Below are 144,179 nucleotides of genomic sequence, written 5' to 3'. Positions count from 1 at the left end.
TGTTTTGTTTTGGAGTCGTGCTGGATCCGCCTCCCTTCAGGTGCACTGGGTGGGGTCATTGGTTTAAATCTCACTCAATCCCAGTGTTCTGTGTAGGTTATATAAATCAGTCTGGCCTTGGCAGCAAGGAAGGAAGGATTGTCTGTTCCAGCTCAGATCAGATAAGTTTGGTTTCTGTTTTTGTTGTTTGCTGTCTAGGTTGTTTGTGTGTCTTCTGTCCCCTCCAGGTTCTGAGGGAGCAGGCTGCTCCTATTCCCCTTTTCACCATCTCAGGGATCCTAGGGTATTTTAGCCCAGGCACGAGGATACATTATTCCTACCATCAAGGTCTGAATGTGGGCTTAGCAGGGTAGGGAGAGAAGTCAGGGATTTGCTAGGAGGTGACCCTTCCCCTGCTTCTCGCCTAGAATCTGGTTCGTTGGTTTATCTGTGTATCTGAGATCCCGTCCGCCGTGACATATATATATATACACACAGTACTTTAAAACTTCAAATGTTGAAAACAGTTACAGATTTGAAGAATTTGCTTTTGTTTTGGTTAATAACTCAAATATGTCAAAATCAAGTTTTTATGTTAAAAATATTTTTAAGAATTGTTTGTCGTCTGGATGCACCCTTTTAACTGGTGTAATTTGTAGAAAATTGACTTCCAAGGTGTGATAGTATTAATTAGGAGAGTGGCTGCATTATTTGGTGGAGGAAACATTTTCGGTCACCATTTTGAAATCCACCATATTGAATTCAGCTCAGGTTTTTTCACTGGGAAGGAGGTCATGTGATATATGTTTTGTCTAGAATTGAAAATTCTAAAGTGCTTTACTTGACGTGTCCTACGTGTCCACCATTCTGCCAGATGCACATGATTAAATGTTTAATCCAGTCTTCGTGAACACAGTGAAGAACCGCAGGTGATCTTTCTCCACAACACTGTAAGATTCACCATTTCAGGTGAGCTATGTGCATGTGCTGAATAATACAGGGAGATATTTATCCATCATGCAATACCATAATGGAAGTAGATAATGTAAATATCCAGCTCACCCTTGTTTGGTAATGATGAACGTATTTCACCCCAGGTGCACGGAAGTATAGGTTAGACCTTGATAATATCGACGAAAAAGCCAGTCATGAATAAGAATTTACCTGTTTGAAACACGTAGATTGAACCGGGACCTGTGAAGTTTTACTGCCGTTTTTTGTATCACTGAAAATAAAGAAAAAAATATCACTCAAGATTCAAGTGGTGCTTGAACCCTCTTTTTCGTCACCATCAGGGCGGTGTCTGATTGGCTTCAAATTGATTTTGCAGTACAAAAATGACTGTAAACATACAGCCAATATAATTTAGAACTTTCTTCAGGGTAAAGAAGAACAAAGAGTCCTGGAAATCATAATATGGGCCTCTCAGAACCCAGATTATAACATCATCGAGTCTGTCTATGATTAAATGAAGAGACAGAATGATTTGAGCAACATTTTAACAGAAACAAATTGCCAATGACGAATTTACTATGGATGTTATTTTCTTTTAGAGTACAGAAACCTCAACCATTATTACAAATATTCCTATATCCACAACCATCTACCTGTCTGTCAAATATTCTGACAGAAGCCTTCAACACTGTCCAGAATAGTGATGAGCGGGAGGTGCCATATTCGGTTTCGCGATATTTCGCGAATATTCGCATGAATATTCGTGTTATATTCGTCGAAATCGAATATTCGCAATTATTCCAATTATCGCGAAATTATTTTTCGCATATTGCGAAAATTTATCTTGATAGTATAAGGCAACGTTCCTATGCTAATGACTATGGCTAGGCTAATATGTGTATATTACGAAATTTCGTAATATTGCTCTAACTTCGTCTCTTAGAATATTACGAATATTCTAAAAGACGAAGTTAGAGCAATATTAAGAACATTTGCAAAAGTCGAAATTGCGATGCGAGTAATATAACACGAAATAGTCGCATGAAGATTTAAACTTAGCACTGCTATATTCCATATTCTAGCCTAATATGGAATATAGCTGTGTTAAGTTAGCACTGCTATATTCCATATTAGGCTAGAATATGGAATATAGCTGTGCTAAATTGAAATCTTCATGCGACTATTTCGTGTTATATTACTCGCATCGCAATTTCGACTTTTGCAAATGTTCTTAATATTGCTCTAACTTCGTCTTTTAGAATATTCGTAATATTCTAAAAGATGAAGTTAGAGCAATATTACGAAATTTCGTAAAATACACATAGATTGTATTTAAGCTAATATACTGCTATAGTAATAATTTTTAATAGTGTACATATTTTACAAAACTTAAGTTCAGAAGAGGCAAAAAAAATTACAGGAAAAAAAAGGGATTATAGCACTATATTAGCTAAATTACAATCTATATGTGTATTTTACGAAATTTCGTAATATTGCTCTAACTTCGTCTTTTAGAATATTCGTAATATTCTAAGAGACGAAGTTAGAGCAATATTACGAAATTTCTAAAAGACGAAGTTAGAGCAATATTAAGAACATTTGAAAAAGTCGAAATTGCGATGCGACTAATATAACACGAAATATTCGCATGAAGATTTCAACTTAGCACAGCTATACTCCATATTCTAGCCTAATATGGAATATAGCAGTGCTAACTTAGCACAGCTATATTCCATATTAGGCTAGAATATGGAGTATAGCAGTGCTAAGTTGAAATCTTCATGCGAATATTTCGTGTTATATTACTCGATGCGTTATATTAAATTGCGATGCGACTAATATAACACGAAATATTCGCATGAAGATTTCAACTTAGCACAGCTATACTCCATATTCTAGCCTAATATGGAATATAGCAGTGCTAACTTAGCACAGCTATATTCCATATTAGGCTAGAATATGGAGTATAGCAGTGCTAAGTTGAAATCTTCATGCGAATATTTCGTGTTATATTACTCGCATCGCAATTGCGACTATTGCGAAATTTCGTAAAATACACATATAGATTAGATTGTAATTTAGCTAATATGGAATATAGCAGTAAGTTGAAAGCGCCACTGACTGGAGCAGCCAGGAAGCCAGGAATCCAAAGGACAGGTAAGAACAACTTTAGGGAAGTGGGAAAGAAAAAAATATAATAAAAAAAAAAAAGAAAAAAAACGAATATTCTATTTCGCGAATATATAGAACGATATTCTAAATATTCGCGAAATCTCGAAATTGCGATATTCGAGAAAAAAATTCGCAATTCGAATATTCGCGCTCAACACTAGTCCAGAATAGAAACTAAATATAAACCTTTTATCCTCCAGTGAAACTTTAAACTTTTCAGAAACAAGCATTAGGAAATATTTATGAAGCACATAGCACATACAATATTGTGCATCTTCCATGGAAGTTTGCTTTAAACTTTTAACCTGAACTACAAAAGGGACAGCAGGTGTCTATTTGATCATTACAGGCAACACCTCCAGCCTACTACGTATTAGCTTTTGTAAATGTCTTTTTTTGAAGAAAACTGCATATTATATTACTAGATATTTCTTTATTTTTTAAACTCACAAAAATACCATACATTGTCTCAGTATTTTTTAACAACAGCTATAACAAACTCTATTTGCACTACAGATTATCTGATCAAGAGATCACCACATTCATTTCTTTAATTACTTTGCTAGATTCTCTTCAGGTTGGCAGCTCACGGGCATGTTGTTTCTCAGGGCGCATGTCCTTTCTGCTACTGCTCTCTCCCTGTAACTGTCACAGCTTCTAACAGAAGATATGGAACTAACTGAGCATGTGCAACCACCTCCTTAGGTGGACATCCACATTACTATACAGGTTAAACAGGGGAGCAATTATAATGAAGTAAAAAAGAATATCTAACAACTGGATCAGTTTTGCAACAGAAAGTACATTTCAAAATCAATTAGCTTCTTAGGCTGAATTATATAAAAATAAAATTTTTAAATAATCATGGCTAAATTATCATAACCATTCCTTTGAAACAAAATGTTTTTAGGTAAAATATCTCATGTGTTTTCAAAGACCTATTGGCTAGAATTTACCACCACATTAGAGGCTTGATTATATATCAGTTTGCTTTATTTTAGCTGGAAATTATGTTGACAACCAGGCATATACAGTGAAACCACTCCAAAAGACCACATCTTAGAGAAGACTACCTGCTTATTCATACCAGATTTCCTGTGGCAGATTCTCAGTTTTGAAATATACTATGCATACTGGCCATCTTCTTTGAGATGACACCGTAGAAGACCCCTTTTCAATGCAATTTTGGGTGGTTTTCTCAAATGTGATGGGAAAGTGGCTAGCTGAACATTGACAGGCATGATAAACATGTCTACATATACCGTATATACACCTGGTTTCTGTTACAAACATTTTAACTATTTTCATGGCCAGACAAACCCGATTGAAATAAACGGGTCCCTTTTAACAGCCATTTAGACAGGAGAGGACCTGTCTAATGGCTGTTAAAAATGGGTAAACGCACCTTTCAGGGGTTAAAACAAACAAAAAAACAACTCATCCACTTGAATATGAGGGAAAAATTGCTCTGCACTGGAGGGAGCAGGACCTGACACTTGCTCCGTCATGAGATCACATGTCATAACGATGAAAGCATCAGGTCCTTCTCCCTCCAGTGGAGCAGTTGAGTTGGTTTTCCCCTTACATACAAATGGATGAGGTAAATTTTTATTATTTTTGGACCCAGGAGAATGGAGGGCACTATTGGAGGACATTTTATATACAGGGGGCACTGTTGAAGACCTTATATATACTAGGGAAACTATGGGGGCATTACAGACACTGGGGATACTAGGGGGGCCATTATAGATAATGAGAGCAATATTTATACTAGGGGCACTATGTGTATAATAATATATACTGAGAGCACTGCAGGGGTTGAGATATATATAAAAAAAAACAATGACATTCATACGGACAAACTGACAGTGTGTTCATTTTTAAAGGCCATTTTTTTCACTGTCATAAGAACATGGCCTTGAAACTATTGTTTCTCCTTGTGAGTATCCAGCTCCCAAGGAATCTAAACGACAATGCTCACTGGGGAAAAGTAGAACCCCAAAATGTATTATTTTGGTAAAGTTCTGTTAAAGCAGATATGTCACATCCTAATAGGACACCAAAAGTTTGCATACCTTTTCAGCTATATCTTCTGTGACTCAGTTCTTGTAGGCTCCATCGTTCGACTACTATTTGTGTTGTTGGTTTTGGTGCTCAGTAACATTAAACTGCCCACCTGACGATTCAAAGCTAAGGGCAATAATTGCATCTAAACCAAAAAGGCAATATAAGAAAAAAAACACCACTGGAGTGACAGAAGATGCAGCTGCAAAATCATGCAACATGTTGGTGTTCTATGAGCATGTGACAGGTCCTCTTTAAATAAGATATGATATATACATTGTTTATGTTAGAGGCACGGTGTATTTGTTTAATAGTCTGAATTAGAAAATAGTTTAAGCAGTATGCATCTGCTAACATATTGGAAAAAACATTAACAGTATATGACTTTTCTAACATTTAAAGGATAGGTCATCAATATCTGATCAGTGAGGTCCAACGCCTCTGCTGATAAGCTGTTGGAAGAGGAGACAGCGCGTCATGTGACCGCTGCTGCCTCTTCTTTATACTGCACTTCGTCATGCTTGCAGCGGTCGCACAGTATAATTATAAGTAATCACTCCATTCACTTGAATGGAGCAGGTATGTCACGGGGTTCCGAAGGTGCACTCGGTCCCCCATTGCCCGCAGAACTGTTGCTTAGCTTTTGGAATGAGGTTCTGTGTTTGACCTCATTCCCAGGGCGGCTTTACTAGCTGGGTGGCTCCTTGCTCCTAAGTCTGCCTTGAGCGCCGAGCTGATCACTCGGTGCTCGACTGGTTGGTCTGTCGGTCATGTGACGCTGGCCACGTCACATGACCCTCACTCCCCACTATAAATACAGGCAGCCTGCTGGCTACAGGTTGCCTGGTAATTTCTAGGTTCCTGGTATTTGTTGGACTGCTGAATACTTACCTGATCCTGTTCCTTGACCATCCTTTTGCCTGATCCTCCTGTACTGCGCATCCGTCCTGGTATTGTGACCTCGGCTCCCACCTGACTACTCTCTTAGGACTCCTCTTGTACTTCTCTGCTCTCCTGGTATTTATGACCCCGGCTTCTCCTGACAATTCTCTGCTTGCTCCATTTGTACTTTGCAGCTTTCCTGGTATTGACTCGGTCCGTTCACGTCCTGTTGTTTGTCTGTCTGTCATCCCTGCACTTACTCCAAGTTAGGGATTGCCGTCCAGTTGTCCCCTGTCATTAGGACTCGCGAGGCAAGTAGGCAGGGCCAGGGGTAAGGGTGGAGCGCAGTGGTCACTTCCCTCCCCCCTGTGTGTGTGTGTGTACGCGACCGTTACAGATTAACAGGCCCAATAACCACTGTATTATGAATCCTCTGGTGACCCTGACTGACTATGTCTCTAATCTGACGCAAATGGTGCAGGAGTTAGGGGAAAAACTCAGCTCTTTTGAGTTAGGGCAAGGCTCTTCCACTCCTCAGGCCTCCAGTCCGCATTTTGAGCCCCAGATTAAGCTCCCAAAAACCTTTTCTGGAGACCGGAAGAAGTTTCTCTCTTTTAAGGAGAGTTGTAAACTTTACTTCCTTTTGCGCCCCGTGTCCTCTGGCCCCGAGAGTCAACGCGTGGGCATTATCATTTCCCGATTACAGGGTGATCCCCAGGACTGGGCGTTCTCTTTACCTGCTTGCGCCAGTTGTTTATATTCTGTGGAGGGGTTCTTTCAGGCCCTAGGTACCCTCTATGATGAACCAGACAGGGCTCTAGTAGCCGAGACGGCTCTAAAGGCACTGGTTCAGGGGAATTTACCAGCGGAGGATTATTGCACCCAATTCAGAAGGTGGTGTGTCCCCTCAGGATGGAATGAACCAGCCCTGAAGAGTCAGTTCAGGTCAGGTCTGTCTGATAAATTAAAGGATCTTCTGGTCAGTTATCAACTTCCAGAGACCTTAGAGGAGATGATGACCCTTGTTGTCCGACTTGACCGACGGGTTAGAGAGAGACGACAGGAACAACAGTTCTCTTCCCAGATGGTGGTCCAGCCAGAGGCCTATCCCAGAGACAATGCTGAGGTCCCCACCGAGGAACCCATGCAGGTTGGCATGACCCGAGGGAATCTTCGCCGCAGACGTGGAGAATGCTTTTACTGTGGAGATTCTGACCATTGGATCAACCAGTGTCCTAAGAAGGTCCTCTCTGTCAAGTCTCCTAAGGCAAGGCAACCTAAAGACCAGGTACACCCTGAATTTTCTAAATGTAAGCTTTCGGTACCCATTACGATTTCTCTGGGAGTAGATAAATGGGCGGGTAAGGCCTTTATTGATTCTGGCTCAGCGGCTAGCTTTATTGACTCTGAGTATGCTGTTAGATTGGGTATTCCTATGTTTGCCTTACCAACTCCTATCCATGTCATGGCTATTGATGCTACTCCTCTTATTGGTGGTACGGTGAGCTTATGTACCTCGGAGATTTCTCTAACCGTGGGTGTGTGCCACTCAGAGAGATGTTCGCTTCTAGTCCTGGAGAACCTACCTGCTGAGGTGGTACTAGGGTTGCCTTGGCTCCGACTACATAACCCCACTATAGATTGGTCCAATGGGGAGTTGGTGAGATGGGGGCCTAAGTGTGACTCGTGCCTGTCCGTGGTACAGGCTGGGGTCTCAGTAAAGTCTGATACTTTACCCTCTGTTGTTAGAGAATATTCTGATGTATTCTCATCACCAACCCCAGAGGTTCTACCCCCCCATAGACCTTATGATTGTACCATAGAGCTAGTAGAGGGGGCCAAGTTTCCTAAAGGACGAATTTATAATCTTTCTATGCCCGAACGCAAGGCCATGGAAGATTATATTAAGGAGAGCCTTGGTAAAGGGCATATTAGACCTTCTGTCTCTCCTATGGGGGCGGGGTTTTTCTTCGTTAAGAAAAAAGATGGTGGTCTTAGGCCATGTATCGATTACCAGAGATTAAATAAAATCACTGTCCAGAATAGATACTCCCTCCCATTGATTCCGGATTTATTTAACCAGGTCCTGGGGGCAACCTGGTTTTCCAAAATTGACCTGAAAGGGGCATACAATCTAATCCGAATCAAGGAGGGAGACGAATGGAAGACGGCGTTCAATACTCCGGTAGGACACTTTGAATATCAGGTGATGCCTTTTGGACTCAGCAATGCCCCAGCTGTGTTCCAAAACTTCATGAATGACATTCTTAGGGAATTCTTAGGTAAATTTGTTATTGTCTATCTTGACGACATTTTGATATTCTCTCCTGACTTCGAATCCCATGTGTCTCATGTTAGACAAGTATTAGAGGTGTTGAGGGAGAATCAGCTATCCGCTAAACAAGAGAAATGTGTCTTTGGTGTGCAGGAGATTCTGTTTCTAGGGCATGTTCTGATGCCTCACGCCTTCAAGATGGATCCTGGTAAGGTACTAGCAATTAAGGAATGGGTAAGACCTTCATCCTTAAAGGCCTTACCACGGTTCTTAGGTTTCGCCAATTACTATCGTAAATTTATTATGAATTTTTCCGTAATTGCTAAACCGTTGACCGACCTTACTAAGAAAGGGGCAGATTTGGAGAATTGGTCTACTGAGGCCATTTCTTCATTTGAAAAATTAAAAAAGGCATTCAGTAGCGCTCCCATTCTGATCCAGCCTGATCAGGAGAAACCTTTTATTGTGGAGGTGGATGCGTCCGAGGACGGCTCAGGAGCAGTCCTTTCACAAGGTCCTGCCAGCCTCACTAATCTGAGACCATGTGCCTTCTTCTCCAGGAAATTCTCTCCCACGGAGAGAAACTACGACATAGGGAATAGGGAGCTGCTGGCCATTAAATGGGCATTTGAGGAGTGGAGGCATTTTCTGGAGGGGGCAAGGCATTGTGTAACTGTTATCACTGACCATAAAAACCTTATGTTTCTCGAGTCTGCTAAGAGGTTGAATCCCCGTCAAGCCAGATGGGCTCTGTTTTTTACTCGTTTTGATTTTTCCATCACGTTCAGGCCGGGAAGTAAAAATGTGAAGGCGGACGCATTATCTCGGAGCTTCCAGGCTTTTCAACCTACTGAGGTACCACCTGAATCCATCCTACCAGCAAAAATCTTCTAAGCAGCTCTTACCCAGGATATCTCGGCTCTCATTAGGTCGGAACAACATCTGGCACCGGTATCCACCCCAACAGATAAGTTGTTTGTTCCCGTACAATTTCGTCTCCAGCTGTTGGGATTGAGTGTCACGATTCTGCCTTTTGTGGACATCCGGGTGTTGAGGGCACTAAGGATCTGGTTTCTAGATCTTATTGGTGGCCCACTCTAACTAGGGATGTCAAGTCCTATGTGTCAGCCTGTGAGGTTTGTGCCAGGTCCAAGACACCTAGGACTCGCCCTGCTGGTAACCTACGACCCCTACCCATTCCCAGTGGACCCTGGTCCCATATCTCGATGGACTTTATAACTGACCTACCGCTGGCGGAGGGTAAGACTGTAGTGTGGGTAGTGGTGGATAGGTTTAGCAAGATGGTCCATTTCATTCCCCTGTCTAAACTCCCGAATGCCAAAACCCTGGCGTCTATTTTTGTGAAAGAAATTGTTCGATTGCATGGTATCCCGGAAAATATTGTTTCGGACAGGGGTGTGCAGTTTGTGTCCAAATTCTGGAGGGCCTTCTGTCAAAGATGTAAAATTTCGTTGTCTTTTTCTTCCGCCTACCATCCTGAGAGTAATGGGCAGACTGAACGCCTTAATCAGTCTGTGGAACAATTCCTGAGGTTGTATGTTGCTGATGACCAGCAATTATGGGTCAAATTCCTTCCGTTGGCTGAATTTGCTCTGAATAACCGTGTCAATTCTTCTGCTGGGGTCTCCCCTTTCTTTTGTAACCATGGTTTTCATCCCCGTTTTCATTCTGGGTCGTCCGTCTCCTCCTCTAACCCTGAAGCTGATAAACTCTCCTCCGAACTGTGCACAGTTTGGGCCCGGGTTCAATCGAACCTAGAAAAGGCTCAATGTTCTCAAAAACTCAAGGTCGATAGACGTTCAAGGGGGGTAAACTTTCAGGTTGGGGATAAAGTATGGTTGTCCTCCAAGAATCTATCTCTCAAGGTAACTTCTAAAAAATTTGCTCCTCGTTTTATTGGACCATATAAGATCACGGAAGTGATTAACCCGGTATCTTTTAGGTTGGAGCTGCCTGAGTCATTCCACATTCATAATGTGTTCCATAAATCTCTGCTTAAAAAATATTTTGAACCGGTAGTACCATCAAAAGCCTCGCCTCCGCCAGTTCTTGTTAATGATGCTGTCGAGTATGTGGTGTCTAAAATAGTGGATGTCAGGAAGGTGCGTAATTCCTTGCAGTACCTGATTCACTGGAAGGGGTATGGACCTGAAGAGAGATCTTGGGTACCTGCCAGGGAGGTTCATGCTCCTAGACTTGTTCGTAAATTTCATTTAGAACACCCTGAAAAGCCATCGCCTGAAGTCTTGGGTCCGGTGGCCCCTCGTAAAAGGGGGGGTACTGTCACGGGGTTCCGAAGGTGCACTCGGTCCCCCATTGCCCACAGAACTGTTGCTTAGCTTTTGGAATGAGGTTCTGTGTTTGACCTCATTCCCAGGGCGGCTTTACTAGCTGGGTGGCTCCTTGCTCCTAAGTCTGCCTTGAGCGCCGAGCTGATCACTCGGTGCTCGACTGGTTGGTCTGTCGGTCATGTGACGCTGGCCACGTCACATGACCCTCACTCCCCACTATAAATACAGGCAGCCTGCTGGCTACAGGTTGCCTGGTAATTTCTAGGTTCCTGGTATTTGTTGGACTGCTGAATACTTACCTGATCCTGTTCCTTGACCATCCTTTTGCCTGATCCTCCTGTACTGCGCATCCGTCCTGGTATTGTGACCTCGGCTCCCACCTGACTACTCTCTTAGGACTCCTCTTGTACTTCTCTGCTCTCCTGGTATTTATGACCCCGGCTTCTCCTGACAATTCTCTGCTTGCTCCATTTGTACTTTGCAGCTTTCCTGGTATTGACTCGGTCCGTTCACGTCCTGTTGTTTGTCTGTCTGTCATCCCTGCACTTACTCCAAGTTAGGGATTGCCGTCCAGTTGTCCCCTGTCATTAGGACTCGCGAGGCAAGTAGGCAGGGCCAGGGGTAAGGGTGGAGCGCAGTGGTCACTTCCCTCCCCCCTGTGTGTGTGTGTGTACGCGACCGTTACAAGGTACTTGTAATTACACTGCACTTCACTGCAGTGAAATGAAGAGAAAGTAGCACGTGTATGAAGAGTCACCTCCTCTTCAAACAGCTGATATGGGGGGGGGGGGGGGGGGGTGCCGGGTGTCTGACACTCTCAGATCAGATATGCACCTATCCTGAAGATAGGTCATCAATATATACTGCGTGCACAACTTCTTTAAAGGAAGGGACCTGGGCAGACCTGTGAAGGGAGTCATGCTTACTTGCTTCCTGGCACTGGCTCCCTGCTCCTTTGCTCTACGGCCTAGGCTACTCCACTGGGCTCCCTGGCTGTAAACTTCCTCTTTGACACCACTGCAGCCACTTGCTAGAGGCAGCGGTGACCTACTCATCTAGCATCATTTATTATGAATCAAGGGGCGCAGATCACCACTGCAGCCAGTGGTGTCCAGCAGGAAGTTAGAATACAGGGATCCCCAGCAGAGAACGTGAGGCCAGGGAACAAAGGAGCAGGGAGCCAGTGCAGAAGCAGGTAAGTATGCTTCTATTCGCAGGTCTGCTCAGAGGTGGAGTTGGGTATAGTAACGCCCCAGAAGGTGCACAACCCTGTTTAAAGTCATTAGGATGTCTTGTGAATTTCTAATTATGTCTAACCATCATGGTATCAACATTTTTACCAACTGGATCTCTTTCTCATTTCACATACCTTGGTCTCCTAAGTCTCATCTACTGAAATAACTAGTAGAGAATCTAAATATATCTAATATCAGTTGCTGAGTTGAAAGCATTAGATCTTTCACTGTTAAAACATTGAAAAGATCACATTAAATTGTGCTGAAGTTCGACATAAGTGTTCTACTAAATGCCTTTGAAGAGACTGAGTGTACTTTACTGTGAACATTTTTTAACTGGGATATTTTCTAATAATTTGATTGTCGACGTTAGTTTCGTTTTAGCAATGATATAGAAGGTCTTAATAAAGTTACAGTATGGAACAGAAATGTTTTTCAGGCAACAATAGCTTTATGAGAACACACGTAAAATAAACCCTTTTGGTAAGTGGGAATGACATTTAATTTATAAAGTAGCGTATATCCTAAAAGATATCTAAACTATGACATTCTGAGTATTGTCTGCTTGCTCTGCTTTTATTGATTTTTTATTACTGTGGTAATAACCACACCAAACACCTGAATTCTAGTGTAGAAGTAAGTTTTTCTCACCAGGACTATATAACAGCAATTGCTTAATATAGAACAATGGTTTTCTATTCATTGTAATCCAAGCATTTCATTTTGCTGCTATCTTGATGAGCCACTGATATGTCATTTTTCTATGTCTTCTTTATTTGACTGCTGATAACAAGGTAGAATGGATGCAACATGCCTATGGAGAAATAACCAGTGAGACTTGTTTAGCGCAAACAATTAAACTGAAACAGTATAGCATGACTGTCTAAAAAAATTTTTTTATTGAAAATTAATTTTAAAATTGTATTCTCCAATTTGACTAAGCTGGTGGGCTACCGAGCATTGGTGCCTGCAGATTTACATTTATGTTTTACATTTTACTATTTTTTATAAGACTCTGTTCATACTGTACCACATTTGGAAAATGAAGTCAAGGTACATATATAAATTATAGGGTTATGATTGGCTGCTATAGCAGCCTAGGGCATTGTGAAGGCACCCAAGTCTGCTATAGTAAACTACCTAAAAAAGACAGCATGAAGCAGGGCTCAATAGGAAGCTAGTAAAAATCCAGTAGACTACAATAATATTCTATTGCAGTCTATTGTATAAGTGCTCAAGCAATCACATGGTCAAGTCCCCTAAGAGAACTAAAAATTAAGGTTCAAATATAATAAAATATGCTGGGGAAAAAAAGCATGAGTACATGACTGATGAACACCATAATGAAAAAAAATTCAGATTGACAACAACATATATTGGTACATGCAATGATGCTGGTGCTAATCTTTCAAACCCCTCCTGTCACGAATATGGGGGAGGGGAGGGACACCAGAATGACAACAGAATGGAGAAGACAAAGAACTAGGCCTAAAGGCTAGGGAGAGGGGAAAGGTCACCTCCTAGGAAAACCCTAGATCTGGCCATGACTCCTGTCAGTATGTATAGGACCCAGTATGTATAGACCCTGAAGGTGGGAATACATACGCCGGAACCTAAACCCTAGGAGCCCTGAGATGCCCTATAGGTAGTGAACGGGAATGAGACTACTGGTTCCTGCCTAGGTGAACGAACCAGCATCTTCATGAGGCCTAGTAACAACAAGCACAAGGGAACAACCAAATACAAAGAGCAGTACAACTTATTCTATAGAAAATGGTTGAGCAGGAACACAGGTAAGGTCCACACACCAACTCTTCCAAATCCAAGCAGAAAATATCAACCGCTTGGTATGAAGTGTGAAACCAAACTAAATAAGGAAGCAGTAATAACTGCCAGCTGCACCTGCAATCAAGAGACTGTCAGTTAACCTCACGTGCAGTCAGTCTCTCTGATATTCTACCCTCTGTCAAGAAGGTACCGTGACACCTCCCAGACGTTTGGCGTGCATATACTGTGGAAGTTCAGTCTTTAAAGATGGTGCTCAGTAGTTGAGTGAATGCCATAGCCGGCAGGTGCCTGCTGTTTTACACAGCAGATACCCAGAGGCAATGTCCATGATTAGTCTCAACAAAGGCATCTGAGTGGTAAAACTCTGGGAGTGCTGAGATCGAGGTATCTGTTTGGTTGCAGTGGAAATGTTGAGTCCTATGGAACTCTGTCAAGAGCGATGTTAAATTATTTCAGTTTATCGGAGAAGTGATCAGACAATCTCATGTGCAAATCCTCTTGGGGGATATTAAAAAAAGTTTATTCAATTCCACCCTATTTGGAAGTTTTTCCAGCAGCCCACTACATCATATGCAATGTAAAATGGCAAAAACAAGCCCCATATGTGAACAAAAAAAAAAGTGATGGCTCTGGGAAGGAAGGGAGTAAAAAACAAAAATGAAAAACTTAAAAACTTGCTATCTATAAATCAGTTCAACATCTATCGTGATTAACTGCATTTACCTCCTTGGAAAGTCAAAATGCCTAATATTAGATTTTAAACATACCGCTGAATTAAACAGAAGGATAGTTGCAGAATCAGAGGCTGGTTGTAAGTGCATTTCTATGCACAGTTGCAAGAAAAAGTATGTGAACCCTTTGGAATGATATGCATTTCTGCACAAATTGGTCATTAAATGTGATCTGATCTTCATCAAAGTCACAACAATAGACAATCACAGTCTGCTTAAACTAATAACACACAAAGAATAAAATGTTACCATGTTTTTATTGAACACACCATGTAAACATTCACAGTGCAGGTGGAAAAAGTATGTGAACCCCTAGACTAATGACATCTCCAAGAGCAAATTGGAGTGAGGTGTCAGCCAACTGGAGTCCAATCAATGAAATGAGATTGGAGGTGTTGGTTACAGCTGTCCTGCCCTATAAAAAACACACACCAGTTCTGGGTTTGCTTTTCACATGAAGCATTGCCTGATGTGAATGATGCCTCACACAAAAGAGCTCTCAGAAGACCTACGATTAGGAATTGTTGACTTGCATAAAGCTGGAAAGGGTTATAAAAGTATCTCCAAAAGCCTTGCTGTTCATCAGTCCATGGTAAGACAAATTGTCTATAAATTGAGAAAGTTCAGCACTGCTGCTACTCTCCCTAGGAGTGTCCGTCCTGTAAAGATGACTGCAAGAGCACAGCGCAAACTGCTCAATGAGGTGAAGAAGAATCCTAGAGTGTCAGCTAAAGACTTACAAAAGTCTCTGGCATATGCTAACATCCCTGTTAGCGAATCTACGATACGTAAAACACTAAACAAGAATGTATTTCATGGGAGGATACCACAGAGGAAGCCACTGCAGTCCAAAAAAAACATTGCTGCACGTTTACAGTTTGCACAAGAGCACCTGGATGTTCCACAGCAGTACTGGCAAAATATTCTGTGGACAGATGAAACCAAAGTTTAGTTGTTTGGAAGAAACACACAACACTATGTGTGGAGAAAAAGAGGCACAGCACACCAACATCAAAACCTCATCCCAACTGTGAAGTATGGTGGTGGGGGCATCAGGGTTTGGGGCTGCTTTGCTGCGTCAGGGCCTGGACGGATTGCTATCATCGAAGGAAAAATTAATTCCCAAGTTTATCAAGACATTTTGCAGGAGAACTTAAGGCCATCTGTCCACCAGCTCAAGCTCAACAGAAGATAGGTGTTGCAACAGGACAACGACCCAAAGCATAGAAGTAAATCAACAACAGAATAGCTTAAACAGAAGAAAAGACGCCTTCTGGAGTGGCCCAGTCAGAGTCCTGACCTCAACCCGATTGAGATCCTGTGACATGACCTCAAGAAAGTGATTCACACCAGACATCCCAAGAATATTGCTGAACTGAAACAGTTCTGTAAAGAGGAATGGTCAAGAATTACTCCTGACCGTTGTGCATGTCTGATCTGCAACTACAGGAAACGTTTGGTTGAAGTTATTGCTGCCAAAGGAGGTTCAACCAGTTATTAAATCCAAGGGTTCACATACTTTTTCCACCTGCACTGTGAATGTTTACATGGTGTGTTCAATAAAAACATGGCAACATTTAATTCTTTGTGTGTTATTAGTTTAAGCAGATTGTGATTGTCTATTGTTGTGACTTAGATGAAGATCAGATCACATTTTATGACCAATTTCTGCAGAAATCCATATCAGTCAAAAGGGTTCACATACTTTTTCTTGCAACTGTATATAGTCCTCACCTGCTTTACAGGGAGCAGAAAGTTGTGCATTTGCATATTGACTCAAATGCTCGTAAGAATTATTATTTGACATAATGCATATGAAAAACTTAGCACAGCCATGTATATTGCAGTAGTTAGTTCAAGCCATAAACAAAAGCATTACTTTCTGAAGCCTGACAGTGATGCTTTTAGTCTTGAGATGTTCTAGTGCTGCTAAGCATCCAGCCTTTCCCAGAACACAGCAAGAGGTTGATTGAGAAGCACTGGAAGCAATAGCAGCAGCAGCAGGCTGTTCTTCCGGGATGCTATTTTCAGGTGGTGCTCTTGCTGTCTTGAATAACCTCATAATATCGGCAGCAGAAATGTCAACTACAGTTGAACTAAAAGAAACTATGTATAAAAATGTTTTTAACTATTAAAGAATGCAAGTTACCATATGAAGCTGTAAAACTCTATACTATTCAGCTGCTGATTATTTCCAGAAGCTAAATTTACATATAAATAACACAAACAAAAGTAAACAGGATACACATTGCAGAGCTTAAAGAGGACCTTTCACCAGAATAAAACCTCTAAACTGACTATACAGACGTGTAGAGCGGCGCCCAGGGATCCCCCTGCACTTACTGTTATCCCCGGGCACCGCTCCGTTCTCCGGTTATAACCTCCGGTATGTAAGTACTTAGGCTCCACCCAGGGGATCCTGCCGGCGTCTCTTTCTCCTATGCTGTAGCACTGACCAATCGCAGCGCTCAGCTCATAGCCAGGCTATGAGCTGAGCGCTGCGATTGGTCAGTGCTACAGCATAGGAGAAAGAGACGCTGTCAGGTTCCCCTGGGTGGAGCCTAACTATGAAGATACCGGAGGCTATACCGGGCGAACGGAGCGGTGCCCGGGGATAACAGTAAGTGCAGGGGGATCCCTGGGCGCCGCTCTACACGTCTGTATAGTCAGTTTAGAGGTTTTATTCTGGTGAAAGGTCCTCTTTAATTTGCTATAGTGACATTATCAGAAAAACACCAGTATACTTTCTATTATCTCTATTTATTGGTTATTAGTGGTAAGCGGCATAGGCAATATTCGAATTTGCAATATTTCGTGATCTCCAGTCATTATTTACTTGATTGCGAAAATCGGCAATGTAATATATTCGCGATAAATTCGCAATAAATTTGCGATTAGAATATTCGCGATCAACACTATTAGCGAATACGAATATATAGCACTACGTATATTCAAAATATTTACGAATTTTCGAAGTGGCGATATTCACGATTAAAATTCACGATTCGAATATTCACGCTCAACCCTATTGGTTATTAGATGTAACAGAGGAGAGACTTTGATTTAGGTGTTTTCCCCATGATGATACAATTTTCCAAAAAACAAAACATAGAAGTGGCTTTATATGCTCAGATAAGAGCATGAATTATACATTTACTACACCTAACATAGGCATTCTATCATCATCAAAAGTGGGCATATATATAGATATACTGTGTATATATATATATATATATATATATATATATGTATCTGCCCCTTTATTGCTATATATGTATATCAGTATATTGGCCCCTTATATGGCCAACAGGGATATATGTATTCCCTGTATGGACATATATATATTGGCCCTGTATGGCCAGTGGGGACATATGTATGTCCCCTGTATGTGATATATGCCCCAGGTATATATGTGAGTGTATATATGGATATGTGTATGCCCCTGTATTTACACACATATCTATATATACTTATGTTAATGCATTTGTATATATAATATATACAGATATGCCCCAATTATCTGTGTATATGTATATATACTTAGAAAATGCAGCCAGAATATCCTCCATTTCAGGTGCCACCCCCTCTGGAATGCGCCTGCAGGAAGGGAGGCCGACAACTGGACAATTATGTCCAGTTTTGGCTCGTGTGCATGAGCCCTAAGAGAGACTTTTGGCCTTAGACACCAGATCTTATATGCAATTGCTACCTCTGGACCCCTCCCATAGCTATATCTCAGTACACACAACATGAAGAGACCACAGAGTGGCCCAGTGACAGAGTGTTGAGGTGGCAGCAGCATGAGGAGACCACAGAGTGGCCTAGGGACAGTGTAGGGAGGTGGGGGGCAAAAGCCTAGCCAGTACCAGTACAAGATGTTGGGTGGCAGTAGGATCACCTGGCAGCAGATGTGTGGCATCAGGCGGGTGGCAGCATCAGAATAGTAGCAGTAGAAGGTAGCCATAATAAACTGGTCTCTTCTGACAAAGTTTGGGTGTGGCACCATGGATCATCTAGTCTGATGCATCAGGCAATGTTGTGTGGAAATCCTGGCTGATCCATACCTGATTCATCTTCACAAAGGTCAGTTTCTACACATTTTGGGTGGAAAGACAAGTTCTCCTTGGGGTAACTATGGCCCTCGCCACACTAAACAACCACTCTGAAGGCACACTACTGTCAGGGCAGGAAAGCTTGTCCATGTCAAACTCAACCAGTTTGGCTGCCTACCTAGTAATCCAGGGGATCTTCAATGTGGGGTGGCAGGGTGCAGTCCATGTATGCCACCACTTGCTGGTTCAGGTTCTGCTCCATGTCTAGCTGCTGGTGAGTAGTTTCCTCAGTAGGCGGGTGAAGAAAACTTTTCATCAGAGACTGTAGACTTAAGTTGCTGCTGATGGAGCTGGTACTTCTCCTGTCCCCCCCCCCCCCCCCCCCAGGAGCCATAGCAGTGGACTGTGAGCACAGAGGGCCCTCCCGGTCAGACCTTTGTGAGAATGGGTGATGGCAAACATAGGCAGCAGTGAAAAAGGCTGTGTCACAATGTAAATTCACCACAGAATGGCTAATAAGAAGTACTTATATTTCCTAGAAATAAACCCCAAAAATGGCTGTATAACAAAGTAAGATCAACGTAGAACGGCTAATAAGACGTACTTGTATTTCCTATAAATAAACCCCAAAAATGGCTATATAGCAAAGTAAGTTAAGTTCACCGCAGAACGACTAATAATACGCACTTGTATTTAATATAAATCAACCACAAAAATGACTGCATAACACAGCACTATTAACCCAATAACAAGCATGGTTTGCTGGAATTACTGAGCTATCATATAGTGCAATTTGGATCCCCAATAAGTGCAGCTAGGTGTAATAGTAATCACTCGTATTACCCAGGCTTTACACTCCCCTATTGGTTCCTGTTCTCTCCCTATAGTGTGGACAATGCCTACCTATCCTTTCCCTACACTTTGAATGATCTTTCCCTGAACTTCTAATTAGTTTTTTTTGCAGAATAAAGTCTTTCCTAGCACTGTCCCTAGCGCCTGTCACGTCTCTCCCTGCACTAAGTACACTGGAAAATGGCAGCATCCAAGATGGCTGAGGCTATTTATAGGGCTGTGCCATCGCAGGACTGGCTGGCTGCTGATTGGCTGCATGAATGGCATTGTGGGTGATCTCGTTCCTTAGTTCTTGGCTCCATGTTCTAACATGTGCAGCAGCCATTTTAGGAAAAAAATCTGATTTGTCACCACGAAGTGTGAGGAAATTCGACTTCGGTGCGAATCAAATTTTTCCTGAAATTCGGATTGAATTCCACTTCGTCAACTTTGATTAGCTCATTTCTAGTCATCACGCTGTCCGGTGTGGTGACATCATATGTCACTGTGCATGAGATTTTGCGTGGGATCTTCAATCAAAATGGCCATAGCGGCCTTTTCACAGTGAGTTTGTATTTTTTTCCCCCATTTCAGGGAAAATTTATTCGTTGCCACAAAGCACGAGGAAATTAGTCTTTGGGGTGAATTGAATTTTCCCTGAAATTCAGATAGAATTCACTTTTAATACTTCGATTCGCTGAACCCTAGTTATCACTGTAATCAAATATTTGTCCTTTTTAGTCCAAAAGTATTTCATGTTACATTGGAAAAAAGCAAGTATGAAGTTCTCTCAACCCATGATTTGCCATGTATATTGCAGCTTAATGCACATTTAGTATTATATAAATTAGGGTCCATTCACACATCCGTGGTGTGTTGCGGACCCGCAAATTGCGGATCTGCAACACACCCGTCCGACACCCCCTATAGAAATGCTTATTCTTGTCCGCAGCTGCGGACAAGAATAGGACATGTTCTATCTTTTGCGGAGCTGCGGACCGGAAGTTCGGGGTAACAAGATAAAAGAGGAGAGAATATTTAAAAGAAGAAAAACTGCTACAAGAGGACATAGTTTTAAATTAGAGGGACAAAGGTTTAAAAGTAATATCAGGAAGTATTACTTTACTGAGAGAGTAGTGGATGCATGTAATAGCCTTCCTGCAGAAGTGGTAGCTGCAAATACAGTGAAGGGGTTTAAGCATGCATGGGATAGGCATAAGGCCATCCTTCATATAGGATAAGGCCAAGGGCTATCCATAGTATTCAGTATATTGGGCAGACTAGATGGGCCAAATGGTTCTTATCTGCCGACACATTCTATGTTTCTATGTTTCAGAGAGCACATAGTGTGCTCTCTGCATCACTTCCGGGCCCATAGAGAATGAATGGGTCCGCACCCGTTCCGCAAAATTGCGGAACAGGTGCGGACCCTTTTGCGGACGTGTGAATGGGGCCTTATACTGTTTTCTTTACTGTTATGGTTGTTCGGCTGAGTTCACATCACGTTTTTGCCATCCGTTTAACGCATACAAAAAACGTATACGTTAACGGATGCCTCAGACTGATGCCATCCAGCAGCAACCGTTCACCATAGAATTCCATTGTAAAAAAAAGTATACGTTGATGTATATGTTTTTTACCGGACTCTTCAGAATTCAAAAGTTTTGTGTACTACGCTTTTGTAAACCTTTTTTTTTTTTACAATGCATCCATTAAACAAATGGCAAAAACATTATGTGAACCCACCCTTCGCTATGTGCTAGAAAGAAAATTGCTTAGTTTTTGCCTTACTTTATTTATTTTAATGTCCCCTCTCTAAAAATTGTATGTTCAAAAATCAACTTTTACACCTATTGTGTCAGTATAGCTATTAGCCACCAGACATTCTTATTTTTACAATATGGATTATGACTAGGGATGAGCGGTCCCGTGGATGTTCGGGTTCGCTGGGTTCAGCCGAACTTCGGGTCAAAGTTCGGGTTCGGGACCCGAACTTGACCCAAACTCGAACTTTAACCCGAACCCCATTGAAGTCAATGGGGACCTGAACTTTGGTGCACTAAAATGGCTGTAAAATAGTCGAAATAAGGGTTAGAGGGCTGCAAAAGAAAGCTAAATTGGGGTAAGAGCAGGGCAGTTGCCCTGCAAACAAATGTGGATAGGTAAATAACTTTAAATAACATAGAATATTTAAAAGAAATAATAATTTAAACTAGGAGGCGGAGGTTAAAGTGAAGAAGGAGGCAGTGGACGTGGCAGTGTAGGTATAATCGGTGGTGGAGGAGGAGGAGGTAGCCAACACTGTTTTTGTTGTTTTTTTATTGTATTTTTTTAATAAATTTGGGAAGACCCAAAAACATTGTAAAATAGAGAAAAAAAAAGGAAAGAGAAAGTGTGCTGGAGTATAACAATGACTGGGTGTGGCCAGTATACTTTTCTACTCAGCACAAGGTTCGGACAAGACCTGTGGGATCCATGCCTGGTTCATTTTAATGAACGTGTCTGTGATTACCCCCCCCCTGCCATGCTAAGCACACGTTTGGACAATACACTTGCTGCAGGGCAGGTAAGCACCTCCAATGTGTAAATGGCAAGCTCAGGCCATCTGCCCAATTTGGAGACCCAGAAGTTGAATGGGGCAGACCCATCAGTCAGTACGTGTAGGCATGTGCACAAGTACTGTTCCACCATGTTGCTGAAATGCTGCCTCCTGCTAAGACATTCCGTATCATCTGGTGGTGCTGGTTGTTGTGGCGTGCTGACAAAGCTTTTCCACATTTCGGCCATGCTAACCCTCCCTTCTGAGGTGCTGGCGGTGCCCCAGCTGCTTTGTCGACTTCTTCCTCCTCCTCTGCCTTCACCTTGTGCTTCCACTGAGCCCCCGCTGTCAGATGTAAATGCCATCAACAGCGCGTCTACCAGCATGCACTTGCTTTCGGGCATCTTCCGATCATGCTCCAGTGACGGTATTAAGGACAGCACATTGTTCTTGCAGCGGGGATCAAGCAGGGTGGCCACTCAGTAATCAGCACTGGTAAGAATGTGGGCAACTTGGCTGTCATTGCGCAGGCACTGCACAATGCGTGCCAGGCTGCCCAGAGGCAACGACAAGCTGTCCTCTGTAGGGGGTGTATCGTCTGTGTCATCTGTATCCCCCCAGCCACGCTCCATTGATGCCCATAAACTGCTTTGGGTGTTACCCTGCTGTGAACACGATTCCTCCTCCTCATCCTTCTCCTCCTCCTCATCCTGCAGAACTGTGCCCTGGCTGGACAGTTGTATACCTTGCCTCTCTTGGTGCAGGAACCACTTGTGAATGACTGGTGAATGACTGGCCTGATAACAGTTTAAATGATCCCTCTTTCTCCTCTTCTTCCTCCTATGCCACATCCTCTTCCATCATCGCCTAATGTGCTTTTTCAAGGAGACATAAAAGTGGGATAGTAACGCTGAGGACTGCGTCATTGGCACTGGCCATGTTGGTGGAGTACTCGAAACAGCACAACATGGCACACACATCCCGCATGGAGGCTTACTCGTGGTGATGAAATGGCGCTATTCCGCAGAGCGACTGACCTGTGCGTGCTGCAGCTGAAACTCCACTATCGCCTTCTGCTGCTCGCACAGTCTCTCCACCTTTTGCATCTACTTCCCATATGGGCTGGTGAGCAGAAAGGCCTAAGTTACACTGCAGCGCAGACAGGCGAGCAGCAGCAGGGTGAGAATGCCGAAAGCGTGCACAGACGGCCTGAACTTTCTGCAGCAGCTCTGAAATATTGGAGTAATTTTTCAGTAACCTCTGCACCACCAAATTCACCACATGTTCCAGGCAAGGCATGTGCATTAAACCAACTAGCCCCAGAGCTGCTACGAGATTTCGCCCGTTATCGCACACCACCAGGCCAGGCTTGAGGCTCAGCGGCACCAATTACTCAATGGTCTGTTGTTCCATGCCCGTCCACAGCTCCTGCGCAGTGTGTGTTTCCCCCCCCCCCCCCAAACATATGAGTTTCAAAACAGGCTGCTGTTGTTTCCCCCTGGCTGTGCTGAAGTTGGTGGTGAAGGTGTTACGCTGATCAGATGAGGAGGCAGTAGAGGAGGAAGCGGAGGAGGAGGAGGAGGCAACAGGAGGCAACGAGAAATGTTCTACAATCCTTGGTGGCGGTAGGACATGTGCCAAACTGCTATCCGCCTCAGGCCCAGTCGCCACTGCATTTACCCAGTATGCAGTTAGGGAGATATAACATCCCTGCCCATGCTTACTGGTCCATGTATCAGTAGTTAGGTGGACTTTGCCACACATGGCGTTGCGCAATTTTTGTCCGTCACTTGGTTGCGCGGCGCAGGGATGGCTTGCCTGGAAAAGTAGTGGTGGCTGGGGACCACGTACTGTGGGACAGCCATCTCCATAAGGTTTTTAAAAGTCTCTGTCTCTACCAGACAGAATGACAGCACTTCAAAGGCCAGGAATTTTTAAATGCTGGCATTCCAGGCCAGGGATTGCGGGTGGGTAGGGGGGTACTTCCTCTTTCTCTCCAGTGTTTAGGGGATGGGCAGTTGAACGCTTCCATGGGACAGTGTGGACATGCTGGGTGACAGTGGTGGATGTGGTAATGTTGTTGCCACATCCTCTGTTTGCGGGAGGCAGGTGCCACTGTCACTCCAGAGGGGGAGGAAGAGGCCGATACTGCAGCAGAAGAGGGAGCAAGAGGAGCCTGAGATCTTTTCTGGTTTTTCAGGTGTGTACTCCACTGCATCTCATGCTTTGCATTTAGATGCACCCTGAGTGGTGTTCAAGTTTAGAACATTTATGGCTTACTTCAGGCTCTGATTGCACAGCGTTCAAACCACTCACATCTTGTCGTCAGCACATTGTCTGAAGAACTTCCATGCCAGGGAACTTCTTGGAGCCACTCTGCTTTTGTACCCTGCTCCCTGTTTTGCTGTGCGGCTGGCACTGTGTGACCACCACCTCTTCCTCCGAACTGCACATGTCACTTGCATGACCTGTTTGCTATTGTGCGTTTGCTAATGAGCCTAGCTCACTAAGGTGTTACATTTGTTGCTGGGGGCGGAGCTTGGGAAGCAGTGTGTGTATATATAGAGACAGACTCATTAGCTGGCCTAATTCATTAGCTGCAAGAACTAGCTTCAAGTACTACATTAAGTACTAGTAAAGAGATATTGCAGCAGACTGAAGAGATTCAAGAGATACTGCAAGAGATTGGCTTAGAGTCTCCAACTGGCTCATCTGTGTTGTTTTTGCTGATCATTGCTTGAGAAGAGGTAAGGAATTTGGTCAGCTGTTTGCTATTGTGCGTTTGCTAATGAGCCTAGCTCACTAAGGTGTTACATTTGTTGCTGGGGGCGGAGCTTGGGAAGCAGTGTGTGTATATATAGAGACAGACTCATTAGCTGGCCTAATTCATTAGCTGCAAGAACTAGCTTCAAGTACTACATTAAGTACTAGTAAAGAGATATTGCAGCAGACTGAAGAGATTCAAGAGATACTGCAAGAGATTGGCTTAGAGTCTCCAACTGGCTCATCTGTGTTGTTTTTGCTGATCATTGCTTGAGAAGAGGTAAGGAATTCGGTCAGCTGTTTGCTATTGTGCGTTTGCTAATGAGCCTAGCTCACTAAGGTGTTACATTTGTTGCTGGGGGCGGAGCTTGGGAAGCAGTGTGTGTATATATAGAGACAGACTCATTAGCTGGCCTAATTCATTAGCTGCAAGAACTAGCTTCAAGTACTACATTAAGTACTAGTAAAGAGATATTGCAGCAGACTGAAGAGATTCAAGAGATACTGCAAGAGATTGGCTTAGAGTCTCCAACTGGCTCATCTGTGTTGTTTTTGCTGATCATTGCTTGAGAAGAGGTAAGGAATTCGGTCAGCTGTTTGCTATTGTGCGTTTGCTAATGAGCCTAGCTCACTAAGGTGTTACATTTGTTGCTGGGGGCGGAGCTTGGGAAGCAGTGTGTGTATATATAGAGACAGACTCATTAGCTGGCCTAATTCATTAGCTGCAAGTACTACCTTCAAGTACTACATTAAGTACTAGTAAAGAGATATTGCAGGAGATAGTCAGGAGGTAGGCTGGAAGGTGGAAACAATACAAAAAAAAAAAGGTAAGATTTGTTTGATTTAAAGTTAAAAATTTATTTTTTTTATTTTTTTCTCCTCTTTAAAATGGCAGACTTGGTTCAGTGCAGGAATTGTTGTGCATTTATTTCATGTTCCACTCTTTGGAGATTCGGATGCTGTCAGATCTGTAGACAGTTCTCCTTACTGCAGCAGGAAATTGCATTTTTGAAAGCTGAAATATTTAAATTATCTGTTAAACAAACTCCAGCTAGGACTGCTGCAATGCCACTGCCACAGAGGACCCCCAGAAATGGCAGATGGGTTAATGTAGGTTCTGGAAGTCTTAGAGTGGTGGATAGAAGACATGTCCCACAGTCGGTGGTTCTCCATAATTCATTTGCAGCACTCTCAGAATGTAAGGACAACATGGATATGGACTCAAGCACAGAGGGTGAGAAACCATCGACTCCTATGTCTTATGTATGCAACAAAAAAGATAAAGTGAAGTCTCAAAGGATGCAGCTGTTGCTGGGTGATTCAATCATAAGAAGTGTGGAGCTTAAAGAAAATGGTTTTGTGAGATGTCTCCCTGGGGCTACTGCTAGAAGAGATAGAAGACGTATTATTAATATTGTTAAGCAAGCAAAGCAGGAAGGGGACGTGGATGTTCTTGTCCATCTAGGGACAAATGACCTGGCTTGCAATGAAGTGTCAGAGGTGAAAAAATCTTTTATCACACTTGGTAATGACGTACAGGATTTTGCATCCACCATTTCATTTTCTGAAGTTCTGCCTGTGCATAATGTTCAGAATGATAGGCAGAGGCGCATAAAGGAGTTCAACATATGGCTTGGTAAATGGTGTCAAGAGCAAGGATTTGGCTTTGTTTCTCATGATAGCTCTACTTGGAATAGAAAGGAACTGTACAAAAAAGATGGTTTGCATCTTTCTCTCAAAGGAACAAATGTACTTAGTGAACAACTCCAAGAATTTGCGGAAGAGTATTTAAACTAGGAAGGGGGGGCAAAAGAGTGAAAATAAAAGAGTCCAATTGCCCCCCGAAACAATGCCAGAACAGGTCAGAAGCACAGAGGTTAAGAAATGATAAGCTCAGAGTCCTGTCTACAAATGCTCGCAGTTTAGGTAAAAAAAATCAATGAACTTGGGTCAATAATGGCATCTGAGAATGTAGATTTAGTGGCTGTTACGGAGACATGGTTTAATGAAAGAAATGACTGGGACATAACCATACCAGGGTACTCTTTATACAGAAGAGACAGAGAAGGCAAGAAAGGAGGAGGAGTGGCCCTGTATGTGAAAGATAGCATTAAATCTAACCTAATACAAGTTGGTGAGGCCAACATTGAGTCAGTTTGGGTTACGTTGCAGTTTGCTAACCATGCAGTAACTCGTGTAGGTGTGATATATTGACCACCTGGTCAAGTTAAAGAACTAGATGATCTACTAGTTGAAGAAATAGCTAAAATGACAATGAAAGGAGAAGTTATCATTATGGGAGATTTCAATCTTCCAGATATAAACTGGAAAACCAAAATAGCAAGTTCTACCAGGAGTACAGATATTCTAAATTCCCTACTGGGGTTATCTCTACAACAAGTGGTTGAGGAGCCAACCCGGAGGGAGGCCATTTTGGATTTGGTATTCACAAACGGGGATTCGGTATATGATGTCATTGTAGGCGAAACCTTGGGATCTAGTGATCACCAGTCAGTGTGGTTTAATATAAGAACTGTGAAAGAGTCCCACCACACAAAAACAAAAGTTTTAGATTTTAGAAAAACAGACTTTTCAAAAATGAAATTAGTCATAAATGAGTCCTTATCAGACTGGAACGGATTACATGGAGTCCAGGAGAAATGGGACTACTTAAAAGGTGCATTATTGAAGGCAACAGAAAATTGCATTAGACTTGTCAGTAAAAGCAAAAAAAGGAGGAGATCAATGTGGTACTCAGCAGAAGTGGCCCAAATCATTAAAAATAAAAAGCTAGCATTTTGTAATTATAAAAAAAACCAGAGCAATGAAGATAAGGAAATCTACAAGATTAGGCAGAGAGAGGCCAAGCAAGTTATAAGAACTTCTAAAGAGCAGGCAGAAGAAAAACTAGCTCAGCCTATGAAAAAAGGGGATAAGACATTCTTCAGATATATAAATGAAAAAAGGAAATTAAAACAAGGAATAACTAAATTAAAAACAAAGGACGGAAGGTATGTAGAAGAGAATAAAGGGCTAGCCGACTGCCTTAATGAATACTTCTGTTCAGTTTTTACAAAAGAAAAAGGAGAAGGACCTCCACTAGAAAGGATGACTATTAAATCGTTTAATGCATGTATCTTTACAGAGGAAGATGTTCTAAGTTTGCTGTCTAAGGTGAAGACAGATAAGTCACAGGGGCCTGATGAGATACACCCAAAATTATTAAAAGAGCTTAGTGGTGAGCTGGCAAAACCGTTAACAGATTTATTTAACCAATCATTAGTAACAGGAGTCGTCCCGGAAGATTGGAAATTGGCAAATGTCGTGCCCATTCACAAGAAAGGTAGTAGGGAGGAATCGAGCAACTATAGACCAGTGAGTCTGACATCAATAGTAGGCAAATTAATGGAAACCCTATTAAAGGATAGGATTGTGGAACATCTAAAATCCCATGGATTGCAAGATGAAAAACAACATGGGTTTACTTCAGGGAGATCATGTCAAACAAATCTTATAGATTTTTTTGACTGGGTGAATAAAATAATAGACGGTGGAGGTGCAGTAGACATCGCATATCTAGATTTTAGTAAGGCTTTTGACACTGTCCCACATAGAAGACTTATCAATAAACTGCAGTCATTGAGCATGGACTCCCATATTGTTGAGTGGATTAGGCAGTGGCTGAGTGACAGACAACAGAGGGTTGTAGTCAATGGAGAACATTCAAAACAAGGTAATGTTACCAGTGGGGTTCCACAGGGATCTGTACTGGGACCGATTTTGTTTAATATCTTCATAAGTGATATTGCAAAAGGCCTCGCTGGTAAGGTTTGTCTTTTTGCTGATGACACAAAGATATGTAACAGGGTTGATGTTCCTGGAGGGAAACGCCAAATGGAAAAGGATTTAGGAAAACTAGAAGAATGGTCAGAACTCTGGAAACTGAAATTTAATGTGGATAAGTGCAAGATAATGCACCTGGGGCGTAAAAACCCAAGGGCAGAATATAGAATATTTGACACAGTCCTGACCTCAGTATCTGAGGAAAGGGATTTAGGAGTAATTATTTCAGAAGACTTAAAGGTGGGAAGACAATGTAATAGAGCAGCACGAAATGCCAGCAGAATGCTTGGATGTATAGGGAGAGGTATAAGCAGTAGAAAGAGTGAAGTGCTTATGCTGCTGTACAGAACACTGGTGAGACCTCACTTGGAGTATTGTGCGCAGTACTGGAGGCCATATCTCCAGAAGGATATAGATACTCTAGAGAGAGTTCAGAGAAGAGCTACTAAACTAGTACATGGATTGCAGGATAAAACTTACCAGGAAAGGTTAAAGGACCTTAATATGTATAGCTTGGAAGAAAGAAGAGACAGAGGGGATATGATAGAAACTTTTAAATACATAAAGGGAATCAACTCGGTAAAGGAAGAGAGCATATTTAAAAGAAGAAAAACTACCACAAGAGGACACAGTTTTAAATTAGAGGGGCAAAGGTTTAAAAGTAATATAAGGAAGTATTACTTTACTGAGAGAGTAGTGGATGCATGGAATAGCCTTCCTGCAGAAGTGGTAGCTGCAAATACAGTGAAGGGGTTTAAGCATGCATGGGATAGGCATAAGGCCATCCTTTATATAAGATAGGGCCGGGGGCTATCCATAGTATTCAGTATATTGGGCAGACTAGATGGGCCAAATGGTTCTTATCTGCCGACACATTCTATGTTTCTATGTGGGGTCTAGGACCTCATCATCCTCCACATCATCTTCCACACACTCTTCACCCCTGCCCTCCTTGCTGGTCTGCACACGGCAGAAAGCCACAGCAGTTGGCACCTGTGTTTCATCATCATCATCAGAGACGTGTTGCGGTGGTCCTCCCATGTCCACATCCTGAAACATAAGTGAGTGGGCATCAGTGCCCTTAATCTCTTCCACTTCTGGGGAAGGGCTAGGTGGATGGCCCATGGAAACCCCGCCAGCAGAAACATCAAAAAGCATAAAAGACTGTTGCATGATTTGGTGCTCAGATTGCTTGGCTGATTTTCAAGGCGGTGAGGTAAAAGACAGATGCCAATGGGCTGCAGGTGCCAACTCTGCGGTTTCAGCAGGGGACAATGTGAAGGACCTGGAGGCACTGTCAGCCATTCAATCTACTACTGTCTCTACTTGTTTTGGCCTCACCATTCGTACATGGGTATTTGGGCCTACAAAATGACGCTGAACGTCCTGTCTCCTACGTGCACCAGAGGAAGGGGTTTCATTTGGGCATGTAGCTAGCACAGATCGACCACGTCCTCCTTCTGCAACAGGAGCTCCACCAGCAGCACCATTACCAGGGCCACGTCTCTGATGTGATGCTCTCCACATTCTTTGAGGTCACCCACCAAACTAACAGACAGATTAACTATAATTATTTCTCTGTCGTGTATGCAGTGCAGGTGTACTTCACATCAAAAATAGGAATATGTCACCCACCGAACTAAAAGACGGATTAACTATATTAATTTCCCTGTCACGTATGCAGTGTAGGTGTACCCCACACCAAAAATGGGTATATGTCACCCACCGAACTAACAGACAGATTAACTATATTAATTCCCCTGTCACATATGCAGTGCAGGTGTACCTCACACCAAAAATGGGTATATGTCACCAGCTGAACTATCAGTCAGATTAACTATATTAATTTCCCTGTCACGTATAAAGTGCACGTGTATCTCACACCAAAAATGGGTATATGTCACCCATCAAACTAACAGATGGAATAACTATATTAATTTCCTTGTCACATATGCAGTGCTTGTGTATCTCACACCAAAAATGGGTATATGTCACAGGCCAAACTAACAGTCAAATTAGCTATATTAATTTCTCTGTCACGTATAAAGTGCATGTGTATCTCACACCAAAAATGGGTATATGTCACCCATCAAACTAACAGACGGATTAACTATTATATTTTTTTGTATGGGGTACAAAAATGGTGCATTGCACCCACAAAAAATCACTATAGGTCACCCACAGAATTAACGGCCAGATTAATTATAATATTTCTGTGTCAGGCGTACAAAGATGGTGCATTGCATTTTACAGAAAATCACTATAGGTCACCCACAGAATTATTGGCCAGATTTATTATTATATTTCTGTGTCAGGGGTGCAAAGCTGGTGTATTGCACCAACAAAAAATCATTATAGGTCACCCACAAAACAAATAGCCAACACTCTTCTTTGCTTCACCTGCCTGCTTCCTGTCCCTGCACTAATCAGAGCTGATGGGCGGTGCTACACGTGATCCAGCTTGTATAGAGGCTGGGTCACATGATGCACCGGCCAATCACAGCCATGCTATTACTAGGCGTGGCTGTGATGGCTTCTAAGTGCCCACAGCTTTAAAGCTTGTTGATTGGCTGCCCTTCAGCCTTTCAAAAGCTTTATTAAATGCCCGAACACCGAACTCAAGCCTGAACTTTTCCGGCAAAGTTCTGGTTCTGGTCTGGTACCCGAACTCACAAAGTTTGGTACGGACCTGAAATTTACAGTTCGGGTTCGCTCAACACTAATTATGACCATTTTCAGCCATTTTTCCAATAGTTATAAATGTTAGAAAATTTGTGATATTATAAATGCTAAATCACCTGACGTTAGTCAACTTAGGAATGGACATATTAGATATTGCCGCGTCTGTAACAACCTGTTCTATAAAACTATCACATGACCTAACCCCTCAGGTGAACACCGTAAAAAAATGACAATAAAAACAGCCATTTTTGTCACCTTACATCACACAAAGTGCAACACCAAGCAATCAAACTGTCACCTCATCCCGCAAAAAATTAGAACCTCCCTAAGACAATCGGTTACAAAATATAAAAAGCTATGGCTCTCAGACTATGGAGACACTAAAACATAATTTTCTTGTTTCAAAAATGCTATTATAGTGTAAAACTTAAATAAATAAGAAAAAGTATACATATTAGATATCACCACATCCGTAACTATCTGCTCTATAAAAATGTTGCATGTCCTAACCCCTCAGGTGAATGCTGTGAAAATAAATAATGGTACCAATAAATAATGGTAGCAATAAAAACCTCAACTCTTTATGCAAAAAAAGAACCCCTGCAAAAGATGATCAGCAAAAAAATATAAAAAATATGGCATTTATAAAATAGAGACAAAAAAACATAAAAAAAAAAAAAAAAAATGCTTTATTATGTAAAACTGAAACAAACAAACAAAGAAAGTAGACATATTTGATATCATTGTGTCTGTAACAACCTGCTCTACAAAAATAGCACATGATCTACCCTGTCAGATGAATCTTGTAAAAAAAATAAAAATAACAACGGTGCCAAAACAGACATTTTTAGTTTACCTTGCCTCACAAAAAACATAATATAGAGCAATTAAAAATCATATGTACCCCAAAATAGTACCAAATGGGACATGGCATCTAAAAATCAGTCCAGCAAAATCTACCTTTCAAAAACCATTCGGCACTCCTTTTCTTCTGCACCCTGCTGTGTGCCCTTATATCAGTTTACGACCACATGTGGGGTGTTTCTGTCAACCGCAGAATCAGGGTAATAAATATTGAGTTTTGTTTGGCTGTTAACCCTCAATGTGTTAAAGAAAAAAGTGGATTAAAATGGAAAATCTGCCAAAAAAGTGAAATGTAGAAATTGAATCTCCATATTCCTTTAATTCTTGTGGAACATCTAAAGGGTTAACAAAGTTTGTAAAATCTGTTTTGAATAACTTGAGGGGTGTAGTTTCTACAATAGGGTCATTTATGGGGGTTTTCCAATATGTAAGCCTCACAAAGTGACTTCAGACCGGAACTGGTCCTTAAAAAGTGGGTTTTAGAAATTTTCTTAAAGATTTTAATAATTGCTTCTAAACTTCTAAGCCTTCTAACGTCCTAAAAATTTTTAATGACAATTACAAAATGATGCCAACATGAAGTAGAAATATGGGAAATGTTAAGTAATAGATATTTTATGAGGTATCGCTTTCTGTTTTAAAAGCAGAGAAATTGAAATTTTGAAAATTGCTCATTTTTCTAAATGTTTAGTAAATTTGGGATTTTTCATAAATAAAGGTGAAATATATTGTCATGAAGTACAACGTGTCACGAGAAAAAAAAATCTCTGAATGGCTTGGATAAGTAAAAGCGTTCCAAAGTTATTACCACATAAAGGGACACATGTCAGATTTGTAAATTTTGACCTGGACACTGGGGCATCAATGACCCTTGGTTATGAAAGGGTTAAACAGAACTTTTCATCATCAAAATGCACTTCAACTTGTGGGCAGCATGGTTTAGAGCAGCAAGAACTGAGAAGATTGATATATTCTGTGGTAAAAGATTGAGTAATTATTCATTTAAACTTCTGCTCTTTCTATGATTAGGAGTCATATGGGCGGTCTTACTGAATGGTCCTGCCCACATGACTCCTAAGTATAAAGAGATCAGAGGCTAAAATGTATAAATTATAAGTTATACTGAATCGTTACCTATAAATACTATAAATATAAATACTATATATTAATCTGCTCAGCTCCTCCTGCACTGCATGTTCACAGTGACCGGTTTCCTTCAATATGAATGGAATTTAAAACTGCCATCTGTTTTTCATCTACTTCCAGTATAAAACTGAACAGAAAGAGCACTGTCATTGTTTCATAACTCTAATTTTCATGTTGAAGGCAATGTTTCTGCCAATATTGGACTAGTCCTTTACTATAACTTCTTTGTCAAGCCACCTCTACTTTCCAGCCTTTTTCTTCTATACTAGCTGGAATATAACAGCCCAGAGCAATGAACTGAACTCAAAATTTCATTTAATGTTTTAATACCATCAATATGAATCTAAAATATAGACACGCCATACAAACTATGGGCATAACATATTCTAATCATCACCCAAAACTAATGATGAGCAGATTTGATGTTAAGTTTATTTGTGAATGGTCACTTCATGCTCACAGATAACAATACTTTAAATGTCAGCATATTTATCTCCTCTGGCATAAGGACAATTCCAGAAAATCACTAACCTGACATTTCCTCTGTCTATATGATTTAATTGTATTTGCCTATGAGCAAATATCTTGAAAACTGCTTGGAAAAATAAGGAAAATGACCAGAAATAATATGTATTGTTCTGTTCCAAATAATGATCTTTTTCATAATATGCACAATAAATGATTAAAGTGAATGTATTGTAAATACAATAAGATTCAGAAATTTTGAATAATTGAAAAATATATTTAAAAATTTTTCTTTTAAGATCTTATTTAAATGAACATACAAAGGTAGGTTAGCAAAAAGAGGAATACAATACATTTCAGAAACCATTACCATTACAATGACTGATAGCAGAGCTGTACTGCTGTACTGTCCTTCAGTCCTATAGACTCTGAATGATCTGGCAGTGCACCTGCATGACTGTCATTCCACTCAAATGAGGGACTCAGGACCCCTGTTCTCATGAACTGGGGAGGCCCCAGGATCTCAACAGATCAGGTCACTTTAACATGTCCTGCCCAATGCCATATATTATAGATTTGAAATGTTTTAACATGTTCATGAGCACTTGCTACCACTCCACCTCTATGGACTGGATTGGCACTACCACCTCCCAGATGTGATCACTGAAATCCCGCACATGGACAGAAATTAGGTGCAGCAAAACAAACTGCTGCTGTATAGTACTTGACTGTGCGGGCATGACAGTCTACATAAGAGAATTTGAAGAAAGCAGCCTGTGTGAGCATAGATAAGGTCTGAACCTCTGTCATCAATCAACTGGCGCAGGTGGTTCAAGACAAAGACATCAGGGAGCGGAGTGTGTCAGTATGTGGGCATCCTAAGTTGTACTATACTAGGTCCCAGACCTAAAGCAGCCTGTGGCCTACAAAATAGCAGAGAAGGGAGACTATGACTCAATATTCTGCTATAGATATCAACTGTATCAGTGTCCTGAGAAATTAGTTGAATATGGGTTAAAGTGGTTTTCCGCCTTTGTTATATTGATGACTTATCTTCAGAATAGGTCAGCAATATCAGATCAGCGGTGGCCCAATAACTGGTGCCACTGCCTACCAGGTGTTTGAATAGAACACAGTGCTAGTATGAGCTCTGCATTCTCTTCTCTGTTTACCTGCTCACCATTGACATTCCAGCGGCAAGCAGGTGTAATTACAACTCCACTGTCCCCATTCACAGAGCCATCACATTGAAGGGAATAGGGGTGGAGGAGTTATAATTACACATGCTCGCCACTGCAATGTCGACGATGAGCAGGTAAACAGAGAAGAGAACTGTAATGTTAGGTAGGGACAGACATGGACAGTGAGCCCTAACCTAGAACCCAGCTCGCTTTTCCTATCTACTTGCAAGACCACAACTCGTCAACAGTCCCTATGCTAAGGTGCAGTTACAGACAAACACCTAGAGACAAAGGACACAAAGAGAGAGTGGTACGTAAATGGTTATAACCAGGAGGACAGAGCAGTACAAAAACAAGAGACAGAGAGTGGTCAAAAGACGAGTCAAGGTAAGAACCAGATGGGATGCACAGTACAAATCATGAGAGACAGAGAGTGAACAAAGGATGAGTCGAGGTATAAAATATGAGCAATCCAAATCAGCACAGGAGCAAGAACCAGGAACCTAGCTAGTGAGCCCAAACAAGACTATTACTGGCACTAGCGTATGGTCAGGAAAGGGTGTATATAGTGCACCGAGTCCTTGGATCAGCACCTGATAGATGCTCCGTTAGTCAGAAACACTAGCACACAGGAATAGAGCAGCTAAGGAATCAACCCACTGCTAATCTCCTCCAGCACACGCCCTCTGCAGGGAGAAACAGAGTATTGCATCTTGTTGGACTTAAACTTGATGGACTTATGTCTTTTTTCAACCTTATTAACGATGTAACTATGATGCTGTCGCATCATCAGGAGGCGTGGCTCAGCCTCCAGCAGCATGTCTCTCCCGGCGCGGCCGTGCCAAGGCTGAGGATCATGCTGCCAGTGTTCGGACAGGTAAGTTTATGACAAGAACAGCGCTCATACAAGCACTGCCTTCTCTTCAAACAGTTGATCGTCAGGGTGCCAGGAGTCTGATATTGACGATGTACCCTAAGGATAAGTCATCAATATAACAGAAGCAGACAACCCCTTTAACTAAAGGTGGGGATCCAGGTTGGCAGGGAGAACTGTCATGATTCCACAATTGTGGAACTTAACAATAACACTTCCTATGGTATACAGATCACTCTTCATCTTGTGTTGTGTACACTGGGGGCCATGATCTACGTTTCCCGAGATTAGGATCACAATGACTGTTATTACCTATATAAGGCTGAGACCAGACAATGTGGCATCATACTATGGACAATAGGTGATGAGAAGACAACTCAGCTACTGCTCCCTAGTCCCTCTCCTTGCACAGTGATTAATGCAAGTGAGAAAGTACATCCCCACAAGGACTACAAGTAGCAGAACACTGCCATGTGCAAAGACACATGCAAACACTAGAAACATGAATACATTTAAATTGCATTACTACTATTCTTACTATAGGAAAATTAGAAGATCTTTGCACATATTGCACTTATCTGTTGGGTCCATTTACCAACAACAAGAAGGCTTCCAACAGATGGGACCTAACACTAACAGACTTGCCTCTCCTGGGCCTAAGCCTACTCTGATTAGAAGCCCTAGGCAGATGGGCTGGAGTGAACAGGCCACAAGGGGGCAGCCACTCCTCCAAATGTACAATGCAAAAAACTGTTATACCAGCACCTCCAAAGAATATAAAAAAGGGGCTCAGGTGCATGTTATCATGGCAGCAATCTAAAAGCAAACAAGGACTATACGTAGTGTGACACAGTGAGGGGTTGTGTCTGGCAAGGCAGGTATTTTCCTCCCAGCATGTGCGGCTGGGCTGGTTTCCAGCCAGGTGAGGTCAAATACCGGACCGGAGTTTAAGTGCCAGTCCGAGTTTTGGCAGCACCTGCATGTCCTTAAATAAGCAGCTGGGCTCAGCAGAGAGGTCTCTGTTTTTGGGATCTGAGGCTTTGGGCCGTGCTGGAGGGCTGAGAGCCGCACGCTGGGGAAACAGGCCCGCTAAAGCCTGCTGTGGACTACTGGAGGCAGAACTGCCAGCAAGGTGACTTGTGTTATGAACTTTCCATTGTGTGTGTATTAACACCAAGACTGCAAAGTTACGTGCTGTTTTGTGCAATTGCCTCAAGTGTGAATAAACACTGACATTTCGAGTTAAGAACTTGTATTTTGCTTCTGTACTGCGCCCGCAGCACGGGCCCGGCTGCTACTGATAGCCGGGCCCCTGCTGCATCCGCCGGCATCGGTGTGTGTGGTGATGCCGGCGGATTAACCCTTTCACGTGCGGCGGTCACCGCTGTCTGTGGCACGTACAGGGTATACAGAGGGATGGGGCCCCCTCTGACTCCATCGCCCCCCCCCTGCGCTGCTCTGGCAGGGGGCTGATGGTTGCTATGGCAGCCTCAATGCCTTACACAAGCATCAGAGCTGCCAGCCTACGGAAGCCCAGGAGATCCATCCTGAGTGGTCTCCTAGGCAACTGTCAGCGTCTCACAGTTCAATTCAGTACAATACAGAATGTATTGTACTGAATTGAAACAGGGATCAAACCCTGAAAAGATGAAGCCCCACAGTGGGACGAATATAAAATGTAAAATAAAGTGCAAAAAAGTGTTTTTTTATAATAACAAAATTAAAGTTTCAAGTAAAAAAAAAAATTTGAAAAAAATAGGGAAAAAAAGAAAGTAGACATATTACATATCGCCGCATCCGTATAGACCAGCTCTAAAAAAAATATCACATGACCTAACCCCTCAGGTGAACACTGTAAAAAAAAAAGTAAAATAAAAACTGTGCTAAAAAAACATTTTTTTGTCACCTTACATCACTAAAAGTGCAACACCAAGTGATCAAAAAAGTTATATGCCCACAAAATAGTACCAATCTAACCGTCACCTCATCCTGCAAAAAATGATCCAATACCTAAAACAATCGCCCAAAAAATAAAAAAAATTATGGCTCTCAGACTATGGAGACATTAAAACATGATTTTTTTTTTTGTTTCAAAAATATTAGTGTATAAAACTTTAATAAATAAAAAAACTAGACATATTAGTTATTGCCGGGTCCGTATTGACCGGCTATATAAAAATATCACATGATTTAACCCCTCAGATGAACACCGTAATAAAAAAATATGAAAATGGTGTAAAAAGACATTTTTTGTCACTTTAAATCACAAAAAGTGTAATACCAAGCGATAAAAAGGTGAAACGCACCCCAAAATCATAACAATCAAATCGTAATCTCATCCGACAAAAAATGAGACCCTACCTAAAACAATCGCTAAAAAAATAAAAAAAACTATGGCTCTCAGAATATGGAGACACTAAAACATGATTTTTTTTTGTTTAAAAAATGCTGTTATTGTGTGAAACTTTAATAAATAAAAAAAGTATACATATTAGTTATCGCCGCGTCTGTAATAACCTGCTTTATAAAAATATCACATGACCTAACCCCTCAGGGGAACACCGTAAACAAAAAATATATAAAAACGGTGTAAAAAAAGCCATTTTTTGTCACTTTACATCACAAAAAGTGTAATACCAAGCGATCAAAAAGTCATATGCACTCCAAAATTATACCAATCAAACCGTCATCTCATCCCGCCAAAAAATTAGACCCTACCTAAGACAATCGCCTAAAAAGTAAAAAAAAACTATGGCTCTCAGAATATGGAGACACTAAAACACGATTTTCTTTGTTTAAAAAATGCTGTTATTGTGTAAAACTTTAATAAATAAAAAAAGTATACATATTAGGTATTGCCTCATCAATAATCACCTGCTGTATAAAAATATCACATGATCTAACCCCTCAGGTGAACACCGTAAAAAAATAAAAATAGAAACGGTGTCAAAAAAGCCATTTTTTGTTACCTTACATCACAAAAAGTGTAATACCAAGCAATCAAAAAGTCATACACACTCCAAAATTGTACCAATAAAACCATCATCTCATCCCGCAAAAAATTGAGATCATACATAAGACAGTTTCTCCCCCTAAAAGAAAAAAAATAGCTTTTGGAATATGGAGACACTAAACATTTTTTTTCCAAAAATGCTTTATTATGTAAAACTGAAACAAACAAACAAACAAACAAACAAGAAAGGTCATATTTGATATTGTCGCATCCATAACAACCCGCTCTATAAAAATACCACATGATCTAACCTGTCAGATGAACATTGTAAATATCAAAAAATTTAAATGGTGCCAAAACAGCTATTTTTTTACTTGCCTCACAAAAAGTGTAATATAGAGCAACCAAAAATCATATGTACCCTAAAATAGTACCAATAAAATTGCCACCTTATCCCCTTGTTTTTAAAATGGGGTAATTTTTTCTACTCTAGAGGTGCATCAAATGTGATATGGCCCTCCAAAAACCATATGGCATACCTTTCCTTCTGTGCCCTGCCGTGTGGCCGTGCAGCAGTTTTCAATCACAAATGGGGTGTTTCTGTAATCTACAGAATCAGGGTAATAAATACTGAGTTTTGTTTGGCTGTTAACCCTTGCTTTATTACTGGAAAAAAATTGATTCAGAAATTCTGAAATGTCATCTCCATTTTCCTTAAATTCTTGTGGAACACCTAAAGGGTTAACAAAGTTTGTAAAATCTGTTTTGAATACCTTGAGGGTTGTAGTTTCTAAAATGCGGGTCATTTTTGGGTGGTTTCTATTATGTAAGCCTCAAAAGGTAGTTCAGACCTTGAACTGGTCCTTAAAAAGTGGGTTTTGGAAATTTGAAAAATGGCATTCACAAAAAAAAATGGCATTCACAAAATGATACAAACATGAAGTAGACATATGGGAAATGTAAAGTAATAACTATTTTTGGAGGTATTAATGTCTATTATAAAGTAGAGAAATTGAAATTTTTCCAAATTTCTGGTAAATTTGTTATTTTTTTCTAAATAAAAATGATATTTTTTTACTCAATTTTACCACTGTCATGAAGTACAATATATGTTGAGAAAACAATTTGAGAATGGCCTGGATAAGTAAAAGAGTTTTAAAATTATTATTACCACATAAAGTGACACATATCAGATTTGCTAAAAATGGCCTGGTCCTAAAAGGTAAAAACTAACTTGGTCTTGAAGGGGTTAAACAAAAATCACATTTTCACAAAATGATCTTTGGGAATTGGCTGATCAATTAGAGCTATGAAATCCCATAATGAATAAAAAATGATGTGTCTACAGGGCAGAGATGCACCTACATGAACTATAATTACAAGCAATATTGTTGTCTCATTTTAATTCCTGACATCTGCTAAAATATGTATTTTTATGGCAAACCATTATGTCAAAAAACTCAATGAGTTCTGCATACAGCGGCCAAACTCAATACAATATTTACAGCTACAGAGGCTACATTTTACGGAATTGCACCACTGAGACTTTGGTCAATTACAAAGCCATAACAACCCTTGGTCATTGTCTTTAGCATTCGCTATAGACTGGTATCCTGTAGTGACAATGGTTTTTTTACAATTTGTTTTTGTTTTATTAGACTAATATAGATGTGACTTAATGTACACCATGGGTCATACATCCCTATTCTCATATGACTGCTAGTCAAAGAAACAAACAACTTTAACAAAGCTGGTACGTTAATTCCTTTATTTCTAATTTCCTGGTGAGGCAAATATTCTCAACATTCTCATTATCACTGTCAAAAGAGTGAAACTGTCTATGAACTAAAATCCCTATGTAGAGAGCAGATCTAAATATATTTTTCATGCATTTTAATTTCCAATAATTCATTGATTGCCCTTATTTGTTGACCCTAGTTAGCTGATAACCATTTCAGGCAAAATTGCTATTCCAATATTGCTACAAACTGTACAAAAAGGTCACTGCAGAGTACGTTAAAGTCTAAGTGCAAAAAAAATGCAAGTTGTCATTGCCAGCGAAAACTCATGAATTAATAGGAGACTAAAATGTAAAACCTTTCTCAAATATATATAATTAATAAAATTAAAACATTAAAGGGGTTATCCCATGACTAATGCAAAAAATTAAAATCAGACATCATATAGTACATGACAATTAGAGATGAGCGATTCGAAGTTGACGAAGTGAAATTCACCCTGAATTTCAGGAAAAACTCGATTTGCACCGAATCCGAATTTCCTTATGCTTCATGGTAACAAATCACATTTTTTCCTAAAATGGCTGCTGCACATGTGAGGACATGGAGCTTGGAACTCTGGGAACTCGTGATCACCCATAATGCAATGCATGCAGCCAATCAGCAGCCAGCCAGCCATGGGATGTCACAGCACTCTAAATAGCCTCAGCCATCTTGGAATCTGCCATTTTCCACTGTTCTATTGTGCAGGGAGAGACTTCAGCAGGTGCTAGGGACAATGCTAGGAAAGACTTTATTGTGCTAAAAAAAACAATTTACAAGTTCAGGGAAAGATTATTCAAGGTGTAGGGAAAGGACAGGTAGGAATACAGCCTGAGTAATAGGAACAATCGTATTACATCTTGCTGCACTGACTGGGGATCCAAATTGCCATTATACAGATCTGTAATTCCAGCAAACCGTTCTTGTTATTGGGGTGCAAGTGCTGTTTGATACAGCCATTAACATGGTTTATTACAAGGCAATATTTCTATGTCTTATTTGCCCTTGTGCGGTGCAGTTATATTTTCTAAAGCATTTTTTTCTTGTATTAGTGGGAAAAAAAGGTCTTATTAGATGTTGTGTGGTGAAGTGTGAAAATTACAACCCGGTGCAGTTATATATTCTAAAGCCTTTTGTGGAGTGCATAAGTGAAAAAAAGAAAAATATATTTACCCTTCAGTGGTGCAGTTATATGTTCTAAAGCCTTTTGTGTTGTGTATAAGTGAAAAAATTAAGAACCTATTTGCCGTTCAGCAGTCAGTTATATGTTCTTAGGCCACTTTCACACTCGCGTTTTGTGCAGATCTGTCATGGATGGATCCGTTCAGATAATACAACCGTCTATATTCGTTCAGGATGGATCTGTTTGTATTATCTTTAACATAGCCAAAACGGATCCGTCTTGAACACCACTGAAAGTCAATGGATCTGTTTTATACTGTGCCAGATTGTGTCAGTGAAAACGGATCCGTCCCCATTGACTTACATTGTGTGCCAGGACGAATCCGTTTGGCTCAGTATCATCAGACGGACACTAAAACGCTGCAAGCAGCATTTTGGTGTCAGTCTCCAAAGCGGAATGGAGACTGAACTGATGCAAACTGATGCAAACTGATCCATTCGGAGGGGATACTTTTCCATTCAGAATGCATTAGAATGCAAACTGATCCGTTTTGGACCGCCTGTGAGAGTCTTAAACGGATCTCACAAGCGGAAAGCCAAAAGGCGAGTGTGAAAGTAGACTAAAGCCCTTTTGAAGAGTAAATAAGTGGAAAAAAGAAAAATATATTTGCCGTTCAGCGGTGCAGATATATATTCTAAAGACCTTTGTGGAGTGTATAAGTGGAAAAAAGAAAAATATATTTGCCGTTCAGCGGTGCAGTTATATGTTCTAAAGCCTTTTGTGGAGTGTATAAGTGGAAAAAAGAAAAATATATTTGCTGTTCAGCAGTGCAGTTACTGTATATGCTCTAAAGCCTTTTGTGTCGTGTATAATTGGAAAAAAAGGGATTATTTGCCATTCAGCGGTGCAGTTATATGTTCTAAAGCCTTTTGTGTCATGTATAAGTGGAAAAAAATAAGGGCCCATTTGCCGTTCAGCGGTGCCATTATATGTTCTAAAGCCCTTTTGTGGAGTGCATCAGTGGAAAAAAGAAAAATATATTTACCATTCAGCGGTGCAGTTATATGTTCTAAAGCCTTTTGCGTCATGTATAAGTGGAAAAAAATATGGGCCTATTTGCCGTTTAACAGTGCAGTTATATGTTCTAAAGCCCTTTTGTAGAGTGTATATGTGGAAAAAAGAAAAATACGTTTGCCGTTCAGCAAACGTATGGAGTGTATACAGATGGAGCAGGGTTAGCACTCCAGCTCTTAACTCAAATTTCTTAACTCATCACGTTATCTTGAGTTGAGACAAAAGCCATTGAAAAGCAATTGAAGGTGTTTGCTTAGATTAGATAACACAACTCAGAAATCTCAGAAAACAGGATTGTTAACTCTACTCCATCCACCATAAAGTGGCCTGGTAAAACCATGGCTCCGATATGGTGGTCCAGCCTTCCACAGCAACCGCTGCATCACCCAGTGGCATGCACCTGGTTTCAGGCAGTCAAGGCTCCACCACCTTAAACGAAGGGAGCTTTCTGTCCTTCCCATCATCTGCTGTTCCTGATGCTCCTGCTCCTCCTTCTATTCCTTGTCAGTCATTCTGTCAGCAATTGATCACCGAAGCAATTGCCAAGAGACAACAGTATGCGTGCACTCATCCAATGGTGCAGAAGCTGAATGCACTCCTGTCCAAATTGCTGGTGCTGCAGTCCCTCCCTTTCCAAGAGAACTGATGTCTTGTGCAGAGCCGAGGTGGAGCGTCCCAAGCCGTCATTTCTTTGCCAAAAAGTCAGTAGCAGCCTTGCACACACATGTAGAACAGAAGGTGGGCCAGTCCTTAAGCCTGTCGATGTCTGCCAAAGTGCACGGCAGCACCGATGTGTGGAGCTGTAACTACGGTCAGGGACAATACATGTCCTTTACAGCCCACTGGGTGAATGCGGTTCCTGTACAGCCACACCAGCAACTTGGCCAGGTGACTCCGCTTCCGCCTCCACGTTTTCACGCCGTTGGTCCTGCGACAATGTCCGCCTCTGCCTCCTCATCCTCCACTGTGTCCTCAGCCTCCACTGCAGGGACAATTCACAGTGCCCCTCCAGCATACTACATGTGCAGGACACAGCAGTGTCACGCTGTTCTGCATCTCATTTGCCTGGGCGAACAGAGTCACACAGGGGAGGAACTGCTCTGTGTTCTTCACGAAGAAATTGTATCCTGGCTTTCTCCGCGACACCTCAAAATCAGAACCATGGTGACCAACAATGGGAAGAACATGTTGTCGGCGCTGCGTCAAGGAGGGCTGAGCCATGTGCCCTGCATGGCACACGGGTTCAATCTGGTTGTCAAGCGTTTCCTGAAGTCTTCCACCCATCTGCAAAACATTGTAAAAATGGCCTGGAATCTTTGCATGCACTTCAGCCACTCGTACACCGCAAAGCACACCCTTGAGCTGCAGTGACAGAATGGCATCCCTAACATAGGCTGATATGCAATGTTTCTGCGGCGGGCGTCTCCCCCCAGGGCCCTTAAAGAGGAAAAAGTACTTGTTTTCGTAACGCCAGTTGCAGTGAAGCAACAAGGGCACAGGGCCCTTTAAGTGATATTGTGGATGGTACCCAGGTGTAGGAATGCCAGAGAGGTGTAGGGTGGCTTACAATGTCCCTTTATGTGTTGTGAACGTTTCACAGTGCTCCTACCTGGATACGCTGGACCTCAGGCGTTGGCTCCGAAGCAATGAAAAGGAAGTTGTTGATGAAGAGGATGATGAAATGAATTGAGTCCAGACCTTGTGATGAAGTTAGAAAACAGCTTTACTCTGCATTAACGTCTCTCCAAACAGTTTACAGACTTTATCTTGGTTCCCAACAGGCGTTAGCATTAACTCTGGCAAGCAAACAAACTCAAGTCTCCTACATTTGTTGCTCTCTGGCTCTGCTGTGCTGACAAGCTTTCTGTAGAACTTTTCTTCTTTCTTTATGCTGCAACTTCTCTCTGTAGTCTGTCTCTAGATTAGAACCAGGGATCTTTTCCTCCTGGCTTCAGAGGCTTCAAACTGTGGCTTCAATATCCAGCAGAGCTGAAGGTGCTCTAGCTGGCTTAGGCAGGACATGTCCAGCCAGGACGTGGACTTGCTTCCTTCCCCTAGCATGGGGTACTCTCCACTGACAACTAACTAGAACCCTCCGCTCCTTAGAGGGAGAATTAGAATGGAAAGAAGGTTCCTTCCTCTGCAAATGTAGCTCTGGCATGCTTGCTGCCACCTTCTGGAGAACCAGATACATTACATGAACATTAACAGTTACATAGGAATAACAATGCACATTGTATAGGACCTGCAATAAATGCATAAGATGACACTGTGTTAGCCCATAGGAGACAGTAGGCGGGGTGAGGAGTGGTAATGCCACTCCGGGGCATTACATTTCCATCTGTTGGAATTCCACCCTCCATATGTTGGACCGTCTATAGGAACAAAGAAAGGCCATAAACAATTTCTTGATGATCCAAGCGGACAGGAGTACTCCTCTGTGTAACTTCGATGTTAGCCAGTGGCAGCTCATGCGTGACACCTGCCGTTTGTCAGCCGCCAGGACTACGGGAAGAAAAACTTAATTCCACTGCTTCATGTTCTGGAACAGATGCTGGTAAATCTGGCTGGTCAGAGGACTGGAGACGTAGCACCTATATCTCACGGCCACATGAGCCCTGTGGGGGCTGAACTAGAGGAGGAGGAGGACATTGGAGCACAAGCAATGTGTAGCAAAATGGGTGATTTTTCTACACAGGTGACAGGAGAGGAGGAGCAGGAGCAGCAAGAGGAGCTACAGGTCGATGAGGCAGAGGACCCAGACACACCGTGGCAGTATGCAGTGGATATGGAGGCACTTGCACAAATCGCCTGATGTATGCTCACTTGTTTGCATAGTGACAGCCGAATTGCCACCATTCGGCAGAGGGATGACTTCTGGCTCTCTTTTACACCCGCTGAGAGGGAGAACAAACTGCACTACTATAGAGACATCCTATGTAGTGAGTTGGCCATTGCCTATCTGCGCCATTGTCCATCCTCTCGCAGGTCTGACCGGGGGGTCCTCTGCGCTCACATTCCTCTGCAATGGCTCCTGTGGCAGGGTGGGGGGATATAGGAGCAGTTCCAGCTCCAGCAGCAGCAACTTGAGTCTAGAGTCGCTGATAAGCAGCTTTCTTCACCCGCCTAGTGAAGAAACTGCTCACCAGCAGCAGCTAGACCTGGAGCAGGACCTGAACCAGCAGGTGGTGACATACTTGGACAGTACCCTGCCACCCCACATTGAAGATCCGCTGGACTACTGGGAAGCCAAACTGGATTTGTGGCCGTACCTAGCAGAGTTTGGCCTGAAAAAGCTGTCCTGCCCAGCCAGTAGCGTGGCATCAGAGCTGGTGTTTAATGCGGCGGGGGCCATAGTTACCCCAAGAAGATATCGCCTGTCCACCCAAAATGTGGAGAGACTGACCTTTGTCTAGATGAATCAGGCGTGGATCAGCAAGGCTTTGCACCCACCAATGCCTGATGCATTAGACTAGATCATCCATGGTGCCACACCAACACTTTGAAAGAGACCGTTTTCTTCAGGCTCCCTGCCTCAGCTACTATTCTGATGCTGCCACCCCCCTGATGCCACACATCTGATGCCAAGTGCTCCTTCTTTCACCCATCATCTTCAGCTGGTACTCGTATTGCCACCCACCTCCCCACTCTGTCATCGGGTCACTCTGTGGTCTCCTGATGCTGCTGCCACCTCCTCACTATTTCACCTTGCCACTCTGTGGTCTCCTGATGCTGCTGCCACCTCCTCACTAATGTCACCTTGCCACTCTGTGGTCTCCTGATGCTGCTGCCACCTTCACACTATGTCACCTTGCCACTCTGTGGTCTCTTTATGCTGCTGCTAACTCACACATCTGTCTTTGGGCTACTCTGTGGTCTCCTGATACTGCTGCCACCTCCATACTATGTCACCTTGCCACTATTTTGTCTCCTAATTCTGCTGCCACCTCCCCATTCTGTCACCGGGTCACTCTGTGGTCTCCTGATGCTGATACTGCTGCCACCTCCACACTATGTCACCTTGCCACTCTGTGGTATCCTGATGCTGCTTCTGCAACCTTCACACTTTCATTGTGCCACTCTGTGGCCTCCTCCTAATGCTGCTGCTGTCGCCACCTCCACACTCTGTCATTGTGCCGCTCTGTGGCCTTCTGATGCTGCCTCCATCTCCACACTGCCATTGTGCCACTCTGTGGCATCCTCCTGATGCTGCCGCCACCTCCAGACTCTGTCTTTGGAGCACTATGTGGTCTCCTCATGCTAGTTTCACCTCACCACTATGTCATAAGGCCACTCTGTAGACTTCTCATGCTGTTCCCACCCTCCCCACTTCATAACTGGGCTACGATTTTGCCTTTCAGCCTGACTGATATCATCATTTATTTGACCCTTCTTCTGATCTGTCATAAAGAAGGAAAAATAAGACGCACAATGGATTCTGTCTGTGTAGCAGCTGTAATGCCTGTATGGTCCCATCAGAATTGGCTTGTGATTTGGTAGCCAAAAGCAGGAGTGGGTACAAAACACAGAAGACATTCACGTGTCATATCTGTTTTGGATCCACTCCTGTTTTTTTTGGCATTAGCAATACTGATGGATTACTGACCAAATGCTGACCAAGTGAAGGCGGATGCTCAATAGACAGGATACGTTTTTTTGGGCCTATGGTTCTGACGGACCAGAGATAGGGTAAAATACAAGGCTCTTCTAATAGAAGCCTTCTAATAGAACAGGCTCTGTAGACATCTATGTGGAATCAGCTGACGACAGTGTAAAAGCAGTGCACTCCTTCTTGGCGCTAACATCGACCTGTAAGGCTGTGAGTTCATACTTGAGTTATTTGGTCAGTTTTGGCCCCGTGACTGACAAAATAAGTGAAGTGTGCAGTGATTCTAAGAGCGACGCATGTCATCTGCATGTCATACTGACTCACAGTATTATTTCACTACCACAGCAGACTCCCTATGCGTGTTACTGCAAGGCAAAGTGTTCTACACCACTATAAAGGCTCTCTGCAGCCAGGAAATAGCCGGTTTTTAATACGATTCGCCGCAAATAAATTCTGATTGAACCACATTTTTTTGAAAAATTTGGCGAACATGCCGAATTGAATATTAAAAAAATCTCTTTCTAACAAAGTTAGAACCATCCCTGTGCCTAACATGGATCCAGAGATCTCCCCATTATTTATTTAGATTTATATCAAACTGGCATCTCAAGAGGAAAGTCTTTTCTGCTGCAGCTAAGGCTCCATTCACATGTCCGCAAATGGGTGCGGACCCATTCATTTTCTATGGGGACGGAATGGATGCAGACAGCACACAGTGTGCTGTCAGCATCCGCATTTGCGGAGCGCGGCCCCGATTTTCAGCTCCGCAGCTCCGCAAAAGATAGAACATGTCCTATTCTTGTCCGCAGCTTGTGGACAAGAATAGGCATTTCTATAGGGGTGCCGGGTGGGTGTGTTGCGGATCCGCAATTTGCGGGTCCGCAACACACCACGGACTTGTGAATGGAGCCCATGGGGGCGTTTCCATTCTTCTGAAGCGCTCTCCCTATCATAACTCATTTGAGGCATTTGAGACTGAGCATATAAGGCCATCTCAGTGATCCGGACAAAGAAATAATAAAAGAAATGAACAGCAGGTGGCGCTATACAGACGCATTTTATTGAATAACTCAGTGGCTATGCTAAATGTTTAATTACATGCAGCTACAAAAGAATTCAGATCCAGGTGATGGTTTGAAAGCTATAGAATATTTTTCATGGACAACCCCTTTAAGGGGGAATTTTTCAAGCCTGCATTCCAGAATTCTGGCTTCAACAAGACACAAAAATGGGCTTTTGGTTTTTTTTTGGGCTTATTTGCGTAAAGGCCCAATACAGCTACAGACTGCATCTCGGAGAGACTGCACCGAGTTGTGCAGTAATGGTGCATTTCCTTCAGGTTAACAAAAAAATGTCCAGTATTGAGTAGTGAGGTGTTTTTACTCAACTGTGGCTACTAATTGCTCTGTGTGCTCCCTTCTTGGTCTCAACTTTGCACACATACAATGGCAGGAGATGCTTGCTAAGCCCATCACTGCCTGTGATGGTGAACTGTCTAAGTCGGTCATGGGCTAAGCAGGCATCATGCTTTTTTGTTGCTCAAGATGGAAGTAGGAAGTGGAGACCAGCAGGGACCTGGTAGGTACTGAAATGGCATAAGTAACTTTGGCTTCCCTTTTAAAAAAACAAAAAAACAAACAAACATAAAACAAACAAACAAAAAAACTATTGTTCCCCATTTCTAAAACAAGAAAAAAAGTATCCTGAATTTTTAAGCATTTACAAGCAGCTGTCTCCTATTTTAGCAGATTAATCTTTTAAAAGAAACTGTATCCTCCTCCGTTAGTTGGACTTTATAATACACTGAATAATGAATAACAATATTCAGTATGAAGTAAAGTTTAGGCTCCTGGAAGGAAGTGAGGACTTTTTTTTTTGCCTCATTCCTGTTTCACCGATTCGCTGCTCACAGGGCTATATTGGTAATATTAATTTAGACCTGATTTAGGTGAAATTGTTTGGTTCGTTCTCCGTTTGTATTTAATGGACAGGAGAATTGATTTGCTCACAAGCTCTCAAATCCTGGCCAGATCTGAGTACAAGACTCCATTTTACCCTTAAAGGGGTTGGCCCATCTCACACATTGGTGAGATATTGCTAGTATATGCCACCATTGTTAGATACCTGTGGATCCTACCTCTGGGACCATTATCTATGTATCTCTAGAACAGGGACCCCATGTGAACAAGGGCACACCGCACAGTGTGGCCACCTTCCATTCATTTCAATGGGAGTTCTGGAAATAGCGGAGTGTATTCTCCCATAGAAATTAACAGAGAGCATGCTGTGCATGCGCAGTAAACTCATCTTTGCTTTTGGAGCCCCAGTAGAAAGATAGGTGTGAGTCCCACAGGTCGGACCCTCACCTATCTGATATTGGTGGTATATCCTAGCGATATACCATCAATGCGTGAGATGGGTTGACCCCGTTAAGATGCTATATAGAATGAGCTACTCCCCCTCACAGTTGTTACGTCTCAAGGTTCTTATCTGTAATAGTATATTGCCTTTATTTGCATGGGGCATGAAATAATGACATTTCTTCTTGTATGACTTATGGTTATTCCAGTCTTTTATTAATCACATTTTATAAATAATTGCAAACAAAACTGATGATTCTGTATACAATGTGGCTTGTTGTACCTTATTTTTATAGGTTTTCCATTACAACCAGCATAACTTGCATGTGAAAGTACAAAATGAAAACATAACATACATTTCATAAATGAGCACATCGGCTTCTCTAAAATAATCCACTGCAATGCTGCTTCCCTTTGTTTATAAATGCATTAAATAGGAAGAAATTACAACATTTACAGGTACAATGTGAAATTGTGCTGTTATTTCTAGCTTACATTGCTTCCAGGAAGAGAATATGATCACTAATCTCATACATAATAGATGTGTTTTGCAGCGTATCAAGGAAAATATATACAAACAATAAACATTACAAATGTTTCATCATTTGTAATCCTCTGTGCATTTTATTTCTTTGCATTAAAATCCTAAGCACAGGCCAACAATCTCTGATAATATTAAAGAAAATCTAATATATGAAAGGCAGGCGCTTATCATTAAAAGGAAGCCTAGGATATAGCATGACTGTAGCTGCTAGCCAATATGATCTTTTGTGTTCTTATTTCCTAAGAGTATAGTTTGACTTAACTCTAGTTTTCTTTGACTTTACCTATGCAGTAAAATTAACTTTTTATATCTAACTTGTTGCTTCCTCTGTAGTCTTCTGCTCTACATTTTTTTTTTTCAGTTCTTCAATATTAATTCTAATTCTAATTTTCCTTTTGTTGTCCCTTTTTATCTTCTGCATAGCTGCCCCACTGTGCAATCTGTATCCATGATTAATGGGAATTTGTCACACAGAACATTCAGTCCTATCTGTGGACAGCATGGCGTAGAGCAGGAAGAGCTGAGCAGATTCATATATACGTAGTTATGTGGGAAAAATCAGCATTACTTGTATTTCATTAATTTTAAAGGGTAATGTGATACATATAATGCTTTCTGTCAGTTAAAACCAGACACATTTCCTTTTTTTCTTGACTGAGCTGTCGTTAACAGCAATTGGAGATATACCTTACTTTAGTCACCATAGGCAAATAGACATGAGAGACCTCATTTACTTCTATGGGAGAGTTTTCTATTTATTCGGTGTGACCTGTGCAGAGGTCAGGAGGGGTAGGTATACTTTTACAATAACCAATTCTGAATGTTAGATCCTATGTTATAATTAAATAGGTAATAATTGTCATTGCAATCCTGCCTATAATGATAATGAGATGACTGGGGAAAAGTGATCTGTACAGGCTAGGATCATAGTGAACAGCACAAAAACTAATGATACCGAGAAAGGGAATTGATATGTGGGGGATAGCGGAGTTAAAATAAGACTATATTTGGATTATACAAAGAAAAAGACACAAATGCAATGGCACTCTTCAACCAGCATTCTGCCCTGCCTCTATGCTGGATGAGGCATTGGTGTACATTTTGGCCAAAGCGTAATAAGCCACTCACCACGTCAAGGTCGCCTCTATGGAGTGGTCCCTAACACTAGTTCCTACCTGTTTGTGGGCCATGACAACCACACAAAGTCCAGGGAGCGCAGGTGCAGCATGTACGCCAAGCACACTCTGCTTTTAACCTCGTCCGGTGCCATTACAGCTTTCATCGGATCCAGGGATGCAAGTACCAACATACATACTGAGCCCACTATATACTTCTCCTGGAGCCAAATAGCTACTGGTAGGTGCTATGCAGACTCAGTTTTATACTGACTTTAAAACCAGCCTACAGGACAGATTGACTGGTCAGGTGTGTATGACTGCATGGAGATCGCCACGCCTCCAATATATACTACAAAGAAAAAATGTGGGGGATTCAATCAGCACAACCCTATGTAGGTGCACATTGCTATGGCGAAATACATATACAAAGAAAAAGACACAAATGCAATGGCACTCTGCAACCAGCATTCTGCCCTGCCTCTATGCTGGATGAGGCATTGGTGTACATTTTGGCCAAAGCGTAATAAGCCACTCACCACGTCAAGGTCGCCTCTATGGAGTGGTCCCTAACACTAGTTCCTACCTGTTTGTGGGCCATGACAGCCACACAAAGTCCAGGGAGCGCAGGTGCAGCATGTACGCCAAGCACACTCTGCTTTTAACCTCGTCCGGTGCCATTACAGCTTTCATCGGATCCAGGGATGCAAGTACCAACATACATGCTGAGCCCACTATATACTTCTCCTGGAGCCAAATAGCTACTGGTAGGTGCTATGCAGACTCAGTTTTATACTGACTTTAAAACTAGCCTACAGGACAGATTGACTGGTCAGGTGTGCATGACTGCATGGAGATCGCCACGCCTCCAATATATACTACAAAGAAAATATGTGGGGGATTCAATCAGCACAACCCTATGTAGGTGCACATTGCTATGGCGAAATACATATACAAAGAAAAAGACACAAATGCAATGGCACTCTGCAACCAGCATTCTGCCCTGCCTCTATGCTGGATGAGGCATTGGTGTACATTTTGGCCAAAGCGTAATAAGCCACTCACCACGTCAAGGTCGCCTCTATGGAGTGGTCCCTAACACTAGTTCCTACCTGTTTGTGGGCCATGACAGCCACACAAAGTCCAGGGAGCGCAGGTGCAGCATGTACGCCAAGCACACTCTGGAATTTGCAATACAAACTCAGTTTTCGGATGCAGGACAGTATATGTCACAGAAACACACAGAATATGGACACTAGATCAGGCTCAGATTTTTGGAATTTGACCTAAAGAAACAGTTTTTGGATGGAGTACTGTATATGTCACAGAAAGCCACACACTATGGACACTAGATTAGGCCCATATTTTTGGAATTTGTAATACAAACTCAGTTTTCAGATGCAGGACAGCATATGTCACAGAAACACACAGAATATGGACAATAGATTAGGCCCAGATTATTGGAATTTGCCCTAAAGAAACAGTTTTCGGATGGTGTACTGTATATGTCACAGAAAGCCACACACTATGGACACTAGATTAGGCCCAGATTATTAAAATTTACGCTAAAGAAACAGTTTTTGGATGGCGTACTGTATATGTCACAGAATACCACAGAACAGTGGCGTAACTACTGGGGAGGCAGGGGAAGCAGCTGCTTCGGGGCCCGGCGCCCGGCAGCGTGTGTAACAGTTTATTTTCAAGTTAGTTAAATATCGATTCTTGTCTTAATGTTCGGGGGCCCTTCACAGCAGCAGGCCCCCTCGCTAATGTGATCTAATCTTACTGTCTCCTAAAGTCTCCTGATGTGTCTGGTATTCGAACCCACAACCTCCAATGTATCAGAGGTAAAGCCTTTACCCTCACAGCCATAAAGGCTGCATTGCAACTGATTGAAAAAATATGAGACTTCTACTGTTATAGCTGGCTAAGTGTACATCTATACACATGACAGCTGCCCCAACACACCCAGCACTGCTATATCTCTATATTACATCTGTCCCAGCACACTCAGCTCTGCTATATCTCTATATATGAGCAGCTGTCATGTGTATAGATGTACACTTAGCCAGCTATAACAGTAGAAGTCTCATATTTTTTCAGTCAGCAGCAAGGCAGCTCTTATGGTCTTGTGGTTAGGTGCTTTGCCTCTGATACAGAAGGTCGTGGGTTCGAATCCCAGCAGAATCTTTTCTGAAATACAAGCACTGACTCCATATATGGACATACAGGGCGGGACACAGGAAGAGGCTGCATCGCATCGCTGACATGGAGGTAAGTAGAAGTGTTTATTATATTTTTTTAATACCTGACTGTTACTGCCATGGGGGGAGCGGATGATCACGTCATCCATGCGCATGGGGCGCTCTGACGTCATTCTGGAGCGCCCCGGGAGCCGCACGGACTGTAAGTTTACTGCTCCCCCGCTCCCCACTACTACTATGGCAACCAGGACTTTAATAGCGTCCTGGCTGCCATAGTAACACTGAACGCATTTTGAAGACGGATCAGTCTTCAAATGCTTTCAGTTCACTTGCGGTGTTACGGATCCGGTGGGCACTTCCGGCAAATGGAGTACACGACGGATCAGGGACAACGCAAGTGTGAAAGAGCCCTTACTTGAAATGCTGACATATTCCCTTTAACCCCTTCGATACCAGTGCAAACTTGGCACCCATATACACGTGCAGTGTGCGTCATGGCCGGTGAGTCTCCGCTGTTTCAATAATACCGATTGCAGTAATTAAAGCCTTTAGATGCCGTGATGAATTGAGATCACGGCATCTGAAGGGTGAAAAGCTCACACAGTAGATATTATTTTTTTCAAAGTTTACATTTATTTTTCAAAGTTTACATTTATTTTTAAACTATTTGTACATGAACAACCTATACATATGTGGTATTGTTGTTTTCCAATACCCCATTTGGAATTTTTTCCCCCCTTTCCACTACATTGTATGTAATAATAAATGGTGGCATTAGAAAGTTCAACTTGTTCCACAAAAGATAAGCCCTCATAAGGATATGTGAACAGAAAAATTAAAAAGTTATGGCTCAAGAAAGATATGGAGGAAAAATAAAAAAAAAACGCAAAAATGAAAAACCTCCAGCATCCCAAGGGTTAAAGGTTAGTTTAATAGTGCCCAGACTTTTAATTTGGTATGTAGGACATTGAGGCACTAGACATTAAAACAAGGTCTCAAGTTCAAGGAGACCCCATTAGCTAGTAATTTGTTGTTTTATTGCATGTCTCAGCTGCATTAGTTGCTAACTGGGCAGTACATCCCCATATTGTCTGGTATGTCTGGGTTATCTGGTCTGTTAAGCCTTCAATGCAACTTTTTGTCATCTGTTTTAAAAGTATTCTAGCATTGCTATGTAGTATTCTTTACATCAAGCAGGAAAACTCAAATTATGATTCATATGGGTTAATTTACTTACATAAAATAAGAAAGTGCAGCAATAAAATATCACTTAATACACACACATATATCTACAGATGAGAATGACTGACATAGTTGAAATGTGTTTTAGAATGCCAAATCATAAGCATTGACCTCAATGAAATGTTGTGGCTTGACCTGACTTGAGCAGTTAATGTAAAATAGCCAAAAACATGAATCAGTGTATATCCTGTAAAGATTAAAGTGCTAAAACAGCATGCAGAGTTAATTAACATGAGCAAGAAAATCATCCTTGTAAAATGAGTCATTACTATTTACTTAAATGGAAGGCTCCCATATTTTCTAAAAAGTGGTAGATTGTATAAAGAATGTTTTATATGGACATAATGTTTTATATGGATATAAATATATCAGGGGTCAGTACAGAGATCTATCCCATCATCTATTTATCCCCAGGACTGTGACTGTGACGAGGGGACATCCTCTGCGTTTGGAGGAAAGAAGGTTTGTACACAAACATAGAAAAGGATTCTTTACGGTAAGAGCAGTGAGACTATGGAACTCTCTGCCTGAGGAGTTGGTGATGGTGAGTACAATAAAGGAATTCAAGAGGGGCCTGGATGTGTTTCTAGAGCGTAATAATATTACAGGCTATAGCTACTAGAGAGGGGTCGTTGATCCAGGGAGTTATTCTGATTGCCTGATTGGAGTCGGGAAGGAATTTTTTATTCCCCTAAAGTGAGGAAAATTGGCTTTTACCTCACAGGTTTTTTTTGCCTTCCTCTGGATCAACTTGCAGGATAACAGGCCGAACTGGATGGACAAATGTCTTTTTTCGGCCTTATGTACTATGTTACTATGTTACTATTGTATAGTTTTGTAGCAACAGTTTTCATGCCTCCAGTACACCTTTAAAGAGGACCTTTCATGGGTCCAGAAATTATGAAATAAGTAGGGGATTGTGTAGGGCATAATTCATGGGTGTAATATTGCTTACTAGTGTGTCTGTCCGGCACTCTGTTCCCTCGCTGTGGCCCCCGTTCACTTTGCCCACCTGATATGCTAATGAATAGCATCAGTACAGGGAAGAGGAGACTGCTCTGTTTCTCAATAGGCGTCTCCTTCTCCCTGGCTGTAGCACCATCCAATGACAGCGGAGAGGATCACAACCAAGGAGAAAAAAAACTCACCTTCTCCCTGGCTAAAGCAAGGCAAATGACAATAACTGCATAATGAATACTGCTCTGAACATATGGCACCTCAACAGAAATATGACGTATATAATTTAAAGGGAACCTGTCACCATGAAATTGCAGTGTAAGCTGCAGGCAACATATTATTGATCAATGTTTTGCAAGGAAAAGAAAAGGTGCTCATATAGTGAATATGTCAACTTATAGTGAATAGGTCAACTTGAAAACGGAAACAAGAAACAGAAACAAGAATGCTGCTCAACTGTCTTGGGTTGTGTGCACATGTAGCTGGCCAGCTAAGACCTGTCCTAGATTGCTAATATAGCTTATGTGTTTATACAGCTAGACCTGCCAATAACCTTAATACAGTTCCTATGTTTGTGCGTTAAAGACAACAGCAGAGTTATTTACAGTGACTTCATGTTTGGATGTCATATAACTGTTATATTTTGTGTTCACAGAAGCAGAAAAGATAGTATGCCTTTAAAATTAATTATATAATGTAAGGTAAGCTCAATGACACAACAGAAACAACAGAATGCATAGAGTTAAACTGTTGTTGCTGGGCAGGAGTCTAGACCAATCACAGCCAGCCTCACACACAGCAGGAGTTTTTACCAATCACAGCCAGCCTAACAAACAGCCTGTGTGGGAAATTCCCCTAGCAGGAGCTGTTAGAATCATTACACCAGAGGAGAGAAGCTGAACAGACATTCACTCCACTAAGAGCAGAGAGGCCAAAATAGGTATTTAGAACAGTTATATAATGTTCCTACAAAGTTCACAATCCAAATTCAAATTCCATATTGCAATCCAAATTGAATACAACCATACCAGATCATACTCAACCAATCTGCAAATGGTTACTGCTAACTGCATACTGCAAATTGCAACCAAATTCAGTAGAACTATTAGTTAGAACTCAGATATACCTCTCAGAGAGATAATAAAGTGCTTAAATAACTTAAAGTGAGAGTACAGATACTGAAGAGAGAAATATATCCATCATTTTATGTTGAATGACAAGACTGAACAGTTGACCCACCAACTTACGAATACCATTTTGTGATACTTTATTCAACACGTGTTATGTTCATGGACTATCTGTTGTGGAGGCTGCAGTGTTATATATGAAGAAAAGTTGAAGTTAATAAAGAAGTTATTCCAAGCATTTGGTGTGCTATTTAAACCTACTGTTTCCATACAACAGCGCTAGAGGAATTACAGAGTACTAGACAGTCTGATTAGACTAAAAAGTCAGAGATATCAAAATTCTTCTAATGCCACAGCGCAAAAGGCACTTCATAGTGCTACGCCTGCCATAGCACAGGCCAACACTGATGTACACGGATGGAATAGTTAAATGCCTGGTGCAGCCAATATCTTCAATGATCCCCACATATAGTTGTCAACCAGCAGGGGGAGCAGATGAACCAAGGAGGTAGCACAGGACAAGAAGATCAGATTGGTCTGGCGCAAAGCTAACATCCACTGGTGCTGTGACACAACCACAGAGTTGATGTAGGGTTTTTAGGTTCTGGGGCTCCTTTTACAAATCTAAAAAATGAAGTGAACATAAAATAAAATAAAATAATATGCATTTATGTGGGGATTTGATAGTGGACCAGCAAGTAGGACAACATCCAACTGAGAGCATGATACAGCCTACATGTGCAATTTTTTATATATACAGTACAGACCAAAAGTTTGGACACACCTTCTCATTCAAAGAGTTTTCTTTATTTTCATGACTATGAAAATTGTAGATTCACACTGAAGGCATCAAAACTATGAATTAACACATGTGGAATTATATACATAACAAACAAGTGTGAAACAACTGAAAATATGTCATATTCTAGGTTCTTCAAAGTAGCCACCTTTTGCTTTGATTACTGCTTTGCACACTCTTGGCATTCTCTTGATGAGCTTCAAGAGGTACTCCCCTGAAATGGGTTTCACTTCACAGGTGTGCCCTGTCAGGTTTAATAAGTGGGATTTCTTGCCTTATAAATGGGGTTGGGACCATCAGTGGCGTTGAGGAGAGTTCAGGTGCATACACAGCTGATAGTCCTACTGAATAGACTGTTAGAATTTGTATTATGGCAAGAAAAAAGCAGCTAAGTAAAGAAAAACGAGTGGCCATCATTACTTTAAGAAATGAAGGTCAGTCAGCCGAAAAATTGGGAAAACTTTGAAAGTAAGGGCTATTTGACCATGAAGGAGAGTGATAGGGGGCTACGCCAGATGACCTGGCCTCCATAGTCACCGGACCTGAACCCAATCGAGATGGTTTGGGGTGAGCTGGACCGCAGAGTGAAGGCAAAAGGGCCAACAAGTGCTAAGCATCTCTGGGAACTCCTTCAAGACTGTTGGAAGACCATTTCAGGGGACTACCTCTTTAAGCTCATCAAGAGAATGCCAAGAGTGTGCAAAGCAGTAATCAAAGCAAAAGGTGGCTACTTTGAAGAACCTAGAATATGACATATTTTCAGTTGTTTCACACTTGTTTGTTATGTATATAATTCCACATGTGTTAATTCATAGTTTTGATGCCTTCATAGTCATGAAAATAAAGAAAACTCTTTGAATGAGAAGGTGTGTCCAAACTTTTGGTCTGTACTGTATATATATATATATATATATATATATATATAAAATCAATGAAATGAGGGCAGCACTCCGGTCTTGTAGTGAAAAAGGATTTTTATTACACCTAAAAGCAATGCAGAATTTCAGCTCTCTCAGATCTCATCAGTGTTACATAATTGGTCATCAATGAATAAATATAAATATACAGTGAAAAACATGATTAAAAACATATTTTCCATGTGCTACATATGCATAAAATACAACATTATTACATAGTGATCGTGATTACAGTAAGTAATTACTCATATCCATGATTCCATGTCAAATACATAATTGCCAATAATTCATAATCTCGCGCATGCGCCACATATAACCTTATCCGTCTTCACTGAATATGTCAACTTATGTGGTATTCAGCCACTGCGCATGTCCAGCAGAGAGGGATCCGACATTGTCATCATCAAATAATCATGGTAACTAATATCATGTGGGGCAAGGAAAAAGCATACTGGACCGGAGGATGTCTATAACGGGATCAGCACTAAGCTTGAACTTAAGTGCAAATCCCGTCGTGGTCGGGGAACACAGGCAAATCATTGACCCCGTCCCCAGTTACTACATCACTGATGTCGCGTGGAATGAATTAGGGGGTGGTGCAAGGTCGCAAATGCTCCACAACGGTGCACACAACCCATTCAAGGGTGAAAGCCTCCGTGCGGAACAGAGGAGAGGGACACTTCAACGTCACCTCTCCCCTGCTCCCTCATCCAACAACCAATACACAACTCCCTGACCAAGTTCACGTATCAATGCCATACCACACAATGGTAAATTATATATCAGTGTCAAATCCCCCAATTCTCTGGTAAATTGCACCCTTTTAAAAGGGAAACTAAAGCAACGGAAAAACAGGTTAAAAGGCCTTTTATGTGGGTTATATTCACAGGTTTCATGTTGGGCGATGTCCTCATGCTCAAGACAATAATTTCCATCAAGATATCCTGAAATAAAAAGAAAAACAATAAATTAAGAGCACCAATCTTGACATACACATTCAGATATAAGGCAGGGACCCCACACGCCTAGGATCACACCACCCTAAACTCAAAATTGAACCCATTGGGTTTTAAGGTCTGAAACTGGTAAATCCAGTAAAGTTCATGTTGCTTCAGCATTATTGACCTGTCACCATCCCGGCGTGGCATTGCAACCAAGTCAATGATCCTGAAACGTAAATCCCTCTCAGTATGTTTTGCTTCCGTAAAGTGCTTTGACACTGGTAGATCCAATTTATTTTTCCAAATAGTGTATCTGTGCTGATTCAATCTTGTTTTGACATCCCATGTGGTTTTACCCAGATAGAAAAGATGACACGGGCATTCTAGTAAATACACAACATAGAAGGAGTCACAAGTCAGATAATGTTTAATCACATATTCATCTCCTGTCCGTGGATGTGAAAAAATAGCACCCCTCAACATCAATGGGCAATTCACACATCCATGGCAAGGAAAGCAGCCTTTCTTTGATGCACCACAATAAGTACTGAACGAGACCTTATTCGTGCCGATGTCTGCCCGCACCAATTGATCCTTGATGTTACATGTGCGCCTATAAGACATCAATGGGGGATTAACAAGCTCGGGAATATGTTTAAAATTACTGCCCAAAATCGGCCAGTGTCTCTTCAGAATACCACTGATCCTATTACTCAAAGGTGAAAACCGTGTAACAAAGGGAATGAGTTTAACATCATCTACCTTTGTTACCTCTTTTTCTAATAAAGACTTCCTGGATTATAATAGGGCCCTCGCTGTTGTTGTTGTATAAGCTTTCTGGGATAGCCTCTCCTGATAAATTTGGTCCCCATCTCTGTCAATCTAACCACAACATCCTCCTCCGCTCCTCCTATATATATAAGCAAAGAAACGGACAGCACTCCCAGTAAAAAGTTCACAGTGGTTTATTCACCCATGTGGTACAGTGAGGCAACGTTTCGGCTCATACAAAGAGCCTTTCTCAAGCAAAGAACACAAGTGAAATACAAGATATATATAGCTCAAACATTTCATTAAGATCAGAAATGCATAATTAAAAAAGTGAACAAGTCAATATACAAATCAATCATAAAAATGTCACCATGATACATAAAAACAAATGTGCATGAAGTGATAAGTAATATATAAATTACAAATGCATGATTGGACATAAAATACATACATCCATAAATATTTCCACTAAAACCAATAAAATACATAAGTTCTATTGATTAAGCACAGGTGCAATGTAAAGTGATAAAAGTGATAAGATGACAGAGGGCGGAGCGCAAGAATAAAACATAATCATACCCATCAGATGTATCACGTCCCCTAACTCGGCGTGTAGTATGTGTCAGTGCGCAAGCGCCAGGTTGCATCAAGAGTAAGAAAGTCGAGTCAGTGAAAGGGAACTAAAATGTTGGATCATCGATCACATCCCTCCACTCAGGAGAGGAGGTAATAGAGTATTGTTGCTAAAGAAAAGCTTTTTTGGATTCATACTTTGAATTGTCTTAAACCTAATGGTCTTAATATTGACTATAACCCTGGGTTGTATACATAAAGGATTGGTTTGCCCTATGATATTGCTGTATATATTGTCTTTGGCTGTATTCTGAGTAAGTAGATGGTTATATATAAACCCAAGTAAGCCATATGTTTATAATGGATTAATTAATTTTTTTCATTTTCCTTTTTCTCAGAATACAGTATGAACAAGGTGGAACGTTATGGAAGTTGAACATGCATACCCATCGGAGTAAAAATGTCCCCACGTTATCTTTATTATCAAGTTTTTTATATATGGCTATGCTCCAGATTGTGCCAATATGTATATTATTTTATTGCCCTTGTGTTATCAGGAGATCCCTGTTTTTGGCTGTGATAGGAGGAACCTAGGGGCATTATGTATAGCATGACCGACATGGTAGTGCCGTGCGTGCTTGCACTTTATGCCCATGAGGGTGGAATTTTTACCCCTTTGACAAGGAGTATCCTTCCCATATAATGGTCCACCAGCACGCCTTTACTTTAGTTGTAAAATAACTCTGGGATACTTGCCATTGCTTAAGATGGCACTGCCTGGGATTTATTCATATGGGCATGCGAAACTGGATGGAACGTCTGTTACCTGTTGTAAAATGGCCGAAGCAGTGGTAGGCATGTAGTGCGCATGCTCCACTGACGGCATCACGATGACTTGATTTTCTTACTCTTAATGCAACCTGGCGCTTGCGCAGTGACACCTACTACATGCCGAGTTCGACGTCTCACCGCATGTGGGACGCAATACATATGATGGGTATGATTATGTTTTATTCTTGTGCTCCGCCCTCTCTCATGTTATCACTTTTATCACTTTACATTGCACCTTTGCTTAATCAATACCACTTATGTATTTTATTGGTTTTAGTGGAAATATTTATGGATTTATGTATTTTATGTCCAATCATGCATTTTTAATTTAAATATTACTTATCACTTCATGCACATTTATTTTTATTATGTATCATGGTGACATTTTTATGATTGATTTGTATATTGACTTGTTAACTTTTTTAATTATGCATTTCTGATCTTAATGAAATGTTTGAGCTATATATATCTTGTATTTCACTTGTGTTCTTTGCTTGAGAAAGGCTCTTTGTATGAGCCAAAAAGTTGCCTCACTGTACCACACGGGTGAATAAACCACAGTGAACTTTTTACTGGGAGTGCTGTCCGTTTCTTTGCTTATCACATTGTGTAAGGAGCCATACCCCTGGACATAGCACCCATTTCATTTCTTATTTATCTGTGCGGCCTTTCTTCCATATATATACAGTCAGGTCCATAAATATTGGGACATCGACACAATTCTAAATTTTTTGGCTCTATACACCACCACAATGGATTTGAAGTGAAACGAACAAGATGTGCTTTAACTGCAGACTGTCAGCAATAGGGTCCATTCACACATCCGTGTGTGTTTTGCGGATCTGCAAAACACGGACAGCGGCAATGTGCATTCCGCATTTTGCGGACCGCACATTGCCGGCACTAAGAGAATATGCCTATTCTTGTCCGCTATTGCGGACAAGAATAGGACATGTTCTATTTTTTTTTAGGATCGGAATTGCAGACCCGGAAGTGCGGGTCCACAATTCCGGATCGGGGCCGCACGTCGTGCGGCCCCATAGAAATGTATGGGTCCGCAATTCAGTTCCGCAAAATGCGGAATGGAATTGCGGATGTGTGAAGGGAGCCTTAATTTGAAGGTATTTACATTCAAATCAGGTGAACGGTGTAGAAATTACAACAGTTTGCATATGTGCCTCCCACTTGTTAAGGGACAAAAACTAATGGGACAATTGGCTTCTCAGCTGTTCCATGGCCAGGTGTGTGTTATTCCCTCATTATCCCAATTACAATGAGCACATAAAAGGTCCAGAGTTCATTTAAAGTGTGCTACCGTATTTGCATTTGGAATCTGTTGCTGTCAACTCTCAAGATGAAATCCAAAGAGCTGTCACTATCAGTGAAGCAAGCCATCATTAGGCTGAAAAAACAAAACAAAACCATCAGAGAGATAGCAAAAACATTAGGCGTGGCCAAAACAACTGTTTGGAACATTCTTAAAAAGAAGGAACGCACCGTGAGCTCAGCAACACCAAAAGACCCGGAAGACCACGGAAAACAACTGTGGTGGATGACCGAAGAATTATTTCCCTGGTGAAGAAAACAACCTTCAGAACAGTTGGCCAGATCAAGAACACTCTCCAGGAGGTAGGTGTATGTGTGTCAAAGTCAACAATCAAGAGAAGACTTCACCAGAGTGAATAAGGAGGGTTCACCACAAGATGTAAACAATTGGTGAGCCTCAAAAACAGGAAGGCCAGATTACAGTTTGCCAAACGACATCTAAAAAAGCCTTCACAGTTCTGGAACAACATCCTATGGACAGATGAGACCAAGATCAACTTGTACCAGAGTGATGGGAAGAAAAGAGTATGGAGAAGGAAAGGAACTGCTCATGATCCTAAGAATACCACCTCATCAGTGAAGCATGGTGGTGGTAGTATCATGGCATGGGCATGTATGGCTGCCAATGGAACTGGTTCTCTTGTATTTATTGATGATGTGACTGCTGACAAAAGCAGCAGAATGAATTCTGAAGTATTTCGGGCAATATTATCTGCTCATATTCAGCCAAATGCTTCTGAACTCATTGGACGTCGCTTCACAGTGCAGATGGACAATGACCCAAAGCATACTGCAAATGCAACCAAAGAGTTTTTTAAGGGAAAGAAGTTGAGTTTTATGCAATGGCCAAGTCAATCACCTGACCTGAATCCGATTGAGCATGCATTTCACTTGCTGAAGACAAAACTGAAGGGAAAATGCCCCAAGAACAAGCAGGAACTGAAGACAGTTGCAGTAGAGGCCTGGCAGAGCATCACCAGGGATGAAACCTAGCGTCTGGTGATGTCTATGCGTTCCAGACTTCAGGCTGTAATTGACTGCAAAGGATTTGCAACCAAGTATTAAAAAGTGAAAGTTTGATTTATGATTATTATTCTGTCCCATTGCTTTTGATACCTTATCAAGTGGGAGGCACATATGCAAACTGTTGTAATTCCTACACCGTTCAAATGATTTGGATGTAAATACCCTCAAATTAAAGCTGTCAGTCTGCAGTTAAAGCAGATCTTGTTTGTTTTATTTCAAATCCATTGTGGTGGTATATAGAGCCCAAAATGTTAGAATTGTGTCGATGTCCCAATATTTATGGACCTGCCTGTATATATATATATATATATATAAAAAATGATGAAAGTTCAGGGCAGCACACCTAGTAGCATATGTTGGGTGCCAGAGGTGTCGACACTCGATCCAAGGTATCAAATAACCAGAAGAATAAACACACCGCAGCACATCCGTATGGTGAAAAATGGTGGGATCCTTTATTCACCCAAGCAGCGACGTTTCGGTCCGCTTGCTGGGACCATTCTCAAGCAATGCATGAAATACAATTGTGGGTTTTTATATAGTCATCTCAAATTAACATACATAAGGGATACTTAAACAAAATAGTGAAAATAAAGTACAGTACATTTTAAGTGAATACATCCGGACATCATATCGGAGAGACAATGCAATCAAATACATGAATACATATAACTCAAATACATGGAGCCATCGGTACATAAAATATATACTTATTACACTCAAGTGATAATCAATAGTGAATAATTGTCACCTGTATATGTGACATCGTAGGAGGGCCAGGCATGGAGTCAGTCAAGCTCAGATTACAGGTGGATGCAGGATTCCGTGCTGTGTCTCGTGGATACGGCGTCCCGGAACTAGACTTGCGCATGTCCGTGACGTCACTGGAAGAGCGGTCACGTGTTCGCTAGTAATGTATCACATGACCCCCGCGTCATAGACAACATAGATAGAGCGCTTCAATGCCGGTACAAAATAATGTGTAAGGCCAAATATAATTCAGGATAATCTACCCAGGGTGAAAGTCGAGTGATGTGCTATCTTGCGATGCACTATCATTCGAGCTGTACAAACGGGGGAGGAGGGGACAGCAACAGCTGATGCCCTAACACTCCCTACATTAACCCTTGACGGGCAGAAAGCTTCCAAAGTTGGCCATATTAAATAGAAAAAAACGCATATAAAATGTGAATTAAAAAATATATTATCCAAATATATTTGAAATAAAAACATGACAAATTTCTCATCACTGGAACCGACAAGGACACAGAATGTATGATCATATGAATAGCCATGGTTTGTACTCCACATTTAAGCCACCCGGCTTAGTGGTTTGTAATTTAAAGATCCACTCGGATTCACGTTTTTTGAGCATCTTTATGCGGTTACCTCCTGTGCGTGGCAATGGGACATGGTCTATGATCATAAACTTTAGATCACTTTTCCCATGCCCCATATTCGCAAAATGGTGGGAGACTGGCAAATCCTTTTGTTTTTTTTTGTATTGAAAAACGATGTTGATTAAAACGGGATTTGAAGTCGCATGTAGTCTCACCTACATACAAAAGCTTGCAGGGACACCATAAAACGTATATCACGTAACAGGAATCACAAGTTAGATAAAATTTAAGTGGGTATGAAACTCCAGTGTTTGGATATGTAAAATCACGTCCCTTCACCATGTACTTACAATTTACGCAGTGAAGGCACGGATAACTGCCGCACTTTTTTGGGGCTAGAAATGACTGATGTACACCCTTTTGTGAGCCTATGTCATTTTTGACTAGTTTATCTTTAAGATTGCTAGCTCTCTTGTATGACATTATAGGTCTGTTACAAAGTTCAGGGATATTCTTGTGTTCGGTGCCTAAAATTGGCCAGTGTTTATTGATAATTTTACCTACATAAGTACTGGCTTCACAAAAGGTAGATACGAAGGGTATTTTTTGAGATTGATCCCTCTAAGTGCCATGAAATGAATCCCTTCTTTCTCTCTGGTTGATGCGGCTCAATTGTTGTTGTAGGACAGATGCTGGATAACGTCTCTGTCTAAAAGATTGTGTCATTCTTTCTAAAGTGTTGTCAAGTGTGTTTGTTTCATTCACTATCCTCTTGACTCTGGTAAATTGGCTATACGGCAGTGACCGCACCATCGTCCGGGGATGAGCACTGTCATACCTCAGGACGGTGTTGCGGTCAGTGGACTTCGTATAGACCTCAGTTTTTAACAATGTGCCAATACGTTGAACACTAACATCCAGAAAATGCAACTCGCTAATGGAAAATTCCAAAGTGAATTGTATATCTGGAATCAAGCTGTTCAAGTATGTATGAAACGTATGTAACTCGGCAACTGTGCCCGTCCAGATGACAAAAATATCGTCTATGTATCTCCCCCACCTCAGCACATGGCTGAAGTGGTGGGACACATAGACGTGTTGTTCCTCCAAATGAGAGACGACCATGTTGGCGTACGTGGGGGCCACATTCGTCCCCATGGCCGTCCCCCTAACTTGCATGTAATAGTCATCACCAAAAAGGAAATAATTATTATACAAAATCAACCGCAGCAAGGCAAGAAAAAAAGTTTGGGCCTCAATAGAGTAGTTAGAATTTGCCAAAGCCGATTCTACAACTGTTAAACCAATGTTGTGCTGTATTGAGGTATACAGACTGACGATGTCGAAGGAGGCCAATATGGCGTCCTCCGGCATCGTCACGTCTCCTAACCTACTGAGAAAATCCGTAGTATCCTTAATGTAGGATTTAGATTTAACTACATAATCTTGAAGAATTTTGTCTAAAAAGATGGATGCGTTACTTAAAAGAGAACCACGGCCAGAAACAATAGGTCTGCCGGGTGGGCACTGTAAATTTTTGTGGATCTTAGGTAGCAAATAAAATAAAGGAGTAACTGGAAACTCTATAAGCAAAAACTCGTTCAGCTGTTCATCTATCAGGCCTATTTGTGTGTATGTATGTATCAACAACTTTAATTCACGTTGGATATCAAATTTGGGGTCCCTTTGGAGTTTGACATACACTGCAGGATCAGACAATTGACGGGCTGCTTCTGCCATGTACATAGAAGTATCCATGACCACTACCGCACCACCCTTATCAGCTGATTTGATGGTGAGGAAGTGGTCATGGATTAACTGATTCAATGCCTGCATTTCTTGTTTGGTCATATTCGGATGCTGGATGCGGTCACAGAGCCCTGATTGTTTAAGCTCCTGTATATCTCGCAGCACTGCATCCGAAAATACGTCAAAAGCTTTAGAAGATATTTGGGGGGAAAAATCCTTTTTAAGTTTTAACCCCCAATCAGATAAACGTAACTCATGCATAGGTTTAACAACAGAACTATGAGTATCCTGAAAATGAATTTTCAGTTTTATAAGCCTAAAAAAGTATAATAAATCAGCCTCCAACTCAAACCAGTTAATGGCACTAGCAGGACAAAAACTTAAACCCTTCTCTAGTAATTGTAGTTGTACAGGTGTCAGAATGTGTGAAGATATATTTACCACAGTCTGTTCAGTCAGGCATTGGTCTTCCGCAAGGATTTCTGACTCCTTGTTTTTACGGTATCGGTGTCTGTTCCGACCGCCCCTTCTTGTGGCTTTCTTGCAGTAGTTGTAGGAAGTCCTAAAAAAGTAGCAGTGTTGTGGGTATTAGAATCATCCTTTTTCTTTGGTCTTTTTGCACCTTGATTTTGATTAAATCGATTGCCGTCAGTCCAGTTGTATACGTGTCCCGTAGAGTAATCCAATGTGTCGCGTTGCCATTTTGCTCTTTTTGTTTCCTGGATCTCATTTTTTAATTTATTCAGGTGGGGCTGGAAATTTTTGATGTAATCATCAAAGTCCTGTGTGGACAAAATGGCCTTTAATGTGGCCTCCTCCTCTGTTTTGTTATTTATTGTAGAAAGCAAATCTTTGCGCATAAATTCTATGTTGAGTAACATTAAATCCAACGCATATTTGTTGGAAATGTGCTCATATTTAGCGCGGAACTCCAAGTCATGTGAATGCATAGAAGATCTGGGCTGTGTGCGCATCCCTCTGGGTATGCGGTCAGTTTTGACATATTCTACCAGAGTTGTAGAATGTAATTCTAGAGTTAAACATTTTTTTGCATCACGTTCATACCTCTTTTTAATGTCCAGTATTGAAGGGACCGAGAGGAAGTCCACATTACCCCCACATGATTCCACAATCCTATCCTTGTCGGCCTCAGTATATGAGAAAGTGGAAGGTGAAAACTGGTTTAACAGCGGATCCATCTTGCTTGATAGCGTTAGACAATTAGAAACACTGTAGTAATCAATAGGTGCCAGCTCCTGTGATATACTGAAAACCAGGGCTTTTTTTCTGGCGGAACGCACCGGAACGGCGTTCCGCCACCTTTTGACATCGCAGCCTGCGATGTATCAGCGGGGAGGGACTGGGAGGAGGAGCTGGGGGCCGGTGCGTTCACTGTGCTCCAGCCCCCAGCTCCAGTAGAGACTTATAAAATGTGTAATTAAATGAATAATGATTCCTGCTGCCCCTCAGTAAGATAACTTTCAATATATTGTACTCACAGCCGGCTACTGTTATCGTAATGCAGGCGGCCAGGCAGACGAGCGGCAGCGTCACTGACTGACGTCACCTGCCTGGGCCGCCTGCTTCATTCATAAAGTAGGCGGCGCACGCACGTGACGTCAGTCAGTGATGCTGCCGCTCGTCTTCCCGGCCGCCTGCATTACGATAACAGTAGCCGGCTGTGAGTACAATATATTGAAAGTTATACTACTGAGGGGGCAGCATGAATCATTATTCATTTAATTACACATTTTATAAGTCTCTACTGGAGCGGCAATGGGGGGTCTGTGGATGACACTGTTATGGGGTGGGGGGTCTGTGAATGGCACTGTTATGGGGTGGGGGGTCTGTGGATGGCACTGTTATGGGGTGGGTGGGTGTCTGTGGATGGCACTGTTATGGGGTGGGGGGGTCTATGGATGGCAATGTTATGGGGTGGGGGGTTTGTGGATGGCACTGTTATGGGGTGGGGGGGTCTGTGGATGGCACTGTTATGGGGTGGGGGGGTCTGTGGATGGCACTGTTATGGGGTGGGGGGGGTTTGAGGATGGCACTGTTATGGGGTGGGGGGGTCTGTGGGTGGCACTGTTATGGGGTGGGGGGGTCTGTGGATGGCACTGTTATGGGGTGGCGGGGGTCTGTGGATGGCACTGTTATAGGGTGGGGGGGGGTCTGTGGATGGCACTGTTATAGGATGGGGGGGGTCTGTGGATGGCACTGTTATAGGATGGGGAATCTGTGGATGCCATCCCCAGATCCTCCACCCCATAACAGTGCCATCCTCAGATCCCCCCATTAACAGATTAACAGTGCCATCCCCAGATCCCCCATTAACAGTGCCATCCCCATCTGGGGGGTTTCTTTGCTGGGCTGGACTTTTATACCCCCCCCCCAAATTTTACTTGCGGTCCTAGGGTTGGGTAGAGGGGGCGGTCCTAGGGGTGGGTAGGGGGCGGTCTTAGGGGGCAGGTAGGGGGGGAGGTCCTAGGGTTGGGTAGGGGCGTGGCCAGGGGAGGGGGGGTGAGTTCCACCACCTTTTCTCTGAGAAAAAAAGCCCTGCTGAAAACGATGAAAGTTCAGGGCAGCACACCTAGTAGCAAGTGGACACCCGATCCAAAGTATCAAATAACCAGAAGAATACCGCAGCACATCCGTATGGTGAAAAATGGTGGGATCCTTTATTCACCCAAGCAGCGACGTTTCGGTCCGCTTGCTGGGACCATTCTCAAGCAATGCATCAAATACAATTGTGGGTTTTTATATAGTCATCTCAAATTAACATACATAAGTGATACTTAAACAAAATAGTGAAAATAAAGTACAGTACATTTTAAGTGAATACATCCGGACATCATATCGGAGAGACAATGCAATCAAATACATGAATACATATAACTCAAATACATGGAGCCATCGGTACATAAAATATATACTTATTACACTCAAGTGATAATCAATAGTGAATAATTGTCACCTGTATATGTGACATCGTAGGAGGGCCAGGCATGGAGTCAGTCAAGCTCAGATTACAGGTGGATGCAGGATTCCGTGCTGTGTCTCGTGGATACGGCATCCCGGAACTAGACTTGCGCATGTCCGTGACGTCACTGGAAGAGCGGTCAGGTGTTCGCTAGTAATGTATCACATGACCCCCGCGTCATAGACAACATAGATAGAGCGCTTCAATGCCGGTACAAAATAATGTGTAAGGCCAAATATAATTCAGGATAATCTACCCAGGGTAAAAGTCGAGTGATGTGCTATCTTGCGATGCACTATCATTCGAGCTGTACAAACGGGGGAGGAGAGGACAGCAACAGCTGATGCCCTAACACTCCCTACATTAATCCTTGATGGGCAGAAAGCTTCCAAAGTTGGCCATAATAAATTGAAAAAAACGCATACAGAAAGCGCATCAATGTGAATACAAAAGTAAATGCTATGTAGTCCGGGATGGACCGCACGTATCCAAAGCATCTGTCCTCCTGCTGAGCTGGGCCCTTCCATCCATAGGTCCTATATGTGGAATAACATAGTGAATTATAAAATGTGAATTAAAAAATATATTATCCAAATATATTTGAAATAAAAACATGACAAATTTCTCATCACTGGCCTATAGACTTGTATTATGCCGAAATGCAAAACGGAAGCCTTTAAAAGGAATTCCATTTTCTTTCCGTTCTAATAGAAGTCTATGGGAATCAAAACGGATCCGTCTGGGTCCCGTTATGCAAGACGGAAAACAAAGTCCTGTCGACAGGACTTTGTTTTCCGTCTTGCATAACGGGACCCAGACGGATTCGTTATGTTTTCCAATAGACTTCTATTAGGACAGAAAGCAAACAGAATGCCTTTTAAAGGCTTCCGTTTTGCATTCTGTCTGGGCATTCCGTTATTTTCCGTTATAACTATGCTATAACGGAATCCCTAACGCTAGTGTGAACCCACCCTTAGTGTAAAAAGTCGCAAATTTTTGCGCAAGTGCTTACATTTTGCACAATTGAGTGCACAAAAGTCGCAAAACTTTTTGATGTCAGAATTCTGGAGTGAAGGTATGATAAATCAGGACCATAGTGTCTTTTGTACTAGAATGATACAATGTTTTTCTTATTATTTTTATTACAAATGATTAACGGGGTACTCCTGGAATTAATAACACAAATATATTCCCAAATATTAAATTAGTTATAATGGATATAATGGATCTTTTTGTATAGGGAGTAATCATAAGGAGAAATAAAAATTGTGTACTATTAGTACACACAAAACCTGTTCTTATCGCACAGGAGGACAAGTTACTAAACAACACTGAAGTAAAGAGCTGCCTCATCCTCCTCTATGCTCTGCTTGTCAGGTATTATGATCCTGAATACAGCTGATAAGATCTTTTGCTGAATCTCTGTAGAAATGGAGTTCACAAGGGGACATGAAGTACAGGGAGGACAGATAGGACAGATTCTCGTAATGTGGGGCTGTGGTAATGGAGACTGCGTACAAGTGCTGCCGCTCATTATCCATATCCACCTCCGCTCTGTACTTCATGCTTCCTCATGAACTCTATTCCTACAGATTCAGCTGAAGATCTTATCAGCTTTATTCAGGCTCATAATTAGAGATGAGCGAATTTTTGAAAAGTTAGATTCCGCTGATTCGCCAAATTTTACAAAAACATTAGCATTTTTTTCTAAGAAGCGGGTGCAATGACAGGGACCTGCGATAGCACCATCCCCCGTAATTGTACCCCTCATATGCCGCGTTCATACATGATTGCGGCATCTGAGTATAAAAACAGTGTAAAATTAACATCATTTTATTTTTTTTATCAAACTTACCACCTTTATTTGCTCGCAACAGGCTGGCCTCCTCTATCTTGCTTCAAGATCGGGCGCAAAATCTCGTGTGGCGCGAGATTACGTCTTCATGCCAGCCGGCGTGGTGACATCATACGTCACTGCGCACCGGATTTCGGCTGAGATCTTCAAACAAGATGGCAGCTGGCAGCCCGTCGCAAGCAAATAGAGGAGGTAAGTTAGATTTTTTTTGTGTTTTTTTACACTATTTCAGGTTAAATCGATTCGCTAACACGAAGCATGAGGAAATTCGGCTTCGATGCGAATCAAATTTATCCTGAAATTCGGATTGAATTGCGCTTTGTGGGATTCAATTAGCTCATCTCTAATCACAATCCCTGACAAGTAGAGCAGAGGGGAGGATGAGGCAGTTCTTTAGCACAGTGTTGTGAAGTAACTTGCACTGCTCTGTGATTAGGACAGGTTTTGTGTGTATTAATAGGACAGCAGCCATTTTATTTATCCTAATGATTGCTCCCCAGGCAAAACAAACAAATGAAAGGTATTTGGGAATATATTTATAATAAAGTAATTTTTACGTATTTTCAGTAATGTCCCTTTGTCTCATGTGTGACTCAAATACAGTAGTCTACCTAGGAAGGAATAAAGAAAGACCAATGCTGTTCTCCCTATAAGGCCGCACGAATACATATGAAAAATGTATATACCTAATTATAGGTAGGCCACTGTACAGTGACATTCGTGGCCTGTTCACAAGGATCTCATGCAGCTGGTTAGTGCTGGAAGGTGTGCTTGTTTGGGCACCAGTTTTAAGCATCATGGTGAGTGGTGTTTGATGCAGTATGCTGTCACAACACACTGCCTGAATATTGCACTGCATTTCCATAGAGACAGGGTCCCTTTAAGATTATTATATAAAAGAACTACACAATGTGCATAGCCGCAGAAGATTATCAGTTGGTGTGATAACTATGCAGAGTATGTATTCTCACATTCTGGGTATACCACTTACATATTGTAGACCAAAACTTTTTATCGCAAGTCTGGAATATTTCCAATATGGATGTTTTGTTACAGCTATGGGAATTTGAGATAAAGAGTAAGAATTGCTAATCCTGTTTTATTTTAAGACAGCAGAAATAGGCTATTTTTTTATATTTTTGATGATTTTGTTTTTTTAAATTTTCTATTTCGTTATCTATATTTAAAAAAAAATCCTGCAGTTTCCATACTGGCCACTATGCCTCATAATAGGTGTCACTTCTTGGTCTGTACATTTTTCAGCCGTTATATCATTACCTTCCTAGACTATTAGGATAACAGATTAAGCCTTTGTATAGATAACACATGATCCAACATTCACAATAGTTGATGTCACAGCTTATCTACTCCCCCTCCCTGTTCAGTGACCTCTTCTCAGGCCATAGAGCATGCCTACACAACTCTAACATAAAGATCAATAGTCCAATACAGTATTAAAAGAGGCATGGACTCGCGGGGCAGGGATGTAATATTACCACTTTACATTTTGGTGTAACATAGTATGCCCTAGAGCTAAAAAAAGTAGAGCAACTAAACTGATAAGGTAACATGAAGGATTTTTATTTATGTGGACAGATTAAAATAATTATGAATTACATTTATATAGTCTTGCGAAAAGGCAAGTAAGGGGGACATGATTAACCTATGTAAAAATCTAAATGAACATGAGTAATTTAAGATTTCCATTGTTACCACTGTGCTGTTAGAAAATGAAATAACCAGTTTTAGTACTTGGGTAGGACACGGTTTCATTAGCTAGCTAGATTGTGCAAAGCCATTCAAGTATGTACATTTATAATGTATTACTGTAACAACACTATGACTAGTTATTTACTGTTTGAAAACCTTACAATATTTTTAGGTAATGACCAGATTGTGTGCATGCAGTAAACAGTCAGGTTTCAAGCAGAAACAAATAGATAACAAAAGTAACCAGAGATTCGAAGCTTTCCACAGAGGAAGTCAAATATTTGTTTTGCCACCTGCTACCCTGCATTAACATGTCAATGCCAATATTTGAAAGAACCAGAGTAGTGACTGTGGACCTTAACACCTTACCATCTGGACGTATTTTCTTTATCCTGCCGAATAAATGTAGCCTGCTGAGGTTTGAATCACCAAATAAAACCTGTTTACAATGAAATACGCCACTATATGTTGGGTTCAGATCAAATTATTCATCAGAATGGTTATTTTTATTTGATTTTTGTGAATCGAACAGAAGGTTCCAAATAAAAATGTAAACTAATATGCACAAAAATGTAAATAGCATACACAACAAACAAAACTGTGCTAATCTATTCCCAATATAAAAATGCAGCAATAATTGTCTGTTATGAAGATTCATGTACACGGAAAAGCCCTTTACATAGAGCATGTACAGGATTGCAGGGAGGTTGTTTGTCCCCTTGCTTCAGAGCTGTGCGATCAGTCTCAGTTGGGTGCTACATGTACACAAATACACTACAAGAAAATGAAAATAGAACACTTAGAAAACTTAAAGGGAACCTGTCATCAACTTCATGCTGATCTAACTGAGGGCAGCATAAAATAGTGACAGAAATGCTGATGTCAGCGATGTCACTCATGAGCTAAAAGTAAGTGGTTGACGAGAACCAGCATCATAATCATTGCAGCCCAGGTGATGTTGGTTCTCGGCAACCACTTGCTTTTAACTTATAAAGGACAGACCGCTGAAATCAACTCACCTGTCTCTACTTTATTCTGCTGTTAGTATGGGCAGCATAAAGTTGATGACAGGTTCCCTTTAATGCAATTGAGCTGAGATTGACAAAGTATAAACTGCTATGGGTGCTTGGTTAATGATCAAACTGCCAAGATGATGCACCCTTTATTTGGTGTTCTGAAGCAGGGTATATGTTGAGGCAGGGTCACATTAAAACTGGGTAGCTTCTTTCCTTGCTGCAATGCAGACTGCCACTCTGGCATGGTAACTGCCATTGATATGCTAGATATCCTCCTGTTGTATGTCATTCCAAGCTCTTCCAACTTGGACCCATAGTTCACCCAAGGTAGTTGTTAGCTGCTGTGCGTGAAAGATCAATTGCACATCCAGTCCCAGAAATGCTTGATGGGGAAGAGAGCTAAAGTGTGCATTGTGTTGTGCAGGCAGTGTGTCAAGGGGCATTATCAAAAAAGGCAGTTGGACTGGTTCCACTTGGACATAATAAAGGCTGGTCAATATTTGCTCCATGGATACCAGATAAGAATGGCCTAGTGTTGGTCCTGTGTGTCTCCATACTAATTATGATGGCAGTAAGTGCTCTCCAACTATCCTGCAAACTCTGATGCGGCCATCATTAGTATCAAGACAGAACCTGCTTTTATCACTGATCACATTGTTTGCTGTTGATGGCCGCATCAGAGTTCGCAGGAGGGTTGGAGAGTACCTACTGCCCACCTACTTAACCACCTCCGGACCGCCTAACGCAGGATCGCGTTCCGGAGGTGGCAGCGCTGCGCACAGTCACGCATATACGCGTCATCTCGCGAGACGCGAGACTTCCTGTGAACGCGCGCACACAGGCGCGCGCGCTCACAGGAACGGAAGGTAAGAGAGTGGATCTCCAGCCTGCCAGCGGCGATCGTTCGCTGGCAGGCTGGAGATGTGTTTTTTTTAACCCCTAACAGGTATATTAGACGCTGTTTTGATAACAGCGTCTAATATACCTGCTACCTGGTCCTCTGGTGGTCCCCTTTGTTTGGATCGACCACCAGAGGACACAGGTAGCTCAGTAAAGTAGCACCAAGCACCACTACACTACACTACACCCCCCCCCCGTCACTTATTAACCCCTTATTAGCCCCTGATCACCCCTAATCACCCCTGATCACCCCTGATCACCCCATATAGACTCCCTGATCACCCCCCTGTCATTGATTACCCCCCTGTCATTGATCAACCCCCTGTAAAGCTCCATTCAGACGTCCGCATGATTTTTACGGATCCACTGATAGATGGATCGGATCCGCAAAACGCATCCGGACGTCTGAATGAAGCCTTACAGGGGCGTGATCAATGACTGTGGTGATCACCCCATATAGACTCCCTGATCACCCCCCTGTCATTGATTACCCCCCTGTCATTGATCAACCCCCTGTAAAGCTCCATTCAGATGTCCGCATGATTTTTACGGATGCACTGATACATGGATCGGATCCGCAAAACGCATCCGGTCGTCTGAATGAAGCCTTACAGGGGCATGATCAATGACTGTGGTGATCACCCCCCTGTCATTGATTACCCCCCTGTAAAGCTCCATTCAGATGTCCGCATGATTTTTACGGATGCACTGATAGATGGATCGGATCCGCAAAACGCATCCGGACGTCTGAATGAAGCCTTACAGGGGCATGATCAATGACTGTGGTGATCACCCCATATAGACTCCCTGATCACCCCCCTGTCATTGATTACCCCCCTGTCATTGATTACCCCCCTGTAAAGCTCCATTCAGATGTCCGCATGATTTTTACGGATGCACTGATAGATGGATCGGATCCGCAAAACGCATCCGGACGTCTGAATGAAGCCTTACAGGGGCATGATCAATGACTGTGGTGATCACCCCATATAGACTCCCTGATCACCCCCCTGTAAAGCTCCATTCAGATGTCCGCATGATTTTTACGGATGCACTGATAGATGGATCGGATCCGCAAAACGCATCCGGACGTCTGAATGAAGCCTTACAGGGGCATGATCAATGACTGTGGTGATCACCCCATATAGACTCCCTGATTACCCCCCTGTCATTGATTACCCCCCTGTAAAGCTCCATTCAGATGTCCGCATGATTTTTACGGATGCACTGATAGATGGATCGGATCCGCAAAACGCATCCGGACGTCTGAATGAAGCCTTACACGGGCGTGATCAATGACTGTGGTTATCACCCCATATAGACTCCCTGATCACCCCCCTGTCATTGATCACCCCCCTGTCATTGATCACCCCCCTGTCATTGATCACCCCCCCTGTCATTGATCACCCCCCTGTCATTGATCACCCCTCTGTAAGGCTCCATTCAGATATTTTTTTGGCCCAAGTTAGCGGAATTTTTTTTTTTTTTTCTTACAAAGTCTCATATTCCACTAACTTGTGTCAAAAAATAAAATCTCACATGAACTCACCATACCCCTCACGGAATCCAAATGCGTAAAATTTTTTAGACATTTATATTCCAGACTTCTTCTCACGCTTTAGGGCCCCTAGAATGCCAGGGCAGTATAAATACCCCACATGTGACCCCATTTCGGAAAGAAGACACCCCCAGGTATTCCGTGAGGGGCATATTGAGTCCATGAAAGATTGAAATTTTTGTCCCAAGTTAGCGGAACGGGAGACTTTGTGAGAAAAAAATTAAAAATATCAATTTCCGCTAACTTGTGCCAAAAAAAATAAATTTCTATGAACTCGCCATGCCCCTCATTGAATACCTTGGGGTGTCTTCTTTCCAAAATGGGGTCACATGTGGGGTATTTATACTGCCCTGGCATTCTAGGGGCCCCAAAGCGTGAGAAGAAGTCTGGTATCCAAATGTCTAAAAATGCCCTCCTAAAAGGAATTTGGGCACCTTTGCGCATCTAGGCTGCAAAAAAGTGTCACACATCTGGTATCGCCGTACTCAGGAGAAGTTGGGGAATGTGTTTTGGGGTGTCATTTTACATATACCCATGCTGGGTGAGAGAAATATCTTGGTCAAATGCCAACTTTGCATAAAAAAATGGGAAAAGTTGTCTTTTGCCAAGATATTTCTCTCACCCAGCATGGGTATATGTAAAATGACACCCCAAAACACATTCCCCAACTTCTCCTGAATACGGCGATACCACATGTGTGACACTTTTTTGCAGCCTAGGTGGGCAAAGGGGCCCATATTCCAAAGAGCACCTTTAGGATTTCACAGGTCATTTACCTACTTACCACACATTAGGGCCCCTGGAAAATGCCAGGGCAGTATAACTACCCCACAAGTGACCCCATTTTGGAAAGAAGACACCCCAAGGTATTCCGTGAGGGGCATGGCGAGTTCCTAGAATTTTTTATTTTTTGTCACAAGTTAGTGGAAAATGCTTTTTTTTTTTTTTTTTTTCATACAAAGTCTCATATTCCACTAACTTGTGACAAAAAATAAAAACTTCCATGAACTCACTATGCCCATCAGCGAATACCTTGGGGTCTCTTCTTTCCAAAATGGGGTCACTTGTGGGGTAGTTATACTGCCCTGGCATTCTAGGGGCCCAAATGTGTGGTAAGGAGTTTGAAATCAAATTCTGTAAAAAATGACCTGTGAAATCCGAAAGGTGCTCTTTTGAATATGGGCCCCTTTGCCCACCTCGGCTGCAAAAAAGTGTCACACATCTGGTATCTCCGTAATCGGGAGAAGTTGGGGAATGTGTTTTGGGGTGTCATTTTACATATACCCATGCTGGGTGAGAGAAATATCTTGGCAAAAGACAACTTTTCCCATTTTTTTATACAAAGTTGGCATTTGACCAAGATATTTATCTCACCCAGCATGGGTATATGTAAAAAGACACCCCAAAACACATTCCTCAACTTCTCCTGAATACAGAGATACCAGATGTGTGACACTTTTTTGCAGCCTAGGTGGGCAAAGGGGCCCACATTCCAAAGAGCACCTTTCGGATTTCACAGGTCATTTACCTACTTACCACACATTTGGGCCCCTAGAATGCCAGGGCAGTATAACTACCCCACAAGTGACCCCATTTTGGAAAGAAGAGACCCCAAGGTATTCGCTGATGGGCATAGTGAGTTCATGGAAGTTTTTATTTTTTGTCACAAGTTTGTGGAATATGAGACTTTGTATGAAAAAAAAAAAAAAATCATCATTTTCCACTAACTTGTGACAAAAAATAAAAAATTCTAGGAACTCGCCATGCCCCTCACGGAATACCTTGGGGTGTCTTCTTTCCAAAATGGGGTCACTTGTTGGGTAGTTATACTGCCCTGGTATTCTAGGGGCCCAAATGTGTGGTAAGGAGTTTGAAATCAAATTCAGGAAAAAATGAGGAGTGAAATCCGAAAGGTGCTCTTTGGAATATGGGCCCCTTTGCCCACCTAGGCTGCAAAAAAGTGTCACACATCTGGTATCCCTGTACTCAGGAGAAGTTGAGGAATGTGTTTTGGGGTGTCTTTTTACATATACCCATGCTGGGTGAGATAAATATCTTGGTCAAATGACAACTTTGTATAAAAAAATGGGAAAAGTTGTCTTTTGCCAAGATATTTCTCTCACCCAGCATGGGTATATATAAAATGACACCCCAAAACACATTCCCCACCTTCTCCTGAGTACGGAGATACCAGATGTGTGACACTTTTTTGCAGCCTAGGTGGGCAAAGGGGCCCATATTCCAAAGAGCACCTTTCGGATTTCACAGGTCATTTTTTACAGAATTTGATTTCAAACTCCTTACCACACATTTGGGCCCCTAGAATGCCAGGGCAGTATAACTACCCCACAAGTGACCCCATTTTGGAAAGAAGAGACCCCAAGGTATTCGCTGATGGGCATAGTGAGTTCATAGAACTTTTTATTTTTTGTCACAAGTTAGTGGAATATGAGACTTTGTAAGAAAAAAAAAATCATCATTTTCCGCTAACTTGTGACAAAAAATAAAAAGTTCTATGAACTCACTATGCCCATCAGCGAATACCTTAGGGTGTGTACTTTCAGAAATGGGGTCATTTGTGGGGTGTTTTTACTGTCTGGGCATTGTAGAACCTCAGGAAACATGACAGGTGCTCAGAAAGTCAGAGCTGCTTCAAAAAGCGGAAATTCACATTTTTGTACCATAGTTTGTAAACGCTATAACTTTTACCCAAACCATTTTTTTTTTACCCAAACATTTTTTTTTTATCAAAGACATGTAGAACTATAAATTTAGAGCAAAATTTCTATATGGATGTCGTTTTTTTTTGCAAAATTTTACAACTGAAAGTGAAAAATGTCATTTTTTTGCAAAAAAATCGTTAAATTTCGATTAATAACAAAAAAAGTAAAAATGTCAGCAGCAATGAAATACCACCAAATGAAAGCTCTATTAGTGAGAAGAAAAGGAGGTAAAATTCATTTGGGTGGTAAGTTGCATGACCGAGCAATAAACGGTGAAAGTAGTGTAGGTCAGAAGTGTAAAAAGTGGCCTGGTCTTTCAGGGTGTTTAAGCACTGGGGGCTGAGGTGGTTAATATGGAGACACACAGGACCAACACTAGGTCTCATGGTGTGAAATGCCATTACCTACCATGATTGTTTCTGTCTGGTATTGTCATGGCTAGGGTTAAACGAACCTGAACTGTAAAGTTCGGGTTCGTATCGAACTTTAGGATTTTTAGACCCCGGACCCGAACCAAACATTTTAGTAAAAGTTCGGGTTAGGGTTCGGCGAGTTAATGGCGCTTTTTGAAAGGGTGCAGAGCAGCCAATCAACAAGCGTTTAACTCGTGTGCCCTTAGAAGCCATCACAGCCATGCCTACTAATGGCATGGCTGTAATTGGCCAGTGCAGCATGTGACCCAGCCTCTATATAAGCTGGAGTCACGTAGCGCTGCATGTCACTCTGCTGTTACTAGTGTAGGGAGAGGATGCTGCTGCTGTGAGGGAGAAAATAGGACAGAATATTTAATCAGAAGTGCTTGTTAACTCAGCGATCTACCTAGATTTTGTTTTGTGTGTGCAGTGCAAAATCTTTTTTCCTGCCCTGAGCCCAGTGACCCCGAAAAATATCTTTTATCCGTCTGTTAGTTAGGTGGACGGCGGCGGCCATTTTATGCAAGTTCTGTGAACCAGCACAGCATATGTGCATTTGTGACAGTTAAATAGATGCTTGAAATACTGCAATTATATTCTGGGTTTTAAAAATCACTAATTTTTGGCAAAACCCTACATCTTTGGCCTTTGCAGAATTTGTCTGTGTGCAATTTAAAGGGAGTCTTTTACCTAATCTGAGCGTTTTTGACCGCTCAGATCAGGTTATGGACTCTTTGACCCTCATTACAATCGTACCTTTCTTTTATGTGTCTCTCGTCCAGATCATGAAAAACAAATGAGCTTTTGAAGGTGCCCAGGGGCGGCGTTACTGGGCGATGTGCCCAGAAAAACACACCTCTTTCAGCCCGCTGGATAATATAATATTACTTACGGCTATCACGATTTCATCCTCGGCTTTTATAAAGTGGTGTCTTATAATCTTTGCAAAGCACATTGTACTGTCTGCCAGTGTCTGTGTACTGTATACTGTATGCGAGTGTCTGGAGACTGTCTGGAAATACTTTCTTTGAAAAAACTTTATCGGCACGACGTAAATGACGTAATGCGCTCGCGCACGCTCTAGGGCATATTACGTTCGCGATTTTGCAGTTTAAATCGTGATCTTGAATATTGCAACTATTCAATATTCTTGGTTTAGAATATGACGAATATTCTAAAAAGCGAATATACAGCAATATAGACGAATATATTTGTTATTTAGAATATTCGTCATTTTTCGTCCATCTGAAAACGTTATTCCTTCATGCTTCAGTTGCTTGTGGGCCATTGACTCATTGCCCCACATACAAGAAGCAGGGAGCAAGTTTTCAGATGAAAAAAAAAATACGAATATTCAATATAGCGAATACATAGCACTATATTTGAAATATTCGCGAATTCTCGAAGTTGTGATATTCGAGATAAAAATTTGCTATTTGAAAATTTGCGCTCAACACTAGTAATGAGGATCAAAGAGTCTGTAACCTGATCTGAGCGGTCTAAAATGCTCAGATTAGGTAAAAAGACTCCCTATAAGCTTGAAATACTGCAATAATTTTCTGGGTTTTAAAAAACACCCATTTTTGGCAATACCCTCCATCTAGGGCCTATGCCGCATTAGTCAGTGCGCAATTTAAGCTATAAATACAGCAATAATTTTCTTGGTTTTAAAAAACACCCTTTTTGGGCAAAATACTAAATTTTGCAGCCATTGCTGCATCTGTCAGTGTGAAATTCAAGTGTTATATACTGCTGTCAAATTCTATTATTAAAAAAACACCCTTTTTGGGCAAAGTACTAAATTTGCAGCCCTTGTTGTATCTGTCAGTGTGAAATACAAGCGTTAGATACTGCTTTCATATTCTCTAATTAAACACCCTTTTTGGGAAAAATACTGAATTTTGCAGCCCTGATTGCATCTGTCAGTGTGAAATACAAGCGTTAGATACTGCTGTCAAATTCTATTATTAAAAAAACACCCTTTTTGGGCAAAATACTAAATTTGCAGTCCTTGTTGTATCTGTCAGTGTGAAATACAAGCGTTAGATACTGCTGTCATATTCTCTAATTAAACACCCATTTTGGGCAAAATACAGAATTTTGCAGCCTTTGCTGCATCTATCATTGTGAGATACACGCGTTAGATACTGGTATTCTATTCTGTTCTTAAAAAAACAACTATTTTGGGCACAAAACGTAATTTTGCAGCCTTTGCTGCATCTGTCATTGTGAGATGCATGCGTTAGATACTGGTGTTCTATTCTGTTATTTAACCACCTCAGCCCCCAGTGCTTAAACACCCTGAAAGACCAGGCCACTTTTTACACTTCTGACCTACACTACTTTCACCGTTTATTGCTCGGTCATGCAACTTACCACCCAAATGAATTTTACCTCCTTTTCTTCTCACTAATAGAGCTTTCATTTCGTGGTATTTCATTGCTGCTGACATTTTTACTTTTTTTGTTATTAATCGAAATTTAACGATTTTTTTGCAAAAAAATGACATTTTTCACTTTCAGTTGTAAAATTTTGCAAAAAAAACGACATCCATATATAAATTTTGCTCTAAATTTATTGTTCTACATGTCTTTGATAAAAAAAAAATGTTTGGGTAAAAAAAAAATGGTTTGGGTAAAAGTTATAGCGTTTACAAACTATGGTACAAAAATGTGAATTTCCGCTTTTTGAAGCAGCTCTGACTTTCTGAGCACCTGTCATGTTTCCTGAGGTTCTACAATGCCCAGACAGTACAAACACCCCACAAATGACCCCATTTCGGAAAGTACACACCCTAAGGTATTCGCTGATGGGCATAGTGAGTTCATAGAACTTTTTATTTTTTGTCACAAGTTAGTGGAAAATGATGATTTTATTTTTTTTTCCTTTTCTTACAAAGTCTCATATTCCACTAACTTGTGACAAAAAATAAAAACTTCTATGAACTCACTATGCCCATCACGAAATACCTTGGGGTCTCTTCTTTCCAAAATGGGGTCACTTGTGGGGTGGTTATACTGCCCTGGCATTCTAGGGGCCCAAATGTGTGGTAAGGAGTTTGAAATCAAATTCTGTAAAAAATGACCTGTGAAATCCGAAAGGTGCTCTTTGGAATATGGGCCCCTTTGCCCACCTAGGCTGCAAAAAAGTGTCACACATCTGGTATCTCCGTACTCAGGAGAAGTTGGGGAATGTGTTTTGGGGTGTCATTTTATATATACCCATGCTGGGTGAGAGAAATATCTTGGTCAAATGCCAACTTTGTATAAAAAAATTGGAAAAGTTGTCTTTTGCCAAGATATTTCTCTCACCCAGCATGGGTATATGTAAAATGACACCCCAAAACACATTCCCCAGGGGGGGCGGAGCTAGCGCCTGAGCTGAATGGAAGCGTCGGGTTAGAGCTCCTGCTTTCAACCTGCTGAGGGAACAGCAATCTTTTGCATAAAGAGCTCAAAATGGTCAAGTACGGTGGCCAGAAAACAGTGGACCAAGCTCCGCAAGCTAAAGCAACGTCTGCAGTCTCGGACATGACAAAATATCTGAAAAAGCAACCAGCAGCTGGCCCGGCCAAAGAAACCAAAATGGCCGCGGCACCCGGCGGAGCTCCACGAGGCCGCACCTCAAGCCTTTCTGAAGAAGAGGAAGACATAAGAGAAGAGGGTGAGTCACGTAACCTCCCGGTTTCACGCCGCTTTATTAAACAAGCATTAGAGGAGGCAATGCACCCGATTATCTCTAAATTACAAGAAGTGGCTCAAGACATACAGCAGATAGGCCACAGAGTAGATACACTTGAGACTACGCAGGCTGCGGCGTTAGATCACAGTGCTGCAGTCAACCATTCACTGTCTGCCTGTCAGCAGCACATTAATCAGTTATACTCCTCTCTGGAAGATCAGGAGAATAGAGGAAGACGTAATAATCTCCGGTTTAGAGGGATACCGGAGATGGTGTCTCCCTCAGAAATACCGAACGCCATTACAAAGATTGTCACTTCCTTACTGGGAGAGTTCGATCCAGCCATGCTGGTAATTGAAAGGGCGCATAGAGCTTTACGCCCTCGTCCAAAGGAAAATGATCCTCCCAGAGACGTTATCTGTCGTTTTTTGAATTTCCAAGATAAGGAAGCAATATTAAAAGCTGCTAGAATTGCACCATCGATCCTCCTGGAGGAGGCACAGATACAAATATACCAGGACTTATCCCCATCTACTCTTCAAAAGAGGCGGTTTTTAAGACCTCTCACTGCATTACTTATTGAGAAGAAGATCCTATACAGATGGACCTTTCCATTTGGACTGTCTTTTACAGTAGCTGGAAAAAGGATCATGATATCCTCCTTTTCAGATCTAGCAGAAGCCTATACAGTTCTGGACTCTCCCCCTCTGAATATCCCGGACTGGGACAAAGTTCAAGACATCACAGATTTACCTGCCTTACCTGTTCCTCAGCCTTGGGAGATCACAGAAACGCCTAAAAAATCGAGATCTAAGAAGTCCAAAGAGGTCTCAACGCCAAAGAAGACCCACTTCACCCAAGATAACTCCTGAATCATGTTGTCTTTTCTCCTTTAATACATTATTCAATATGATAGAATTCTCTGTCTTGACTGTTGTTTCACCCTGACCTCCGGGTGAACTATAGTTATAGACATATTTGAATTTCTCTTATATATTTTCTCAATTGTTTTATGTCATCTTATATTAATATACCTTTCCTCTGCCCTTATCCTATATCCTCCTACTGTCATGCCAATCTCTCACCCTCCATCCTCTTCTAATGTGCTCTTTAATATTTTTTCTATTTCATTTTTGATATACTGTCACCTTCACTCTTATACCTTGGTCTAATAGTATGTCTCTTACAATATTATATTTTAATATGCAAACCTGTTCCCTCCACGATGCAGGTTACCTGTGAACTTGTTTCACTTTCCCCCTATTCATTTTAATAGTTGCTGTACGAGTGACTATCCATGTTGTTGATATTCCACTTAATGTGGTCTCAAGTTATGGTTATTACGTTATTATGGTATAACTCTTGGTTTTCAAAAACTCTTATGCTCAATACACATCGATATGCCACTTATCTCTCTTTAGTCAAGTTATGTCTGACCTAGTAGTAGTCTCTTACAACGTGAAAGGGCTGAGATCCCCTTCTAAACGCAGCCAGATTTTTTCTCTCCTTTGGAAAGAAAAAAGTACAGTGATTTTCCTACAAGAAACTCACTTCAAGCAAGACAACTTCCCAGACCTCTCGTTTTCTAAATACCCCACTTGGTACCACTGCGGAGCAGATGGTGCAGCATCTAGGGGGGTCAGCATTGGTTTTAAGCGAAATACTCCATTCACATATTTAAGTCATACCCAAGACCCTGAAGGTCGTTATATCTTATTAAAAGGAAAGATTGGACAGACCCTATATACATTTGTCAATGCTTATGCCCCTAATGCTGGACAAACTAGATGGATAGCCAATCTTCTATCCCTAGTCGAAGAACAGAGTGAGGGTATTCTAATACTAGCAGGTGACCTAAATATGCCTTTAAACCCCCTTATAGATACGTCTTCAAAAAAATCAACTCTCCCCGCGAAGGCAATCAGAGCTACTCTGGCTAGAATGTTCAATCTGGGCCTAATTGATGTGTGGAGAAGCCTCAATCCTAACAGCATTGATTATTCTTTTTTCTCTGCAGCCAACAACTCATATAGCAGAATCGATTATATACTGATCTCCAAAGAACATCTACAACTTTGCACCTCAGCGAAGATAGGACCAATGACGTTGTCTGATCATTCACCTATCTTCTGCTCCATCTCTCCTCCACAGAGAACGGGTAAGAAATCAGGCTGGAGGTTCAATGAGTCCATCTTAGATAATACTATCCATAAAAAAAGAATACTGGCCCTTTTAAAAGAATACTTCCAAATAAACCAAAATTCAGAAACTTCCCCAAACACCCTATGGGATGCCCACAAAGCCTACATAAGAGGTCATTTGATAAGTCTATGCTCCTATCTGAAAAAAGAGTCGGACAAAAAAATAAATTCCCTTCTACTCCAGATTAATACTCTTGAGAAGACTCATAAAATTTCCCTGTTACAACTCCACCTATCTGAATTACTTTTGCTCAAAACTGAGCTAAAGAATTTATTAAATGAACGTTCTGCGAAGTTCTTCCTTAGTTCACAACAAAAAATATTTGCCCACGGTGACAAAGCAACAAAATACCAAATGCAAAGAATTAAACGTAGAAAAACGACTAGTTTTGTGCATAAAATAGCCTCTCCATCAGGATCTATGTTGCTCAAAACAGAAGAAATCGCAGAACAGTTTAAGCAATATTATGAGTCCTTATACAACCTTCCCCCATCTCACCTTCTAAACCCTGACTTGGATAGGACACAAAATATTTCCGCCTTCCTTAGTTCACTTCAACTTCCAACTCTTTCAGATAGCCAGCATGACCAACTGGCTGCCCCATTTACAATATTAGATATTCAAGAAGCTCTAAAGTCTTCCCCAATTGGGAAAAGCCCGGGCCCAGATGGGTTACCTTTGACTTATTATAAAGCTTACTCTGACATTTTATTTCCTTATTTCCTTCCAATTTGTAATAATGCCCTACAAAATTCCCCTGTATCACCCGATATGTCCAGAGCTACAATTACAATCATTCCCAAACCGGGCAAAGATCATTCATTATGCTCAAACTACCGTCCTATATCTTTGCTTAACACTGACCTTAAATTGCTGGCTAAAATGCTGGCTACTAGACTGCAAAAACTTCTTCCTTCTCTAATACATCCAGACCAGGTTGGATTTGTTAAAGGTAGAGAGGGTAAGGATAATGTTATGAAGATTTTAAATGCATTATATTTCGCCTCTCTTAACAAGATACCAATGGTTCTTCTGGGTACTGATGCTGAGAAGGCGTTCGATAGAATAGATTGGTTGTATATTAGCCTTACGCTAGCCAAATTTAATATCCCTGACCAATTTACAGACGCAATCAAGGCTATGTATCACTCCTCCTCAGCATCAGTGCTAGTTAATGACACCTTATCACCTTGTTTCCGCATACGTAATGGCACAAGACAAGGCTGCCCTCTATCCCCGCTTATCTTTGTCCTAGTCATGGAGACGCTCCTACAAGCCCTGAGACAACAAACAGATATTACGGGACTCAGAGTTGGCGAACTAGAAATTAAGTTGGCCGCCTTTGCTGATGCTCCCTTTGACTGGTCTACACAGCTGTTAACTTATCTAGGTGTAAAAATTTCTCCTAACACTAAAGACTTATTTAAACTGAATTATACTCCACTTCTACACTCGGTTGTTGCTCAGATGGACTCATTGAGCCTCCCTTACCTGTCATGGTTTGGCAGGAAGAATATAGTATCCGCCTTGATTCTACCCAAATTAACCTACCTCATGCAGGCTTTGCCTATCAAAATTCCGAAATCCTTCTTTAATGGGTTCAACAAAGCGGTCCGTAAATTTATATGGAAGGGTCGTAGGCCAAGAATTTCATTTGACACTCTTACCAAACCTAAGCATCTAGGAGGTATTAATCTCCCAGATCCTGAAATGTATATGAGGGCCATACATCTAGCCAGAGAAGTTGATTGGATTCGAGCTCCCCCCCATAAATTTTGGATTAATATGGAAAGCAACTTTCTTCCCTCCTCTCCCAGGGCTATTTTGCTTGCTGGAAAACCTTTCCCGCCATCTCATCAAATTCAAAATCCTATGATAAGATGCTCTTTTGCAATATTGGATTGGCTTTCCTCTTATAACAAAGTTCTTACTACCCCTTCACCACTCCTGACTTTAAAAGATGTTATTGATTTAGCGCCTTTAGATCTTAAAGAGTCATGTAGCCCTATGATCAGGCACTCTAACCTACTCATTTCTGAAATTATTAAGGAATATGGTAATATTCCCCCTCTTCCCTCTCTGTTTAACAGTCTAAAAGAGTCTTTGTCGCTCGATATTGTATATAAAGGTATTGAGTCTGTAATGTCTTCTATTAAGAATCTTCCTCAGATGCCACCTACAACCCCTTGGTTCGACGATTTAATTGGGTCTAAACAAGCACCTCAGAAATTAATCTCATCCATATATAAAAAGTTAAAGTCCCCAGTAACTGTTATCAAACCAGCAATAGTAGGTGTCTGGGAGAAAGATCTAGGTCGCTCATTGACTCCCACTGAGATTAAAGTGATGTTCACTATTACGCATAAAATTTCAAGATGTATCCGAATCCAAGAAAATGGGTATAAAATTATGATGCGGTGGTATAAAACGCCAGACAATATTGCACAATACTTTCCTAACGTTTCTAATATTTGCTGGAGGTGCAATACCTCTAAAGGCACTTTTTATCATATATGGTGGGAATGCTCAATTATTCAGAAATGGTGGTATTCCATAGTAAACATATGTAATAAAGTCTGTGGTTCCTCTCTTATATGCTCCCCAGAAATGATCCTCCTTAGTTTAGGACTGGATAAGATTAGCAGGAAAGTTAGGTCCTTACTACTTATTCTTTTAGCTGCAGCTAGAATTCTAGTAGCTAGCGCATGGTTATCCACAGACCCCCCAGACGAAGCTAGGTGGATTCAAAAGGTCGATCAAATATTCAGATTGGAGGAACTTTCCCACTGGGAAACCCGCACTCGTGCAGCTTTTCTTGACATATGGGCTCCATGGAAAGCTTATAGAGCTTTCCCTTGAGTTACATTTTTCACACTTTCTTTTCTACAACCCTCCTTAAACCCTTTCTTTTAAATTTCCAAATAAGGTTATACTCTTGGCTTACTAACATATCCTGTTGAGGCATAATGGAGCTATAACATGAACCTAACCAGATTTATACCATACGTTTGGTTCTTTCATCAAGTTATCTTTTCTTTTATGTTAATTTATGTTCCTTCATTTCTTGACCTGTACAGTCATGTTACAACGTTATGATGTAATAACACACTTTCTCATCTTGTACCATGTTCACCTGTACTATTTCTCAATTGCCATTTTAAGCTATGTATTAATATTTAAAAAACAATAAAAATTGTTGATACAAAAAAAAAAAAACACATTCCCCAACTTCTCCTGAGTACGGAGATACCAGATGTGTGACACTTTTTTGCAGCCTAGGTGGGCAAAGGGGCCCATATTCCAAAGAGCACCTTTCGGATTTCACAGGTCATTTTTTACAGAATTTGATTTCAAACTCCTTACCACACATTTGGGCCCCTAGAATGCCAGGGCAGTATAACTACCCCACAAGTGACCCCATTTTGGAAAGAAGACACCCCAAGGTATTCCGTGAGGGGCATGGCAAGTCCCTAGAATTTTTTATTTTTTGTCACAAGTTAGTGGAAAATGATGATTTTTTTTTATTTATTTTTTTCATACAAAGTTTCATATTCCACTAACTTGTGACAAAAAATAAAAACTTCCATGAACTCACTATGCCCATCAGCGAATACCTTGGGGTCTCTTCTTTCCAAAATGGGGTCACTTGTGGGGTAGTTATACTGCCCTGGCATTCTAGGGGCCCAAATGTGTGGTAAGGAGTTTGAAATCAAATTCTGTAAAAAATGACCTGTGAAATCCGAAAGGTGCTCTTTGGAATATGGGCCCCTTTGCCCACCTAGGCTGCAAAAAAGTGTCACACATCTGGTATCTCCGTACTCAGGAGAAGTTGAGGAATGTGTTTTGGGGTGTCTTTTTACATATACCCATGCTGGGTGAGATAAATATCTTGGTCAAATGCCAACTTTGTATAAACAAATGGGAAAAGTTGTCTTTTGCCAAGATATTTCTCTCACCCAGCATGGGTATATGTAAAATGACACCCCAAAACACATTCCCCAACTTCTCCTGAGTACGGAGATACCAGATGTGTGACACTTTTTTGCAGCCTAGGTGGGCAAAGGGGCCCATATTCCAAAGAGCACCTTTCGGATTTCACAGGTCATTTTTTACAGAGTTTGATTTCAAACTCCTTACCACACATTTGGGCCCCTAGAATGCCAGGGCAGTATAACTACCCCACAAGTGACCCCATTTTGGAAAGAAGACACCCCAAGGTATTCCGTGAGGGGCATGGCAAGTTCCTAGAATTTTTTATTTTTTGTCACAAGTTAGTGGAAAATGATGATTTTTTTTTTATTTATTTTTTTCATACAAAGTCTCATATTCCACTAACTTGTGACAAAAAATAAAAACTTCCATGAACTCACTATGCCCATCAGCGAATACCTTGGGGTCTCTTCTTTCCAAAATGGGGTCACTTGTGGGGTAGTTATACTGCCCTGGCATTCTAGGGGCCCAAATGTGTGGTAAGGAGTTTGAAATCAAATTCTCTAAAAAATGACCTGTGAAATCCAAAAGGTGCTCTTTGGAATATGGGCCCCTTTGCCCACCTAGGCTGCAAAAAAGTGTCACACATCTGGTATCTCCGTACTCAGGAGAAGTTGAGGAATGTGTTTTGGGGTGTCTTTTTACATATACCCATGCTGGGTGAGATAAATATCTTGGTCAAATGTCAACTTTGTATAAAAAAATGGGAAAAGTTGTCTTTTGCCAAGATATTTCTCTCACCCAGCATGGGTATATGTAAAATGAGGGGCATGGCGAGTTCATAGAATTTTTTTTTTTTTGGCACAAGTTAGCGGAAATTTCTATTTTTAATTTTTTTTCTCACAAAGTCTCCCGTTCCGCTAACTTGGGACTCAATATGCCCCTCACGGAATACCTGGGGGTGTCTTCTTTCCGAAATGGGGTCACATGTGGGGTATTTATACTGCCCTGGCATTCTAGGGGCCCTAAAGCGTGAGAAGAAGTCTGGAATATAAATGTCTAAAAAATTTTACGCATTTGGATTCCGTGAGGGGCATGGTGAGTTCATGTGAGATTTTATTTTTTGACACAAGTTAGTGGAATATGAGACTTTGTAAGAAAAAAAAAAATAAATTCCGCTAACTTGGGCCAAAAAAATGTCTGAATGGAGCCTTACAGAGGGGTGATCAATGACAGGGGGGGTGATAAATGACAGGGGAGGTGATCAATGACAGGGGGGTGATCAGGGAGTCTATATGGGGTGATAACCACAGTCATTGATCACGGCCGTGTAAGGCTTCATTCAGACGTCCGGATGCGTTTTGCGAATCCGATCCATCTATCAGTGGATCCGTAAAAATCATGCGGACATCTGAATGGAGCTCTACAGGGGGGTAATCAATGACAGGGGGGTAATCAGGGAGTCTATATGGGGTGATCACCACAGTCATTATTCATGCCCCTGTAAGGCTTCATTCAGACGTCCGGATGCGTTTTGCGGATCCGATCCATCTATCAGTGCATCCGTAAAAATCATGCGGACATCTGAATGGAGCTTTACAGGGGGTTGATCAATGACAGGGGGGTAATCAATGACAGGGGGGTGATCAGGGAGTCTATATGGGGTGATCACCACAGTCATTGATCACGCCCCTGTAAGGCTTCATTCAGACGTCCGGATGCGTTTTGCGGATCCGATCCATCTATCAGTGCATCCGTAAAAATCATGCGGACATCTGAATGGAGCTTTACAGGGGGGTGATCAATGACAGGGGGGTGATCAGGGAGTCTATATGGGGTGATCACCACAGTCATTGATCACGCCCCTGTAAGGCTTCATTCAGACGTCCGGATGCGTTTTGCGGATCCGATCCATCTATCAGTGCATCCGTAAAAATCATGCGGACATCTGAATGGAGCTTTACAGGGGGTTGATCAATGACAGGGGTGTAATCAATGACAGGGGGGTGATCAGGGAGTCTATATGGGGTGATCACCACAGTCATTGATCACGCCCCTGTAAGGCTTCATTCAGACGTCCGGATGCGTTTTGCGGATCCGATCCATCTATCAGTGCATCCGTAAAAATCATGCGGACATCTGAATGGAGCTTTACAGGGGGTTGATCAATGACAGGGGTGTGATCAGGGAGTCTATATGGGGTGATCACCACAGTCATTGATCACGCCCCTGTAAGGCTTCATTCAGACGTCCGGATGCGTTTTGCGGATCCGATCCATCTATCAGTGCATCCGTAAAAATCATGCGGACATCTGAATGGAGCTTTACAGGGGGTTGATCAATGACAGGGGTGTAATCAATGACAGGGGGGTGATCAGGGAGTCTATATGGGGTGATCACCACAGTCATTGATCACGCCCATGTAAGGCTTCATTCAGACGTCCGGATGCGTTTTGCGGATCCGATCCATCTATCAGTGCATCCGTAAAAATCATGCGGACATCTGAATGGAGCTTTACAGGGGGTTGATCAATGACAGTGGGGTGATCAGGGAGTCTATATGGGGTGATCACCACAGTCATTGATCACGCCCCTGTAAGGCTTCATTCAGACGTCCGGATGCGTTTTGCGGATCCGATCCATCTATCAGTGCATCCGTAAAAATCATGCGGACATCTGAATGGAGCTTTACAGGGGGTTGATCAATGACAGGGGTGTAATCAATGACAGGGGGGTGATCAGGGAGTCTATATGGGGTGATAACCACAGTCATTGATCATGCCCCTGTAAGGCTTCATTCAGACGTCCGTATGCGTTTTGCGGATCCGATCCATCTATCAGTGCATCTGTAAAAATCATGCGGACATCTGAATGGAGCTTTACAGGGGGGTGATCAATGACAGGGGTGTAATCAATGACAGGGGGGTGATCAGGAAGTCTATATGGGGTGATAACCACAGTCATTGATCATGCCCCTGTAAGGCTTCATTCAGACGTCCGTATGCGTTTTGCGGATCCGATCCATCTATCAGTGCATCCGTAAAAATCATGCGGACATCTGAATGGAGCTTTACAGGGGGGTGATCAATGACAGGGGTGTAATCAATGACAGGGGGGTGATCAGGGAGTCTATATGGGGTGATCACCACAGTCATTGATCATGCCCCTGTAAGGCTTCATTCAGACGTCCGGATGCGTTTTGCGGATCCGATCCATCTATCAGTGCATCCGTAAAAATCATGCGGACATCTGAATGGAGCTTTACAGGGGGGTGATCAATGACAGGGGTGTAATCAATGACAGGGGGGTGATCAGGGAGTCTATATGGGGTGATCACCACAGTCATTGATCATGCCCCTGTAAGGCTTCATTCAGACGTCCGGATGCGTTTTGCGGATCCGATCCATCTATCAGTGCATCCGTAAAAATCATGCGGACATCTGAATGGAGCTTTACAGGGGGGTGATCAGGGAGTCTATATGGGGTTATCACCACAGTCATTGATCATGCCCCTGTAAGGCTTCATTCAGACGTCCGGATGCGTTTTGCGGATCCGATCCATCTATCAGTGGATCCGTAAAAATCATGCGGACGTCTGAATGGAGCTTTACAGGGGGGTGATGAATGACAGTGGGGTAATCAATGACAGGGGGGTGATCAGGGAGTCTATATGGGTTGATCACCACAGTCATTGATCACGCCCCTGTAAGGCTTCATTCAGACGTCCGGATGCGTTTTGCGGATCCGATCCATCTATCAGTGGATCCGTAAAAATCATGCGGACGTCTGAATGGAGCTTTACAGGGGGGTGATCAATGACAGGGGGGTAATCAATGACAGGGGGGTGATCAGGGAGTCTATATTGGGTGATCAGGGGTGATCAGGGGCTAATAAGGGGTTAATAAGTGACGGGGGGGGTGTAGTGTAGTGGTGCTTGGTGCTACTTTACTGAGCTACATGTGTCCTCTGGTGGTCGATCCAAACAAAGGGGACCACCAGAGGACCAGGTAGCAGGTATATTAGACGCTGTTATCAAAACAGCGTCTAATATACCTGTTATGGGTTAAAAAAAACACATCTCCAGCCTGCCAGCGAACGATCGCCGCTGGCAGGCTGGAGATCAACTCTCTTACCTTCCGTTCCTGTGAGCGCGCGCGCCTGTGTGCGCGCGTTCACAGGAAATCTCGCGTCTCGCGAGAGGACGCGCCGGCGCGTCCAGGAGGAATAAATCAACCACCTCCAGGACGCGTCTGTGCGTACAGCGGTCCGGAGGTGGTTAAAAAACACCAATTTTGGGAGAAAAAAAAATTTGCAGCCTTTGCTGCATCTGTTAGTGTGAGATACACACGTTAGATACTGCTGTTCTATTCTGTTATTAAAACACCCATTTTGGGCCAAATACTAAATTTGCAGCCTTGTCTGCATCTGTCAGTGTGAGATACAAGCTTCAAATGTGAGATACAAGCTTGAAATATAGCAATAATATTCAGGGTTAAAAAAAACACCCATTTTTGGCAAAGTACTCTATACTGTTATAACAAAAAAACATTTTGGGCAAAAAACTAAATTTGCAGCCTTTGCTGCATCTGTCAGTGTGAGATACATGCGTTAGATACTGCTATTCTATTTTGTTATTAAAAAAACACCTATTTTGGGAAAAAAACATAATTTTGCAGCCCATCTGTCAGTGTGAGATACACGCTTGAAATACAGCAATAATATTCTGGGTTTAAAAAAACACCCATTTTGAGCCAAATACTAAATTTGCGGCATTTGCTGCATCTGTCATTGTGAGATACACACATTAGATACTGGTGTTCTATTCTGTTATAAAAAAAACACCCATTTTGGGTAAAAAACTTAATTTTGCAGCCTTTGCTTTATCTGTCAGTGTGAGATACATGCGTAAGATACTGCTGTACTATTTTGTTATAAAAAAACCCCACCTATTTTGGGTAAAAAAATGGATTTTGTAGCCTTTGCTGCATCTGTCATTGTGAAATACACGCGTTAGATACTGTTGTTCTATTCTGTTATTAAAAAAAACACCCATTTTGGGCAAGATCCTAAATTTGAGAAATATGAGAAGAGGTTTCAAATAAGGGACATGGCCCCGGTCATGGTGCTGCTGGTTGAGCTCCTGTTGCAGGGAGAGGACGTGGTCGATCTGTGGCAGCTACACGCACAAGTGAAACACCTTCCTCAGGTGCGAGTAGGCGACAGAACCTTCAGCGGTATTTGGTCGGGCCTAATGCGGCTCTACGAATGGTGAGGCCAGAACAAGTACAAGCAATAGTATATTAGGTTGCTGACAATGCGTCCAGTTCCTTTACATTGTCTCCCACCCAGTCTCCTGCTAAAAGATCAGAGTTGGTACCTGCAGCCGATGTCCATCAGTCTTTCACCTCACCCCCTTGCAAATCAGCCCAGCAGTCTGAGCCCCAAGTCATGCAGCAGTCTCTTTTGCTTTTTGATGACTCTGCTAGCAGGCTTTCCCTGGGCCATCCACCTAGCCCTGCCCCAAAAGTGGATAAGATTGAGTGCACCGATGCCCAACCACTTATGTTTCAAGATGAGTACATGGAAGGACCACCGCAGCAGGTCCCGGATGATGACGAAACACAGTTGCTGTGGCTTTGGAAAGTGTGCAGACCGACAAGGAGGGCAGGGGTGAAGACTGGGTGGAAGATGATGTAGAGGGTGATAAGGTCCTCGACCCCACATGGAATCAAGGTCATGCGAGTGACCTGTGTAGTTCAGAGGAAGAGGCGGTGGTCGCAAAGAGCCACCAGCACAGCAGAAGAGGGAGCAGGGTGCAAAAGCGGAACGGCCGTCCCCTAGACAGTATGCCTGCTACTGCCCACCGCGGAAAGGGACCGAGCAAACCAAAGCCAGCTCCAAGGAGTTCCCTGGTGTGGCAGTTTTTCAGACAATGTCCTGACAACAAGACACAAGTGATTTGCACGCTGTGCAATCAGAGCCTGAAGTGAGGCATAAACGTTCTCAACCTGAGCACAACCTGCATGACCAGGCATCTAAGTGCAAAGCATGAGCTGCAGTGGAGTAGACACCTCAAAAACCAAGAAAGGTCTCCGGGTCCTCCTGCTTCCTCTTCTGCTGCAGTCTCGGCCTCTTCATCCACCTCTAGAGTGACAGTGCCACCTGCCATCCAGCAAACAGAAGATCTGCCAGCACCACCACCACCTGGGTTACCAAGCATCTCCACAATGTCCCAAAGAAGCGTTCAGCTCTCCATCTCCTAAACACTGGAGCGGAAGAGGAAGTATCCCCCTACCCACCCACGATCCCTGGCCCTGAATGCCAGTATTTTAAAATGACTGTCCTTTGAAATACTGTCATTCCGTCTGGTGATGACGGAGAGTTTTAAAAGCCTTATGGTGGTGGCTGTCCCACAGTACGTCGTGCCCAGCCGCCACTACTTTTCCAGGTGTGCCATCCCTTCCCTGCACAACCAAGTTGGGGACAAAGGTCCACCTAACGGCAAGGTCCACCTAACTGCAGATTTGTGGACCAGTAAGCGCGGTCAGGGACGTTATATATCTCCATAACAGCACACTGGGTAAATGCAGTGGCGGCTGGGCCTGAGGCGGATAGCAGTTTGGCGCATGTCCTTCCACCACCAAGGATTGCAGGGCGCTTCAGTTTGTCCCCTGTTGCTTCCTCCTCCTACTCCATTCCTCATCCTCTATCGGCTCCTCATCCGGTCAGCGTTACACCTTCACCACCAACTTCAGCACAGCCAGGGGTAAACAACAACAGGAAGTTTTAAAACTTATCTGTTCGGAGGACAAACCCCACACCCTGCAGGAGCTGTGGACGGGCCTTGAAAAACAGACCAATGAGTGGTTGGTGCCAGTGAACCTCAAGCCCGGCCTGGTGGTGTGCCATAATGGGCAAAATCTCATAGCAGCTCTGGGACTAGCCGGTTTTATGCACATCCCTTGCCTGGCGCATGTGCTGAATTTGGTGGTGCAGAGGTTTGGTGATGTCAGAGCTGCTGCATAAAGTGTGGGCTGCCTGTGTGCGCTTTTGGCGTTCTCACCCTGCTGCTGCTCGCCTGTCAGCGCTGCAGTGTAACTTCTGCATTCCCGCTCACCGCTTCATATGTGACGTGCCCACAAGGTGTAACTCCACCTTGCACATGCTGGCCAGACTGTGCGAGGAGCAGCAGGCGATAGTGGAGTTTCAGCTGCAGCATGCACGGGTGAGTCGCTCTGTGGAACAGCACCACTTTACCACCAATGACTGGGCCTCCATGCGAGACCTGTGTTCCTTGTTGCGCTGTTTCGAGTACTCCACCAACATAGCCAGTGCCGATAATGCTGCTCTTAGAGTTACTATCCCACTTCTATGCCTCCTTGAAAAAAACGCTGCTGGCGATGATGGAAGAGGATGTGGCACAGGAGGAGGAGGAGGAAGGGTTTCTGGCCAGTCATTCACAAATGGCTCTGGGGGTAGGTTCCTGCACCCACAAACGCCAGGAACACAATTGTCCAACCAGAGCACAGTTCTGGAGGATGATGAGGAGGAGGAGATGGAGCAGGAGGAACCGTGTTCATAGCAGGGTGGCACCCAAATCAACTCATGGCCATTACTGGTGCGTGGCTGGGGGGATAAAGAGGACACAGACGATGCACCTCCCACAGAGGACAGCTTTTCGTTGCCTCTGGGCAGCCTGGCACACATGAGCGATTACATGCTGCAGTGTCTCCGCAACGACTGCCGAGTTGCCCACATTCTAACTTGCGCTGCTGGCAGGGGCGTACATAGAAATCACTGGGCCCCATAGCAAGAATCTAAGTTGGGCCCCCATTCCCCTTTTATAGCCCCTCCCATTACCCATTCCAGGCCTCTCTCTTTGTTCCATGAACTATGTTTGCTGTTGCGTTTTATAATTTATGCATCAGGGCCGGATTGGGATTACAAAACAGGCCTGGCAGACAAAAGAGGTATAATAGATACAGTGTGTACAGATGTATAGTGTATACAGCAGTGTACCGATATGTGAGGAACATGGTATAATATATGCAGTGTGTACAGGTATATAGTATATACAGCAGTGTATTGATATGTGCAGTACAGGGTATATTATATGCAGTCTGTACAGATATATAGTATATACAGTAGTGTAATGTGAGGTACGAGGTATAATAGATGCAGTGTGTACAGATATATTGTATATATAGCAGTGTACTGATATGTGAGGTACTAGGTATAATAGATGCAGTGTGTACAGGTAAATAGTAAATATAGCAGTGTACTGATATGTGAGGTATAAATTACAGCTCGTACCTCACATATCAATCCAATGCTGTATATACAATATACCTGTACACACTTCATCTATTATACCTCGTACCTAACATATCAGTACACTGCTGTATATACAATATATCTATACACACTGCATATATTATACCTTGTACCTCACATATCAGTACACTGCAATATATATTATATATCTGTATATATTGCATCTATAATACTGTTTAATATATGCAGTGTATATATATATATATATATATATAGATGTGAGGCATACAAGGTATAATACTGTAGATGCATTGTTTATAGAAATATGTGGTCAGTTATACATTATGGTCGCTGTGTGTGAGGTACATGAGGTAGTGGTCACTGTACCTGTCTGAAGTATTATACATGAGTGTGCAATCAGTAAAAACAGGGCATGGGGGGGGGGGGGGGAAATGACAAGAAGTGGAGGACCTCATCTTACCACTCCATTCCAGTCTGTATGGATCAATGCAGAGCTGCTTGTGAACTTCTAATACTTACTGTTAGGGGTTGAAGGACCTGTGATGATGTCATCACAGGTCCTGGCAGATGTACCTTTCAAACCTAGGAACTACACCATTTTTGGTGCAGTTCCTATGCTAGATTCTGCAGGACCTGTGATGCTGAAGATGATGTCATCACAGGTCCTGGCAGATGTACTGTTTTAACCTGGGAACTACACTTTACACTGTGCAGTTCCCTTACAGGACCTGTGATGACATCATCAAAGGTCCTTTAGCTTTAGAAAGATAGACCGGAGCAATTAGGCGGCGGGGCCTCTCCTCCACTGCGGGCCCCTCTTCCTCACGGGCCCCATAGCAGCTGCGTGGTCTGCCTATATGGTAGGTACGCCACTGGCTGCTGGTGGCATTCCCACCTGGCATAATGTAAGCACAAGGCAAAGGCAGAGGAGGAGGAAGAGGTCACCAACGCAGCTGGGTCACCACCAGCACCTCAGAAGTCAGGGTTAGCATGGCCAAAATGTGAAAAAGCTTTGTCAGCACGCCACAAAAACCAGCACCACCCACTGATATGGAACGTCTTACCAGGAGGCAGCATTTCAGCAACATGGTGGAGCAGTATGTGTGCACACGCCTACACGTACTGAATGACGGATCTGTCCCTTCAACTTCTGGGTCTCCAAATTGGGCACATGGCCTGAGCTTGCCCTTTACACCCTGGAGGTGCTGGCCTGCCCTGCAGCCAGTGTATTGTCTGAACGTTTGTTTAGCACGGCAGGGGGCGTTATTACAGACAAATGCAGCCGCCTGTCCACAGCTATTGTGGACAAGCTCACGTTCATTAAAATGAACCAGGCATGGATTCCACAGGACTTGTCCGTATCTTGTGCAGAATAGACATGTATACTGGCCTTAACCAGCCATTGTTATACTACAGCGCAATTGCTTATTGTTGTATTTTAGATATTTCCCAATTTTTTGGGAGTGTACCCTAATAAAAAAATAAAATAATAATAAAAAAATTAATTTAAAGCAAAAACCAGTGTTGGCTAGCTCGTCCTCCTCCACCGCCGCTTCCATCTACACCGCAACATCCACCGCCTCCTCAAACTCCTACTCCATATGGACCTTCACCTCATAAATCAAGTTTTTTATTTTTTTTATTTGTATGTATTTTATTTTATGTATTTCATTTCACTAATTTGTCTATTACATTTTCGGGTGAAATTCACCAATTTTTGGGTGTGATATACCACTGCTATACCTAGTAGACAGGTAAAAAAATCACTAATTTGTCTATTACATATTCGGGTGAAATTAACCAATTTTTCGGTGTGATATACCCCTGCTGTACCTAGTAGACAGTTAAAACATTTCACTAATTTGTTTGTTACATTTTCGGGTGAAATTCACCAATTTTTGGGTGTGATATACCACTGCTATACCTAGTAGACAGGTAAAAACATTTCACTAATTTGTCTGTTACATTTTCGGGTGAAATTCACCAATTTTTGTGTGTGATATACCCCTGCTATACCTAGTAGACAGGTAAAAAAAAAAACATTAATTTGTCTGTTACATATTCGGGTGAAATTCATCAATTTTTGGGTGTGATATACCACTGCTGTACCTAGTAGACAGGTAAAAACATTTCACTAATTTATCTGTTATATTTTTGGGTGCAATTAACCAATTTTTGTGTGTGATATACCACTGCTATACCTAGTAGACAGGTAAAAAAAATATATACTAATTTGTCTGTTACATTTTCGGGTGAAATTCACAAATTTTTGGGCGTGATATACCCCTGCTCTACTTAGCAGACAGGTAACATTTCACTAATTTGTCTGTTACATATCCAGGTGAAATTCAAAATTTTTTGGCTATGATATACCCCTGCTATACCTAGTAGACAGGTAAACAAATTTCACTAATTTGTTTGTTACATTTTCGGGTGAAATTCACAAATTTTTGGCTGTGATATACCCCTGCTATACCTAGTAGACAGGTAAAAACATTTCACTAATTTGTCTGTTACATTATTGAGTGATATTTGACCATTTTTGCCGTGATTAAACCCCTGCTCTGCATAGGTGATAGGGACATCAATAAAAAAAAAATCGTCTGTTACATTGTCAGGTGACATTTTGCCAATTTTGCCGTATACAAACCCCTGCTCTGCATAGGTGACAGGGAATTACATTTCAAAAATTCTTCTTTAATTGACGCGCGCCACCTCCTTTACTTGTAAGCTTCGGCTTCAATAATTTGTCCTACTTTTCCGCTCGATCAACATTTAATTTCATCAATTGATCTCCCTTGGATGTGGTATCTCTTTTTCACGCTTCCTCTCCGGCGTGGAACCCTGATTCGCCACTAACCGTGATCAACATGGTAGGCGCAGAAAAGAACATCGAAAGTTGATAGGGAAGATATCCAATTGGATCGTGAACATCACGGGGACATGCAACATGGTGGGGCAGTATGTGTGCACACTCCTACACAAACTGACTGATGGGTCTGCCCCATCGACAATGTAACTACTTCTATGCCAGCACATCTGAGAACCTTCTGATCTCCCTGATGCATAGTGTGTATATGCTCAATGAGCCGATACCAGTTTCAATTGATTTCCTGTGTTCCCTAAAACGAACATATAGGGGTCTATATGTCTTGCCAATATAAAATCGGCCACATGGGCAGAAGATAACATATACAACATATGTAGTTTTGCAATTAATAAATTGTCTTACTGTGTGTTCTATACCTTCCACACAAATTAATGTACCCCTGTGCACAAAATTGCACATAGAGCAGTGTCCACATCTAAAGTTTCCCCTTGGTCCCCATCTCTCCAACCAATTAGCTTGAGAGCTCACAAAATTACTACTAGTGATTACATCTCCTATGGTTTGACTACGTCTAAAACTAACAATTGGCATATTAAACGTTTTATCTCTCAAGAGATCATCTCTTTGCAACATATGCCACTTGTTCAAAATAGCTTTTTTGATTGTTTGGGCCATAGGGGAATACTCAAATGTGAACACGGCTCTAGCGTCTTTTGGGAACTGTCCTCTACTTGTTCTTTTCTTTTTCTTATGTGATGTCAGACCATTTTTTCTTTGTGTATACGCTTTTTTGTAAGCTCTATCAATGACATATGCTGGGTATCCTCTTTGTAATAATCATATTTTTAGATCTCTACATTCTTCTTCAAAAGCTTCTCCACTTGTGACTATTTTTGCTAACCGCAAAAATTGGCCATAAGGGACTGCTGTCAGCACATGTGGGGACGGCAACTCTTAAAATGTAATAGGGCGGGGGGGCATGGCTTGGCCGCTGAGAGGAATGGCCGCTTGATCCTGCAGCTCCTGCACCAGAGCGATCACAATTGAGCTTCCCGGAGCCACTATTACTCCTACCACTGCCTTTTTAACCTGAACCAAAGCTGGACACCCTCCTTGATACTATGGGGAGGTCCAAGATGCAGCTGCATAAACTGCAAAGTGGGAATTTAGACCGCTTTTTTGAGAGAAGTGCAGCTAAAGATGGCGCCGGATCCAGCACCGGAACTTACCTGCCGTCTCCCTGCAACGGCTCATCGCCGAAACACAGCTCCCTCTCACCGTGGCCTCCCCTGGAGCCTGAGGCCTTTTCCTTGAATGAAGCGGAGTTCCCCTCGCTTCCTCCGACTCCAAAAGAGATCCGTACTCCAGAGGTTTCGGACCCACAAAATGGCGCCGCCACAGACTGCTCTGGATCCTCACCTTCATCCAGTCCCCAGAAGCAGAAACCGCGGCTGGAGTCTTCTCACCCTCCAGAGGTCAGTACTGCAATATGGGCCAAATCGTCAGAGTCTCCTCTAGCAGTTTCTATAACTGCATACCAGACCTCTAATAAACCTCTAGGTGAGGACTCCATTAAAAATATGCTTCTGGCACTGCACCAGTCATTATGTGCAGACATGGCAGGGTTGATTAACCCCTTAGCGGCCAAAGTTAAAGAAAATGAGAGCAAAATAACACATGTAGAAAGTAAAATGGCAGAATTTGCGGCCTCACAGAACAATATCATAGATGCCCACAACGATATGGCAGATGAACTTGAGTCTATTAAAAGTAAAATCGCTGACATGGAAGATCGTTCCAGAAGGAATAATGTGAAATTCCGGGGTATCCCAGAAGACGTGGCACCCCGAGACTTACAGTCATATCTAAAGAGCCTTATCAAAATGCTTCTGCCAAGAATACCTGTCCCAGACATGATTATAGACAGGGCCCATAGGATCCCTAAGCCAGCTCATCTAAGTGCCGACATCCCAAGAGACACTTTAGCCCGCATCCATTTTTTCCATACAAAAGAGGCTTTGATGCTAGCTGCCAGAAATTGTGATCAGCTACCTGCTCCCTTTCAATCAGTCAGGCTTTTTGCTGACCTATCCATGGCGACGCTACGACAGAGAAGGGAACTGCAACCTGTCACCCTCGCTCTTAGGGATAATGACATTCAATACAAGTGGGGATACCCACAGAAATTACTTATCCGGAGGAATGGAAAAACCCATGTGGTGAAAACCGTTGAAGATGGTCAAAACCTCCAATCCTGGGACATTCGGTTCTCTGTGGAAAAACGCGGAAATCGTCGTCGATATGACCCCCCAACTTCGTCTGATACTCGGGACACTTGATTCTCCTAGTAGGACCGGTACCAGTTCGGAATACGGGTGTCCTATACAGCATTTTATAGGGTTAAGAAAATGAAAGATGATACTTATACTAATTATGTAGGGTTATGCATTTCTTTCCTTTACATATTTAGGTGCAGTACATCTGATTGAATATCCAGACCGGTTGTGCCTCCTCTCAGCCTCACTTGTGGACTTACGCCACCTAAACCACACAGACGGTACAGATCCGCCTGGTACTGTAATACTATCCTTTTTCTTCCCCTGTTGTGTTTACCTCACCATACCTATTCCTTTTCCCGGATTATTTTGCTATTTACTGTGTTCAAACCGTCTGATAAGTCTGCTTCTTGTTGAAACGTACTTTTGTTATTCACACGGTTGATTAATTATCTGTTTATTGACCGTTTATCCACATAGGAGATTGGAACCTCCCCTCATCCATATGGATCTTAAAATTTTATCATTAAATGCTAAAGGGCTTAATTGTCCCCAGAAGAGATCCTATGTTTGGCGGGAGGCAATCAAGGCTGAAGTGGACCTTGTTTGTATCCAAGAGACCCATTTATTGCAAGAGGACGCTAAGCGTATTCACCATCGCTCATTTCCTTATGTTTTACACTCTTATTTCAGCAAAAAGTCTAGGGGGGTATTTATTGCTACAAAGAAAAAATGTGGGTGATTGAGTCAGCACAACCCTGTATGTGGTGCACATCACTATGGCGAAATACATATACAGACGCAAAATACAAATGTGATAGCACTCTGCAATCAGCATTTTGCCCTGCCTCTATGCTGGATGAGGCATTGGTGTACATTTTGGCCAAAGCATAATAAGCCACTCACCACGTCAAGGTCGCCTCTATGGAGTGGTCCCTAACACTAGTTCCTACCTGTTTATGGGCCATGATAGCCACACAAAGTCCAGGGAATGCAGGTCAGCATGCACGCCAAGCACACTCTGCTTTTAACCCCGTCCGGTTCCATTACAGCTTTCATCGGATCCAGGGATGCAAGTACCAACATGCATGCTGAGCCCACCATATACTTCTCCTGGAGCCAAATGGCTACTGGTAGGTTCTATATAAGCAGACTCAGTTTTATACTGACTTTAAAACCAGCCTCCAGGTGTCACGGAACCATGAACCAGACGTACAACAAGAGATAAGTGAAAATAAGAAGGCTTTATTGAAAATAAAGCTGTAAAGCAAAAGTCCAAACGGATGGTGAAACCGAGCAGAGTCTTTGCGAAGCCAGAGGTCAGGAACCAGAAGGGTAGTCAGACGAAGCCAGGATCAGGAACCAGCAGGGTAGTCAGACGAAGCCAGGATCAGGAACCAGCAGGGTAGTCAGACGAAGCCAGGATCAGGAACCAGCAGGGTAGTCAGACGAAGCCAGGATCAGGAACCAGAAGCAGCAGCAGTCTTAGAAGCATGTGAACACAAGAGGACCAAGCAAGGAACTGAAGCCACAGACCTCCTATATATATGAGCTAGGCATCCAGCTCCTCCCAGGGGAAGGAGGAGCCGCAGGGTGGAAGGCTACAAGAAACCCAGAAACCAAGATGGCCGCCAGCACATGTCAAACGAAGGAGAGCAGCAAGCAGGTAAGACCATGACAGTACCTCCCCCTCAAGGGCCCCTCCTCCGCGGAGCACAAAACGGTTTCTGAGGGAAGCGTGTGTGGAAGGCTCGGAGCAAGGCAGGAGCATGGACATCTGCGGAGGGAACCCAGGAACGCTCCTCTGGACCATAACCACGCCAATGGACCAAAAACTGCAACCGACCGCGGACCAGGCGTGAGTCCAGGATATTGCTCACCTCATATACCTCACGATTGCCCACTTGGACCGGACGAGGCCGAGGAACCGAGGAAGTGAAACGATTACACACCAGTGGCTTCAACAGGGAGACATGAAACACGTTGGAGATCCGCATGCCAGGAGGAAGCGCAAGGGCATAGGCTACCGGGTTTACCCTGCGAAGCACTCGGAAGGGACCAACAAAGCGAGGCGCCAGCTTGGGAGTGGGCACTCGAAGGTTGAGGTTGCGGGTGGACAACCATACACGGTCTCCGACCTGGTAGGAAGGAGCAGGCGCTCGTCTGCGATCAGCCTGGAGTCTCTGGCGCTGCGCAGAGACCTCAAGGGACTTCTGGATCTGTACCCAAGAAGCACGTAGGACGGAAAGGTGATCCTCCACAGCCGGAATATCCTGGGGAGAGAATACCTCCGGTAACACGGCAGGTTGGAACCCATAATTGGCCATGAAGGGAGACGTCCCAGAGGAAGAGTTCACCGCCGTGTTCCTGGCAAACTCAGCCCAAGGCAGGAGGTCAACCCAATTGTCTTGGTGATCGGAGACATAGCAACGAAGGAATTGCTCCAAGGCCTGATTGGATCGTTCTGCGGCCCCATTGGACTGAGGGTGGTAGGCCGAGGAGAAGGAGAGATGAATCCCCAACTGGGAGCAAAAGGCGCGCCAGAACCTGGACACAAACTGACTCCCCCGATCCGACACAATCTCCTTAGGCAAACCGTGCAACCGGAAGACCTCCCTGGCAAAAATCGTGGCCAACTCTTGTGCAGAGGGTAACTTCTTGAGAGGAACACAGTGGCACATTTTGGAAAACCGATCCACAATCATGAGAATGACCGTATGGCCTCGGGATGCAGGGAGGTCCACAATGAAATCCATCCCCAGGTGTGACCATGGGCGCTCCCCGGTGGCTATGGGTTGCAGAAGGCCCAACGGAAGGTGCCGAGGGGACTTACTCTGGGCACAAACGGAGCATGCCGCTACATATGCGGCGATGTCGGAACGTAGGGAAGGCCACCAGAACAGACGTGAAACAGCCCAGGACAGCTGATTCTTTCCAGGATGCCCCGCGGTCTTGGAGTTATGGTAGGTTCGCAACAACCGAGTGCGCAACTCCTCAGGCACAAAACATCTGCCGTTGGGTCTCCCAGAGGGAGCACCAGATTGAGCCGCCAAAATCTGCTCACCCAGGGGAGAGGTCAGGCTGGTGCGAATGGCGGCCAGGATCTGATTCGGAGGTATGACCGAAGTCGGAATCGACTCCTCCCTGGACAGCTCGGAGTACTGCCGTGATAAGGCATCCGCCCTGATGTTCTTGGAACCGGGTAGGTAGGAGACCACGTAATTAAAACGTGACAAGAACAGAGCCCATCTGGCCTGACGTGGTGTCAATCTCTTGGCCTCAGAAAGGTAGGTCAGATTCTTGTGGTCCGTCAGGATGAGAACCGGAACCACCGAACCCTCGAGCAAGTGCCTCCATTCTTTAAGGGCCTGCACGATGGCCAATAACTCCCTGTCACCAATCTGATAGTTGCACTCCGCGGAAGACAGTTTCCGGGAGTAAAACCCACAAGGAAGCAGAGGACCCTCTGGTGTTCTACGCTGAGACAGAAGGGCGCCTACTCCCGTCTCAGACGCGTCCACCTCGAGGACAAAGGGCAACCCAGGGTTGGGATGCGACAGAATCGGAGCCGACACAAAGGCGGACTTTAGGGCCTCAAAAGCTCGGATGGCCTCGAGCGGCCAGACCTGGGAATTACTGCCCTTCCTGGTCAGATCCGTGAGAGGCTTGGCCAGCATGGAAAAGTCCCTGATGAACTTCCGATAATAATTGGCGAAGCCCAAAAAGCGCTGCAGGGAACGAAGACCACTGGGCTGGGGCCACTGTAAGACAGCCGAAACCTTCTCAGGATCCATGGAGAACCCCTCAGCGGAAATGATGTAACCTAAGAAGGTTACCTGGGATCGGTGAAATTCGCATTTCTCAAGCTTACCGAACAGCTTGTTCTCTCGTAACCGTTGCAACACTCGTCTGACATCCAGAATGTGGGCCTCCATGGATTCAGAATATACCAAGATGTCATCCAAATAGACTACCACACACTGCTGCAACAGGTCACGGAAAACATCGTTGATGAATTCCTGAAAGACTGCGGGCGCATTGCACAACCCAAAGGGCATAACCAAGGATTCGTAATGACCGGTCCTGGTGTTAAACGCGGTCTTCCACTCATCGCCCGCCTTGATCCTTACCAGGTTATATGCCGCCCTCAGGTCGAGTTTGGTAAAGACCGTGGCCCCTTTAAGGCGATCGAACAGCTCGGAAATCAAGGGTATCGGGTAAGCGTTCTTGATCGTGATGCGATTGAGACCCCTGTAATCGATGCAAGGCCTCAACTCACCGCCCTTCTTTTTCACAAAGAAAAATCCAGCCCCTGCCGGGGACGAAGATTTGCGAATGTGTCCGCGTGAAAGCGCCTCCCTCACGTACTCCTCCATGGCCTCATTCTCCGCTACCAACAGTGGATAGACTTTGCCACGAGGAGGAACAGCACCAGATTGTAACTCTATGGCACAATCGTATGGGCGGTGCGGAGGTAGGGCAACCGCGCGCACCTTATCGAATACATCCCGGTACTCCTCGTATTCAGGAGGCAACAGAGAGTCCGAGGAAGTACACAGCAACTTGACAGACCCATGGATGCAACTAGCCCCACACTGCGGTGACCACGAGAGGATCTCGACCGATCTCCAATCGAAAGTCGGATTATGCTTCTGGAGCCAGGGGTACCCCAAGACCACCGAGTAGTGTGGAGACGAAATAACCTGGAGGCAGACCGACTCTCTGTGAGCGGCACCAATGGCTATCCCCACTGGAAGGGTCTCATGAGTCACGTGTGGCGGCAGAAGGGGTCTGCCGTCTATCGCCTCAAGAGCCAGTGGGGAACCTCGAGCCTGCAGAGGAATGGAATTGGCGGCAGCGAACACACTATCAATGAACAAACCACCAGCACCAGAGTCCACCAACGCCTGGGTCGTCACCGAGCCCCCGACCCAGGAGAGGACAACAGTGATCAGTGGTTTGTCAACACGGGAAACCGGGGACGAGGAGACTCCACCCAAGATCTGCCCCCGACAGGATCTCAGGGTACGAGCGTTTCCCGGACGGTTCGGACATGCCAACCGAAAATGCCCACCGAGACCACAGTACATGCATCGGCCCTCGCGTCTCCGGAGTGCCCTCTCCCCCTCGGACAGGCGAGCAAACCCCAGCTGCATGGGTTCACCCCCAGACAAGTCATCCCCAGGAGGCGTGGGAGGAGAGGGAGGCACGGGTGGGACAGCAAACGTAGGCACCAATCTGTTAGAAGACCTCCGCAGGTTCTCCTTAAAGGAAGGTCTCTCCCTGAGTCTGGTGTCAATCAAAATCAGGAAAGAAATAAGAGACTCGAGCTCAACTGGTAGGTCCTTAGCTGCAACCTCATCCTTCAAGGCATCCGAGAGACCATGAGAGAAAGCAGCGACCAGAGCCTCATTATTCCAGCCCACCTCTGCTGCCAGGGTACGAAACTCAATGGCGTATTCAGCTACGGATCGTGAACCCTGTCTGATGGACATAAGGAGCTTCGCAGCAGAGGCAGCACGAGCCGGCACATCGAATACCTTCCGAAGAGAAGCAACAAAACCGGAAAACTCGGCAACCACCGGATTGTTGTTCTCCCATAAAGGGCTGGCCCAGGCCAAGGCCTTGTCCGAGAGCAGCGAGATCAAGAAGCCCACCTTTGATCTCTCAGTAGGAAAGGCATGTGGCAGCAACTCGAAATAAATGCCCACCTGGTTAAGGAAACCTCGGCACTGAGTTGGCTCTCCCCCAAAGCGCTGTGGAAGAGGGGCAGAACCGGTCATACCCCGAAACACCGCAGGCGCAACAACAGGTGTCGGGGTAGACTCTGGCGCAACAACCGGAGCGGCAGTAGGAGCGAGCCCAGGAGCGACAACCGACCCATCGGCAACGGGAGCGAAATGAGCCGTGCGTTCAAGCAGGGTTTGCAACGCCACAGCGAACCGACCCAACAGGTGATCCTGCTGATCAAGTCTGGCAACCAGCGTGGGTAGCGAGGATGGCCCTGTACCGTCAGAATTCATAGCTTGGTCCTAATGCCACGGAACCATGAACCAGACGTACAACAAGAGATAAGTGAAAATAAGAAGGCTTTATTGAAAATAAAGCTGTAAAGCAAAAGTCCAAACGGATGGTGAAACCGAGCAGAGTCTTTGCGAAGCCAGAGGTCAGGAACCAGAAGGGTAGTCAGACGAAGCCAGGATCAGGAACCAGCAGGGTAGTCAGACGAAGCCAGGATCAGGAACCAGCAGGGTAGTCAGACGAAGCCAGGATCAGGAACCAGAAGCAGCAGCAGTCTTAGAAGCATGTGAACACAAGAGGACCAAGCAAGGAACTGAAGCCACAGACCTCCTATATATATGAGCTAGGCATCCAGCTCCTCCCAGGGGAAGGAGGAGCCGCAGGGTGGAAGGCTACAAGAAACCCAGAAACCAAGATGGCCGCCAGCACATGTCAAATGAAGGAGAGCAGCAAGCAGGTAAGACCATGACACCAGGACAGATTGACTGGAGTGGTCAGGTGTGCATGACTTCATGGAGATCGCCACGCCTCCAATATATACTACAAAGAAAAAATGTGGGTGATTGAGTCAGCACAACCCTGTATGTGGTGCACATCACTATGGCGAAATACATATACAAACGCAAAATACAAATGTGATAGCACTCCAGGGAATGCAGGTGACCAGTCAATCTGTCCTGGAGGCTGGTTTTAAAGTCAGTATAAAACTGAGTCTGCTTATATAGAACCTACCAGTAGCCATTTGGCTCCAGGAGAAGTATATGGTGGGCTCAGCATGCATGTTGGTACTTGCATCCCTGGATCCGATGAAAGCTGTAATGGCACCGGACGGGGTTAATGCGCCGCACAGACCTGTCACTTACCAGTAGGAGGAGCTCCCGGCCGGACACAGACATCGCATCCCACAGGTAAGTATAATGCTTCTACAAATTGCTAAGTAACCATGGCAACCGGGACTGCAGTAGCGTCCTGGTTGCCATGGTTACCGATCGGAGCCCCAGCGATTAAACTGAGACTCCGATCGGTACTCTCCGCTGCCACCAATAATAGGGGGGGAGATTTTAATTAGGAGGGGGAGGGAGGGGGGAGGGCCCACTGGCCACCAACGAGTTAACTACAGGGGAGGGAGGGGGGGGCCCGGCCGCACTGAACAACAAAGAGTTAACTACAGGGGAGGGAGGGGGGGCCCACTGGCCACCAGCGAGTTAACTACAGGGAAGGGGGGGGGGGCCAGCCGCACTGGACAACAAAGAGTTAACTACAGGGGAGGGAGGGGGGCCCACTGGCCACCAATGAGTTAACTACAGGGGAGGGCCAGCCGCACTGGACAACAAAGAGTTAACTACAGGGGAGGGAGGGGGGGCCCACTGGCCACCAACGAGTTAACTACAGGGGAGGGAGGGGGGCCGGCCGCACTGGACAACAAAGAGTTAACTACAGGGAGGGAGGGGGGGCCGGCCGCACTGGCCACCAATGAGTTAAAAACAGGGGGGGAGTCTGCCCCCTGCTGCCTGGCAGCACCTGCCAGGCAGCAGGGGGCAGTCATGTACACAGTTCTTTTAGTATATTCTAACCTGAAGCGTCCCCATCACCATAGGAACGCCTCTGTGTTAGAATATACTGTCGGATTTGGTTTTCACATCTAACTCATATCCGACAGTATATTCTAACATAGAGGCGTTCCCATGGTGATGGGGACGCTTCAAGTTAAAATATACCATCGGATTGGAGAAAACTCAGATCCGATGGTATAAAAGGGACTCCTGACTTTACATTGAAAGTCAATGGGGGACGGATCCGTTTACAATTGCACCATATTGTGTCAACGTCAAACGGATCCGTCCCCATTGACTTGCATTGTAATTCAGGACGGATCCGTTTGGCTCCGCACGGCCTGGCGGACACCAAAACGACTTTTCTTTCATGTCCGTGGATCCTCCAAAAATCAAGGAAGACCCACGGATTAAAAAACGGTCACGGATCACGGACCCCTTTTTTGCGGACCGTAAAAAAAAACAGTCGTGTGCATGAGGCCTCAATATAGTTAATCCGTCTGTTAGTTCGGTGGATGACATATACCTATTTTTGGAGTGAGATACAGGTGCACTTTATACGTAACAGGGAAATTAATATAGTTAATCTGTTGTTTCGGCCAGTGACATATACCCATTTTTGGTGTGAGATAAACGTGCACTGCATATGTGACAGGGAAATTAATATAGTTAATCTGTCTGTTAGTTCGGTGGGTGACATATTTAAATTTTTGGTGTGAGGTACACCTGCACTGCATACATGACAGGGAAACTAATATAGTTAATCCATCTGTTAGTTCGATGGGTGACATATACCCATTTTTGGCGTGAGGTACACCTACACTGCATACGTGACAGGGAATACACGTGCATTTTATACGTGACAGAGAAATTAATATACAGTTGTGTTAAAAAAAAATATTAGTGTGTTTAAAAAAGTGAATAAAGCTCAAAATCCTTCTAATAGCTTGTATTTCCATACGCATAAATGCATTGGGAACACGACACATTCTATTCCAAATCAAAACATGAAGAAAAATATATCAAATTTGTGTTGTTCCTCTAAAAAAATTGAAGAAAAGTAAATATTAGACTGTTCTAAAAAATAGCAGTGTTTGTATTCTTCTTTACAAACTCAAACATTCACTATATAAACTGAAAAATGTTTGAAGATTTTGATTTCCTTTGAATCACTTAACTAATATTTAGTTGTATAACCACTGTTTCTGAGAACTGCTGTACATCTATGTTGCATGGAGTCAACCAACTTCTGGCACCTGTGGACAGGTATTCCAGCCCAGGATGATTGGACTACAGTACATTCCACAGTTCTTCTCTATTTCTTGGTTTTGCCTCAGAAACTGCATTTTTGATGTCACCCCACAAGTTTTCTATTGGATTAAGATCCGGGGATTGGGCTGGCCGCTCCAGAACGTCAAACTTGTTGGTCTGGAACCAAGATGTTGCACGTTTACTGGTGTATTTGGGGTTGTTGTCTTGTTAGAAAACCCATTTCAAGGGCATTTCCTCTTCAGCATAAGGCAGCACGAACTCTTCAAGTATTCAGATGTATTCAAACTGATCCATGATCCCTGGTATGCGATAAATAGGCCCAGCATCTTAGTATGAGAAACATCCCCATATCATGATGCTTGCGCCACCATGCTTCACAGTGTACTGTGGCTTGAATTCAGTGTTTGGGGGTCATCTGACAAACTGTCTCCGGCCACTGGATCCAAAAAGAACAATCTTACTTTCATCAGTCCACAAAATGTCTCTTTAGGCCAGTCAATGTGCTCTTTGGCAAATTGTAACCTCTTCAGCAGATGTCTTTTTTTCAACAGTGGGACCTTGCAGGGGCTTCTTGCAGATAGCTTGGCTTTACATAGGCGTTTTCTAATTGTAACAGTACTCACAGGTAACTTTAGACCTTCTTTGATCTTCCTGGAGCTGATTGTTGGCGGAGTCCATTTTGGCTATTCTTCTATCCATTTGAATGGTAGTTTTTCGCTTTCTTCCACATCTTTCAGGTTTTAATTGCCATTTTAAAGCATTTGAGATCATTTTAGCTGAGCAGCCTATCCTTTTCTGCACTTCTTTATATGTGTTCCCCTCTCCAATCAACTTTTTAATCAAGGTACGCTGTTCTTCTGAACAATGTCTGGAAGAACCCATTTTCCTCAGAATTTCAGAGAGAAATGCACAGTAACCAGCATGTACAACATTTGCTGCCTTTCATCCTTAAATAAGGGCAATAACGGCCACCTGTTTTTCAAAGAATTAATGACCTCACTAATTGAACTCCACACTGCTATTATTTTGAACATGTCCCTTTCAATAAGTGATTGAATTGCAGAGAATCAGCTGCATGCAAGTCACGACTGTTGGTTCTGTTGGGTTTCTATTACTCTACTACACCTACTAGTAAATTATTTACCATGTAAAAATATAATTTTTACCAAAAACAGTGATTGATCAGGTTGTTAGTGATGTCTGACTGCTATTATTTTGAACACAACTGTCGTTAATCTGTTAGTTCGGTCAGTGACATACATATTTTTGGTGTGAGGTACATGTGCACTTCATATGTGACAGGGAAATTAATATAGTTAATCCGTCTGTTAGTTCGGTGGGTGACATATTCCAATTTTTGGTGTGAGGTACACCTGCGCTGCATACATGACAGTGAAATTAATATAGTTACTCTGTCTATTTTATGGGTGACATATGCTCATTTTTGGTGTGAGATACAAGTACACTTTATACGTGACAGGGAAGATAATATAGTTAATCTGACCGTTAGTTCAGCCGGTTACATATACTCATTTTTGGTGTGAGGTACACATGCACTGCATATGTGACAGGGAAATTAATATAGTCAATACGTCTATTAGTTCAGTGGGTGAGATTTTCCAATTTTTGGTGTGAGGTACACCTGCACTGCATATGTGACAGGGAAATTAATATAGTTAATCTGCCTGTTAGTTCGGTGGGTGACACATACCCATTTTTGGTGTGAGATACACGTGCACCTTATACATGACAGGGAAATTAATATAGTTATTCTGACTGTTAGTTTGGGCGGTGACATACACCCATTTTTGGTGTGAGATATACCTGCACTGAATCAGTGACAGGGAAATTAATATAGTTAATCTGTCTGTTAGTTCAGTGGGTGACATATTCCAATTTTTGGTGTGAGGTACACCTGCACTGAATAAGTGACAGGGAAAAAAATATAGTTAATCTGTTTGTTAGTTCGGTGGGTGACCTCAAACAATGAGAACAGCAGCAAATAAGAGACGTGGCCCTGGTCCTGGTACTGCTGGTGCTGGTGGAGCTCCTGTTGCAGGGAGAGGACGTGGTTGATCTGTGCCAGCTAAACGCTCAAATGAAACACCTTCCACAGGTGCACATAGGCTACGGGACGTTCAGCATCATTTTGTAGGCACAAATACCGGTGTACGAATGGTGAGGCCATGCATGTAAATGCAAAGCACCAGCTACAGTGGAGTACACACCTAAAAAACCACAAAAGATCTCTGGCTCCTCCTGCTTCCTCTTCTGCTGCAGTCTTGACCTCTTCCTCCCCCTCTGGAGTGACAGTGGCACCTGCCTCCCCGCAAACAGAGGATGTGGCAGCAACACCACAACTAGTGTTGATCACGAATATTTTAATTTCAAATTTTTTTCGCAAATATAGGTACTTCGAAAATTCACGAATATTTTGAATATAGTGATATATATTCGTAATTTTGAATATTCTATTTTTTTTTATTTTTATATTAGATTATTTTTTTTTTAATCAGTACACATGATCCCTCCCTGCTTCTAGCTTGTGGGCCAATAGAAGGCTGCAATATACTTGACTTTAGGAGTAGTGTTGTTTGCGAATTTTGCTCTATATTCTTTTTTTTCGAATATTCGATATATTGCTATATATTCTTGTTTTAGCAATATAGCGAATATTCGAAAAAAAACGAATATAGAGCAATTTAGCTAATATAGTGCTATAATCTTTTTTTTAATAGTTGCAATTTTTTTTCCAATCTGGACTCCAGATGAGAAAAAAATTACAACTATTAGACAAAGAAGAATATAGCACTATATTAGCTAAATTGCTCTATACTCTTTTTTTTTGAATATTCGCTAAATTGCTATATATTCTTGTTTTATTAATATTATATACAAATATTCGAAAAAACGAAGTTATAGCAATATAGCGAATATTCGAAAAAAAAAAAAATATAGAGCAATTTAGCTAATATAGTGCTATAATATTCTTTGTCTAAAAGTTGAAAAATTCGCAATAAAAATTCAAAAATTCAAATACGAAAATTTGCATATTACACGATCATTACCTTGCCGATTTTTTGAGTAAAAGAAATCATAGAATATAACGAATATTCGAATTTGCGAATATTCGACGAATATTCTACGAAATATTCGCTAAATATTGCGAATTCGAATATGACCCCTGCCGCTCATCACTAACCACAACCACTGTCACCCTGCATGGCCACACTGTCCCATGGAAGAGTTCAGCTATCCATCCCCCAAGCACTGGAGAGAAAGAGAAAGTACCCCCCTACCTACCCGCGATCCCTGGCCCTGAATGCCAGCATTTCAAAATTCTTGGCCCTTGAAATGCTGTCATTTTGTCTGGTGGAGACAGAGACTTTTAAAAACCTTATGGCGATGGCTGTCCCACAGTACATGGTTCCCAGCCACCACTACTTTTTCTAGGCGAGCCATCCCTGCCCTGCACAACCAAGTGGAGGACAAAATCATGTGTGCACTGCGCAATGCCATCTGTGGAAAGGTCCACATAACTACCGATACGGGGACCAGTAAGCACTGGCAGGGATGTTATATCTCCCTAACTGTACACTGGGTAAATGCAGTGGTGGGTGGGCCTGAGGCAGATAGCAGTTTGGCCTACCACCACCGAGGATTGCAGGACATTTCTCATTGCCTCCTGTTGCCTCCTCCTCCTACTCTGCTTCCTCCTCTACCGCCTCCTCATCCGGTCAGAGTAACACCTTCACCACCAACTTCAGCACAGCCAGGGGGAAATGACAGCAGCCTGTTTTGAATCTGTTTGGGGGAAAAAAAAACACCGCGCAGGAGCTGTGAAAGGGAATGGAACAACAGACCGATGAGTGGTTGGTGCCGTTAAGCCTCACAAAGTGGTTGGTGCCTGGTTGTGTGTGATAACAGGCAAAATCTCATAGCAGCTCTGGGGCTAGTCGGTTTGACGCACATCCCTTGCCTGGCGCATGTGCTGAATTTGGTGGTACAGAGGTTCCTGAAAAATTACCACAATATTTCAGAGCTGGTGCAGAAAGTATGGGCCGTCTGTGCGCGCTTTCGGCATTTTCACCCTGTTGCTGCTCGCCTGTCTGCGCTGCAGCGTAACTTTGCTCGTAGCCACAAGGTGGAACTCCACCTTGCACATTCTGGAGAGACTGTGCAAGCAGCAGAAGGCGATAGTGGAGTTTCAGCTGCACCACGCACAGGTGAGTTGCTCTGCGGAACAGCACCATTTCACCACCAACGAGTGGGCCTCCATGCGGGATGTGTGTGCCGTGTTGTGCTGTTTTGAGTACTCCACCAACATGGCCAGTGCCGATGACGCAGTCCTCACCGTTACTATCCCACTTCTATGTCTCCTTGAATAAACACATTTGGCGATGATGGAAGAGGATGTGGCATAGGAGGAAGAGGAGGAGGAAGAGGGATCATTTTCACGGTTATCAGGCCAGTCATTCACAAGAAGTTCCTGCACCAACAGAGGCCAGGTACACAACTGTCCAGCCAGGGCACTGTTCTGCAGGATGAGAAGGAAGAGGATAATGATGAGGAGGAACCATGTTCATAGCAAGGTGGCACCCAAAGCAGCTTATGGGCATCAATGGAGCGTGGCTGGGGAGATACAGAGGACACAGACGATACACCTCCCACAGAGGACAACTTGTTGTTGCCTCTGGTCAGCCTAGCACACATAAGCGACTACATGCTGTAGTGCCTGCGCAACGACTTTTGAGTTGCCCACATTCTAACCAGTGCTGATTACTGGGTGGCCATCCTGCTGGATCTCCGCTACAAGGACAACGTGCTGTCCTTAATTCCGTCACTGGAGAGAGCTCAGAAGATGCCCGAGTACAAGCGCACGCTGGTAGATGCACAGCTGATGGCATTCACACCTGACAGAGGGGGCTCAGTGGAAGCACAAGGAGAAGGCAGAGGAGGAGAAGGAAGAAGTCGCCAACGAAGCTTAGGCACCGCCAGCACCTCAGAAGGGAGGGTTAGCATGGCCGAAATGTGAAAAAAACTTTGTCAGCACACCACAACAACCAGCACCACCAGCTGATATGGATCATCTTAGCAGGAGGCAGCATTTTAGCAACATGGTGGAGCAGTACATGTGCACATGCCTACACATACTGACTGATGGGTCTGCCCCATTCAACTTCTGGGTCTCCAAATTAGGCACATGGCCTGAGCTTGCCCTTTGCGCCTTGGAGGTGCTGGCCTACGCTGCAGCAAGTGTATTGTCTGAACATGTGTTTAGCATGGCAGTGGGGGTAATCACAGACAAGTGCAGCCGTCTGTCCACAGCCAACGTGGACAAGCTCACGTTTATTAAAATGAACCAGGCATGGATCTAACATGCACCTTGCGCTGAGTAGACAAGTATACTGGCCGCACCCAGCCATTGTTATACTCCAGTGCACTTTCTCTTTGCATTCTCTTTTCTTTTTCCCAATGTTTTGGGGTTTTCCTAAATTTATATATAAAAAAAGGAAAAAAAAATTAAAAATAAAAATTAAATAGTGTTGGCTATCTCCTCCTCCTCCACAGCCGCTTCCACCTACACTGCCACGTCCATCGCCTGCTCAACTTTGACCTCTGCCTCTTAGTTCAAGATAATTATTATACATTTTTTTCCTATTCTATTTTATTTTAAGTCATTTCCACATCTACGTTGCAGGGCAACTGTCCTGCTCTTAGCCCAATGTTGCTTCCTTTTGCAGCCCTCTAGCCCTCACTACGACTATTTTACAGCCATTTTAGTGGACCAAAGTTCAGGTCCCCATTGACTTCAATGGGGTTTGGGTTCAGGTTCGAGTTCGGGTCAAGTTCGAGACCCTACTCATTGGCTATACCGAATTTTTAGTTATATGCAATTATAAACGTATTCACAACTAGGTGCTGGTTTGAAAATGTAGAATATTTTTCTCATGACAACCCCTTTAACTTGAGATGATATATATTCTGTCAAGAGCAAAACTATGGGGGAGCTTTATCAAAGCTAGCGCAAGTGGTGTCATTGTTTACAGTAAACCATCAGGTACTAGTTGTCATTTTTCTGAGACCATTCGGGAAAATAAAGCAGCAAATAATTGGTATTGGATATGAGCAACTATACTTCTCTTTGCGATTCTACTTTCTTTAGCCCAGCTTTTAATAAATGCCCCATTGGCTTTTAAAGATATCTCCATAGAAAAATGGAATTACCTACTTATGGCTAGAGAAGTCGCGAACATAAAATTTTCTGTTTGCGAACGCGAATTTCCGCAAATGTTCGCGAACAGGCGAACTGGGCAAACCGCCATTGACTTCAATGGGCAGGCGAATTTTAAAACCCACAGGGACTCTTTCTGGCCACAATAGTGATGGAAAAGTTGTTTCAAGGGGACTAACACCTGGATTGTGGCATGCCAGAGGGGGATCCATGGCAAAACTCCCATGGAAAATTACGTAGTTGACGCAGAGTCGGGTTTTAATCCATAAAGGGCATAAATCACCTAACATTCCTAAATTGTTTGAAATAACGTGCTTTGAAACATCAGGTATGATGTTGTATCGATCAGGTAGTGTAAGGGTTACGCCCGCTTCACAGTAACAGACCAAACTTCCCGTTTAACGCACCGCAAACAGTCCATTTGCACAACCGCAAACTCCCCATTTGCACAAGGTTGGATACCAAGCTAGCCATGTCCCGTTCCTTGTCCTCACTGATGTCATTGAAGGTCTCTTCCTTCACCCAGCCACGTACAACACCAAGGGTCCCCGAAAGGTGACAACAAGCCCCCTGGGACGCCTACTGTGGTTGGTCTTCCACCTCCTCAAAGCCACCTTCCTCCTCTGACTCCTCTTCTTCAGACTCCTCTCTCTGCGTTGCCTCTCTCTGCGTTATTATAAGGTGTGTTAAGTAGTACTATTCCTATCAGTTTAATCCCTGTTACGTCCCCTATCAGGGGACGTGTATATGGCATCGATTTTAGGAACGGGGAGATGGAAAAAGATGCTTGGTCGGTCCTCCTACTTTAAATTTGGGGCACTGCGCGTGCAATCTAATGTGCCGCCAGATAGTTGTGGTGTGCTATGTTGTTCTATTCTTATCAGTTTAATCTCTGTTACGTCCCCCTGGAACGCTTCAGACTCCACCAGCTTGTATGGTAAAAGCTGGCGGGCTAAGAGTTCAGACAAGCCAGCTGTCAGACGCCGGGCAAGGGGGTGACTTTGTGACATTGGCTTCTTACGCTCAATCATGTCCTTGACAGACACTTGACTGTGGGCAGATGAGCAGGAACTGCTCAAGGCGAGAGACGGAGTGGCGGATGGTTGAGAGGGGGCAAGGAGGACAGCAGTGGTTGATGTGGCTGAAGATGCTGGACCAGGAGGAGGATGGCGGCTTTAAGTTTGTGTGCTGCTTGTACTCATGTGTTGATCCCATAGGCGTTTGTGATGTGCGATCATGTGCCTTCGCAAAGCAGTTGTACCTAGGTGGGTGTTGGACTTCCCACGACTCAGTTTCTTTTGGCACAGGTTGCAAATGGCATCGCTGTTGTCAGAGGCAGACACACAAAAAAAATGCCACAATGCTGATCTCTGCAATGACGGCATTCTGGTGGTGGCAACAGCATGCGTTGATTGGCGTGCTGTCTGGCTGACCCCGGGTGCCGATGCATGCTGTCTGACTGTGCCACTAGCTCCTTGCGACGACCTCCCCCTGCTTCCAACTCGTCTTCTCCTCCTCTCTGTCTCCCCATCTGAACTTTCCCCCTGTTCTTCTTCTCTTCGAGCGGGCACCCACGTGACATCCAAGGACACATCGTCATCATCAACCACTTCACTTGTATCTGACAACTCAGCAGAGGAAGCAGCAACGGGTACAACATCATCATCATCACACTGTACATCCATGTGTGTAATGCTGCCTGACTGAGACATATCCCTGTTATCTACATCCTCTGGCAATAATGGTTGCTCATCACTCATTTCTTCCAACTGATGTGTAAATAACTCCTCTGACAGATCAAGTGAAGCGGTGTGGTGCTAGTCTTGGTGGTGGCGGCAGGCGGGCGAGTGGTAACTTGAGAGGTGCCCAAAGCTGAGCTGGAGGAGGATGGTGCGTCAAGGTTCTGAGCGGAAGCTGTAGAAGATTGGGTGTCCTGTGTTAGCCAGTCAACTATGTCCTTAGAACTTTTCGAGTTCAGGGTATGTGGCCTCTGAACACTGGGCAATATTCTAGGGCCAAAGGGAATCACAGCACCACGACCACGACGGCCCCTGCGGGGTGGCCTGCCTCTGCCTGTCATTTTTTTTTAGATTAGTTAAGTTGTACTATGCGTGCAAGCTACTGTGACACCAGATATGAGTTGCGCTGGTGACACTATGCACTTGCAGGCAGGGCTGGGACAAGGTCCACCACCAACAGTGGCTGAGCTGCCCAAGTGCGCCCCCCCCCCCCTTGCCTGCGCCCAGGGCCGGTGCAAGGTTTTTTACCAACACAAGCGAACTTACATTTTCGCGTCCCCGACCCCCCTTTCCCCTTCAGCTCACCTGGGGGAAGGGGGGATGCGCCAAAATGTAGGTTCGTCCCATAAGACGCACCTAGGTTTTAGAGGAGGATAATAGGAAACAATATTTTTCATTCCACCTCAGGTCAGACCAGCCATCAGACCCCAGCTCACAGGCACAGCCCCAATGCCTCAGATCAGACCCCCATGTCAGCCATCAGCCCTCCATGTCATATTTCTCCCCGTCCATGGCACAGACAGACTACAGTCATTGTCTCCGGCCCATCATGTAACCCCATCCTCACCCATGTCACATTTCTCCCCCTCCATTTGATTTCTCTAACACCTAAAGAAACATGTATTTATTTTTAAAACCTGATGTTTCTCCAGATGATCTTATGCTAAAAGTAGTGGTAATAGAGTCTCAAAGGTCTATAGAAGCAGGTACACTATTTTTACAAACCTTTGAGACTCTATTAACACTACTATCAACATCAGGTCATTTAGAGAAACAGCATCTTTTTTTAATTATGTTTTTCCTTTAGGTGTTAAAACATAACTTTCATTTGATTGCTGTAACACCTAAAGGAAAAATCATTTTAAAAACCTGCTGTGTCTCTAGATGACCTTATGTTGACAGTAGTGTTAATAGAGCCTCAAAGGTCTGTAAAAATAGGGTAACTGCTTCTATAGACCTTTGAGACTCTATTACCACTGCTATCAACATAAGGTCATCTTGAGAAACAGCAGGTTTTTTATTTGATTTCCTTTAGGTGTTCAAGCAATCAAATAAGTTATGTTTTAACACCTAAAGGAAAAAAATAATTAAAAAAACTTGCTCTTTCTCTAGGTGACCTTATGTTTATAGTAGTGTTAATAGAGTCTCAAGGGTCTATAAAAGCAGTTACCCTATTTTTACAGACCTTTGAGACTCTATTAACACTACTATCAGCATAAGGTCATCTTCTAGAGAAACAGCAGGTTTTAAAAAAATCCCTTTAGGTGTTAGAGTAAATTGCAATCAAATGAACGTTATTTGTTAAGATTAGGGTCAGAAGCAGACAAGCAGGGTTTTGTTTAGTGTCTTGGGTATCTTAGTTTTTACATTCATAAAGCTCCACATTGAGCTTCCAGCAGCAGACAGATGCCAGGGCACTTCTGTGGTCATCTCACCTGGGCACATGGTCTTTGCTCAGCAGAGTCCTGCCATACATGCTGGGTAGATGCTAGAATGGATTTGTTAGAAGGAGGTCTGTGACATCACTGGTCACATGCTCCTTCATGGTCACATGATCCACTGTGAGAACGCAGGCTTCCTGTCTTCAAAGTTCACACCCTCCTGCTGTGTTCAGCTCCAGAGAGAAGGGGGTGTGAAAGGATGGACCAATGGCAGGGCAGCTAGCTGATACTGGCCAATCAGCAGCCTCCTGCTCCTATCTACAAGCGCAGCTTAGAGTGAACACTGGCTGGGGAGGGCGCCTGGCAGCGCTGCTGGCAAGTAAGTGATAAAAAAAAAAAGAAAAGAGGTTTGTTTTTCCGCCCATCCCAGCCTGCGCCCTGAGGCTGGAGCCTCCCCAGCCTCTGTGTCGGCCCGGCCCTGCTTGCAGGGCTGTGAGCCTGACACACAAGCTGGCAGGCAGGCAACTGCAATTTGATTACACAGGAAAAAAAAAAAAAAAGCACTGATGTTCTAGCCCTAAAAAGGGCTTTTTGGGGGGCTGTCCTTACAGCAGAGATCAGATGAGTCTTTCAGGACTGAAGTGGACACTGAATACACTAGCCTAGCTATCGATTTCCCTATTAAATCAGCAGCAGCTACACTGTCCCTAAGAATGCAGCTTCCGAAATAATCTAAAATGGATGCTGTCCAGGAGGTGGGAGGGTCTGGGAGGGAGGGTCTGCTGCTGATTGGCTGGAATGTGTCTGCTGACTGTGAGGTACAGGGTCAAAGTTTACTCAATGATGATGTATAGGGGGCGGACCGAACATCGCATATGTTCGCCCGCCGCGGCGAACGCGAACAAGCTATGTTCGCCGGGAACTATTCGCCGGCAAACTATTTGGGACATCTCTACTTAGGGCTTGCCAGTCACAATAATCTGCCTGTCTAAAGATATTGCAGATCAACCAATGAATAAACAGAACTGGTGAAAATGTCATTCACAGGGACACTTAAATTATCATTTCTGGGCAGCAGATTGTCCCCAGATCTGCTGCCCAGACACAATGCAGCTATATGAGGATGAGCAATAGCAGGAGCCATTAGGAATGAGTAAACCCGAACTTCACCAGGTTCAGTGTTCAGATAGGTTGGGAAAACGGAATATAAGGGAATTTGTAGACGTAATGCAAAACGGAAGCCTTTAAGAGGCAATCCATTTTGATCTGTCATAATAAAAGTCTGTGGCCAAACATAACGGATCCCTCCTACATATTGGAATTCAGATGGATCTGTTATGCTTGGCCATAGACTTCTATTATGACGGATCAAAACGGAATGCCTCTTAGAGGCTTCCATTTTGCATTCCGCCTACGAATTCCATTATATTTTGTTTTCCCAACCCACTCAAACACCGAACCCGAACCTGTTGGAGTTCGGGTTTGCTCATCCCTAGTAGCCATCGCTCGTCCTGATACTATGGATGTGATCGCTGCATGTAAAGTGGTACCAATCCTGACTGTGGATTGTTAATTTTAAATGTTTTTAAAGATGTAGAAATGATTACCAAACTCATTCACCGAAGTCTTGCGGAACTTTGGGTAAAACAAATTTTGCCTCCATTGAGGCAATACATTTTAATGCTGTACGGAGATTAGTCTCCGTACAGCATTAGAACAAAGTGTTTGAACGAATCTATGATCCAAAGCTTGATTCGCTCAACATTAGTTACAGGCACATATGTCAACAGCTTATCTATCCAAGAATAAATAATCGAGCAGTTGAAATTAAACTGCCAAATTGCTGAGATTGGTGGGTTCAGTGGACAATGATATAATGCATAAAGCTAACTTTAATGACAGCTCTAAAAAAGTTCATATGTGGATTACAGTGACAGGTAACAAAACCTTAGTGACTGTTTAATAGGAGGATAATGTTAAAATAATGGCAGTGTAGTATGTATGTCAGTGGTATGTTAAGACATTTATATCAGTTACAGGGTTCTGTCTCCCAGTCTTATTCTGAGATGAGTGACACATACTTTTAATGAAGATAACAGTACATTATCACTAGCTGTCTAATCTTAGGAAGGTGCTAGAAATGGGGATTTCCTCTGCTTGGCACAGAGAACAAAGTAACTAAGGAATGACCTAATGGTAAAACATATTTCATGACAGTTTTTTCCACAGCACCCTAATGTTCAAGTGTGTGCTACTGACATTTCTAAGGTGTTTTAGTAGCTTGCTAAAAAACTGCCCACTTTCTGATGTAGCCTATTTTATATTATCGCTTAAGTACCAGCAATATCTGACCTAAAATAACAGTTGAAATCTGACTAGTTTAACTAGTGATATGCCACATTTCAGTCTAAAAGATAAGAACTGACTGGTAGGTGGTGTTTACACATGCCCTGGTAATAAAAAGTGTACAGTAGACTATTTTAGGCTAATATTGTAGTTGCTTTCAATCCTATTTTCAGAAAAGATATTTTTTTAATATTAGAATAAAAACACGTAAACTATTTTACTGTGTTATGTAAATCAATGAGCCCTAATAACATGTTGTGAAAGTTGGTCAAAAATCACCTACATTTAATATCTTATAGAAGTTTCAAGTATGACTACTGGGATTGATGACTAATGGCAAAAAGAACTTGTCATATTTTGTACACCAAAGAAAATAGTTTCAATTTAATTATTTCAATTAGGTATTTTAGAACTAGTAAAAATAGTTGCACACATAAGTCATTGAAGTTAGAAATATTGCTACCTTTTTTGTTCCAAGTTAATTTCTATCATTTTAGTTTCAAAACTTTTTATTGCATTTCATTTCAATATGCAGGAAGGAGGAAAGCATCTGAATGATACATAAGCTATGAACAATAAAACTAGAGTTGAGCGAATCAAAGTTAAACTAATTCACTTCACACCGATTTTCAGGACAAATTAGATTATTAGATTTGCCACAAATACAAATTTCCAGGCGCTTTGTGGTAACAAATCAATTTTCCCTGAAATAGCGGTAAAAAAGAATTACATACTCACCTCATCCATTCGCTCATGGAAAGGTCATCGGAGCCATCTGTATTGAAGAAATCATGCCAAATCTTCTGCACTGATCATGATGGCTGGGTGCGGTGACTTCATCAGTGATGACGTCCCCGCGTCCGCCCAGCGTGATGACTGGATGACGTCATCATGTCAGTGCGTGTGGGATTTTACACATCTTTTTCAATCAAGGCGGCTGCGAGAGCACATGGATGAGGTGAGTATATATATATATATATATATATATATATAGCAAACAAAAAGCAGTAGCAGCACACCACTATATGCTCTAAGAATAAGTGAACAGGTGAATGTGTGAACAGGGTCAAATACATGATGCCATATAGTTACTGCAAAGCAGTGAAGAAGCTCTTAGCGCATATTATTGATCAAAAATATGTCGGGCCCACCTACCAGACGGCAAGGTAGCTTTTTATCAGGTGGGACCTACTCTAACACGGAATGTCCAGCTCCATTGTTTCTCTGATTAAAAACACCAAGGGGTGGGGGATGGACGAGGAGTGCTAAGTTCCAAAGAGGATGCCTAGTCCTCTATACCATATATATATCCAAAAAACGGAACAGCACCTCCTGAGACAAATCGCAGGTGCAAGCTACCCGGCAATAATACAGCAAACAAAAAAAAAGAAGCTACCTTGCCGTCTGGTAGGTGGGCCCGACATATTTTTGATCAATAATATGCGCTAAGAGCTTCTTCACTGCTTTGCAGTAACTATATGGCATCATGTATTTGACCCTGTTCACACATTCACCTGTTCACTTAGTCTTAGCGCATATAGTGGTGTGCTGCTACTGTTTTTTGTTTGCTGTATTATTGCCGGGTAGCTTGCACCTGCGATTTGTCTCAGGAGGTGCTGTTCCATTTTTTGGATATATATATAGTATAGAGGACTAGGCATCCTCTTTGGAACTTAGCACTCCTCGCCCATCCCCCACCCCTTGGTGTTTTTAATCAGAGAAACAATGGAGCTGGACATTTCGTGTTAGAGTAGGTCCCACCTGATAAGAAGCTACCTTGCGTCTGGTAGGTGGGCCCGACATATTTTTGATCAATAATATGCGCTAAGAGCTTCTTCACTGCTTTGCAGTAACTATATGGCGTCATGTATTTGACCCTGTTCACACATTCACCTGTTCACTTAGTCTTAGCGCATATAGTGGTGTGTAGCTACTGTTTTTTGTTTGCTGTATTATTGCCGGGTAGCTTGCACCTGCGATTTGTCTCAGGAGGTGCTGTTCCGTTTTTTGGAAATATATATACACTGCGTGCAGAATTATTAGGCAAATGAGTATTTTGACCACATCATCCTCTTTATGCATGTTGTCTTACTCCAAGCTGTATAGGCTCGAAAGCCTACTACCAATTAAGCATATTAGGTGATGTGCATCTCTGTAATGAGAAGGGGTGTGGTCTAATGACATCAACACCCTATATTAGGTGTGCATAATTATTAGGCAACTTCCTTTCCTTTGGCAAAATGGGTCAAAAGAAGGACTTGACAGGCTCAGAAAAGTCAAAAATAGTGAGATATCTTGCAGAGGGATGCAGCACTCTTAAAATTGCAAAGCTTCTGAAGCGTGATCATCAAACAATCAAGCGTTTCATTCAAAATAGTCAACAGGGTCGCAAGAAGCGTGTGGAAAAACCAAGGCACAAAATAACTGCCCATGAACTGAGAAAAAGTCAAGCGTGCAGCTGCCAAGATGCCACTTGCCACCAGTTTGGCCATATTTCAGAGCTGCAACATCACTGGAGTGCCCAAAAGCACAAGGTGTGCAATACTCAGAGACATGGCCAAGGTAAGAAAGGCTGAAAGACGACCACCACTGAACAAGACACACAAGCTGAAACGTCAAGACTGGGCCAAGAAATATCTCAAGACTGATTTTTCTAAGGTTTTATGGACTGATGAAATGAGAGTGAGTCTTGATGGGCCAGATGGATGGGCCCGTGGCTGGATTGCTAAAGGGCAGAGAGCTCCAGTCCGACTCAGACGCCAGCAAGGTGGAGGTGGAGTACTGGTTTGGGCTGGTATCATCAAAGATGAGCTTGTGGGGCCTTTTTGGGTTGAGGATGGAGTCAAGCTCAACTCCCAGTCCTACTGCCAGTTTCTGGAAGACACCTTCTTCAAGCAGTGGTACAGGAAGAAGTCTGCATCCTTCAAGAAAAACATGATTTTCATGCAGGACAATGCTCCATCACACGCGTCCAAGTACTCCACAGCGTGGCTGGCAAGAAAGGGTATAAAAGAAGAAAATCTAATGACATGGCCTCCTTGTTCACCTGATCTGAACCCCATTGAGAACCTGTGGTCCATCATCAAATGTGAGATTTACAAGGAGGGAAAACAGTACACCTCTCTGAACATTGTCTGGGAGGCTGTGGTTGCTGCTGCACGCAATGTTGATGGTGAACAGATCAAAACACTGACAGAATCCATGGATGGCAGGCTTTTGAGTGTCCTTGCAAAGAAAGGTGGCTATATTGGTCACTGATTTGTTTTTGTTTTGTTTTTGAATGTCAGAAATGTATATTTGTGAATTTTAAGATGTTATATTGGTTTCACTGGTAAAAATAAATAATTGAAATGGGTATATATTTGTTTTTTGTTAAGTTGCCTAATAATTATGCACAGTAATAGTCACCTGCACACACAGATATCCCCCTAAAATAGCTAAAACTAAAAACAAACTAAAAACTACTTCCAAAAATATTCAGCTTTGATATTAATGAGTTTTTTGGGTTCATTGAGAACATGGTTGTTGTTCAATAATAAAATTAATCCTCAAAAATACAACTTGCCTAATAATTCTGCACTCCCTGTATATATATATAATTTTTATTATTCCTGATTAACCCCTGAAAGTCCTCAATGTTACTGTCAGATGCCACGATCAGCGTTGAATGTGGCATCTGAGGGGTTCAATGACAGGGGACGCCACGATCGCTATTCCCCATCATTATGCACTCTACATACAGTGGTATGTGATCCATTACAAAGTAATTCCTAATGAATCAAATTTATTTGTGAACTTGGGGCGAAGCACCAGAATACATTTTTTGATAACTTCGCTTATCTCTAAATATAACTTCCAAAATTGAGGATTAGTATATATATATATATATATACATATACAGTATGTGTGTGTATATATGTGGGACCACTTCCATCAATCCAGCAGCTGTTGGATGCACTGCAATTAGCATGGCTCCAGATAACTGTGACAGTCTACTGTATCTTACTGGCTCCCAGCTCATCTAGCTGCTGTCTGTGCTGCACATAGAGGTTACTCTGGATATTACACACCAGTAATGTCAGAACAGCCCGGTGACATAGTGTTGAGGTGGCAGCAGCATGAGGAGACCACAGAGTGGTGAGGTGGCAGCAGCAAGAGAAGACCACAGAGTGGCCCAGTGACAGAGTGAGGAGGTGGGGGTCAATTCCAGTACCAGCTGAAGATGATGGGTGGCAGTAGGAGCACCTGGCAGCAGGTGTGGCAACAGGCAGATGGCAGCTTCAGAATAGTAGTTGAAGCAGGTAGCCAGAAGAAACAGGTCTCTTTTTTGTCAAAGTGTATGTGTGGCACCATGGATGATCTAGTCTGATGCATCAGGCACTGGTGTTTTAAAATCCTGGCTGATCCATGCCTGATTTATCTTCACAAAGGTCAGTTTCTCCACATCAGTGGACAGGAGAGTATACCTTGGGGTAACTATGGCCCCCACCGCACTAAACACCCGCACTGATGCCACACTGCTGGCCGGGCAGAAAAGCTTGTCCACGGCAAACTCGGACAGTTGCAGCCGCAAATCGAGTTTGGCTGCCCAGTAGTCCATGGGGATCTTCGATGTGGGGTGAAAGGGTGCACTCCAAGTATGCCACAACCTGCTGGTTCACGTTCTGCTCTATGTCTAGCTGCTGCTGCTAGTGAGTTGTTTCTTTAGTAGGCGGGTAAAAAAAAACTGCTCATCAGCGACTCTAGACTTAAGTTGTTGCTGATGGAGCTGGTACTGCTCCTGTCCCCCCACCCCAGCAGCCATGGCAGTGGAACGTGAGCTCATAGGGCCCCCCCGGACAGACCTGCTTGAGGATAGGCGATAGCGCACATAGGCAGCGGCCAACTGACTACATAGGATGTCTCGATAGTAGTTCACTTTGTGCTCCCTCTCAGCAAGTGTAAAAAAGGCCCACATTTTGCATCAGTAGTGAGGGTTTAACATGATGAAGAGTCAGTAGTCATCCCTCTGTCCCTGTCTCCATCTCCAATGCATATTTCTATGGTGTGTCTGGGTCCTGCCTCATTTTCCTCATCGCCCTGTAGCTCCTCTGGCTGCCCCTGCTCCTCCTCTCCTGTCACCTATGCAGAAAAACCTGTCAATTCTCCATGCATTGCTTGCGCTCGAATGTGCTCCTCGTCCTCTAGTTCAGCCCCCACAGGGCTCATGTGACCATGAGATATAGTCACTACATCCCCTGTCCCCTGGCCAGCCAGATTTAGCAGCATGTGTTGCAGGACATGAATTAGTAGAATGACATTGTTCATCCCGTAGTTCTGGCGAATGACAAAAAAAGTGGCCTCGTCAATAGGCCTGAGCAAACTGCAGGTGTCACGCATGAGCTGCCACTGGCTAACATCGAAGTTACACAGGGGAGTACCTCTGTCCACTTGTATCATCAAGAAATCGTTTATGGCCTTTCTCAGTCCAGCATATGGAGGGTGGAATTCCAATGGGTGGAATTGTCGCATATCAGCCTATGTTGGGGGACGCCGTTCTGCCCCACCTTCTGTTCTACATATGTGTGTAGTGCTAGTACTGCCTTTTTCACTAAGAAATAATGGCTTGGGCCTCTCCACCTCGGCTTGGCACAAGCCATCAGTTCTCTGAAAGGTGCAGAGTCCACCACTTGGAAAATGAGGGACTGTAGCACCAGCAACTTGGCCAGGAGCACATTCAGCTTCTGCGCCGTTGGATGAGTGCACGCATACTGTTATCTCTTGGCAATCGCTCCGGTGATCGATTGCTGATGGAATGACTGATGAGGAGTAAGAGGAGGAGGAGCAGGAGCATTAGGAACAGCCGAAGATGGGAAGCACAGACAACTCCCTTCGGCTGATGTGGTGGAGCCTTGACTGCATAAAATTGGGTGCATGCCACTAGGTGATGCAGAGGTGGTGCAGCGGCAGTCTGGACCACCACATCGGAGCCACGGTACTCCCAGGCCATTTTATGGTGACGCTGCATGTATTAAAGCAGGGCCATAGTGCCAATATTGCGACCGTGGCTACGCTTCCCCTTGGGCCAACAAATTCGGCAAATGGCCATGTTCACCTCCTCCGACGGCCTAACAAACAATTGCCACACGGCCGAGTATGGCATTTTTCCCCCAACACTCTGCACTGCCTGTTACTGCTGCCTCCGTGAAACCCTGCACCGCTACTTTCTGGGCCGGTAGGCTCCTGCGAAGCGGGTGGTCTACCCCGGGCACGTTTGGCTCCCGACTTCATACTGCTGCCACCCTGCTGACTCACAGCCATGCTGCCACCCTTCTGGCTCAGCTGCTGCCTCACGCTCAAGCTGCCACCCTCTTCTCCTGATGATGATGAAGCCGCTTCTTCACCCGGCTCCCAAGTGCGATCGGCTACATCATCATCATCCGCTACTGTCTGCATGTCACTGATGTCCCCCTCAACAGTCTCAGGGCCAGGAGCCTGACCACTCGCAACACCTGCTGCCACGTGACTCTCATCATCACTACTTGCCTGTCTATCAGAGGAAGCAGCGGATGTCTCCTCCAGAGCAGTAGCTGCTGACTGTCCTCTAGTAGCTCGTCTTCGCTGAAAAGTGGAGCTGAGCCTACAGCATATAATATTTCTTGCACTGAGAGAACTGAAAATAACAGAGGATAGTTGAGGACAGGTGGGGGCACAGGGCCTGCTCCCGGGCCATGCCAACTAAGCGTAATGTCAGAGGAACCCACAGACTCTTGGCTGGGGGTGTCTGATGTCACTTGCGATGAAGTTGAAGACCGAGTCCACCATTCAAGCACCGCTGGGTTGCTGGTCAAGACACAACCGCTAGATGACACTGGGAGCTCAGGCCTCTCGCTGTGACTCCTGCTTCCATCCCCCCTTATTCTGCTGCCTGTGACAGAAACATTTTGGCCACTGCCTGTTCCCTTTGAAGGGCCTGTCACCTTTCTGTCTGACATACTGTATAATAAAATAATTAAATTAAAATAATACCCCCAAATAAAGGCTGTAGTACAATGTAACTTTACCGCAGAATGGCAATTCAGATGTATTCTTTTTCCTATTAATACACCCCCAAAAAAGAAATATAACAATCACAATCCACTGCAGAAAGGCTAATGGGACGTATGTATATTTCCTTTTAATACACTACGTAAATGGCTGTAGTACAATGTAACTTCACCGCTGATCAGCAATTAAGACATATACTTTATTTTCCTGATTAATAAACCCCCCTTAACCCCCCCAAAAAATAAAAAATAAATAACAATCTCAATTCACCGCAGAACAGATAATAGGAAGTAGGTTTATTTCCCTTCAATACACTCCATAAATTGCTGTAGTACAATGTAACTTCACCACAGAACAGCAATTAAGACGTATTCTTTTTCATATTACTACACCCCCAAAAAAAAGAAATATAACAATAACAATTCACTTCAGAATGGCCTAATTATACACCTCCCAAAAAAAAGTTAAACAATGTAAAATCAACGTGGAACGGGGAATAAGACGTACAAATATTTCCTATGGCTGTAGTACAATGTAACTTCACCCCTGAATGGCAATTTGGACATATGTTTCTTCCTCCCCCCCCCCTATTAACACCCCCCCCCCCCAAAATGTAAAACAATATAAAATCAATGCAGAACGGCTAATAGGACGTAAGTGTCTTTCCTATTAATTCACCCTGTAAATGGCTGTATCACACAGAACCTGCACCCCAATCACAAGCAAGGTTTGCTGGAATTACTGATGTATCATGTAGTGCAAACAACCTAAAAGCAGCAGTATAACTGCAATTTAGTTCCACAATTAGTGCACCAAGGTGTAATAGTAATCACTCCTATTACCCAGGCTGTACACTCTCTTATGGCACCCTGTTCTCATTTTATAGTGTAGATGATGCCTCCCACTCCTTTCTAGTTTTTTCAGCACAATGAGGTCTTTCTTAGCACTGTCCCTAGCGCTGCTGATGTCTGTCCCTGCACTAAGCACACTGAAAATTACAGAATCCAAGATGGCTAAGGCTATTTATAGGGCTGTGACATCACAGGGGCTAGCTGCTGATTGGCTGCATGTATGGTATTGTAGGTGTTCCCTCGTTCACAGATTAATTGGTTTCATGTCCTAACATTTGCAGCCATTTAAGGAAAAAATGTTATCCGTTACCACGAAGTGTGAGAAAATTCGGCTTCGGTGTGAATAAAATTTAGATTGAATTCCACTTTGTCAACTTCGATTTACTTATCTCTAGTAGGGAATATACAGGGTTAGGTTCTGTGGAGGTTTCTCTTTGTATACAAACAAATAAAAAAATGGCGTGGTGTTAAACAGGCAGGAAGTGCTCAGACCCATATGCAGTTGTGCATGTATATACAGGTGAGCAAATCGCTAATGGCGATCCCCAGCAAAAATGCATACAGTGGAGGATGCCGCAGTGGACCACAAGTACCACAATAAACATCCTACACAAGATAGCAATTATGTGGTTGTGATAATCAATATAGCAATATAATAATACTTGCAAAGACAGGTGCACTCTGCGGTCTTACTAAACCCTCATGCTGATGTTAAAATTGAGAGATTAGCCAACATATCCTACTGTGGAGGACATGTCTGAGCCCGAGCATTGCGCTAAGGTTTCTCAAGTAGCTTGGGTCCTAACACGCACCTACCTGTGCTGTATGGGCAATACCAGGGGCCAGTGGGCGAATTACAGGAGCGTGAGGTCCGACTCACAGACAACTCACCAGTTGCCTCCAGCATGTAACCATGCTTGCAATGGGAGGAGGGAGGAGTCTGCAAGTCCTGCTCAAGACTGGCTAATATGGCCCAGGCCACGCAGGTGCACCTGAATGTAACCTGTGGATGGAAAACAGGCTCATTTAAATTGGAATTGATACACGTTCAGGGCTATCTATATACAAACACATAAAAAAATGGTGTGGTGTTAAACAGGCAGGAAGTGCTCAGACCCATATGCAGTTGTGCATGTATATACAGGGGAGCAAATCCTGCACTTGTGGCCCGTTGCTAATGGCAATCACCAGCAAAAATGCATACAGTGGAGGATGCCTGCAGCGAACCACAAGTACCACAATAAACATCCTCATTTTTTTATTTGTTTATATATAGAGAGGCCTGGAGGTGTATAAACTCCAATTTAAATGTGCCTGCTTTCCATCTACAGGCTACATTTAGGTGCACCTGTGAGGCCTGGGCCATATCAGCCAGTCTTAAATGGGACTCGCAGACTCCTCCCTCGACTAATTGCAAGCATGGTTACATGCTGGAGGCAACTGGTGAGTTGTCTGTGAGTCGGACCTCACGCTCCTGTAATTCGCCCACTGGCCCCTGGTATTGCCCATACAGCACAGGTAGGTGCGTGTTAGGACCCAAGCTACTTGAGAAACCTTAGCGCAACGCTCGGGCTCAGACATGTCCTCCACAGTAGGATATGTTGGCTAATCTCTCAATTTTAACATCAGTACGAGGTTTCTCTTTGTCCAATGACCCACAGAGATAGGGCTCTAGGCAATATTGTAGGGAGAGGTTGCCAATTTTTTTTATTATGAGCCCCCCCCTTCCCCCTCTCCTATACCCAGCTTATACCCTACCAACTTTTCCCCATGGTTTGCATGGTGGGTTATTTTAAATAGCATCCCCCAAATGATTATTTGCTTTGAGATATTTTTGTCTATTAAAAGTTAAGTTTTAAATTCAGTGGGATCTGAATATATCATTAAATTGGACACTGTATTTACCCATCTTACTCACAATAGTAATATTGCATTGCTCTGTGATATGGTTTTAAAATTTAGTTTCATAAATATCATAGCATGATTGGGAATATTGCAGAAAATAAATTCCAGTTTATTATAATTCATGTGTAGTCCAGGCAGCGTAGTAAATTTTCACAATAAGGAGATCAAATTGGGAAGAGGTATTAATAGGGGATAACATACAAACTCCATGCAGGACCTAGATGTTTTTTAAAAGTGTTATTGTCATAGGGCGCCGGCGGCATACTTCTCGTCTCCTGCGCCGCCGGTGCCCTGGGATGACACGGCGTCAGACACGCTCGCTGTGTCCTTCTGTAGCGCCGGGAGCCGCTCGTCATCTTGGTTGCCGGGGTAACGGGGGGTGAAGCGCGCCAGACCGCACGCTTCCTCTCTGTGCCGCCAGCAGCCCCCATTCCCATAGTTACGCTTAAGGGGGCTGAGCGCCGAGCTGGCCACTCGGCGCTCGGCTACACACAGGGGGGAGATCATGTGGCGCTGGCCACGTCACATGACCTCTGCTCTTCACTATATAAACAGGCAACCTGCTAGCCACAGGTTGCCTGTGATTAATTGTCTAAGGCTATTGTTACTGTGTACCCTGTACTATTTGGATTTTGACCCGTGCCTGTTTTTGACCCGCTACTGCTTTCTCCTAAGTTCCTGACGTGACCTCTTGGCTTGACCTTCGGCTTGTGACCTGACCTGTTCTTGTTCATTCCTCTGGTACTTATTTACTTTCCTGTTATTTGACCTCGGCTTTTTCTGACTATTCGCTGCTTTCTCCTTTTGTACTTCCTCGCTCTCTTGGTATTGACTCAGTCCGTTCACTCTCCATTGTTTGTCTTGTCTGGCCTCCCAGCACGTATTTTAAGCTAGGGACTGCCGTCCAGTTGTCCCCTGTCATCAGGACTTGCGAGGCAAGTAGCCAGGGCCAGGGGTGAGGATGGAGCGCAGTGGTCACTATGCTTCCCCCCTGTGTGTGCGTGTACGTGACCGTGACAGTTATAATATTTGTTGGAAAAACTAACCTAGGCTTTATGTAATTATTTTATCTAATTTGGGTTGAGGAGTATTTATATCTTGTTTTCATAGTCACTAAAACTATGGAAATATGCATTAATGTATATTTATTATTTGTAAAAAGATTAAAAAGATTAAAAAGAAGATAGGAGCCTGCAAATCCTTTTTTATCACTACACTGGGACCACATGGTTACTCCTACATTTATTTTTTATTTTTTACTATGTAAGAGAATGTATATTTTTTATGTTACAAATTAAAACTATATACTGTAACAAACTCATTTATTCTAATCTGTTTTTCTTTTCTGATATATTTTTGTCTATATATTTTCATTCTATTTTTTACTTGGTTATGGGAGCAGCAATCTTGCCTGAACTTCTGCTGTGAACTGTAAACAGCAGGTAGCTTTACAGCAGCTACATAGACTTAAGAAATCTCAGTCAGAATATGACTTATTGACTTTTATGAGAGAGTGTTTGAGCATGTTCTGTAACCTGTGCAGAGGTTATTGTGCAGGGAGGGGGAATATGAACTATGTTATTATCTATCATCTATTATTATCATCTCCCGCCTAGACTACTCTAGACTTCACTGGACATCCTACTCTGTGGCCTTCCATCTAGCACTCTCGCACCTCTCCAATCTAATCTCGACTCTGCTGCCCGACTAATCCACCTCCTCCCCCGTTCCTCCTCTGCCTCTCCCCTCTGCCATTCCTTTCACTGGCTCTCTATTGCCCAGCGAATTCAGTTCAAAATTCTAAAAAATAGATATAAAGCTGTCCACAACCTGTCCACTCCATACATCTCTGAGCTACTTTCCCGATACATCCACACATGTAATCTCTGATTATCACAAGACCTCCTTCTCTCCTCTCCTATTATCACCTCTTCTAACAACTGCCTCCAAGATTTCTCCCGTGCATCCCCCACACTCTGGAACTCTCTACTCCAACATATCAGACTCTCACCTATAGTTGAATCCTTCAAAAGACACCTGAAAACTCACCTCTTCAGACAAGCCTACAACCAGTGGCCCTGCTGCTGCTTTACCGCCATGACCAGCTTTACCCTCACCTACTGTGTACTTTATGCATACCTTGTAGATTGTAAGCCCTTACAGGCAGGGCCCTCTCTCGTTCTGTACCAGTCTGTAACTCAGTCTGCAAGTTAGAACCCAGGACAGAATAGAAAGAGTTAAGGTGGGACCGTTATAGGGTATAAGTACTGAGCACTCAGGAGCATTACCACATTCCTCTTTACCTGATGAAGGACAGTGTACTGTCCGAAATGCATTGTTAGGAATTCTGGTGCCAGCTACGCTCCTTAGCTGGAATAGTGATGTCACTATCCACTTGTGAGTGCGCAAAGTACAATTTGTAGAAACGGCATTGTGCCACCGGCCGGGGCACGTACCGTGAAACAAATAACCCCAACCAAGCACCCAGTACCACTTTCAACTACAGTGCACAGGAGTAAGCAGCCGCGGAACAAGCATTGGGAGACAGGTACGGCAGTTCCTTCTTAGTAAGTTATGGCAGCTCCAGCGTTTAGCTCACTAGTCTGTGACTGCTCCATTGTGTAGTAAGTGTACGGCAGTAGGTTGGGGTAAGCGCGGTGTCAATGACATTGAGCCAGTCTGTAACTTGTCTTGTTCATGCTTAGTGCAATTTTCTGTATTATGTATGTATACCCCTTATCATATGTACAGCGACATGGAATGAATGGCGCTTTAATAATAATAATATTCCATTTTCTCTGTTGTGAACCTTTGTAATGTGTTACCGTACCATTGTAATTATGCCTGTGATGATAAGTAGATTACTGGTATAAAATGATCTTTAAAATGGGAAAAAGACGGCTGGCACTCACTATGTGGTTTCACATCAAACAACAATTTATTATGACTATACCGCTATTTAAACAGTAAAATACATGTTAAAAATCCCCCTAAAAAATAAATAGTAAAAAACAATAAACTGTTCAATTGGATCATAAACCGCACAAGAATGAAGTCTCTTGGAAAGATGTGGTATTTCTTTGCCTGTTTGGGCGATGTGTGTCCAATTAAATATAACAAGGATACTGTCACTTTAAATGAAATGAGAAATGCAGCCAAGTCCACAAGCTGTATTGATAACTGCTGGGGTATAATCTCTACCTCTCTATGATTTGCTTCAGCAGCTCTTATTTGGGTAAGTCTTGTAGATTTCAGTTTTTGGATATGTAATTCATTTACAGGGTAATTATACAGCTTACCCACCAGAACAAAACTCCGGCCGTCTGCTTAGCTCGCCGCTACTCGCTCTCGGCGTCCCCCGCTCTCCGATGTTTGGCACGTGATGTACCTGAGTTATCGCGGGATTTGACAATTTCAATCCGAAGATCTGGTGAGAGCAGAACGAAACTCCGGCCGTCTGCTTAGCTCGCCGCTGCTCGCTCTCGGCGTCCCCGCTCTCCGATGTTTGGCACGTGATGTACCTGAGTTATCGCGGGATTTGACAATTACAATCCGAAGATCTGGTGAGAGCTGCAGAGTAAGTATATGAATGGAGCGCTCCACTTGTAGAAAATACTTCAAATTTCGTTGGTCATATCCAGAGGCTTCTTGTTGGCAGGGATATAACGCTAAATGCGTTTCGAGGACTTCAATCCTCTTCCTCAGTAGCTATATCCCTGTTCTTGAGTCTCCTCCTTTTATATCATCCTCAGCAGTCCCCAAAATCTGGACTGGAATCGCTTTTCCTCCTGATGCGGTTTTTGGTGCGTTTCTGGTGCGGTTTTAAAATCGCATGTGCGTTTTTCATGGCATCAAAACCGCAACCTCTTGTTTAATATAAGTCTACCCAAACGCAGTCATTCTCCAATGTAAAAACACATAATAATGATCAATATATTAAATTTATAAAAATTATTAAAAACAGTTTTCAATATATCCCAGGAGATCAGAAGTTTATAAATAATTAAGAAATATATAATAATATATAACAGATACAAGCTAGTCAATGACGTCTGTATGGTAAAGGGCCTCATCCTCCATAAATTCTATTCTTATCTCTCTTGCAATGTTGGTATTAATATAGGAGAATGACGTAAAAGGTAGCGTGCACATCAAACAAGAGGGGACCACAGTGCCGTTAAACAGCCAACCATGTGATTCCCAATTGGATGAGGGGCACACTATCTAATCTATAGGAATCCAAAAATTTCCAGTTCTGCGTTTAAGCCCACTGGTATCAAACTTCCAAAGTTATATATTTGTTTGGATTCTGCCCTAGACATCCGCTCTATATGGTTTCCACCTCTCCAATGTTTGTCAATTTTTTCTAGAGCTACAAAGGACAGACCTGTGGGGTCCTGTCCATGAGCTTCTTTAAAGTGCCTTGAGAGTGAGTGTTTATCGTACCCCTTCTTGATATTGGAAATGTGTTCCGATATCCTCACTCTCAAGGCCCTTTTCGTCCGTCCAATATATTGTCTTGAGCACGGACATTGTGCTAGATAAATCACGCTCACAGAGTTACATGTCAGGAATTGTTCAATCTCCCACACAAAGGAATTTTGCGTGGAAGATACCGTCTTAGTATTCCTAGGAATTCTTGTAATTTTGCAACAACTGCACTGTCCGCATTTGTAAAAACCTTTCAGATTCGTTAGTCTCCCGGTATTCAATGTAGCTCTCTTTCTAGTTTTGATCGATGGAGCTACTTTTATCCCTAAATTGGCAGCTCTAGTATATATTATTTGTGGTTTAATTGGTATTATCCTACCTATTGTTTTGTCTTGTAGTAGGTGGTGCCAATGTCGTTTAATGATTTCCTCCACCTTTCTTCTTTGTGTTGTGTATGGAAGGATAATCCTAAATTGGGAGTCTACTTCATTTTGCTCTGCTGTTTTGACAGTTAATAATGAGCTCCTCGGTAGTTTCCTGACTTTTTCCAATGAACTTTCTAGTATATTGGTTGGGTATTGTTTAGCCAGGAATTTATCTCTCAGGTGCATTGCTTCTAATTCAAATTGAGCCTCTTCGGTACAATTCCGTTTTAATCTACGGAACTGTCCGAAGGGTACATTTAACAGCCAATTGGGCAGATGACAACTAGAGTGCAGGATAAATGCATTCCGGGCAGAAGGTTTTTGATATGTCTTGCAAATGTATTTATCCGCTACCCTCGTAATTGCCAGATCTAAAAATTCTATTTCCGTCGTTCCAGTATTTTGGGTAAAAACTAAATTCAAGCTGTTTGCATTGAGTTCTGTTAAAAAATTATTAAAACTATCTTGATCTCCCTTCCAAATTAAAAGAACGTCGTCAATATAACGACGCCAGAGCACCAGGTCACCTCCTCTATGCAAATCAATAGTTTCCTGTTCCCATTGTGCTAGGAACAGGTTTGCATAACTGGTGGCAAACCTGGTGCCCATGGCTGTTCCTCTGATCTGTAGATAAAAACATCCCTCAAAATAAAAATAATTATGTTGTAAGATGTGTTTAATACCTTCTAAAATAAAATCTGATTGTTGTTTTTTTATTGTCTTACTATTTTCCAATTGGGTTTTAATGGCTCTTATTCCAGCTTCATGGTCTATTACTGTGTAGAGGGACTGGATATCGAGTGTGGTCATAATCCAGTCCTCTCCCACATTTAACCCTTCTAATATCTGGATGATTTGTGTAGTATCCCTCAAGTATGATGTGGTGGTTTTTACCATGGGTTGTAGCCATGTGTCAATATATCTAGATAAATTCGATGTCAAAGAGCCAATCCCTGATACTATGGGGCGGCTGGGAGGACTCTCCATGTCCTTGTGTACCTTGGGAAGGCAATAGAAGACCGGGAGTCTTCCCGGCGTCTTCATAATATAATCAGATTCTTGTTGAGACAAGATGCCCATCTGGGCACCTTTCTGGCAGTATTCTTCTAATTTATCATTGAATGTTTTTGTGGGGTCTGCATCCAACTTTTTATATGTCAATTTGTCAGATAATTGTCTCGAGCATTCCTGTATGTATTTGGCGGTATCCAAAATTACGATCGCCCCCCCTTTGTCTGCGGGGCGAATCGTAATTTTCTCATTTTTTTGGAATTCTTTAATTGCGGACACTTCTCCATTGGTTAGATTTTTTCTATAAAATTGTTTTTCTTTTATTCTTCTAAGATCGGTTTCAACATTTTTCTGGAAGCTTCCCATTTCTGGGCCAATTTCATTTCTAGGAAATTTTTTTGACTTTTTCTTTAAATTCGTATGTTTGAATCTATCTTCTACCTGTACAGTTGTAGAGATCGGATTTTTAATGAAATACTTTTTCAGACAAATGTTCCTCATAAATTTTTGGATCCCGATGTAGGTATCAAATTTGTTTAGTTGTGCGCTAGGAGCGAATTTTAATCCTTTATTTAAAAGTGAACTTTGTGCTGGTGTTCAATTCATGTTACTCAAGTTGATAATGTTGTCCAATTCTGTGCTGTGTGTCTTTATCTGTGAACCCTTCTTTTTCCTCCCCCTTCGTGTCTTATTGTTTCTAATTGGTGATTGTGATATGTTTGTTTCTGACCTTCCCTCTGCGTGTATATTGGTGGTGTTCTCTGGTGATCCCTCTGTCCTGGTGGACGTGCTTGGTGCGGTGTGTAATAGGATTCCTCCTGTCTGTGATGATTGTGGTGTCTCAAATTGTATTGGTGTTTCTGTGGTGTTTGTGCTCTCCTGTTCTGTTCTGGTGTCCAAGCATATCTGGATTTTACTCTTGGTGAATGGTGGGGTGGAGTCCCATCTAAAAAAGGCTGTTGCGCTAATGTTTCAAACCTATTTCTAGTTGGTATTGTAGGTTTAATTTGTTCCACAGGGGGTCTAATTCTGTTATCTGATTTATTCTGTATTGTTTTCGGGACAAAATTATGTTTTTTACTCTTTTTTGTAATTATTTCAGATTCAGTTCGGTCTAAACTCTTACATATTCTGTCCTGCCATAAATCTAGAACACTGTCTTTAGGTAATTGGTCTATTTTAATTTTCATCTTGTTAATTTCATCTGTAACATTCCCCAAGATTTGTACTCTCCTTTTTATAATTAGTTCAACTAGTGACCTTGATTGCATATGCAGGAGGTTAGCCCATTCAAGGTTAAACTCCTCCCCATATAAATCCTGTGCAGGAGTTTTCAATAGTTGTAAACCTTTTGGGATCCTATCTTGGTCTAGATATTGGCGTAGGGATTTAATCTCCCAGTTGTGTTTCAGTTGTTTAATGACCAAATGTTCTAATTCTCTGAATGTATCCTGTACGGATTTGGTCTCTGTATTGTCCAATAGAGGAACTTCAAATAGGAAGGTGTCCACTTTTTGTTTCTTTAGTTCGATATGACTCCACATATCCATCCTGAGTATGGTGGGAGCTAAATCCACAAACGAGTGATACGAAATTGAAAAATAGAAAAATATGTGGATAGCTCACCACCCTCCTCAGTAAGGTAGGGGTGCTCTAGCCGAAAGACTGCTCACTCAATCAGTACAAAGAGATAAATAAAATGGGAAAAAGACGGCTGGCACTCACTATGTGGTTTCACATCAAACAACAATTTATTATGACTATACCGCTATTTAAACAGTAAAATACATGTTAAAAATCCCCCTAAAAAATAAATAGTAAAAAACAATAAACTGTTCAATTGGATCATAAACCGCACAAGAATGAAGTCTCTTGGAAAGATGTGGTATTTCTTTGCCTGTTTGGGCGATGTGTGTCCAATTAAATATAACAAGGATACTGTCACTTTAAATGAAATGAGAAATGCAGCCAAGTCCACAAGCTGTATTGATAACTGCTGGGGTATAATCTCTACCTCTCTATGATTTGCTTCAGCAGCTCTTATTTGGGTAAGTCTTGTAGATTTCAGTTTTTGGATATGTAATTCATTTACAGGGTAATTATACAGCTTACCCACCAGAACAAAACTCCGGCCGTCTGCTTAGCTCGCCGCTACTCACTCTCGGCGTCCCCCGCTCTCCGATGTTTGGCACGTGATGTACCTGAGTTATCGCGGGATTTGACAATTTCAATCCGAAGATCTGGTGAGAGCAGAACGAAACTCCGGCCGTCTGCTTAGCTCGCCGCTGCTCGCTCTCGGCGTCCCCGCTCTCCGATGTTTGGCACGTGATGTACCTGAGTTATCGCGGGATTTGACAATTACAATCCGAAGATCTGGTGAGAGCTGCAGAGTAAGTATATGAATGGAGCGCTCCACTTGTAGAAAATACTTCAAATTTCGTTGGTCATATCCAGAGGCTTCTTGTTGGCAGGGATATAACGCTAAATGCGTTTCGAGGACTTCAATCCTCTTCCTCAGTAGCTATATCCCTGTTCTTGAGTCTCCTCCTTTTATATCATCCTCAGCAGTCCCCAAAATCTGGACTGGAATCGCTTTTCCTCCTGATGCGGTTTTTGGTGCGTTTCTGGTGCGGTTTTAAAATCGCATGTGCGTTTTTCATGGCATCAAAACCGCAACCTCTTGTTTAATATAAGTCTACCCAAACGCAGTCATTCTCCAATGTAAAAACACATAATAATGATCAATATATTAAATTTATAAAAATTATTAAAAACAGTTTTCAATATATCCCAGGAGATCAGAAGTTTATAAATAATTAAGAAATATATAATAATATATAACAGATACAAGCTAGTCAATGACGTCTGTATGGTAAAGGGCCTCATCCTTCATAAATTCTATTCTTATCTCTCTTGCAATGTTGGTATTAATATAGGAGAATGACGTAAAAGGTAGCGAATTTAAAGAAAAAGTCAAAAAAATTTCCTAGAAATGAAATTGGCCCAGAAATGGGAAGCTTCCAGAAAAATGTTGAAACCGATCTTAGAAGAATAAAAGAAAAACAATTTTATAGAAAAAATCTAACCAATGGAGAAGTGTCCGCAATTAAAGAATTCCAAAAAAATGAGAAAATTACGATTTGCCCCGCAGACAAAGGGGGGGCGATCGTAATTTTGGATACCGCCAAATACATACAGGAATGCTCGAGACAATTATCTGACAAATTGACATATAAAAAGTTGGATGCAGACCCCACAAAAACATTCAATGATAAATTAGAAGAATACTGCCAGAAAGGTGCCCAGATGGGCATCTTGTCTCAACAAGAATCTGATTATATTATGGGGACGCCGGGAAGACTCCCGGTCTTCTATTGCCTTCCCAAGGTACACAAGGACATGGAGAGTCCTCCCGGCCGCCCCATAGTATCAGGGATTGGCTCTTTGACATCGAATTTATCTAGATATATTGACACATGGCTACAACCCATGGTAAAAACCACCACATCATACTTGAGGGATACTACACAAATCATCCAGATATTAGAAGGGTTAAATGTGGGAGAGGACTGGATTATGACCACACTCGATATCCAGTCCCTCTACACAGTAATAGACCATGAAGCTGGAATAAGAGCCATTAAAACCCAATTGGAAAATAGTAAGACAATAAAAAAACAACAATCAGATTTTATTTTAGAAGGTATTAAACACATCTTACAACATAATTATTTTTATTTTGAGGGATGTTTTTATCTACAGATCAGAGGAACAGCCATGGGCACCAGGTTTGCCACCAGTTATGCAAACCTGTTCCTAGCACAATGGGAACAGGAAACTATTGATTTGCATAGAGGGGGTGACCTGGTGCTCTGGCGTCGTTATATTGACGACGTTCTTTTAATTTGGAAGGGAGATCAAGATAGTTTTAATAATTTTTTAACAGAACTCAATGCAAACAGCTTGAATTTAGTTTTTACCCAAAATACTGGAACGACGGAAATAGAATTTTTAGATCTGGCAATTACGAGGGTAGCGGATAAATACATTTGCAAGACATATCAAAAACCTTCTGCCCGATATGCATTTATCCTGCACTCTAGTTGTCATCTGCCCAATTGGCTGTTAAATGTACCCTTCGGACAGTTCCGTAGATTAAAACGGAATTGTACCGAAGAGGCTCAATTTGAATTAGAAGCAATGCACCTGAGAGATAAATTCCTGGCTAAACAATACCCAACCAATATACTAGAAAGTTCATTGGAAAAAGTCAGGAAACTACCGAGGAGCTCATTATTAACTGTCAAAACAGCAGAGCAAAATGAAGTAGACTCCCAATT

Source organism: Bufo bufo, chromosome 4 (genome assembly GCF_905171765.1).
Source record: "Bufo bufo chromosome 4, aBufBuf1.1, whole genome shotgun sequence".
Lineage (NCBI taxonomy): Eukaryota > Metazoa > Chordata > Amphibia > Anura > Bufonidae > Bufo > Bufo bufo.
Note: the sequence above shows the minus strand (reverse complement) of the source record.